The 144,179-nt window shown below is 41.2% G+C and overlaps 1 protein-coding gene across 1 annotated transcript; it reads left to right on the top strand.

Moving 5' to 3' along the window:
* Window positions 1-60,044: 60,044 nt before the first annotated feature.
* ANO1 (anoctamin 1) lies at window positions 60,045-143,902 on the top strand. The gene is made up of 27 exons (XM_072864718.1): window positions 60,045-60,464; window positions 95,700-95,878; window positions 99,545-99,871; window positions 102,111-102,209; window positions 103,745-103,896; window positions 105,191-105,245; window positions 108,089-108,140; window positions 110,814-110,879; window positions 111,371-111,426; window positions 112,968-113,009; window positions 116,549-116,613; window positions 117,173-117,307; window positions 118,649-118,809; window positions 122,575-122,657; window positions 124,467-124,478; window positions 125,278-125,349; window positions 128,496-128,570; window positions 129,916-130,117; window positions 130,847-130,958; window positions 131,597-131,654; window positions 131,762-131,862; window positions 132,312-132,457; window positions 133,941-134,093; window positions 136,360-136,412; window positions 138,091-138,275; window positions 140,096-140,201; window positions 141,228-143,902. Exons 1-27 carry the CDS (start codon window positions 60,407-60,409, stop codon window positions 141,486-141,488), a joined length of 3,066 nt encoding a protein of 1,021 aa, XP_072720819.1. The 5' UTR covers window positions 60,045-60,406; the 3' UTR covers window positions 141,489-143,902.
* Window positions 143,903-144,179: the final 277 nt, after the last annotated feature.

The following is a 144,179-nucleotide window of genomic DNA, read 5'->3' as shown; positions in this document are numbered from 1 at the left end:
ATTTAGCTTCAGGCTCTCGCTGAACCTCAGCATGAGTTATTACCCGCTGAATCAAGCCTTAGGCTAGTTTAATTATAGGAACGTCTTATTAAAAGGGAAGGAAATGAGAAAGAAAATTAAGACAATATTCCTGGAGTACCATCTGTGTGAGGATCTGGAGCTCATTACAGGTTTCAGATCTTACAATTAGCTATCCCAAATACATCACCCCTAAGTATCTAGGAATAATCTTTAGCTCAGAAGATGTTCATTCAGATATATTCTCCAGAACTAGGATGCAAGATCTGGAAGTTTGATTTGGTATCTTTAAAGTAAAACCGAGTTGCATTTGAAATTGATTTGTGCACAAATTTGTGCACAAGGACTAGAAAAAATGTGCTTGGCTACATAGAGGTCTTCAGGATGAGAAGTTTTAAAATAGAGATCCTGCAGACACATCCTTCATCTTCATCCACTGAAGGCAATTTAACAAAGGCAACTGCTTAGAGAGAGCTTTACTAGTATTTCCCACCTCACACTTTTGGTGTGAATATGGCAATATGGTGTGAATGCAATATGGCATTCACTGTGAGCTTCTGTCTTCTAATCCAAAGGTGTAGGGGGCTTGGGGTGGGGGAAATCTCCTCCTGTAAATATCTGATAACAGTAAACGAAAGGTGGCTCAAGCACCAAACTCAGACCATGGTTCATGGCACTAGAAAACCCCAAATTTTAAGTATATTCCTGACAAGGGGATAGATTTGGCCCAGTGTTATGAAACTAGCTCCAAAATTTGGATTTAGGTTCTTGCTTATTCTAGAAAGTTCATAGGTATTTGAGTCCCTAATTTCATTTCAGACCTACCTCATTCTCTTTTTGGAAGTAACATGACCATGGTGGCATGGTAGCAGAGAATGGGAACACTGCTGCTATACCTAATGTTTCCTTTGCTTTGTTTAAAAAGTAAGGATAAGATCTCCAAAAGTTTAACCCATGGATTAAACTACTGAACTTTTGAGCAAATGGTTTTTCAATTTTTTCAGCAACTATAAGAAAGCTAATGGATACCCAGCTCTTTTGAAAAACAAAACATTAAGTAAATGCTTAACTTTATTTTATTTTGAATATATTGGTAATTTCATATAAAACTGAGGAAAACTTGGGCAGGAGAAGACAGCTAAGAATGCAGTCTTGCAGTCTTTGTATAGCTGAATATTATTTACGTGTGATACTGGAGTCATCTTGCGGTGTATGTATATTAAACTCCATGACTACATGGCGCTGAATGGCCATCCTTGGAGCAGCCCTCAGGCTGTGGGCCCCAGTTCCCCCACACAGTGCCTCGCAGGCCGCCGTGGGAGGGCTGTTGCCCCCTGCTATGCTTCCTCTGCTCCCGAGGCCGGCTGCTGACATTCCCAAAATGAAAAGTAGGGCTGTTCCAGCCCCAGGGCGACCTCATCTCTGCCTGCTGCTCAGTAATCATCCTTATCCATGCTGCTTAGACAACAATCCTGACTCTTGTATATTTTTTTTAAATTTCCAACCATTCCCTTTTCTCCACAGCAGCATTTCTTTGGGTTTCTTTTTCATCATCATTTATTTACTCAATAAGTTATACTAACACCTGCAGAGTGAAATCCTGCTTTTTCTGAGCACATCATGCCTTTCCTTTCACTGAACTCCTTAGCTCTGAATCACCAACAAACTCTCTGATTTCCCAATGTCATTTTGTAGCTTATGTACATCTTACTGGGAAGCCCAATGCCCTGTGGCTTCTTTTCCCTCATCAAATGTCCGGCAACAGAAGGCAATGCCATCAAGTAAAGGGAATCTGGGATACTGCTTTTGGGCTTAACTTCTGTATGCCAAGTCTCTGAATGTTTGCTTATTCAAGCTTTCTGTAGGCCAAAGTCTCATTGCCTTGGGAAGCTGCTGTTTCCTACATGGGTTAGATGGACTTTATCTGGCTGGCATCTGAAAACAAGGTCACCTGCAAGGGTGAAGACATCCTCTTGACCCCATAGGTACCTTATACCTCATCTTCCATGGGTGCTGGAAGGCTCCCATCAGCCTCCTCTGCTGAAGCTGCAGAGGGGTTTTGATAGCATTTAAACCATGTAGAAGAAAATAGTAAGAAGGATTGGTAACTCAGGCACATGTTCACATGCGTGAGGAGGATCTGGAGAGAGAAGCCTTTCTTTCCTCACCAAAGTCATCCTTCCAGGCAAGGCACAGGGGAGGGGAGGAAGGAGCAGCTCACCATGCAGTGCTGCTCCTGCAACATGGTTCCTTTGCACACACAGCTGCAACCACAGCACACAAACTTCACTGCATACAAGCACAGAAAAGAGGGCGTACAGTCCTGAGTAAGTTCTCCAGGATTTATCTAATGAATTCTCCATTCTTAGTCTCCACTTAGACCAAAGAAATACACTGAATCATCCCAGCTTATGACTTAGCCATCAGTGCTTATAGCGATGAAGAAGTAGAGATGTCAATTTAAAGCATTGCAGACAGCAGAATGAGTTGACCTGAGGCTGGCCATATGCAGATTGGGTTCAGCTAGAAATGACTACAGACCACTGAGATGGAGATACGGTCAGAAAGAGTGTGTGTAGCAAAAAAATCACCACAGAAGTAAAAAGTTCTCGAAGGCCAACGTTAACTTCACATGAAGTTAACTTCACTGAAATATGTCGAGGCTGCCATCTGGTGACAGCAGGAAGAATCTGGGTACCAAGAATAATGCTATTGCTAATGACTGAATTCATAGCGACAAGGTTTGCCGCAGACAGTAATTTTTGTGTAGACAGTAACGACTGTACTATATCCATCTTCTGTGCGCAGAAAACAAAACAAATTACGGAGAAGCATTTTGATAGAGTCTTACTCGAGATTAAACAGAACAGGTATTGCAGCGGCTGGAAAGGTTGTCACCACAGTCACTGATTTTTAACAAGTTTTCAAATCATTAGAAAGCGAGTCTATTCCTTTATCACCTCTTTTCCCTATATTTTTATGAACATCTCTTAGTGAAAGATACATTTTGTCTCATAAAAATGCCATGATTTCAAAACTGACTTATTCTTTATCTAGAATGGAAAGCAGAAAGTTTTCTCATCTGAAATGTAAAAACAATTTATTTGAACAATTTCACCTGTTGTTTCAAACCAACACTTCAACATAAACTTTCATTTCCTAAATTGACAAAAAAAAAGACACAAAAATGGTCTTTCACTTTGAAATATTAATTTGGAATAAAAATATTTGTTTCTTGTTAGAAAATTAGCATTTGACAACTAGTCGTATTTTATTTGCGAAAAAAAGGCAATGATTTAATGATTTTTTTGAAACAAATCTTCTGAACAAGAAACTTATATGTATTACAATTAGTGGAGCTTGTTGTAGTCAGAGGAAACTGCTTTCCCTGTTGGATGTCCACACTTATTTATTTGTTTTTTAATACAGGTGCAACTCAAGACTTTTTTTCACCCATTAATGATTAATAAGAAATTGGGGTGGGACAGGTGCAAAAAATACACTGGGATTTTCAGGGGACTAAAGCAGGAAGGGATCAGAGAATTTAAACATGAACTGCAATATGAGTGATTCCATGTTTACGTTGTCTTTGGCCTAAATTTTAAATCCTGCATGCATCTCCATGCAAACACACTAATATATGCACCCAATTAGTGTTACAGATTAGGAAGCTGATTTTCTTGAGTACACAAAGGACATTTTGCAGGTACATGTGACACGATTTTGCATCCATGTTAGAAATAATGAAATGTTTCTGCAGTTCGTTATATTGTCTACTACAACATATACATGTGTCGATTCACATTCTAATTGTAGGGGGATGTAAAATGGCACTTCTGTGCAGAGAACAGAAAATCAATGGGATACAATCACGGATTACCAATATGTGCCTTACTGGTAATCATGACTATTACAGTGCACAGTAGGACCCCAGGAAACAGCTGGCCAAGGTTTGACCAGCTACAAAATCTTTGTGTTTTGGGCTTAGAATCAATTCAGAATAATGTGCCCTGCAAAACCATGTTCTGATACTTGCAATTGAATGTGCATGAAAACAATCCTGTTTCTCGTTCTTTGAAAGATTTTGCAGTTTCATGGTAAGGTTTGGGTTTGCCCTAGAATGAAACCAGACCCCGAAGAATTATTTTCAAGGGAGAAGCAAAGAAAGAAACCCAGAACAACATAAGCCCAGCATCCAGTGTACTGGCTTCTCCAAATTAGGCTAAGTGGGGAACTGAAATTCAATGTTACAAATACAAACCTACTACCAGTATTCTGATCAGACAGGCTCCTGTCTTTTTAATAAAAAATTTCATCCTTGTCCTGAGAAATTTCTCCTAGAGAAAGTTTCTGCTGAAATTAAAGTTTCCACTTCACTCAAAGGTATTTTCCAAAAAGTTAACTTGCAAGGTTTTTTTTGTTTTGCTGCATTACTTTCTTCAGAGTTATTAATTTCTATGTACAGCATCATTCATAACCTGACTGCCCTTTAGGTAGAAGTATTTTATAAACAGGATTGTCACTATGGTCATGATATTATAGAGACTAGAATGAGAAACCGGTCAACTATGAGGGCAAGGGCAATAAAAGCACAGACTAAAAATGTGGCCCATTCACCATAGCATTCAGCCTATACCTGTTCATGGCAAGCAGGAGAAAAACAGTCCAAAAGGGGGAAAACAATGAAATAACGCTGTTCAGTGTAGGAGTCAGTGGGGTCAAAGAATGAGTGGCCCAACCAGAATCCAGTTTTTTGTAAGCCTCCCTCATTTCAAGGGAGAGATTAGAAGGAGGAGAATGAAGTAGCTTTGTAAGTGTTTAAAGGACAGCATGGGAGGAAGCAGGACAAACTAAATTTTGAAAATGTGACAAGTTTGCAGTGGGAGGCTGATATCGTGGGTTGATTAAAAGTCAGAGGTGATTAGAGCTGATGGTTTGGAACAGATTCAGCCAAATGCATTTCCATCAAAGTATGTTTTCTTAACTGGAGTCAAACATTTCTTATCAGAATAAAAAAAGAGTCTAGTGAAATTTCCCAGGGAAAGTTCAGTCAGAAAGTGTGAAAAAGATGAAGAGAGAGAATGCATAGACATATTCTACTTCATTCTGGCTCACAAGAAAATGAGTTTTTTAGTCTCAAAATGTCCATGACGTTGCCTTTGCCTACTTGTATTTCAAAAGTTAACAGGGATCAGCAAGGTGGGATTCTGAAAGGGTTTCAAGGTGAAAACAAGAAGTCTTTTTTCTTTGATATAGCAGAGACACAGAATTGTTCAAAGAGAGGAGGGCCATAGTCAAAACAATAGGACGGAGAGAGCTTTGTAGCCATGCTCAGGATGGCGATGGGAAGGGAAAGATGTCAGGGCAAAAGAGAAAACTGTTGAGGCAATTGCAGAGTAAAAATTATGCACATTAAACTATGCCTAGCAGAGCACTCTGTAGATTTAAAATATGCATTACCAACTAGTACAGCAAAATGTATGGTAAAATATACCTGAAATCCTCTCTGTAGTAAACCCTGTTATATATTACCATATTAAGTACAGCTCTTAAAATCCTTGTTTTTAAAGGGAAAGAAGGACAACAGAAATAAACAGATAACAGAATCATAGAATGCTTTGGATTGGAAGGGACCTTTACAGGTCATCTAGTCCAACCCCCCTGCAAGAGCAGGGACATCTTCAACGAGATCAGGTTGCTCAAAGCCCGTCCAACCTGACCTTGAATGTTTCCAGGGATGGGGTCTCCACTACCTCTCTGGGCAACCTGTGCCAGTGCTTCACCACTCTCATTGTAAAAAATTTCTTTCTTAAATCCAGGCTAATTCTGCCCTCCGTTAGCTTAAAACCATTGCTCCTTGTCCTATCACAACAGGCCTTGCCAAAAAGTCTGTCCCCATCTTTCCTATAGGCCCCCTTTAATTACTGGAAGGCTGCTACAAGGTCTCCCCAGAGCCTTCTCTTCTCCAGGCTGAACAACCCCAACTCTCTCAGCCTGTCCTCGTAGGAGAGGTGCTCCAGCCCTCGGATCATTTTCGTGGCCCTCCTCTGGACTCGCTCCAACAGCTCCATGTCCTTCTTGTGCTGAGGGCTCCAGAGCACAAGAATTAAGATTAAGAAGAATAAAGTATTTTGACTATTCTTGCATTTTTCTCTTATCACACTGTATTTATTTTGATGAGCTGTCAGGGTTCATCAAAATATTCTTGAAGTCCATATTCAGGCTAGAAGTCCACTTGTGCAGATGGGAGCTGTGAAGACAAAGTACTACGATTCTGTACTATTCCGCTGTGCTTTGAGTGGCAGGAGAGGAGCGAGTTTTCCCCTGCTATGTGTGATCTTCCACTTCAGAAATAATGAGAAGTTGCCCCCAGTCTTCTGGAGGCAGAGGGTCTGCTTCCTTATCAGATTACATTAGGCCCAGATTCTCCGAATATTTCTGCCCCTATCTCATCCAGATTGCTCTGAAGAAAAATGCCTGCTCATGACAAGTTGGCAAGGCAAAATAAAGAGCATAAAGTTGTTTGGATACTAGAGCACTGTTGCTCCCCATATTTGACTTATGAGCTCTCTTCTTCTGAAATTATCAGTGCCTTAGGCTGCTCCAGGAAATACTGAAGGATAATTTTGCTCTTAGTAAAGACAAATTATGTGATTGGAAATACCAGAATTTCTCAGTGAGCACTCTGAGAAAAATGACTGGAATACTGTTTCAATATTATGAAACTACCAAAATATGCTCCTTTTATTTAGCTTATTTCACATTCTAACTATTTAAGGATCTCAGTATGAAACTGAAGAGTCCCAGTTGGTTAGTCCCATTTTCTTGAATGAGATTACCTTCATGTCTACAGCTGAATAAATGCTTACGTATCTCCCAGGATGCTTAAGGCAGACAGAGGCTGCAACAGGTAAATCCTTTATACATCAGATATTTCTATGACATTAATGAAGGTGGGTAAGGTAATAGTCAACAGTGGAGCAAGAAAAAAAGTAAAGGCCTGGAGTGTAAAATTGGTATATAAAGCTATACCATATTGGATCTTTTTTTCATTAAGAGTTAGCAGTTTTGTAAGACTTAAAGCTATGATACAATGAATTACTCTTCTGCATTTGCATCTAACGCCGACTTCTTGAAGTGCTTATACCTGCAGTCTACTCTCTAGATATCATCTGAAATTTTACAATTTCTGTTTGTTAAGCTGTTCTGTGCCATTTTTTTCAGAACAGAATTTTGCCTTCATGTATCTAAAACAGAAACCTGAAATGTGAGTCAAGGAAGGACCTGGGGCAGGAAAACTGTGTAGCTTGAGACAGACATTTTATTTTAAGTCTTTGTATTTCCCACTCGACTTACCAGAAAGATTTCCCTCTTTCATGGCCTCTAACAGCAACAGCTTACTCAGTTAGTTAAATGTAGATATCCAGAATTTGGTTTCTGTAGAAATCCATTTCACTTATTTAGTCCATCCATTCACTGTGCTCTTTCAAGAGCTAGAGCCAGGAGATAAGGCAACTCAGTTAAAAGTTAGGTTTTATTCTCAGTTAGTTATCAATCTGCTGACAAAAAGAAAGTCTTATTCCAGGGTGGAGTCCCTTCTTGCAGTAGTCTCTGAGCACTGACTTCAGGGCTGCTTTCTATAGGTAGAGTCACCATTTAGGATGGACTTCTTCCTAGAAACAAGACTACCAATATTAAATTTTGATGAACGAATTTTGTTACCAAATTATTTTAATTTTGCCTGAAACACCATTAGTGTAGGGATAGTATTGTCTATGTGTGCTATGTAAATGAAAAAAAAAAAAAAAGACATCTTATACTCCAGCTTTCCATGGAAGTATAAGATGAGATAAAAGAGAAAATGCCAATGAACAGACTGGGGAATGTATCTGTCAAATAACAGTAACAAAGTTATGTAAAAAGCCTAATCACAGTTCAAGTTTTCGCTTAAATATTTTATAGCCTAGGATGGTCCTGGAGGAGGGGATATCTATGGAAATCTCCTCTGAAGAGTACGGAACAGTTGTGTAAAAATGGAAATGAAAAAAATGAATGGGGCAATTTCATTTATGACAGTCAAGGACATCTCTGTAAAACACAGCTCCACAGCTAGTCTGAGAAAAGTTGGTATGCTCAGTAAGAAGCTCTGGTGTCACTTCAAAGACAGAGATTTTCAGCTAGACTGAATGAGGAGGAAGAGTAAGGATATCAAGGGAGTGACATGAGCAAGTCCAGGTTTATGATTTTGCCAAGGATTTTGGAACAGATGAAGAGTGACAACATAGAATCATAGAAACAGAATCATTTAGGTTGGAAAAGACCTTTAAGATCCTTGAGTCCAACTGTTAACCTAGCACTGCCAAGTCCACCACTAAACCATGTCCCTAAGCACCACATCTACACATCTTTTAAATACCCCCAGGGATGGTGACTCAACCACTTCCCTGGGCAGCCTGGTCCAATGCTGGACAACCCTTTCGGTGAAGAAATTTTTCCTAATATCCAATTTAAACCTCCCCTGGCACAACTTGAGGCCATTTCCTCTTGTCCTATCACTTGCTACTTGGGAGAAGAGACCAACACCCACCTTGCCACAACCTCCTTTCAGGTAGTTGTAGACAGTGATAAGGTCTCCCCTCAGCCTCCTTTTCTCCAGGCTAAACAACCCCAGTTCCCTCAGCCGCTCCCCATCAGACTTGTGCTCCAGACCCTTCCCCAGCTTCGTTGCCCTTCTCTGGATACGCTGCAGCACCTCAATGTCTCTCTTGGAGTGAGGGGCCCCAAACTGAACACAGTATTCGAGGTGCGGCCTCACCAGTGGTGAGTACAGGGGGACAATCACTTCCCTAGTCCTGCTGGCCATGCTATTTCTGATACAAGCCAGGATGCTGTTGGCTTTCTTGGCCACCTGGGCATACTGCTGCCTCATATTCATCTGGCTGTTGACCAACACCCCCTGGTCCTTTTCCACCAGGCAGCTTTCCAGCCACTCTTCCCCAAGCCTGTAGCGTTGCATGGGGTTGTTGTGGCCCAAGTGCAGGACCCGGCACTTGGCCTTGTTGAACTTCACACAATTGGCCTTGGCCCATCGATCCAGCCTGTCCAGGTCCCTCTGCAGAGCCTTCCTCCCCTCGAGCAGATCAACACTCCCGCCCAGCTTGGTGTCATCTGCAAACTTACTGAGGGTGCACTCGATCCCTTTGTCCAGATCATTGATAAAGATATTAAACAGAACTGGCCCCAATACTGAGCCCTGGGGAACACCACTTGTGACCAGCTGCCAACCGGATTTAACTCCATTCACCACAACTCTTTGGGCCCAGTCATTCAGCCAGTTTTTCACTCAGTGAAGAGTACGCCCATCCAAGCCATGAGCAGCCGGTTTCTCCAGGAGAATGCTGTGGGAAACAGTGTCAAAGGCTTTACTAAAGTCTAGGTAGGCAACATCCACAGCCTTTCCCTCATCCACTAAGCAGGTCACCTTGTCATAGAAGGAGATCAGGTTAGTCAAGCAGGACCTGCCTTTCATAAAGCCATGCTGACTGGGCCTGATCGCTTGGTTGTCCTGTACGTGCCACGTGATGGTACTCAAGATGATCTGCTCCATAACCTTCCCTGGCACCGAGGTCAGACTGACAGGCCTGTAGTTCCCTGGATCCTCCTTCTGGCCCTTCTTTTAGATAGGCATCACATTTGCTAACCTCCAGTCAATTGGGACCTCCCTGGTTAGCCAGGACTGCTGGTAAATGATTGAAAGTGGCTTTGTGAGCACTTCTGCCAGCTCCCTCAGTACCCTTGGGTAGATCCCATCTGGCCCCATAGACTTGTGGTGTCTAAGTGGTGTAGCAGGTCGCTAACCATTTCCCCTTGGATTATGGTGGCTTCATTCTGCTCCCCATCCCTGTCTTCCGGCTCAGGGGGCTGGGTACCCAGAGAACAACTGGTCTGACTATTAAAGACTGAGGCAAAGAAGGCATTAAGTACCTCAGCCTTTTCCTCATCCTTGGTCACTGTTTCTCCTTGCATCCCATAAAGGATGGAGATTCTGCTTAGCCCTCCTTTTGTTGCTAATGTATTTATAGAAACTTTTTAAATTGTCTTTTACAGCAGTAGCCAGATTCAGTTCTAGTTGGGCTTTGGCCCTTCTAATTTTCTCCCTGCATAACCTCACGACATCCTTGTAGTCCTCCTGAGTTGCCTGCCCCTTCTTCCAAAGGTCATAAACTCTCCTTTTTTTCCTGAGTTCCAGCCAAAGCTCTCTGTTCAGCCAGGCCGGTCTGCTTCCCTGCCGGCTCATCTTTTGGCACATGGGGACGGCCTGCTTCTGCACCTTTAAGATTTCCTTCTTGAAAAATGTTCATCCTTCCTAGACTCCTTTGTCCTTCAGGACTGCTTCCCAAGGGACTCTGTCAACCAGTCTCCTAAACAGGCGAAAGTCTGCTCTCTGGAAGTTCAAGGTAGCAGTTCTGCTGACGCCTCTTCTTACTTCTCCAAGAATCAAAAACTGTATAATTTTGTGATCGCTATGCCCAAGACAGCCTCCAACCGTCACATCACCCACAAGCCCTTCTCTGTTCACAAACAACAGGTCCAGTGGGGTGCCTTCCTTAGTTGGCTCACTCACCAGCTGTGTCAGGAAGTTATCTTTCACACACTCCAGGAACCTCCTAGACTGTTTCCTCTGCTGTATTGCATTTCCAGCAGACATCTGGTAAGTTGAAGTCCCCCCCGAGAACAAGGGCTAGCGACTGTGAGACTTGTCCCAGCTGCTTGTAGAATATTTCATCTGCCTCTTCATCCTGGTTGGGTGGTCTATAACAGACTCCCACTATGATATCTGCCTTGTTGGCCTTCCCCCTGCTTCTTACCCATCATCCTTACTCAACCCTATCATCACCATCATTAAGCTCTAGAGAGTCAAAACACTCCCTAACACACAGGGCTACCCACTGCCTCTCCTTCCTTGCCTAGCCCTTCTGAAGAGTTTGTAGCCATCTGTTGCAGCACTCCATTTCTGCGAGTCATCCCGCCATGTTTCCGTAATGGCAACTACATCATAGTTTTCCTGCTGCACAATGGCTTCCAGCTCCTCCTGTTTGTTGCCCATGCTGCATGCATTGGTGTAGGTGCACTTCAGTTGGGCTATTGATCCTGCCACCTTTTTGGGGGGAGAAAACCTAATTCCTATGTGACCATTCTCAGGTGCTTCTGTGGGTTCTAACATATCAATAACCCTTGTGTCTTTGCTGCCGCATGGATCTCCATCCCCTGCCTCCACTGAGACAGCAGACCAAAGGACCTCACTAGCACACTGTCCCTCAAACATTGGCATGCCACCCCCAGGATTATCTCTAGCGAGCCTGGTTTTATCCTTTTCCCCCTTAAAATCTAGTTTAAAGCTCTTTCAATGAGCCCTGCTAACTCCTGTGCAAAGATCCTTTTCCCCCTTTGAGACAGGTGTACCCCGTCTGTTGCCAGCAGGCCTGGTGTTGTGTAGACTGACCCATGATCAAAAAAACCCAAATTCTGCCAGTGACACCAGGCCTAGAGCCAGGTATTGATGTGCTGGCTCTTCCTGCTCCTTCCCTCATCATTCCATGCAACTGGAAGGATAGAGGAGAACACTACTTGTGCTCCTGATCCCTTAACCAGTCGTCCCAAGGCCCTGAAGTCTCTCTTGATTGGCCTCAGACTTCTTGTCGCAACTTCATCACTGCCTACCTGAAAAATCTATAATGGACAGTAATCTGAGGGCCATACCAGAGTAGGAAGCTTTCTCTTCAGATCTTTAACCTGGCTCCAGGGAGGCAGCAGACTTCCCTAAGAAGTGGGTCCGGTCTGCATATTGGGCCTTCTGTTCCCTTCAGAAGGGAGTCTCCTATGACAATGACCCATCTTTTTTTCTTTATGGAAGCAGTTTTGACACAGGGCTTAGGCCGACTTAACCTCGGCGACACCTCCAAGCTAGACGAACCACCATAGTCATCATTGTTCTGTTCCACTTGCAGAGCCTCGTACCTATTATGCAAGGGCACCTGGGAAGGTGGGGAAGTCAGAGAGGAGACGCGCCTGCTGCGTTGGGCAGGAACTTGTCGCCATTGCCCCCTATCCCTTAAGTCATTGTGTTCGGCCAGGCAGAGACAGGATAGAGAACCCTCCGTATCATACATCCTGTCTGCCTGTTGGGCCTGTCTCAGGGAAGGTAGGGTGCGATTCCAGTACTCTCTCTCTCTCTCGTGCTCTCTGATACTCCTCAACCTACTCACCTCCTCCCAGAGCTCTGTCACTAAGTGGAGGAGTTCCTCTACCTGGGCACACCTCGCACAGGTGTGCACATTGCTGCCGTCCGGTACTGGCACCAGAGTAGGGCATGCCCTGCAGCCTGACACCTGGCTGGCAGCGTGTTCCCACCAGAGCTCTGTCTGCGAAGCTGCGTCAGTTGTGGTGGGTGCAGAGTTTAGAGCGGACATAGCCTTCTGCCGGGTGGATACCATTGCTCCCTGGTTGAGCTGGCAGAGCTACAGCGCCCTTCCTGCATGCCCTTCTGCACGATAGCATCTGCCAAGAGCAGAGCTGGCCAAAATAGGTTTAATTATTACTGAGTTTTTGTTGAAATGTGTCTAAAAGAAAAGATAAACAGAAAAATAGAAAAAAAAATCTGATTATGTTTTCACAGTATTTTCAGTTGCTAATTTTATTAACCTTCCCATTGACAGCATTATAAAACTACTAATAAAGTTTGTCTTTATGGGTAACCTGTCCTTCAGCACTGAAAAGGGCTGACAATTATTTTGACCTTTGTTTTGACAGCTAATATTTTATTACTTTAAAAAAAAAAAGAGTAAAGTCCACTTCAAATCTGAAAATTACAGAAAAATATCAACATTTGAAATGACTGTGAGATTTCAAAATATACATGGATGTCTCATCTCAGTTCAGAAAGGTGTCAAAGCAAAGAACCTGCCCTGGGAAGTTCAGCTACCAAGGACCTAGCTTGTCTTCTGGGTGTAACTTTTTGGACTGATTAGACTGGGAATTTAAGGTGAATAGGTTCTAGATGTAACTCTCTCAGTTAAAGGGTTTTGGTTTCTGAGCTGCATCAGTACAGGGCTTTTAGACACCATGAAAAGGTCTAAGTCAAAAATAATGCTCAGAGTGTTGTCCTCAGTGACAGAAATTACATTGCTGTTGTTCCTAAGATTGAGAAAAGAAAATAGGGAAGTTATTGTGGATGACCCCATGCTTTGGAATGGGATTCCCCAGAGAATAAAGCTGGTTGAAAAACAGTGGATACATTACTTATGTAGTCACCAGCATTTTTCTGGCGTGATGACTTGGACGCTTTTCTAATAACTACACATATTTAGATACATAAATAAAGAGTGGGGAAAGATGGGTCAAGAGCTGATCTTTGTGAGATTCCCCTTGATTCTTGCATCAGGAAGGAGGAAACAATTAACAAGGAGGGAGACTAGCCAGGAGAGGGCAGAATCATAAAAGCTAAGGGAGGAGAAGATCAGAGGGTGAAGGTGATGGTCAACAGTGCAAACCACAGGAAAATGGGGAAGGGATTTGGATTTCCAGCTTTGTGCAGGATGAGCTTTGCAAAGTGCTCTAACAGAAAAGGAACAAGGCAGCATCTAGGACAGATGAGCAGGGAGGAAGTCCCAGTCGCAACTGGAGCTTGCACATCCACTCAGCTGACACGTGATGCAGATTAATGGGACTTTGTCGACCTACTTTCTAAATCTTGGTAAATGTAAGACTTCAGCATAGCGTCTTTTTTTGAAACAGGATGCAATTTAAGGCAAGAATGTTCCCTCAAAAGTAAATAAACATGAAACGGATAGGATGTTATGTTCTATTAACACTAATCACAGCCTTTTCTGATTGTTGAATTTTCTGAACACCAGATTCCTGGCAGGGCTGTTCCCGCTCTCTCCCTCTTTTTATTTTTTGGCTTAATGAGATTGAAAATGTATGATACTTATTGTACATCATTCAGAGAGAAAAACACTTCTTCAAGCCTTGTATACCTTCAGTATCTTGAAAGTAATTTGAATTTGCATGATGCCTATTACACAAGCCTTGCTGTTCTCTTTTTTTAGTTGACTGATTTTATTTTATCATAAACACGCACAATTGAAATGGCACCCGTTTAGTCAGCATGACTTTAGCCTGATGCTATCTTTAAGTTATCAAAAGTCCCACCTGACGTAAAAACTGTAGGTACAAGTAGCCGTTGCCTTTCTTCAAAATGATCATTGAAATTATTTCCAGTCCCTGAGATTTTATATTTGAAAACAGGCAGAGTGTATATGAAAAGGCATATTGAATTTATGCGTTTGAGACAACAAATGTCTGGGGAAAACCAATTCCCTTGGTCTGCTTGGTCAAAGGATGAGACTGTCTCTATTTATGCAGGCAACATTTCCTCAGCTGCTGCTGTTGTGCCCTGCTTACATTATGGCAGTTGAAGGGAGATCTCTCCTCCCTGTTTAATCAGTTAGGTAAGTATTTGCAGGTATAAGTACCTTTTGGTCCTCCCTTGATACCACTAAAGGGTGTTTTCAATGACTGAATTAAGTATGAACTAGGCAGGTCAAAGCCTTGTGGAAATCTGTCTTTGTGATGTGAGTACCATAAGAAACAGAGTACTAGAATCTTTTCTGGTTTAGCTGTATGGAAATTGTTATTTATGCATAGCCTAACATCTCATGCAGTAGTTATGAAAGTCTTTTCTCCTATGCTCACATAACTCAGCAAATGACATAATAGTTTGAAAATACAGCTAATATTTAAATAAGATAGATTAACATATAGCATAATGGAACTGGACTGAAATTCTAGAAGACAATGAATCTACTTGTTTGTTTTATGTAGATAGACCCGAAACACAGCATGCTGAGTTACAGATTCATTTTAATAGCCAGTAGATGGAGCTTGACACCTCTTGGCAAGATTCACTCACTTTAGTACAGCATGTGAATTCTTATTTGAAACAGAAAAGTAATTTTTACTTCGTTTCCTTTTGGCTTAATTTGTTGTTGTGGATAAGATTCGTAATGAAAAAATAATGTCAAAACATTACTTACCTGTTGAAAGGCAGATACAGATACTATGACTGTGTAGAAAGTGGGGAAGCTTATTAATGCTACTTTAAAAGTATCTTGCCTCTGAATTGTTCTGGACTGTATATTTTGGCATCACTTTTCACAGAGAGTCAACGGAAGTCTTATTCCTATGTGAAACTGAGGGCAATAGGACTTAGTGGGGCTAAAGAAGGCATGCTCTGAAAAGCTTTGGTGCTTAAGGATAGGGTTAAGCAAGGTTTTACATGCTTTACTGAATCTTGTCCTTGGTTCACTTAATTTCTTACTAACAAACAGTAAATGACATATGAATGTTTCTATCTTGTGAACACAGAAACGCAGTTCTTAGTCCCTAGATTTTAAATAAATCCTAATCAGAAGGCTTGCCTGTCTCATTTTCCTGTTGTCAGGGAGACTTTACAAAATTTGTATCTGCAAACTAATAATTCACTCACTCCTTTTCCAGAATTAGTCAGATATTATGTAGGCTCTCCCACCTTGGTGTTACAAGTATGGCAAACTCTTTATTTTCAGTATTACAGGTATTTTTTCCCTATTGGATGGATACTTCTTGCTATTCTCTAGGTCCACAATACTCTTCTTCACAAAGGAGTAACTTAGAAGTTCTCTGGACAGCAAGACATCAATTCCAACTGGTGTGGCTAGGCAGTTACAGCATTTGGGATGTCTCTTGCTCCTAAGGTTCTTCTACAGCCTTCCCATCCAGGTGGCTTTCCCCCCTGAGGAGTTTGCAAGCAGTCTCGAGAGAAGCATCAGTTCTCCCCACACAGGCCATGGCTAACTAACTTGTAAGTTCTTTGATATGGAGATAAGCAGCTTGTGCCAAATAAATCTTTAGCAAATGGGTCTGTAGGGTATGCTGCAGGAAAAAAGTGGCTAGTGAAAAATGATCAAATACCTGAGAAAAAGTCACGACAGTAAAAATTTAGAAATTGAAAATTAAGTAGCCTCCTTTCAGGACCCAATTTTGAACATTCTGAGATTAAAACAATACCATAGATTATCCCTTTTTCAGTTATCAAACCACAGATAGTCATCTTGAGTAACATGGGGAGGGGACTAATGCCAGACCTAAAAATCCTCAATAAAACATGCATAAGAAATTATGAGAACTGAAGGTTACTGTGGGAAGCTGTATGTCATCTTTAACTACAGCAAATGCCATTGCAATTACAGTAATAGCAACAGAAACAGAGCTGAACCAGAAAGATGACAGATGATCGGCAGTAGGAGGGGGTGTCCGCATTCAGGATGAGTCACAGTGAGTTTGCAGATAAAATGCAGTAAAATAGTTTGGCCAGGACAGTGTGAACAGACACTAGGAGAGATAAAGTCAAGTGATTCTTTGAAGGTGGTCTGATCTTTAAATATGCTGCAGATTAGAGAGGTTGTGAGAGGACTGAGGCCTTGCTGAGTAGGGGCTAGATCATTATTCCCAACCTTTTCTCAGCATGAGGAAATGAAGGAGTCGTGTTCCTACAGATAACGCAGCAGTGCTGCCCTGGCCCTTCTGCCAAGGCTATGCAGTCTTGCCTGGTGTCAATCATCTACAGAGATAGCACAGTGTTACACAGGAACAATTCTGACCTCAAACAATCTGACTGCAGGAGGACACGGTTTGTCAAACTGAAAAGATTTTTTAAAATTCTTTCAAGTAAACTGTGAATAAGGAGAAAACACTATGAAGAAATCCCAGCTACTATTAAAGCTCATTCTAGTGAACTTGCACAGGGTACTCGGAAAGTGGCACCAGTGGGTGTCCTTGATACAGTTCTCTGCTTCATTTGTAAGCAACTCCACTCTTCCTCATGCCTTGTCCTTCTCATTTGGAAAATTAATTTTGGACTAAGCTATCTCCTTTACCACTTTCCAAACTCTTCAGAGAGTTATTTCCTGCCTTGGTAAGCACATGAGAAACAATGTTAGTGGTACAGGCAAATATTCAGAAGTACATCTTTTTTTAATAAACCAATAAGAAATTAATGTGACTGCTCATTCAGATAGCTTCAGTGACATTGTGTCATGGCCTTGCTCAGAAAACACATTATCCCATTGTTGGTTTTGTTATCTTTTTATGTTTAACCATTCTCTCTATTTTCTGTTGCTCACCTACTCTGTGCAGTTACATACCCTTTAATGTGCTGATGGTAGATTATGTGTTCTCTGGCAATGGGTTTGTTACTTCTTTTCTGAAGCAGTTAGGATGTCTTCAGGCACTGGAGCAAAAGTAAATGCTGAGTACTTCTTTTAATACAGAGGAATGTTACAGCATAGTCCATTACCAGTTGATTAGAGGAGCAGAAATAAACCTTGAGCATGAAGCTGTAGTTCCCTGCTCAAATGACACTAAACCTATTTATAGATACAGAGTAGGCAGAAAGTAGATGAGGAACCAAAACATTAAGGAAATAATTTTCTCAGTCACTACGGGGCAATGACAGAATTATCTTACTAGTATTTAGCTTTTGATATTAGAGAGAGCAGAAAGTGTGTGGAGGGCTCTGGGACAGCCACATCAGACTCCCTGCACTCCCAAGTACAAGCACCACGTTGCTTGGTGGCAAGGGAAGCAACTGTGGAAAGGCTGAATGGTCTGAGGTGGACAAACATCTGAACAGAATGTGCAGTGTCTGCATTTCCAGGGAAGTGACTGAAATTAATGACATCCTTCATGTTATTTTTAGACATTCTCTAACCCCTTACTCTTGAGGACCGAATGATGAGTATAGTAGAAATGATCGTGATGGGAGAGTGCCAACAATCAAAGCTGGCAGACGCTAAAATTGGAAGCATTGAAATATTGATGGATGGTGCAAGATTTTAAAAGATTTGAAATTTTTGGATAAATGTATTGAAAGTCTGACACACTGAAGTGGTAGCAAACAATTTTATTTACTGGCTCCATTCAAATGACACAATTGCATAAAGTATTATCCTTGAAGCAGTCAAGAGGCCCACGTCTACTGTAGTCACAGACTTGCAGAATAGAAAGGATACAAGGATTGATGGGTTTATACCAAAGATTAATTTGAACAGAGAATATTTTGCACAAAAAAATTACATTTAGGCCTCAGACTGACTGGCATTTGTAGTAAATTGCCATCAACTGCTTTATCAGGAGAGGTCATGAGACATATAAAAGGTTATGGTACCACACAACTCTGAGCCAGTTTTCTGGGAACATTAAAGAAGGATTAAACAGCAGGAAAATCTGACATTTGAATACAGACTTGTTTAAGGTCACATGACATAAACTTTTATTTTCCATGAAGTAAAGCATATCTGCATTACTACATATTGTCACAGCCTTGGTAGAGGCTGCCAGGACATCCCACAGGCTGTAAATGCTGCGTATAACTACAAGATCTTTAATAATGAAGATAAAACTGGCTGGCTGTGCTCTAGCTCTGCAGGCTACCTGCTGTTTCACACCCTGAGCGTTGATCATTGAAAACGGGAGGAAGAATTCAACCACTCCCCGTTGTCTTACTCTCTGACCAGGGATAAGTTGTCCACCTTAAACAAAGGTCTTTCTTTGGAGGCTCTTACTCCAGGACTTCAACACTGTGCCATCCTGCATTGATTTGGTGAACTCTTCACTTCAGCCAGGCTAAGGTCAGTGAAGAAGAGAAAAATGAGGCAATCACCTGCAGCTGAGCAGTCATTTCCAAGCTGATGGCTGTGGACGGTGACTGCCATCCTTGCTGCTGGTAAACATACAGCTCCTTTCTACAATGCTGGTTTTCTGGGCTTTTCCTAAGGAGAGAGTTTTGCATGTTAGCTAAGACAATTTAGCAGGCTGAATGGGTTTTCCTAGATGATGAAAGTGTTACAATAAGAGCTTCAGCAAGACTACTCAAGAAGTTGGCTTCTTTTCCTCTGAAATGATATAAAACTCACTGGTTGAAAGGTATAATGTGAGATAGGCAATTTAAAATCTATTTCCTTTGATTTCAGCGTCATTATTCAGGGTTTATGTAGACTTACATGAGAACAATATGCAGCCTGGCCATAGCACCAATTTCACACAGCTAAATAGGAGTCAGCCTTTCTCGGGAATTCTTGCTTGCTACAAATCATCAAAAATCTTCTGAAACGTAAGCCAGGGTCTACTGGGGGAAATGGAGAAAAGTGAAGAGAGAAGGGGGAAGGGATCAGATTATTTATTTGAAGAAGACAAATAAATTCATTGAAAGAAAGAGGTTTAGTTCTAGAAGTACTGAAAATGTGTTAAGGACAGTCATAAAACTGAGCAGGAAACTAAAGTGAGAACAGCACAAGCAGAATGAAGAAGGAAAATTAAGGCCAGACTGGGAATTCAAACTCTGAGATTTCACCAAGGTAGTAAACACAGGAGTAATTTGCCAAGTAAGATCATTAAAGAAAAAAGAGTTTGTTGACTTGTGGGGAAGACAGAGGTTTTTTAATTGAGAGAGTGGATTTAAGGATTTAGTGGCACAGCAGGAACACGAAGAGATAAGGCTTGTTGGACTCAGCATGCTTTTCCTGTTCAGCAATGCGTGTGCCTGTTTACTTCCCGTTCTAAACAAAGACAAGTAAAGGCCACAGGAGGACAGGTCAGTCAGGTAGCAGAACCGCAGCCAAATGAGCTCTCGGTGTAAACCCTCCAAAATTTAGAGAAAAGAACAAGTTACATCAGAGAGGAATTTGAACTGATTTGTCATTTTGCTGGAGTTAGATAGCACTCTCTCCAGATTAAGGGAGAAGCATATAAAAAATGTCAGTAGGTAAAACCTGTCACAGTCTGGTGGGTTTCTTTCCAAGACCGGGGGACAGGGAAAGAGGTATTTTTTCCCCTCCTTTTGGAAGTTCCTAAAAATGTTTACACAGCTTTTATTGAGTGATTCAAAGGGGTTACAGACAGAGTGAGAGATACTCAGGCAGATAATTACATTCTTCATAAACTCATTATTTGAAAGACAGGGGGATGTGGAAGGCAGATAACAGCAATGGCCATGTCCCATAACAGATCAGAGCGGAAAAAGGCAGTGAATATGTAGCAGAATTTGCCAGAATAAACCCTGTAAGCCCATTGTATGGGAACATGCCGAGTAGCTATTTAGCACCAAGAACAAGGCATCGAAGACTGTCCCAGCAGCTGTCTGTGCTGCAAGGGAAGGCAAAGAGTCCAAGAGGTGTAAATCCTGTGGGGCAGCCAAAAGCAGCACAAAAAGTGGAGGGGGAGCTGCTGAAGCCATCAGTCGGGACTAGCCGGGATTTTTAAAGTATCACAAGCTTTGAACCACCTTTAGATTCCTAAAGGTGGTAAACTCAAAGGGATCATGCGGTGGTGGTCATGATGAACCACGACACACTGTGGAAACAGAGACTTAAGTAAAGGGGAAAAGAGAGAAAGATAACTGAAGATGTTTATTCTTATTTATTTCTTTTTATTTATTTTTTAAGGAAAACACTTGTATGCAGTGGTTTCCTAGTGAAAAGGAAACTTGGAGGATCTAGACTTCACCTGCGCTACCTGAGAAGGCAATCAATATTGTCCCAAAACTACAAATTCAACCTGTTTCAGTTATTATCAGTCACTTCACAGGAACATTTTGTGTCTGCTGCACTAAAGAACAATAACCTCTAAGCAAGCCATGAAAAGTCAGCCATTTCCATACAGCCCTGTGGCCAGAAGCTGATATTTGGCAATAACTTTTGCACAAATTTTTTTCTGCTTCACAGAATTTCTATTTTTTCCCCCCACAGAAAAAACAATCATATCTTCTAGTCTCCTTACAACTCTTATTTCTTCTGCTTTCTTGCCTGGACCCCAGACCAATGCCAATTTTTCAGTTTCCATTTTTTCTATTTCATTTTTTTGGGCAGTAGCTACAACTTTCAGTTGTAATCACCTTGAGCCATGTCTGAGTGTTTCCCTATGACCTATTTTGCACTTGTCCTGTTATCCATTCTACAGCCATCTAGTTGTTTTGTGCAGATGAAGCTGTAAAAAGTGCAAATCTTCTGTGAGATACCAAATTTCACACTTGTCTTTTAGTTTTACCCTCATGGATTGGAAACTCAGGACAGCAGGCCTGGGGTTGCATTAGGCTGCTCCTTTTCCCTATTAAAGCTATCACTATCAAGACTTAGCAAATAAGACTTGAAACTCTCTCCTCTCCAGCTTATTGTTGAAAACATGCCATGCCTTGTGTTTTCCCAAATCTCCTTCCTACCTACTTTCTCATCCATCCCTAATACTATGACAAGAGTCGTTATACTTTCTTGCTGTTCTCAGTGTCTTATTCAGATTCCTCCTTGGATTTCTCAACCCTCACAAATCAATTCTAAATCTCTGTCTCTGCCTCAAAGGACCAATAAATCTACTATTTTGTGCATTCTGGCTCTCATGTCTCCTCATGAGCTTTCTTGCTATTTTCATTCCATTTTATACTTCCCATCAAACCTGTTCCCATTCTGTTCTCCTTTTTGTCAACATGCTTTTCTTCCAGGTTTCCCCTTTCTATTCTCTGCTCACTTCAAAAAAATAAATTCCTCCTTAAAACACACTTCTTCCAGTAAAGCTTTCAATGTCAATCCCACCCAAACGCTCACCCCCACCAGAACTATTTCAAGACTGGTCTGTAGGTAGTTACTGAAGCTGCAGCAAGTCCAATCTGTGACCTGAAGAGCAAGTTACGCTCAGGGACTGGTATGCTGACCCTCCTGCTCTGCGTAGCACCAAAATGCATTCTTATTTGCTTGTTTTGTTTTGAAAAACATTATTCATGCTGTGAAAGGTGTACTATACAGGGCTTTTGCTGGACTCACAGCCTGCTTCTTGAGCAAGCGTCAGAAGAGTAGCTACAGATACCGCCCCTGTGGAAGCAGAGGCTCTTGACAGTAATTAGTTCACTTAGGGCTGATGAACTTTTTGATCTATAGTACAGATCTGTTCTCAAGGAGCCTGAAAAGAAAAAGTACCGGTGCCAAATTGTTTTAGGAATTCACAGTTAACTGTATCCCCTTACACTCCAAATCATTTGTAAATAAATGCATTGGCAAAGAAGCCGCTAAGGCTGTGAGTAAGTGGAGTATTGCACTGTTCATACTATGTTCCTTGCTGCTTCCAAGACTTGTAAATGATCTTTGGAGTTTGCAATATCTTGAAGTTAAGAAGTGTATTATCATAGCAATGGTAAGGCCTTAATCAAAGCCCACTGAAGACTGTGGGAAGATTTTAATGGACTTTGCTTCAGGCACTAAACATGGTAGTCCCTGTGGCTGCCTTGTGTTGTAATCTGCAGGACAGACTTCAAGAAGATTTAGTGAATCCACCTTAGTTTGCTTCCTGGAAACTAAATTTTTGGTATGTTTAAAGTACACCAGCTATTTTATTCAATGTAACTGGATGTATTTGTAAATTTAATCTGAAAAGGAATAAATCTTGGATAATCTTCAAACCCAGAGATTGTCTAAATAAGGAAAGAATTGAAAAGAAAGGAAAACACCAGGAAAATAATGGATTGAGAGCTTCCTGGAGACAAGAAGCAGGTATAGCCAAATGTTGGAGTCGCGGATTATTTAAAATTCCTTCGACCAGTGTACTTCTTTGTGAAATGGATCAAATACTGTTTCTATTAGATGACAGGGGTTCATTTCCTTTCCTTAGATAAACACTTTAAGGTGCCAGACTCCTCTGTGAGATGATAAATGACTTCCTAGACGTCATCATAAAGGAAGTTGTTCCTTATAACTGTTCTAAATCTGTTACATATCAAATTTCCTGTGCATGGCTGCCACTCTGCAATGCTTTCCAAACTGTATTTCACAAATTCTCAGTGTGTCTTGTAACATCAAGACACTCACTTTCCAGCTCCATCTTTGGCACTGTTCTCAAAACACAGGAGGTCATGGATTGGATTTGTAAGTTAGTATAACACATCCTGCCTACCTTGAATTACAAAAAATACACAATTTGGATGAATGATTTATGAACTTATAATTACAGATGGGACTGTTCTATTTCAGTTTAGCCTGGTGAAGCTGAGAACAGCTGAAATCTGCTTATTTCAGTGATAGGAAATTCAAGTAGAGGGTTATTGCCCTCTTTGTTTTGGAAAATTTTGATTGTGGTTTATATGACATACTGGAAATAACAATAGAATCTGAGATTCTGCTTGTACTCATGTACTTTCAGATCGCCTGATAGGCCAGTAAATATCATGCCAGGCCTTTTGGGTCTTCACCCATTTCCTTTGCAAATAAATTGTTAAATTAAGGCTCTCTCTCTTTTTATGGCACTTGACATTTGAGAAATGTTCATTGTCAGAACATATGTTGCAGTCTAATTAGTCTGCATGTTAACAAATTCATTTCTTCATTGTCATAAAAGAAAGTTGCAGAGTCATAGAAAAGTAGAGAAATTTTTGCAAGATGACAGACTTTTTCCTTGTGTGGCCATTGCGTAAGCAGAAGGCAATAGACCTGAAGTCTATCTCTGTGTTTTTTCATCACCAGACATTCTTTATGTTGAGATTTGAGGCATGTGTCTCTGGGAACAGCTATTTTTAATTCAGTATTTTTAATGAATTCCTAGTCTTGAGATACATGAGAGACACTTGCTTCCTTTGAGCCTCAGCTTGGTTTTTCCTGTCACTGAATCTGTGTGCCTGACAATGTCCTTTGGTGTTCCTCGGGCCAAGTTTCAGGTGGGCTTCAGGAGTCTTAAATTTCCTTCACCAAGAAGTCTTTTAAGAAGAACACATTCTTCAAGCATTTCCATGTGACCTTTTCTTTCATCTAGCAAATTATTTCAGTTTTCATACAGTTCTGCTCTTGGTCTGATTCTGTAATACCATCATTAAACAACACACATTTTTAGAACAGCTTTCTGGAGCGACGTGTTCACATGCAATTAATACAAACCACTAAGAGATAAGCATGTAGTAACCTGAGGCACAGGAGCAATCCCATCAAAGGCAGAAACTGTAATTACTTGATTTGCGTAAATGTTGGGAGAATGTTACAGAGGAGCATGGCTGGAACAGAAAGAAATGTGTGTGGGATGGATAAAGGAATGGTAAAAAAACACAAGTCCTTGACATACGTATTTGTATTATTACTTTTGTTTTAGCTTTAAAGGTGTTTGGGACATGGCCACTCTACATGTCACTGCCTTTCAGTGACAAATCTGAAGGTCTTAGAAAATGATAGTTTAAGTTACTCCAGGCTGGTGTTTATTGAGCAACCTTTCAAACACTAAATATATTAAAGCCCAATCTGGTTTAGCCAGGAAAAATTGAGCAAAGTAAGATGTGAGTTAGCCCCAGAAAAAATCTAGCAGTAATGGGATCTACCCCAGGCTATTACAAAGTCATTAAACAGGAGGGCTGAAAACCACCACTCTCTGAATTAAAATAGTACAATCCAAGCAGTTGTTTTTGCACTGTAGAGATCACCTTATTTTATGTAAGATATCTAGTTTGGGTATATGCAGGTATTCAATGTAGCTATGTTTAGATTCTTCAGCGTTTTAAAGTGCATGCAGAAGCTGCTCCTCAAATTCTAGAGCAATTGGCCTCATTTCCAAAGGCAATGAATAGAGAAGAAAGCAATAAGGAAAGCCATATTTAAGCCTCTTCCATTGCTGTACCTGGCAGCACTGGGAGTCGTATCTTTCTTTTCTTTTACTTCCTTTCACTCGAGACTGCATGCCAAAATTTCAAAAGCGAACAAGTATATGACCTTATTAAAAAAAAAGGAATGCAGGCTTTTTGCCAATAATATTGTTCTGATGTTGGGCACGGTGGGGGGCATTTGGATAACTGAATGTTTGATCCGAGCAGGGGTTGTGCGGCCACGGCTACTGCTTGTAAGATATATGCAGAAGTGCCCTTCCCAGCAATGTCAGTGTGGAGGCAACAGCCCCTACTTTATCTCTAGCCCAATACAGATGAAACCAGCTCCAGCACTTTCATATATCTTCCATCTCGAGAAGATGCATTTATTTTCTGCACATATTATTTCACTAAAGGCAACGCCAAAGAGGAAAAGACAAATGTATGATTTATATTCTGAAGAGTGTTATCAACCTTTTCATCTGCTAGTGAATTCGTTTTGAGAAGTAAATTGCAAGGAGACCCTATATGAATGCTAACCTGTCTATTAGCAGAATAGGCTCTTTAGTTGTTTCAGTGACTTCAGTTTCCTTAGCAGAAGAAAGAAACTGATTGCCACAGTTATGCCCAGTTCACGTGGAAAATGAGCAACTTCAAGAAAGATTTATTTAGTGGGAATTAAATTCCCTGGAAAAATTCATGGGCTCAGTTTGTGTGGACTTTTTATGACACTAACTTAGCAAAGCTGTCCCTTCAAATCCATAATCTTATTAGAGAGAATGAAATACCCATGGTTCAACATCAGATGATATAGCTTTGAGGGACAGCATCTTCTAGTGAGTTTGCAATTTCTTTGTCCACCGATATCTCTACCTTAGTCTCCAGCACACTGCCAGGACATTCCCAGTGCTCTCCTTCCTCAGCTGGCTGCAGGGCTGCAGGACATCCAGGCTTGAGGTCCAAGTTCTGAAATCAGATGATTGTGGCACTGTGTTTTCTTTTTTTTTTTTAAAAAAAGCAAGTTTGGACCTTTGCAACAGAATACACATATTTGACCTACGTGTAATGGTATCTGCCAGTATAGGGAAGGCCTAAATCAATGCTTCAATCATCTGAATAGACTGGTAGCTATAAGACCCACTTTCTTGGGGACTCATTGCCCGGATTATCAAAGATCAGAAGACAGCTCCAGTGACGTGCAATGTTTGTAATGATTTTACCGTAGCTAATAATTACTTCCAGCATGTATTTATTTTCCTTAATCTGTCAGGCTTCACTGATGTGATTAGTATTGTTCTTGAAATCTTGTCCTCCTTTAGCTTTTACCAGTGAAAAATTCTTTTTATTCTGTTCCTCCTACTGTACCTCCAATCAATCTTTCAGCATGTCCCCAAGAAGATCCGACTTCCCACCCTCTAGCTTAGTGGGGCTGCCACTAGCTTTGTTCTTGATACCATAGACATGCTCAACATCAATTTGTTGTCCTTATTTTTCACATCACTTACAAAGCCTAAAAATGTCAAGGTGTCTGAGAGTTGCAATCAGGACCCAATGACTGATACTGGCCCTCTATTTCTCCATTTTCACACTGAATGGGCAGTATTTTGGTATTGTCTTTTCTTTTAAATTTTGATTACAAGTACCCTGTCAGAGGCAAGCTTTCTGGACTGTGTGGCACAACAGGCTGGGGTAGAAGAATGACTTCTTACCGCTGCAGCTCCCAATATGGGAAAGTATTAGATGAGTACATGGTCTTACACTATAATATGCCCAGGGTTCCAAATTATTTACTTTTATTTGCATGTTTATAAGATCTAGTAGCCCCCGTCAAAGATTTCTCTAATGATGAATTGTAGCCCAGGGCTCAGTACAGAAAATGCAGAAAACACCTTTTCCCAAGAAGCTGTCAAAGAAAACTATCCCTAATGTGACCTCGCTTGTGAGACTGGATGTATTCCAGCACGGGGGAGACCTTTGAATCTAAAATGAATATAAACAGAAGTACACAAATACAGTAGCAATACAGATCTTAAAAAACGTCAGGACATTGTCTTTACAAGAATAGTTCAAGAGCAGGACAGTTTATCATGGCTGCCCTGCCTAATATGGGAAGCAGTGAGCAACAGCAGCACTTGGTAGGAGGCAACACGACTTGCTGGAGCCTTGGTTTGTGTGACAGAGCACCACGTATGCTGACACCCATGAGGCTAACAAAGAGACTGCCTTTTAATGGATCCGATCTGATAGAGCTTGTTTGCAAATATATTTAATTTTCAGTGTGGGAGATATGGTCTCTTATTTATGATAGTGAAAACTCCTCTGGCATTAAGAAGAGCACCACCGCATCTGCCCTGAAAGGCATCGAGGTATCTCTCAATGCCTTGAGAGGGATTGAATATAAACATCTGCTGACAAGTCTGCTGCCATGAGAAATCCAACTGGGCTTGTACCTTCAGTTCTTATGTGCCCCAAAAGAAAATATACCACAGCTTTAAGCAATAAATTTACGCAGTACCAAACAGGGTGTAAAAAGATAACACTTAGAACTAAGAATAATGTCTACATTTTTAGCTGACTTTATTAATTGACAGATCTCCTGTAATGTAAAATGTATCAAAGACTTCCCATTTGAAAAATGATGTAGATAATGGTTGAATACCAGCACTAATTGTACCTTGTTATGTTTGGGAAAACTCAAAACTGACTGAAAGAACAGCCAAGAAAAGCTGAGAAATCACTACCAGAGTTGATTTAATGATGTGATAAGGCATATATAAAACTCTCTGCTTGCAACTGAAAGACACCTCTCATGGTTTTGATTTGTTGCCAAAAGGAGTAAAAGACACAACAAGTAAGGAAATACAAAAGCAATGAAAAATGTAATTTATCTTCTTCATGATCATTTTCCTGAAATAAAACATCTTGTGAAATACAGAAGTACCAGGTTCAAAGCAAAAAGAAACTCGTACATTGATTTGCATATTACTGCATGGAGAAAAAGGAATGGGAAATGATTTTTCCATACATGTTATGGTTATAAATTACATAATTTAAAATCATTTGATTAAAATCATATAATGAAAAATAAAAATGGTTACAAAATTTGAGCACCAGGGACTAAAACCCAAGAACATTAACAGAAATTGATTTATTTATTTCCCTCTGGCAGAGATGAATGACCCCTGGAATTCCAGCTGTACTTCTTGCCTGTTCAGCTTCACTGTTTTCAATGTTCACAACTAGTTTTACAAAAAAAACCCCAAACCCCAAACTTTTTGCTTATCCAAATGGGATTGTTCTACCCTAGTTTTGTGGAGAGTGCCCTTTTAATAGAATATTCTTTGTATTCTTTATGCTCTTTAACTTATTTCCCACAAACAGAGAAGAAATCATAGCACTCCTGGAAATAATTTTGTGATATGAATTTTCTGCCACATGAACAATCACTTCTAATATGTTTTTATGCATCTTCTTTTGCTTCTTTTCACACCAAGCACTAGAATCTCACAGTAGGCCCTGTCATATGCCAGAAAAAGCACTTTTAATGTTTTTAGCTTGTTTTCTAGTTTGTTGCCACTTGATTTCCCCCTTTGTTTTCACTCTGTTTTATGCATTGTTGGAACATGATTTTGTGTGTAACTCTTATTGTATGTACGTACATACACAGCTGCTGTCCATCTCACAAACACAGTCAGAAATCTGGACTTCCACTTGTTGGTCACCAGCTGAGGCTCAACTGCTACAGTTGCCGGATGTCTACATCTGTTACCAGAATGTACCATAATATCAGGCTATCAGGATGGTAGACCAGTTGTCATCAGGCTTGCTTGACAATACTCCTGAAGATATTTTCCAGGTCTTCTTTCCCCAAGAACAGAATTTAGAAGCATGGGTATTGGTAAATCAAATTATCCTTTGCTGCCAAATGGGTTCAAAATGTTTTTTTGAAGTCTCTGAGCTAAGCCATGAGTAAGGGCTGCAAGAAGATGACAAGAACGTATCAGGTGTATTTCTCATGTCTAATAAGGAACAGAAGTGTGCCCAGGACTAGGTTTAGTGTTGATTGAAAGCAGCTGGGCTATCGTGTCATGGTGTGCTGTAAGTGTGACAGACACTTGCCAGGGAACTGAGCCTAGACTGTGACATTTCCAGGCCAAGAAGATTTTAAAAGTCCAGGGTCCATGTGCTGTAATCTGTACACAGAAGCTCAGTGCATGCTCATGGGAGGGAGCTTTAAAGGGCTATTTGTGTGTCACATGCAGAAAAAACATTAATGTACTTCTGCATACACTTCTGGGTACTTTAAAAGAACATTGAAGGTGTATTTTTCAGAAACATTAATTATTTGACTCATTCAAATCCTTATCTAAAATTTCCGTACTAAATGCATTTCTAGCAATTGCATCAAATATTGCATATGTCTGAAAGGATATTAAATATTAATATTGGGAAAAGGAAGACTGTTCTCTCTTCTTCCTCTTCTAAAGTTCTCCTTTGATTTACTGCTTTCTGTAGTCCCGAATGTAAATAATGTCACAGCAAATAAGTGTTTAGTGTCTGTGAAGTTTATTCTATTGGTCTATTTAGGTTCTTAAGTCTGAGTTATAATGCATATAAATTAGTGGCTGGTGAGTGTTGTTTAATTATCGAGAAGCCTTGTCATTGACAAAGTGACCTGTGCTGACTTTCTTGCCAGGAAGAATTGAAGCTGTTATGCTAAACTCTGGACAATTTGATATAAATATTTACCTACCCAATAAAGAGGTGCTAAAACTAATTCAGCCTCAGGATGTTAACTCCTGGAGATCACACAAGTTCCCATAGGAAGCCAACTCCATGTTACACAGGGAAACTTCAGATCTCGCTATAGTAAATGAACAGTTGGTCTAACAAGGTGATGATAAGAAGTTTGGACTTGATCATAAGCATGCCTGAGAAAAATTATATACACACAAAGAGGGATCCACCTCTCTGTCTGTGCTCCCATATGGTGCCCATCACTGTGTGCTGTCTGACAGGGGGGATTTTTTTAGTTCTGAGTGAAGGTCAGTGCAAAGACATAGATCTTGATGCCTACAGTCATCCAGTGCCACCTGAGATGCTCTAAAGTATCCTGCCTGGCCTCCACTTGGAACTCAAGGAGTGTTCTGTAAGTCTTCTAGCATGTGAATATCTTAGCTAGGCTGGGGTGGGTCAAATGGAATGAAACATGGGTGTGTGAGTAACTGAATCAAGCCCTTATCCTCAGTAAGTCAGAACGATAAATGTCTGTCCAAGGGCTGGAGTTTTGGTCACATTTTCTGTCAAAATCAAGGTAGCATACAGTTGGTGATTTTTGTTTTAGGAGTTTGTTTCCATATTCCTCCTGTGAGGGACAAACTGACACAGTGTTTGATGAGATGAATTATTTGTAGTATCCTCTTTTTCTTCCAACACATTGATAGGGTTTGCTGCTCAGGACAGTATCAGATTCGTTGGCTTCACATTGCTGCCAAAGAGCTCAAACCACTCTCCTCTGGATGTCCATCACTCGTGATCACTGGAGTAACCAAGCTGTCTCCCAGAATGAGATAGCCAGTGCTTGAGCAGCAAACTTTTGGATAGGAAAGGACTTGATGGCCTGTGGACAGTAGAACATCTATTTCTGGGCTCCCCGCCCATTCCCGCCTGACCCAGGAGTGATCAGGCTCTGCCCTTCAAAGCTGCCTAAGGCCAGTTCCCGGGCTCTGCAGCACGGCACACAGCTGTCAAGCGCTGGCAGGCCCATGAGGCTGCTGCTGGATAAGGTTCTTTGAACTTACACACCATGCGCTTGACTCCCAGGGCCACCACCTGCATCGTCCCTAGGCGGCTCTGCTCCCTTCGAGGCAAGAGCCCTGCAAAGTCAGGATCATCTATGTCCCTCAGGGGCAGGGACAGCTGCTGCATTTGGTTTCCATCTGCTACTTGGCCCCTCTGGTCAGTGAACTCCGCAGAGATGTGGCTGTTAAGCGTGACCTTTCCAAAAATGTTTTCCCGCAAACATAGTGTAAAGGATTCCTCCTTGCTCCATGTTGTTGCCCCACTGCCACATCCAAGTGCAGGTTGCACACTGCTGGCTCACGCTCCTGAACATCACGTGAAGAATAAGAGGACCACAGGGCTTGCCAGGGCTGGAGTTTCTGAAGAGACATGATAGGAAAAGCAGTACATCTCACGTGCTTTGGAAAGCCCTAGTGCACTACAGGGTGTGGGTCACCCAGACTGAGTGTGGAGGTGCCCTCAGAAAGGCTGCAGAGCCCCACACAGTCAGGACTGACCCCGGCGCACTCCCCTGGGGACTCTCAGGACATCCCACGGGCAGGACAGAACAGAGTCAAAGGCTTTCATCTCCATAGCTGCCACTGAGAAAAGCATAAGAGGACAGTGGAGAGGTAAACCTTAATGTCATTAGTCCATGAGCAGGGACTGCTGGTGGTGTAAACCATTTTGTAGAAGACAAAAAGGGAGCAATGACTGTGTCAGCAGTTCTGGGTAGGCAGGTGTGCTGTTGTCTGTGCTGCCATCAGTGCTCCCACATGGGATCATGGAGCCACAGGATAATTCAGGCTGGAAGGGACCCTAGGAGATCTCCCGTCCAAGCTCCTGCTCAAAACAAGGTCAAGCTATGAGGTCGGACCTGGTTGCTCAGGGCTTTATCTGGTTGGGTCTTGAAAACCTCTCTGGGCAACATGTTCATCTTCACTCCCACCCATTATCATCCATGTTAGACAGATTAAAGCCAGTGTGGATACATCTGTCTATGTTGAACTCACACCTTCCTTTAGAAGCACAGGCTTGTCCTGAAAGCTCTAATTTTTTCCAATAAAGAAACCGGGGAACAGAGAAATACATTTTGCCTCAAATAAACTGCAAAATTTATCTGTGTATTTGCTGTCTGCTGCAAATCAAGCACCAACATTGTCTAGATTATAAGGGAAAGTATATTTTCTCTTCACTTTTGGGAAAAAATGTAGACAGAATTAAGGCAGATGTGCTGAACTTAAGTTGTTCCCAACTTCTTCCAAGAGAGGAATATCCTACTTTCCAATTTCATCTTCCTAAAACAGTGATATTTGCAGAGAATTATAGCAAGCTCTTTTCTGGGATTTTTGTTAGAAGCCAGTAGTAACCTGGAAAAGAAATGACCTGACAATGAATATGTATACACATATTTGGAATGCCAGAAACTGCTTTGCATATATTTAAAAACACTCAGACAAAAAGGTTACTGACTCCATATACTCTAGAACTGCCACTTGCTGATCATACGAAGCAGAAGTGTCTGTTTGAATTTCAGATAAATACAACAACAAATAACAATAAAGAACCAGGGACAGACTTTTAGCCTATGTTAAGAAAATATACCAATGCTATTCTTGATTTGTTTTTTGCTTGTCCTAAAGTGGAAGTGGAAGATGAAGAAAGTACTCAATAGAAATTTGCTTTTAGGGGTTAATTTCGTTCCTTCATTCTTCATGACATAAAATGCACTTTTACAAGACATCAAAATCATAAATTGACATAACCAGAGACAAGTTAATTTATATCTCCAGAGAATCTGGCTCCACATGTCTCAGATTAAAGCTTCCATTCTGTGACTCTCTCTCTCCTTTTTCCCTTGCTGTTATCTCCCTTGCTGTCTCTTGTCGGCTGCAGAAGGGAAACCAATGGCTCCGACCACCCACAGTGCTTGCTTAGCAGCTGTAAAACATAGGTGCCAAGAACCAAAATGCTTTTTCTCCAGCAGTGGCATGTCTTGTGGCTGTTCCTTTGGTTGGCATTAGGAACCGGGTCTGATGGCAGCCAGGAAATTTCTTTTAAAATGCAGAAGGATAACATCCTTGCAATGTTGCCCTCAGTCTGAGTGTTTCCTCTGGGGCATTTGCTACTCTGTTGTATGTACAACAAGAGGATCTTATGGGGGGGTGAGGGGGTGGCGTGTGGGGGTATGTTCTGTGTTCAAGGCCCTAATGACTGGGATTGGGCGTTCTCAGCACTTTATGGGAAAACAGCCATGGCCCACCTTGGCTTTTATGGGAGAAGAGGAATGTGAATCAAAAATTAAATTCACATAACTTTGTGGGTGGCCTTCTCTGCTATGCGGAATATCTTTGTGTATGCTCATGTCTGCCATGACTTTGAGAAAAGAGCCCTTTACTTGTATAGCAACAAACTCATAAGTCAGAGTGTTTACGTTCCTAAGTACTATATCATATTTCCCGACTACGTTAATGAAACAAATTAAGCAAAACTCCACACAGATTCCTGTATTCACAGAAAACTTTGCAAAATTCTTACACATCCTGGTTACAGTGGTAGCTAAGCATGCTGAGCTTTATTCTTCGTTTGCTAAAAATCATAAGCTGACTTGCTTACTCTTGACTTTTATGTCTCAAGGAATGGAGGATTAGGTTATAACACTCTTTACAGCTACATCCCACTTCTTTTAACTGTTCAAAAGTTACAGTTTTCAAAGTGACCTAATGGATTGGTCAGCTTCACAGGGACCTGACATATGTTTAAAGTTAAGAAAATGATTGATGATAGGGTACTTTGAACACACGCTTTCCTGACTTGGGTCATTAAGCAAATGAATAATTAAATTCATTCAATGAGAATGTTGTAAATGCATAAATATATAAATGTTTGCCATGCTGGATTCTTAATGTGGTGTTCTCCAAAGAGATATCATCAGGTCTTAGAAATACCGTATTTATAGTCAATGAAATGTGTACAGAAGAGCTCATTCACAGTAAACGGGGCTGCATGTCTTCATTTACGTTTTATTTTTCTGATCAGTTTTGAAACACTAGAAAAACAATGAAGTACCCATATCTGCACCTAAAGAAAAGTTTTTCACAAAATACAAGTGGATCTTGAATTTCAAACTGTTTTTGCATACCCATTTAATGCAGCTTTGAACTGGTTACATATTCACTTTCTGGGACAAGGCATCATGGAAGAGATTTCAGCATACACACGAACAAATGTTATTCAGGAGATACTTACGCATTTACCTAATCTAATCATCCTTCTACAGCAAAAACTTTCTTCAGGAAGGGGCCTCAGGAAGTTCCTCACCCATGAAGTCCCCTTGACTGTTAGGGAATGGGTCATATGAGTAACTGATCCCAGAGTGTAAAGGCAGTTCAGAAACCGGCCTTTTACTATCATACTTCTTTAGTTGTTCATTTAAGAGTTTCACATTCATGCAAATTTTCTACAGAATAGTAAATTTCAAAATTAAATCTGTATATAAATTAAGACTATGCAATAAATTGTGTATATACACTATGAATAATAGTCTATGTTATTCTTAAATAAATCCTTAAATAAATCAGGTCTTGGATAAACTGAAATTTGAATATTTGGGTATTAAAATAAGGATGGTTTCCCTGTCAGCTCAATGATGTCTTATGCCAGCTTTCTGTTGATATTTTATTTTTATATATATTCATGACATAATTTACTTAGTAGAAGTTGAACTTTGCCACATTACTAGTCTTTCTCTAACCTCTCTAATTTTTCTATCCTCTCTCTTTTTGTAACAAAAAATTACAATACTGCTGAAAATGTATTGAAAACACTGACCAATATATAATGACAGGAAATATCATGTCTCTTAAAAATTTTCCTCCAAATTCACCCTGCACCTAACAGAAAAAGAAACAATTGGATTCTAAACTATGCATAGTTTTAAGGGCTTACTCTTAGCATCCATTTTTAGAAATACAGAACAATTCCTCCAGTTTTTAAAATAGCTGAGACTTAATGTGCCATGAAAACATACTGTAAATATTTCGGTTGCTGTAATGGTGTCTCAGTTACCACAAAGAGTTGCTAGGATATTATCTGTGTCAGGAAGTTCGTTGTGCCTTCATAAAGGAAAACCAACAGTCATTTTGATACATTATGCAAATAATATCCTGTTTGCTCAACAGATTCCTCTGGAGCAATCAAAAAAACTCCCAGCCTCTGAGCAGTGTACGTCTAGATCGCTGTATTCTGCTGTTAGCATCTGTGCAAGTAACACTTTCATTTTTTCTGCAATGGTTACAGTAGTAAATAATCGTATGCTTAATTGAATTTAGCGCTAGAGAACATATTGCAAACATACCTATAGAAAGCATTTTCCAATTCAGAAACAGGAAAAAAATTTAAAATGTTATAAATAAACCATATTTGTCATCAAAATAATATTTAGAAAAGACACCGTTAAACTGACATCTCTGTTTAACTGATGGTTGTCAAGTATGAAATACTTGATAGAGATGAGCATACACCGTAAAGTGCTGAAGTTAATCACTGCAAAAGAGAAACACAGTTGCAAAACTTTTGCTGACCCCTATGTATATGACATCTTAAAAGAACCTGTGATAGAATTTAACATTATTAGAGTACTTATAATAAAAAGAGGAAGTTGTTTTTCCTTTAAGACACATAATTTCCTCTTCAGTTGACTTTGAAGTTCCCAAGGTTTTTTTATTAGATCTGCAGCAAATCACTTCAGTCTAGCTTAACTCCAGGCAAGCCACAACTTTGCTGTGCTGCGTTCAAGCATTGAAGAATCACAACCAGAAAGTGAATTTTCTATAAACAGAAAATGAAGTTCCTTGAGCTTATTGCATTAGAATCCAAGTAGGTCATTATAGAAAGTTAAAAAACCCCACCTTAGTGGTGAAATGTTCACCTGGAAATAGTAGCAATATTGAAAGGCTTATAATGTCTGTTGCATGTTCACATATAAGATAAAAAGTAATTGTGGACTTTGCTACTTATTTAGGTGTCATTCTAAACAATCCCTTTAATTCCTCACGCATTTCTGTTCATTAATTTGTTCTTTGTTTACAACTGTTTGAATAAGGACTGAATGAAAGTTAAGTAAAGGCCTCCAAATTATAGCTATTGTCCCCTGTTACTGAAGACAGCTATGTTAGTCTTTGATTAAATGTATATGACATAAACTATGGCCCAAACTTTAACTGAATGTACTTAATTTTTGTGGAGCTCAGCAAGTCTTTAAGTTTGTCTGTGTTAATTGTTTGCATGCCTGTGCATTGCTTGGTGTTGGCGAAGGCTATAAGTAGCACAAGAACATTTAGTGCAGTGTTTCTGACCCAGCTAGGCAAGGAAATGTCAATACGATAGAAAGGTCTCATGAGATCTGCAGTGTGAATTCCAGGGAAAAGTTATTCAAAAAAGTATGAAGTGAATGATACTAAATATATTTAAGTTTGACTCATTACTAAGGTGTTTTTTGATGACAGTTCTTGTGCAGAATCAGAAAAATGGAAAGCATGAAAGGAAGTATTTTTCTGAGATAATCAAAATGGAACCTGTGGTAAATCTGGTTTTATCCAGCACTGGATTTAAGTTTGAACAATAGCACAGTGGACTCATTATATTTGTTCTTTATACAAAGGGAATGATGAGGAATTAGACATCTTCATAGGGTTTTAGTGACAGACTTTTTTTTTTAATTATGCAGCAATAAGCTAGGAAAAATTTCATGACCCTATATCCCAAATATATGTCCTGAATGCTTTTCAGTTTAATGTCAGGTGTAGAAAATTATTCCCATGTGTTGTTATTATATGACTAAAATTGATTAGTGAATGAGAATTACTTGGGTTTTAAAGCCACCTCACAGGACATGCTTCAGAAATGAAAGGAGAACATTGCAAAAGAGTTGGGATGTTCTGCCCACGCTTGAAAAAACAACTTCTCCTTGGCTTTTATAAAATCAACAGCAGGCCCTGAAGAAAACAGCACCAGGCCTGATGGGGTTGTGAAACTTGAAGGAATAGGGATGAAGTTCGTGTCAAGCCGAGCTGCGGACAGTGCATCGAGTAGGTACAAGAGCACCTTCTCCCTGTAACACATGCTCCTTATCTTTTGAAACTTTTATCTGATCATCTGCTGCTTGCTTCCTTCATTGCAATATCAGTTCCCAGCCGCTGAAGGGTTTGATGCCATCAGCCTGCGTGTCCTCCTGTGGGGCTGAGGCCAAGGCTGGGTGCACCCTGGCGTATCCAGATCATGGGGTGCCGCTCCGTAGCACAGCCACAGTCCTTCTGTGCCATAAGAGAGCTTCCAGTAGCTCCACCTGTCAAGAGTGACCTAGGAGGTGTTGTTGAAATAAAGTTCAGGATGAAAAAGAGGTTAATTATTATTTTATCAAAGAAAAACCACTTTAAAAGAATATTTAGGCTGGGAACTTGTGAGTACCTAGAAGTGCCAGGATTTGGTTTGACAAAGGCAGGAGCACTCAGACATGCATTTGTGTGGGTAGCTGCGTGCATCTTACATCCAGTGAGATGATCTGATTCAAGATACCAGTTCAGCCTATAGAGAGCTTTGAAAAGGCACAATTTACTGGCTTTTCACTTTTTTTAAAGATAAGCATTTCCCTTAAATTTGCATTATTCTATTACAGTCCATGCTACAGGAGCCATTCTGAAAGATATTTCAGAATACTTACAAATAATCATGATTGAATACTGTTTGAACTGTGATAGTGCCTAGAGGCAGCCCCAGTTAAAACATAAGTTTTACAGAAATGCTGGCAACTTAGGGCAAATATTTTATGCTTAAAAGAACACTACCTAATACAGAAAGATAAGCTGGAAGTATTCTTTATCAGAACTGAATTGTTTTACTTATTTCAAGAATGAGTAACATATTACATGCATGTGTTTAGCATGTATATCACTAGCTCTGTTTATTAAAAAAGTTGAATATGAAGTATTTATTTTAAAACAGGCATAGGAATAAAAATGGACCTGTGATGTACCCAAAGGTATACAAACATATTTTTTTCTATTCGCATTGTCTAAAACAGTAGTCAGGTGGTAGCAGGGTGGGATAAAATATACATACTGCCGTCTTTAAACAAAAGGATTGTATCACAGACAGGGAAATCAAGTATAAAAAGAAACTTTGTATTATAATTCAGATGGAGAAGCAGTTCACGTGTAAAGGAGTTTGAATAATACACATGACAACAGTGTACACACTTATTGTAGCATAGTTCACAAAGCAAATAACTTATTTTAGCTGAGAATATATAAAGAACTATGATTTTCTAAGCCTAAAGGTTTTTAATAAAATAATTTAATTTGAGGAGTTTGAGAATAGAATGTATTTTGAAGGATTAAAGTGAAGCAATAATAACATCACACTGAATATTATTTTCAGGGAGTCTAAATATTTCATCACTGTTAATTCCCACATAATATCTCCCATTTCTTTTAAATAAATGGTCTATTTTTCATTATGTAAGAAATAGAAAATAGAGAAATAGCTTGGGGTTTTTTTCAGCTCTCCGGATCTGTAATTCAGATAAAGTTTTTTTCTTTCCCCTTCTCTCTCCATATAAATACATATAATGAAAAATAGCTCCTACTCAATGTTGCCTAATGCAATTTACTTGCCCAGCAGGCAGTGGGGTGATATTGATGCATATTATTACCGATACATAGATAGAGAGAGCTGAGACATGGTATATACCTTGCTTTACAAGTAACCGTGTCATGAAGTGCATCCAGATCCTGCTAGCTGCTGTTTCTGCTGTTGCATACTTTTCAACCAGCTACCTGGTTATTAGTGCCATACCAGCTTTAACACTCAGTTTTCAGAAAGTCTTTCCAAGGACTATTGGCTTAAAACACTTCCCAGCAAAACTCCTCATGCCACTCAGCAAAGGGAAACCTCTGGAGTATTTAATAAGCTAGCTGAATCTTTTCCAATAACTTAGCCATAGGTATGTTTCTTCCCCAGTTTAATCTCTTTAATATACTCCTTCTTACTTTTTCTCCAGCTCCTCATCAAACTGTCACGTGAAGTTTAGAGGAAGGTAATATGAAGTGATTTTTAGGGAGATTTCATACCTGGCAATGATCGAACCAAGGTCTGTGTATTTCACTTTGTGATATGAAAGATATCCACTCCTTTTCTAGATCAGCTACAATGCAGCTACTAAGCTGATCCTACTCCCAACTGGTCATGTCCTGTCTTATTTTAAGGAAAAACTCCCCATTGTCTTCAATGAACTAAGATTAACATAAATATAGGTGCATTTCAGCTGTTTATCATTTATCTGTTCTCAACAATTACTATATACCAGCCTCCAGCTCTGTTTACCAAATATTCTCCTTCTACCAGGATGGCTCAGCACCTTTATTTTGGTTTAAAATGTGTGAAATCTTGATCCTGCTGAAGCAGAGAGTAAAATCCCCCATTTCTCTAATGGGCTAAAACAGATGTCCCAGTTTCTGGTGATACCAATTTCCATTCAAATAAAAAATGAGGCTCAGGCATGTGCTGAGGGGTAGAAGGACCTAACTGAACCTTTTTGTAGTGGAAGATGTGTTGACCCTTTCTGAAAATGATCTGGTCAGCTGAAAGAGGGCTTATTTACTTTGCCACATTAGAAATGTTTTATTTATTCTCCTAGAAATTTTCTTCCATTTTAATAGCAAGCTTTATTTAAAAAAAAAAAAACAACAAGAATTCCTTAGTTTCCTATTGAACGTGAGGTTGGCTGCAATTCACAGTAGCAAGGTAGAAGATAAGGTAAGAATCTAGTGAGCAGAAAGGATGCTAGGCTGGGTTTAAGGACAGCTGTCTGAAAATACAGATTTCTTTTTTTACTGTCTGCATTTTGGAACAGTCATTTACCACAAAGAGTGGAAATGATAATGTAGAGCTGTTTGTATGTGAAATAAGTAAAACAAACGCCCCCTTCTGCCAGCACATATGCTCCAAGTGTAATTTCTTGTAGACTCTCAGAGGGGAAGTTACTTGGCACCTCTAGTTAGTAACTGAAATGCCCACAGAAAGGAAAGGAGTTGAATTTGCCTCAGTACATTTATCCCTGGTGTGACTCAGCTGAAATCTGTAGACTCTCACCAAAGATGTCTGTACCCTATATTTATGCCTTCTACTTTAGTGCGTTAGTCCTCTGAGGAGTGCAAATTCACTTGGAGAGCAGAGTGTTACCACTTTGTTTGTTTTGGTATGGTGTCTGCAGGATAGTGAGAAGGACTGCAGCTCATCATCAGATTAAAAAATTTCCAAAACACAGTTATATTCAGTCTTTTCAAATGAAGTAGAAAAGACTCATTCTCAGTTGACATTCTCATTTCCTTAGGGAAACACACTTAAAAGGAGGTCTCTCTGCAGTGGGAGGAGAGAGGGTAATCTCTAGGGCACAGTAATATGGAGAAGAGGGAACCATAACTGCCACCTAACCTTCAAACTTAATTTTTCTGTGTAGCAGTTTACTATTAGATTTGTTGAATCCCATGTTCTGCTTATGAGCAATAGGATCGACTTGTGGGGTAAATACTTCTGTATTTATGGGATGATTTAAAAAAAGACACAATGCCAGCATCTCCTTCTGCCTGTGTTGGTATGTCTATAACAATGATGGTGCCAACTTTAAGACCGAGCAACAAGGACTAAATACAAGAATTCATACTTGGGCAACAGTTCTGACAACACTAATAGATTTTAACTTCAGTAAGGAATTCAGATTTGTAATTTTATCCATAATTGATATAAAGTGAAAATCTGAGCTGTGTAAAGTTCTCATAGCAAAACACAAAAATAGATTAAGCTTATCTGGTTTTACATTTTCTCACTATCTGAGAGCCAGGCTTACGAAAAAGTTTAGAAGAGTTGATGAACCTCACAAATAATCTGAATATGGTTTTGAATTCTAAAGATGATTTGTCTTCCAGGCTTGGAAAAAAGTGTGAATCATTGTGGCATATATGGTAGCTCTTCAACACCAGGCAAAACTTGATCTGAAACAGCAGATGTAATACTGTCTTATGCTAGAGACAGTGCCTGAGGTCCCATTGTGCTAGGTGCTGTATGTAGATACATATGTTTTGGAAGATATCCATGCACTATAAAATTATAATACAAATAGGCAAGACATGGAAAGGAAGCAAAAATACTTTATTTTACAGATAGGGAATGGAAGCATGGGGAAAAACCTGTTTAAATTCACATAGGAACTCTGTGCTAGACCTGAGAAGTGAATTCAGTTTTACTGAGTCCTGGTCCAAAGCTCCTATTAGTCCTGCAACTCCTTATTTTTTTAATTAATAACAGTTTTATTGAAATATGGTAATCATAATGCTTGAATACAATTCGTTTCTAAGAAGGTACAATCTAAGCAGATCAAGAATAGAAAAAGATATAGATACAGAGAGATACCAAAGGTCATACAGTACGGGAATAAGAGAAACCAGGTCCTCTGAGTACTACCCTGCTCTCCTTTTTCCTGCAACTTTTGCTGTACTTTTAGGATTCCTTTGAGAATCAAGACATGGAAACTCCCATGGACTAGCACTTTGAGACACGCATAAGAATCTTGAGTAGTCTGTGTACAAAAAAGGCCAGGTTTCTTACAGTTTCATTCTAAATAGTGAACATATTTTTGAACTACTTCATATAAATTCAACAACTTTAATTCAGACCTAATTATACTGTAATGCAAGTCCTTCATATGCACTGTTTCCTGCAACCCGAGTGTTTTCAAAGCACAGCACATCTTATGTTGATAGAACTCATGAAAACAAAAAATATTTTAATGCCCTTGGTTAAAGGTCTTGCAATTGATCAATCAAGCTTATAGCTTGCAGTGACTTTAGAAATGCTCCTGGACTCTCAAGAGCAACTCCTACATATCAAATACTGTGAATAACATACAAAAACATCTTTGGGTAGACTGATGCAGGTCTTCCCCTGGTGTGGTGGAGCTCTTTACAATGAGGGTAAAATTCACCTACGTAGACAGCAAAGCTTCTTTGCATGTCACCCCAGCTCCTGATGATTTCTAAAGGAGCTGGTGACCATCCTAAATGTCACAATCTTCCAAACTAAGTGCAGCGAACATGTCTGGGATGTTGAACTTTCTCTAATTTGCATACATAGCTCTGTATGCCTTTATATGCCTCTCGGTGAGCAGAGCATGTGTGTATACTATAAAACATACTCCACTGTACACTCTTCTCCCACTGGGAAGATGTATTTCTATACACTAGATCAGAGTCTATGATGTGCTGAATCCCACTATTGCCACTGACTCACACTCCCAGGCAGAAGCTCTCCAGAAGGAAAATGAGAAAGAAGAGACCTCAGAAGGAAATGTCAGGGTAGTCGTTTTCTCATAGGACTCTTTTTGGCAGCTGGAGATAGTGACTCTGTAATAACATGTTGGAAGTTTTGAAGGGGGATTCCTCCAGAACGGAAATGTCCTTAGAAGGACCATTTCCCTAACTGTATTCAAGCCTGTGGGAAACTGTTACCCTATGACGAGTTCTTCTAAACTAGATAGGATTTATATTTATTCTTAAATTATGTTTTATTTTTGGCAACTCCCCCGCTGTGACTAGACATCCCAGAAACAAGACCCTTCAGATTCTCAGAAGCCAGAAACACTGCTGACAAAACTTACTCAGAATTGTCTTTGTTAGCTCTACTCACTTGATAACATTTTCTTTCCATTCAGCTATTCCCTTCTGTACTAATTCTGGACCAGCTGTTGCGTATATTAAAAATTTAAGACCATCTTGCTGGACATACATAATCCAAATGAAGAGAAGCAAAGAAAAGAGCTATCTGCTTAACCTGACTACATTTCTATTTTACAAGGTTTGGATTTTGCATAATGAGACTTAGAGACAGGTGCTGAGTAAATACTATCTTGGAAAACAGCCCGACTTTGTGGATTTAATTCTGAGTATATGTTGTGAGTTTTGGGATACCTTAGTTTTATGTCTAGAGGGTTTAATTCACTCCACTAAATTTCAATTGTAATTTTTTCAGCTACATGACTGCAACAGCTCACATTGCATTGGGCTGACTGTTAATAGGTTTTTTTCCTTCTTCTGCAGACCTTGCAATCTCAGTCTGAGATCTAAGAATGAGACTGGATTCATTTCTAATTGCATATCCTCACAAGAAACAACAGATTGGCCAGTTTGCCCAATGCCTTCAGTGATATTTCCTAATCTCATTAAGCCCTGGAACTCTATTAATGTGAAGTGTACTTGTATATTTAATAGACCATTCTGCTGATTATGTGCAATGTACGGACAGATTCTAGCTCAATATTTCAGTTTTACTGGTTGCTCAGGTTTGGCAGCAACAATGAATGGTAAAATCTGCTGCTAATAGATGAAGAGTGATTCCACACTTCCACACAGAGCAAGAAGCTGACACTTTTCCAGACATTCAAAGCAGGAGCACAATCTAATATTTTGTTTGGTACTTGCCCTATAAGTCTTCCAGTTTTCACACAAGGGCGAGAATTTGGTGACTCCTGGTGTTACATTTCCCACAGGACTCCTTCACTGCGTACACTAACAGCTATTGGAAAAGTTGACAAAGGGACAGCAATTCAGGAGTCTTTTAACTGATGAAGTGAAATTATCTCCCAAGCGAGGAATACACTGGGTTAGGTACTGTTTTATGCCTTCTTTGAGGCCTAAGTAGGAACAAGAGAGAGCTACTTTGCCAGCCCTCTGCCGAGCGAGGGGAAAAGTGCCAGTGAGATGCTCCATAAATGATGTGCTCTGATGCATGCCCCAGTGAGCAAACCAGACATTGCAAGGGCCTTGGATAGGCAATTTGGATTCAATCTTATAATGACGTGGGCACAAATCCTAGAGGAAAATGCTCCCATGCTTCAGGTTTTGCACCTGAATTCAAATATTCCTACTGCCCTTTGTGTTAGAATTTAGCAAGGATGGGATTAGCTCCTGTACTACACATCACCACATCAGATAAATACATTTCAGTGGCAATTATTTTCAGAAACAAAACTGAAGAATCTTTCTGAAATGAAACAAACCACTCTTTAGTGCTTGCATTTAGCTCAGAGTTTAGGGTTCAAATATATACTGATAGACAGGTAATCTGGAGGCTTATGTTATAGACGTGTTTTCTCATGCCTGTAAGTAGGCAAGAACAATTAAAGCAAGTTAAAATCATTGAACTCCCTTTGTTATTGTAATTGAACATGGAAAAACAATGCTGAACTTAAAATTTTCAAAAAGGTAAAGAGTATTTCTATTTCACTTTTAAGGTTGTTGCTGATTTTCATAATAGTCTTGAATTACTTGCCTGGTAGTAACACAGGCACTTACAGAGCCAGGCAATGTCAAGTATTAACAATCTCTTGGCAGACATGATCCCATACCCAAAACAGCAAAATACCTATGAGTTTCAAGGGAAGAGACAGTCTTTCACTTGGTCAGAGTGTGCCAGAATGGCTATTCTCTATGCAGTATTTGGTGTGATCCCAGATCATCTGTGAGGGGAAAAAAGGGAGTAAAGCTCAGATGCCAGTGCCTTAGTGCAAGGGTCTAAAGATTGTGAATTTTCTCCTTTCATAGTGCATTTGTACAGGGAGAACCCCCCCATTTTGTGCTGTAAAACTCCAGTGAATATCATGCTGGTGGATTTTTACAGCACCTCAAACTCTGTGCTTTATATGAATCTTGGATGAGCAAAGTCTTATTGGGTAAATTCTCTCTCCTCAATCTTCCACAATTGTTTCTTTTATTCCACTTTTACATTTAAAACATTTATGATATGTTCATATGAAGATAGTCATACTTGTTTGTAATTTAACACCTCTAGAAACCAGACTTGCCACCCAACACATGGGCAAGCATTGACATGTCTCTTGTGAGATCAACTTCTCCCTCTTGAATAAATGCCATTAATATGTTGGGAAGTTATGTGGTGTTCGTGTCTGAACACTGTAGACCAGGACAGAGCTTTTAAATGTTACATCTATGTTTAGGCAGAGATTGCAACAGATAACTAACCTGGAAAACGAGATGCAGAGCAACGTGAAAATTGTTACACAGACTAGACTTCCAGTCACTGAATATTGCGTAATCTAAGATAAATAGAGATCTTGGTTATGAAGCTTAAAAAACCTCAGGGTGGAATGCTTGTTGAACATAACACTGTCTAATTTCTACTTTGTCAGCTGTAAAATTCATCTCCTCGTTAAAAAAAAAAGTCAAATAAACCGAAGTTTATGAAACGTATGTTTGCATTTAAAACTGTTTTGCTGTTCATTTTCAGATGACTTTGGAGACATGGCCTGTGTTATAATACCATTTCCATTAAACATTGGAAGCTCAACTTTTTGCAAAAAAATTCACACAAACATTCTGCTCTTAATCCAAACAGAGGGGTTATGAACTGAACCTTCAAACAGAAACTTTCAATATTTGGCTTCTCAGCTCAGTAGCACCAATATGGTATGCCAACTATCATGCACTGTAATTAATAATTGTTGTGAAAAAAGGTCTTTAAGGCAGAATACCCACTGCATATAGCTTGTCTGCTTTTTTAACCAAATAAGGTAATAGGGCATTTCACTGTTTATAATAGCAACATGAAATACGATGTTTCAAACTGTTAAAGAAAACACATTTAAACTTTTCCTGCCCATTTCCAAGTTTCTTCAACTTCTAAAAAAAAAAAAAACTGGCTATGATTCTCTGGCAGATTTATAGATACCTCCATTTTTCACTTTTCAAAACACTTTAATAAAGCTTCAGAGATGAACAACCTATCATTCAAGTTCTGGCATTTATGCAAGGATTGTATACACAGTTCAGAAAGAACTGAACAGTTCAGAAAGAGTAAACATGCAAAAATCAATTCCAGAGAATGACAGAAAGCGGAACTAATTAAAGACGCCCAAGCAGAAGAGATCGTTTTCTAAGACAAACTTGTCAATATTTATCACATAAATAAAGTTGGTGCTGTAGTGAATCTGGTGGCATTTATAAATATATATCTGGTACAATAACATTTTGGTAATTATAAAATGAATGCTAATAAAATATGTATAAATAGTTAAGCCCTACACTAGATGACTCTCAAACTACTGCTTTAGCCTCTTATCAAAACTTAAACATTATATCGTCTGACATCATCCTGAAGTTCTTTAATGACCAAACATTTGTTACTATTCCCACTTACCATTGTAACTTCCTTGACTTAACCAGACTAGCTTTTGATTACACCAGTGAAAGGAGACAGATTCAGACCATGTAGTCCTCATTCAACATTTTTCTTTCCTACGTTTTTTTTACCCTGCAAGTCCAGTAGCTATTTAGCAGAGCTACCTTGGGCTTTCCTGGTTGTGATGCCAGTCCTAGCTGGTGCTGATTACCCCTTCTCCTTGCTGGAGGTTTTCTTGGCATCAGATCCAGGCCGAAGCAGATGAAACATATCCTCAGAATTTTATTCCCTGCTACTAGTTTGCATTATGTTCTGAACAGAAAATTTAAGTCAGTGGGTTTTCGCTCCCCAGAAACAAGGGCAATGAAGTGCATTTAGGATGAAAGGGTGTCTTCCTCAATCCTGACAAAAATCACAAGAGGTATTATAAAGTTTAAAGCTTTGCAATGCTGAAGGTGATGCTGGTATAGTTCTGCCAAGTCAGGTTTTTCTCATCAGCTGAGTGTTTGATGTTCAATAACAGCAAAGCTACATGCCCTCAGAATGCTGAAACCACCACCGGCACCTCCCTTTTTTCAGAGTCAGGTTCTTTTAAGGCAAGAAGTACATGTTTATTACTACTTTGTTTTGTTTCTAGCACGGTGTACCATTGAAACAGAGCCCCTTGAAGAGGAGGCAACTATTGCCTCTGTCACTGGAAATCATAGAATCATAGAAACATAGAAACATTAAGGTTGGAAAAGATCTCTAAGATCATCTAGTCCAACTGTCAACCCAACACCTCCATGCCTACTAAATGGACTTCTGTGCACTGGTGCCAAATACAGAGGGTAGAAAGTGGGGAGGAGGGATGACTGTATGGATGTGTAGGAGTTACATGAGCTCTGTGCATTTCTGTATTCAGGTTAGTTATATTTTTCTGATTCCCTGGTGTATTTCATTACCTAGTATATCGGAGATCTCTAACTGCTTTTGAGTTTTGCACTTATCAAATGCATTTAGGAAACACTGATTCCTTTAAACTACAGCTCTAGAGCTCATGAATAAAATTCAACTTTGCAGATCAAAGTTCCTTTTATCATCAATACAAATGCAGTATGCAAAACAAAGGGGAAATCTGCAGCAAACCTGCAGAGCACAGATATGAAAGAGCACTATGGCTAGAAAGCTTTACTTCCGAGTTTGAGTTTTTGGGTTTGGAAAGGTTAAGGTACTTTGCTTTGGCAACATTATCTTTATCATGTCAAGAACCTCTTTCTATTTATTCAGTTGTCTTGGGTGGAAATTTAAATGTAACAGCAAGAAAACCAGGTCGTATTCATCATTTGACTTCACTTCTGCTTGGTTGGTTAGTAAGAGAATTTCCTGTCTCCAGGAAAATTCCATGCTTTGGAAAGAACACTTTATTTCAGTTTGATTGAAACATTGTATGCCGTAGTTGACACAGTGAATGAAATAAAGTTCAGGAAGTTTGCATTGCTGCCTGAAATGAAATTTTATCAGACTTGACATCCATGATGTTGGAAGTTTCAGTATTCACAATGGGGCATTTTCTAACTTTTCTGTGACTGATTCCAGTTCAGGCTCCAGTGCCACACTCAGCAGCATGGTGCGTTAAGATGTTGTAAGTTGCCCTCTGCTCTTTCCCCTTTGCAGAGCTGCCTCCTGCTCTGGACCACCACCAGCACGTGTGCTGTCATGTTGTGAGATGGCTTGAGGAACTGATTCAACTGAAAACAAAAGAAAAACTTCCCCCCCCAGCTTCACCTAAGTTACCTGAATAGTTTCTCATATGCTTGCAGAGCCATAGTGCAGGGGAAGGAGTGAGTGCAGCAACAAAAGGCCCAGCATGTACAGGAAGAGGGATGGATTAAGCCAGTGTCGCCACTGAAAGTTATTCCTGTGGAACCATAATCACTGTATAATTTCATTATCATGTATGGACTACCTTGCTTCCCTAAAACAATGTATCCAAATCCCCAAAGAGTTGATTCATATTGTCTGAGGAAGATACATTAAGTACCATGCATGGATGAGAAACAGATGTTTTATGTGAGTATTAAAAATTTCAGGACAGTTTTTGCAATGATAGAGATTGCTCTGGTGTCCTTGGCTAGCTTCCCTGGTGTTGTCACTTGTATTGCATATTGTTTGGATACGCTGCAGAGATGGATGCTGCAGTCATGTTTAATGTAAGGTATCTAGCAAAGGCATCTCAGAAGTCTAGGGCACACATGTAAAATATCTGTAGATAAAAGAGGGGAAGAACGTAAATGAAAGGAAGGCAAAAAGAATCAAATGTATTTATCTAAGGGAAAAAGAGGAGGTAAACATGAAAACAACTGTAGGAATAATGACTCATGAAAAGTAAGCAAAACACGAGGATGTCAGTGAATATTGATTACTGAAGCCCTGAACAAAAGTGTCAGGTGATGATGTTCAGTTGGCAATCGTAGTGAACGAGCTGACTGTCGAATGTCCCAGCAGCATAAGACAGGAACAGTTCTGCTTGAAGTGATGTTGTGCAGTTCAGCACAAGCAAAACTCGAGCTTTTGCAAGTGCAGGAATTAACTGCTACTAGCGCACACACACACAAAATGCCTGTATCATAAACATAGTTGGAGACATGTGGCATAATGCAAGCAAAACCACTAGTATTTTTGGAATTGAGTAAAAAGAAAGCAAAAACATTTGGTTAGGCAACAGTTGGACACTCCTGAAGTGACCTGCTCCTCTCCTCTACTCCATCCCACCAACTATTTAAGTGATTGAAGAAAAAGCCCCTCTCACACACCTACAACCTTTATTAAGCCAGAGACTTCCCTGATTTCAAGGGCTGGTAAGTGCAGTTGGAAGCCACTGTTGCTAAGGTTGGAAAAGCCAGGCTTCGGTCTCAAGTTTGCAGGAGTGATGGTCTTTTTTTTTCCTTGTTACTGGGCCTGTTGTCAGTAATGTACAAGGTAAACATTTACACATGAGCACTAAAGCACAGCCAAGTTAGCTGACTCACATTCACAAGCAAGGTAGGTAATGGTGTGAAAAGGATGCACATCTCTTGACTCCCTCTTCTGTGTTTTAGCCACAAAACCATTTTTAAGTCACGGGATACTTCTGAGTTTATGATTAATTTAAAGAATACATAACGTCTTCAACACATATATATTTTCAAAGCCAAAAGAGTTTTCTCAATCTGGAAACCATTAATTAGCAGTTCCACCTACATTAAATAGGTAAGAAATAAGAAAGAATATTTTCATGGCTACAAGCAATTGTATTTTCATGTCTACAAATTGGAGGGTATCTGAGCAAAGGAACTTAACAGCTGTGATTACATGGCAGTCGAGGTTATACCTGCATGCAATTAATGCAGAGGGACTTCTAATCCAGCAGTGCCCTGCTCCTGGTCTCCCCAACCTCCCCAGAGACCTTCTGCCTTTGGTTCTGCACAACCGCCTCTATCTTTGTTCTGGGACAGATAAATTGATAGTAGAGGTTATCCCATCTCCAGGCTTCATTATTTGAAATCCACTCATAAATCCTTCCTAAATGTGGCAGACAGACGAACACAACAGTGAACAGGCAGTTCATAACCTTGATGAACACAGAGAATGGGAAAAGCAATTCTGTGCAGGTCCAAACATGGTAAATTATCAGGAAAATCTTAACAGTGAGATCTGTGTCATTGGAGAACCATTTTCCCAAGCAGAATAATAGAAGCTTGAAACTTTCATACTTGGATCATCATCATATGAATGGTATAATCGTCCTGTGTATGGTATGACTACATTGCTAAGCCATTTTAACTCTATACAGGGTTGTGCAGGGCTCAGCGGTGATTTTAAATGAGTGAAAATAGTTTAGCACTTGCAAAAAACATATTTCCTCCTTGTGATTGTTACCTGCTGACTTAAGGGTCCCACCTAAATGAGCTCTCAGTTAGGGAAGTCTCCTTTGAGATCTCATGTTCACCTGGAAAGTGTTAATTCCTTTGAAACTAGATCTACCAATGTTTGTTTAGGCTGGGAAGAGGGAAGGGCTAGATAATTCTCAAGAATAATTACCTTGAGAATAAGAAGAACATAAAGAATCCAGGAAGAAAGAGAGTACACCTAAGAAAGCAGGAAACACCTAGGGAGGAAACCCGCAGTGGCTGAAGCAAAAGAAGAGAAAAATGGAAAAGTTAGAAAGAAAAGTACTCTGTCAAAACCATTCACTGAAGTCCCCAAAGTGACTTGCTTTCATTCATTGCACAAAAACATCATGTTCCTTTGAATTTAGCTATCTTTTATGAGCAACAGTGGGAAAATGAATAGCAATCGATCTTTCACATACGTAACCTTACAACCTGACACAGGATCTTGCAACGGGACTAGAAAAGCTCAGCAGACATGCAGCAGGTAGAAAGGTGAGCAGGCAGAGCTTAGAATGCCCTTCCATCACACCACAGCTCTGCTTTCAGGATTTACATGGTGTTGGGTCTCGTGCTCACCCTCTGCACTGGGGCAAATTCCACTTGTTTGTATGTGCAGATGCCTTTATTTCAATAGATGGGATCATGCTACATTAAGAACTTTCATATCTTAATTTATGTTTCAAGACTTCCTTTTTAGTCAGCTTTATTATGGAAATACAAAGAAATCAAAAGGGGACTGGAAATTTGAGTAACACAAACATCACTGGTATTTCCATGTTTAAAAAAAATCTAAGGCTTCTTTGGCTCAACTTTGTATTTTGGGGCATATTTGGTATTTTTTTACTTAGAAGCTGGATTCCCTCTCTATAAAACCAAGGAAACAGGATTCTACCTTCCGAGAGAACCATCTGCAGTCGGAAATAATCCAAATTCTAGCTAGTAAAAGAAATGAGGCAGCATAATATGTACATGCCAGGGATTACTTTCCCAGTCATTGCCGATGAAGGAATGATAAAGCATCGCATTGCTTTCCTTTATTTTCAAAATCCATCTCACTTGAGAAGACTATCAAGAGTTGTAACAGTTTTTTCTGATTTACTGTATGTGAACAGCTTCTGTCTTGCTCCACTAGCTTGTTGGTGCCCCCTCGTGTTTAAAAGAACATGATAAAGATCAGTTGTGCCTGTGAGTTTTTTAAGACACAAGATTCATGGAGAAGAACTTAAATAACTATCCTTTGATAAAGGTATGAAAATTAGGGCAGAGGAAAAAAAAGATTTTTAAAAGCTTTTTGAAGAATTGAAAACAGATTTTTAGCTTGTAATTTCTCAGAATTGTTTTTACATATTTCCAGATATTACCAAAACCACTGAAAAATTAAAGGTATTTATAAGTTTATAGTAAGTGTACTTTTAAAAGTATTTAAACAAATATTCCAAAAGAACATTGAGATTTCCTCTCTTTATTCTGTTCAGGTTTATTGTTCCCATGCATATAACCAATAATTAAATCATACTCTTTATTATCTGATGGTGAAAGGTATCTGAGGACTTGTTTTCAGGTACCATTATTTTAAGGTGTGTGGGTTGTTGGGTGTGCAGGTTATACATGTGAAAAAGGAGTTGGAGCAGAATCAGGCACTGGAAGGTCTCTTACCGTGTCACTGATCCCCTTTCAGACCTTGTGCTGTCGATACCCTCATCTTCAGTATATGTGTTGGCATCTTCCCATAGGAATTCAACCTGCTGTTAAGATAAAAGAGCTGAGTATAAGTCTCTTGGTTTTAATTTAATAAATTAAATTTATTAATTTAATAAATAAATTAAAAATAGGTCAAAGAAAATATGATGATAAAATAGGTCAAAGAAAAAAAAGTTCCATATGTGGAACTAATGACCAGATCTCCCCCTTATTCTTGTGCAGCAACACAGAATGGGAAAAAACCCATGGTTTTCAGTCCCAGAATGAACACAGATGGATTTGGCTCAGTGGGCATGTTGCCAAGCACATATTTTGCTGTGGTCCTGGTTAATGGCAGAAAACTGCATCCATCACGTCTGTGTTAACTTAGGAGCATAGGACAAAGCATGTCAGCAACCCAGCAGCTGAAAAAGAACTACCAGACTATGGCATCAAGTTATGAGAAGAGCAGGGACCGGACACGGGTTGGGTGGGTGGCAACCATCCCAGCACAATACAAGGATCCAGCAAAAATTTAAGAGCTGTTGAAGGTCCTATGTTTTGAAAGAGAATATTCAAGAGCTGATTTCGAGAGGAATATGAATCACCAGAAATTTGTGTGAACGTCTGTATTTGCCACTTTGATCTACATAAACAATACACACAGAACTTCCTAAAACTCCTCAACTTCAGTTTTCATCTGTGGTCAGCAAGAGGCTGCTGTGATTTGAGTTTTCCTGAAAGGCAGCTCACCTCTGAAAGAAAACTCCTTAATCTGGTACCTCTTGGATCGCAGTCCTGACAAAAGTAGTAGTGAAACACCCTTTCTTCTTTTCTTGCAGATAGATGTCTGTTTGACAGTCTCGAGGGTGAGCTACAAAAAGGTCTCAAATGACAGATTAACTCCCAAGTGGTGCAATTAAAGAGATTTATTAAGATTAGGTGGAGAAGGTGACATTAAAGCTGAAGAAATGGCCTGGATGTCACACCTACCCTGACACATGGCAACAGCTAATCGGAGAAGTCCTACCTTGGTTTAGTCACACTGAATAAGATGCCAGGAGTTTACAGACTATTTTATCAAACATTTTTATCCCTTCTTGTCCAGCCCTCTCCTCTCGTCACTCAGCCTAGCCCACAGTTATAGGCTTTTGCATCACCTTGGTTTTGTTATCCCTTCCTGCTTTGCCTGACTTCCCATCCTGACTTACATGGGTGATGCTTTGAAGAAAGCAGAGACCTGGGCTGTAGCAACACACCGGACCCACTGTCAGTCACTTGCTTTTAAAATATCAGTGTGTGCTACGTGCTGTAAGCAATGCATTTTGCTGGTGCATTTGTGTACAGTAACAACTGACTTGGCTTTGTTACTCGTAATTACCCAGCTGGATATAGACAAGCTAGCTATATTTACAGATACATTAATGACAAGTATGTAGTGTTCATTCTGACCAGGAAACAATCACTGCTGCATTATTTTATTTATATAGATTCAAACAGCAATGTAAAAATGTCTATATTCTTTCTTGCATCCTTTTGATATTAAAGAACACGTACATGAGCATACAACCATACCTGATTACCAAGGCCAGCATTCATCTATTGCAGGCAATGCTCTGTCTTGCTAAGATCCGCATACGCTGTCCCAGGTGACGACTGCATATTAAAACATTCTTCTTCAAAATTTTCTTTATTCTTTTCTTTCTTTCTTTCAATACCTGTCCTGCAGATACACAGAGGTTTGAGGCTGGAAAAGTGAACACAACTGTTTCTTTAACCAGCTTGTCATCCTCCAAGTTTCTCATGCAGGTCCTTGGATATCCATGTTTTGGAAAATATTGGTGAATCTCTGAACTTGTTATTGACTCACAGCCCTGGGCTGGATTCTCGATTCATTGTTCCCTTGTTTCCATGGAGTCTTCACAAAGGTTCCCACTGAATTCATGATTCACATGTTTAAACCACAAACACCTTGGAGATAAATTGTGGATATTAAAATAGATAATGTAACCAGTTTAAAAAAAAACAAAAAAAAACCAAAAAACCCCCCAATACACCAAAAAACTAGCAAACACCTGTTACCAGTAGTTGTAACGGAGTATATGAAAGTATAGATTTTAAACCTACAATTCAGTGATAGTCATATGTGTAATTTCACCACTAATATCTGATGTCCATAGAAAGACCTTATAATGTTTATATGTTACCTGGGAAATAACTGCTGTATGTAGATCATTGAGAATTGCACTATAGTAATTAAATTCTGAAAAAGCAGACGTCTGATTGTGTGTAATATTATCCAAATATTAGTGCAACAGGTTCTCTGCTGTTATACTACAACCTGGTACTGTTATAACCTCAGGTCTTCACTCATTTATGCAAGTAACTAACTCGTTTACGCAACTAACTTGCTACTTTTTTGTAAAAAAATGGTCTTAAATTGTCAGCTACCGCTGCATAAGATGCACTTGTGACAGGATCACATACATCAGAGTTAAGAGAGGCCTCGGTGCCTTCCCAGCTGTGGCCATGCTGCCAACTGGAAACACCTGAGCAGAGAGGGGCAGCCCCACCGCCTGCCCTGCGGGGAGATGGGAGCTGTGGGAAGGGAGGGATCCTGAGCACTCACCAGGGAATAAAAAGGCTTTGGGCTTCTTCATTTGTGGCACCTTGGCTGGATGTGGGGAAGGGAGGTCAGTCTGGGCTCTCCAGGAGGTGGGATGGCTAGGGAGCACAATACCATGGTTGGGGCTCTGGGTGTGATGCCTCTTATCCTGGGGGCAGGTGGCCACATGGAGGGGCTAGAAGTACCAGCAGATCCTCCTGGAAGTGCTATCAAATCCCTGAGCTTTTCAGAGTCTAATCTCCAGTGGCTATCAAATCTTGTTTAGTGCCATATCTGCTGATAACTAATGAGGATATGAAAGTATTTAGGTCCCGGCATGTGAAAACCATTGCTGCTCATGGCAAAGCTCCAATTACTGTTAATGAAGTGTTTAAAAACTTGTCTTTTAGTGGGCTGCCAGTCTGCGCAGGATGCTATTTCTGCTGTCTCTCTGCCCTGTAGATGCCTTGTAGATGACTGTAGCACATGGGCTACAGTCTTCCAGTATCCAAGCCACTTAAAGGGTATTAGTTTGAGTCATTGTTAGTGCCTATTTGTATCTTACAAGCAAAGGCTTTGCCGCTTCCTTTATGAACGGTGCAACAATTGCAGGTTCAAAAAAGAAGTTACAGTGAACACTTAGACTAATGTGTGCTGAGGGAGATGCTGGCTCCTATAAATGTAAAGAGTGGTAAGTCAAGTCACAGGTAAATACTTCAGCCTTTTTTCCTCTGTGTGATTCATAAAGTAAAGCTATAGGAGTCACTTCTGGTAAGCAATTTTCTTTTTTTAAACTTCTTTGCTTAAGACCAAAGATACAGAGGCAGGTCACAGCCTGCAGCTGCAGTTTGCACACAGAAGCACTGTGGGCTGATTTTTCCTTTGGACTGTACATCACAAAAAAGAGAAACAAATATACATGAAAACTGTTCTTATTTTTCCTACCCTGGTTACCTGAAGCTTCGGTTCAAGAAAGTAATCGATAGCTGCTGCTAACTGTTAGCCACACAGATCAAAGAGAAGGGAACATACACTTTCATGTCTAATGGAAAAGGCCATGGACTGATAGACTTGCCCTGTAGCAAGAAGGGATTGAGATTAGGGAAAAACTTTTCTAAATGCAAGGATAACTTTAAGCAGAGCACCAGATTCCTACAGAAGCTCGAAACTGGTGATGGCAATCTAATGAGTCAGGAAAACTCAGATCGGCAGTAGCTTGGGTCTGCTTTGGGATAGAGAGTGAGACTGGATCCAAAGACAGGGGGTTAAAAAAAACTGGAGTGGGCTCAGGTTCAGTCCCCCACCCCTCCGGCCAGCGCAGCTGGGCTAGCCATGGCTGTCATCATTTTCTTCCATCAGTAGGAAGGGGAGAATCGGAGACCAACTGTGACTCACACGGTCTGAGTCAAATCTTCTCTCTTGCTGTTCCTGTGAACACAGCTTACAGCATCTTCTAATTTAATTTCAAAGTCCTGGCGGGGCTCTTGGGTGGTGTTACTTCCAACTGTAAATTGCAGAGGGAAGCAGTGGGAGGTTCCTCTACTTTTGTACAATGACACTTGGAAACTTCAGCAGCAGTAATGGGAAAACCCTGCACATATCCATAGTGGCTAATAGTAACTAGTGAAAGCATTTCATGGGGACATGAGAAAGGGAGTAGCCTTCACATATGCAGAAGCAGGGGCTTTTGTCTTCTAATTTTTTTCTGCTCTTATACAGAACTTCATTTTTCACTTCTCTTACATTGTCTAAACTTGTGAAAAAGAGTCATCCTAAATATTTATTCTTAATTTAGGGAATGTGTGGTGACCCCCAACCTGCTTCTGCCATTGGCACAGGCAAGGACCTGCAAAGTAGTAGATGTTTTTCACGATAGACATTGTTTGATTCAGTCCTTAAACTGCCTTCAGCTTTGAGCATATATTTGGCATACTAGACATTACTATTTACAAACAGTAACATTTTTCTCACTCAACTTTGGCAAATGTTAAATCACAAAAAAAAAAAAAAGTGGAGACTGTTCACAGAAGTAATATTTAATATAAGCATGCACAGAAGCACTTGCAAGATTGAGGCATTGATGAAATAATGTTTTTAGCAGTATCTGCTTAATAATTCCAACACAGAACTACACTTGACCTAAATGAGTTCATAACAAATAAAATATTCTGTGCTTTATGTATGTGAGCTCTACATAAATGCTACGTGTTATACAGCCAAAAGACTTGCCATACTCTGAGGTCCATCTAGCCCAGGACCCGGCGTCTGTCAGTGGTAAGCAGCAAGGAAAGGAGATAAGAACCAGAACATCCTTCCCCACAAATGCCTTTCCAACAACCAGAGGCTTAAGAGCTTACTGAGCTGAAAATTATAGCCAGACTACTTTGTACAGTAGACACCATTGGACCTATTTTTCATAAATGTTTCTCATCCCTTTTTTAAAAAAGCTGTGCTTCTGACTTCACTTGTATCGCATGAAAATGTAACGAAGCTCTGTATCCTTGGTTTTGTTATATTTACTATTATATAATAATTTACATAATAATATGATGGTTTCAGTATATTATGTGGGGGAAAAACACTCTTCCTGTTTATCTTAATCTTGCCACCTGCTAATTTCTCTGGGTATGCCTTAGTTTTTATATTGTGACTTATCATTCCCTGTTTATCTTTCCCATATTTCCTGTGATTTTAGGGCTCTCTGCAACCGGATTCTCTACCTCATATACCACATATCCCTTAACATTTTTTTGCATGTGCATCAGCGACAGCCAGGGAGTGTGTTGTGTGTAGTGCTGAGGGCGAGGAGGCAGAGGGTACGCTGCTGTCGTAGCCATGGCCAGGGTTTGTTTCACCATCATGTGATTGTGTTCATGCCATTTCGGGCGGCTGCCAGGGATATGGGCTCTTATCTCCGGATGCCCCAGCCGAAAGGAGAGCTGGAGTGTATCCCTGCCTTCACTGCGTGCCCCTCAAAAGTGTAAAAGACTTCATAAAAATAGTTCAGAGGCAACTGCAAGGTGGTTGGTGGGCTGGTTGGTTTGTTTTGCCATTCGGGATGGTGGAACTGGCGTTACGCGCAGGCATTTCCCCAGAGCATGAGCACCCCAAACACCCGGAGCCTTTGCTCGGCTCCAAATCACAGGAGCTGAGAACTGCATTATTATTGTTATAAAGGTACACAACACATTTTGCAGGAGCAGACTATAAATATTTCCAGCAAGTGCACTTACTACAGCTGTGGATGCCAAGCAGCACTGTCTCCTTCCTAATTGTTAAGAAAGCATTTTTGTTTTATTGTATAGACAGTAGATTCTCCCTGCCTTTACCATTCTTTTCACAAGTATGTGTTGAGATGGCACACTGGGTTTATCACACACTAAGAAAGAAAACTGTAGCCGGAGTCTCTGCTTCCTATCAGCTCAACAGCCTATTTTAGCTCATGGGGCTCTTGAAAAGACAAATCATATTTCCTCTGCTCTCGTGCGCAGTCAGAGTCTGAGCAATCCCACTGCTTGGTTCTGTCACTTCAGGTGCAAGAGTGGTCCAGCCTTTGATGTTAGTCTAATTACAAAGTCCGTCCGGACGCACGGGGAGGAGCCCAGGGAATATTGACAGGTAAATGAAACGGTGTGCAGAAGCAGTACAGAGCGATGGAGGTCAGGCAGCCTCTGTCCAGATGCGTGATTTTCCCATTATCTTTACAGCTATTTCCAATAATGGGCTTCTCCAAAGCAGCTAAGGGATCTGGCAGAGCTCATCTAGGGGAGTGGGAAGGAAACTTGTTGCCCTGCCTCTCAGTGCTACTGGGTGGAGACGGCTTCCACAGCACACCGAGATTTTTCCACTTCCACCCAAATCTGGGCCATGTCAGCCCAGAACTGTCTAAAATAATACTAGGCAGTTAATGTATTTTAATTTTCAGGACACTTTAAAAATAAATGATTGCCCATTGACACTTAAACACCTGGAACGAGGCAGTAATGTTAGCTTTCTTTTTATTTTTTTCCACGCGCAGGGCTGGAATACAAGCTTAATTTTTGAAATCCTTCTTGTCAGACTAAAACTTGCTAAAGCTTGTTACAAAATGATGTCATCAATCAGCTGGCCTGCTTCTGGCTGGGCTTTTGGTAGAGAATTACCTGCAGAAAAGGTAGCCCTTTGATGAAGGCGCACACTGTGCCTGCCCTGTGCGTGCCTAAATCCGGGCTGGGTTCCCGCCCCAGCTGTAGTCAGCAGTTGCTGACGGAGCTTGTGGTCATTATGAGATAGGACACTGCAATCCTGCATTATTTCCAGATTTCTTTGTGTTTCACATTCGTAAAACAAATATATACATTGGTCTGGTGCCCACATTTGGTTCTGTTGCAAACATCCATCCAAAATAAATCAATTTTAGGCAAAGGAAAAAGAGCATGCTCCCAAGTGCCTTTGATACCTGGTTAAGCAAGCCGGTAAGCGAGGCTTCAGTTCAACACAATCTACTTGCCTGCTCTTCTGCTAATAATAAACTAACTAATGTGTATTTTAAAAACAGTCGAAACCCATACTGTCTCAAAAAAGCACAGAAGTTAAAAAGCCGTAAAAAGATACAAAACGTAGCCTAAAAGCATCCCGACTCGGTTTCAAAGCCTCTAGGGTTTATTTTCCAAGAAAGAGAAGTCTATACACCTCAATTCCCTTGTTTATATATTTATCTCAATGTGTTTTCTATCCCGTGTGTCAAATCTCCTACCTAACCAGGAAAAATGCTTCTACAATTTTAAAAACACAGTCCCACAGAGATATCTGAGCTGTAAGCTGCTGTCTTTTTGGTAACAAAGGAGAGTTGAGAGTGGAATTAGGACTCTGATCTAAGCAGGAGCAGTGTCCGCTTGCTGTCGTGCGGCGGGGAGCCGTGTGCCCCGTGCTATACCCCAGTGGTGCTGGGCACCCTGTTTTCTGAGCAAGGGGAGAGGAGGTCGCTCAGCCCCACAGGCCAACTGCTTGTGGCTCAGCACAGCTTCTTTGTAGCCTGGTAAGTACCGCCAGCAAGCTGCCACTCAGGGATGTCCCTTTTGTGGGTGCTAGGGGAGCAGGAAGGGCCTGGGTGCAGCGGGAGCAGGGCAGTGTGAGGAGCTTGCCCTCGTGCAGCGATCGCAGGGTACTTGGGGGCTGCCTGCCAGAAGTCAGGAAGCCTGCTGAGCCTGTTTCCTTCTGGCAGAGCCCTTGCGCACTTCTGCCTTTGAATGCATTTTTGAGGGTTAAGTGCTTGTCTCAGATTAAAAAAAGAGAAAGCAGTCAGGGAACGGTGCAGATAAATCTGCGTCAGTTTTGCCAAAGTGGGTTTCTGCAGCACAGCACGGGATCAGGCAGCGGGTTTGGAGAAGACCAGGGAATCCCTGCGGGGCACTGAAGAGGGGTTTAAGTCCATGGAGATGAATAAGCCTGGAATTCTGTTCAAAACCCTGTGCAAATACTGTAGCCATCCAGCTGGAGGTGTACAAAGCGAGTGGCAGCTATTCTACGCCTTACCTTTTTTTTTTTTTTTTTAAACAAAAGTAATAAAAAGGTAACCTGGTGGTATTCTGTGAGGGCCCAAGTTTGTTGGTGTGTACAGTGATATTCAGAGCATCCTTCATGGACCAGACCTGGGAAACGGGGCCCGGCTGTTTGGGTGTGGATGGAGGTAAATGTCGCCACAGGTGGGCAGAGGGAAAGACGGGGGGAGCTGAGCTGGGGAGAGCCCCAGCCTCTACCTTGCGTGAGGGGAGGGTTATCACCGGCAGCCACAGATGACGGCTTCCCCTCGGTAGCAGCCCAAGATGTGCTTTTTTGTTTAGCTTCTTTTATTTTTGTTGAAGTGAAAGGCGCGGGAGCTGTTAACGTCCATAACAGATAGGAAACGGAGCGGGGAAACGGTTAAATCGCCCCAACGTCAGGGACCGCGGAGGGCTCCGCTGCAGCGGACCCCGGCGGCGGAGCCTCCCGGGCCGCGGGTGCGCAGGGCGCGCTGACCTTTCGCGGGCGCGCTGTCGTCGTCCGTCCCCCCCCCGGCAGCTGCCGCCGTCGCTCCGGCGCCCGCCGCCCCGCGCCCAAGGTCAGGGCAGCCCCGCTCCCGCTCCCGCTGCCGCCGCCGCCGCCGCAGGTAGGCGCGGAGCCCCGCGCAGCGTCCGCGGGGGCGGCGGGGCGCGCTCGGCGGGCGGGGAGAGAGCGGCGGCGGCGGCGTCACTTGGAGGGCCGGCTCCCCGCGGAGGGCCGCGCTCCCGGCGGGCCGGGCCGGCGCCCGGCGCCCTTATTTAAAGTCTGGCCCGGGGGCGGCGGGGCGCTGCGCGGTGCCGCTCGCTGGATGAACGCGCCCTCCCCGAAAAAAGACAAGGGGGGGGGGGCAAGGGAGGAGGAGGAGGAAGAGAAGGAGGAGGAGGAGGAGGAGGGATCCTGGCGAGTTCAGTTTGGTACCAAGTGGCTGCGGGGCTCGGGTAGGAGATGGATAAGGATGAGATCCACCTGCGCAGGCTGCCGGCCGCAGCGCCCTGGGGACCACGTAAGTCTGCCGCGGCGGGGACGGGGAAGGTGCGGGGACGGGCTGCGCTCCCTCCCGGCTGGGAAGCGGGCGCGGCGGGCGGCCGCTCGCCTCGGCCCCCCGCCCCGAGTGCCCGATAAGGGATTTATTATTAGCATTTCATCGACTATTTTTAAAAACCCGGGAATAATCTCCGCAAAGTAGCAGTGAAATAAAATAGCTGTCTCTCGTCTCTCCCTCCGCGCCCCCCCCCGCCCGAAAATGTGAAATAGTGTAAAGTCGCTTTACCTACATTAATACAGTAATTAAAAGCTTGTCTAACCCCGGGAAGCCAATCTAATGATGAAAAATTGCTGGAGTACAAAGTATACGGGATAAATCCTCGAGTTGATGATTGCTGTTAATTCACACTGTGCCGCAGAAGACGGGCAAGAAAAAAAAAAAGGTCTTACAGAGTGAAATGGGTCCGTCTCAGATTGTCAGTAATGTTTTTACCGAACTGGCTAAATCATATATCTCTGTATCATTAACTAATGTGTGCAGCAAAATAAATTATATATATTGGAAGGGGAAAATACATTCCTTGGCTGAGAAGTTACAGAATGTTTAGAGCCAAAGAGCAGATCGTTTAAATGGTAGGGGGTGGGAATTTCCTTGGCTTCCCTCTAGAAATAAATCACAGCTCAGTGTCTGTGTGCATGCATGTGCGCCCACATATGCATTTATGTGAAGTCTTCACGCACACACACTGCGTATATAAAACCTTCACGCGCACGCACTGGAACACCAATTTTACAAGCACTATTTACTGAAGGCATTTTTCTACCAGTTTAGAGACAATAAAACTAGAACTGAGATGCTAACCAGGAACATACTGGAACACACTTGATTATCCAGCTGAATTGTATACAAATGAAGTAAATTTAGCATGGCACCATTTATAAATTCCATGCTTTACAATCAAAATTCCAAATCTAACTGTTTGCAGCTAAGAATAGCATGGGGAGCCCTTTTCTTTACTCCCTCTTTTTGGATTCCCACGAAAACCGTTATCCTAGAGCCTAGTCATTAAATGGCCAAATATTTCACTGGAGTTCAGCCCATTTCTAAAAGAAATGCCGTACGCTCATCAAACCGTAGGCTAGCCAGAGCACTCAGAATGAAAAGAAAACTATTTCTTTAATGTCTGACACAAAACAGCTGGGCTTTATATCTCAATACTGGGGAACAGGGTTTCTGTAGGCCACTGATTGTCCCACGTTAATTTATTCATTAAAATAAGAAGGAGCTCGAACTTTTCAAAACTGGAATGGAAAGCAAGTAAAGCATGGGAGGCTGAAGCGTTCTCGCAGTACATTAACAGAGATATCGGTAAGAGGACTAAATGATAAAATGGCACTAGAAAGCTCTACCATTACTCATGGGGCAGGTGGCAATTTATCACGAGGTAATCACCGTGATAGGGTGAGAGTCCTGAGAAATTGTTTGAGTGGCTCTTTATGTTTGAGAAACTTTACATCATATTTTACAGTGACATTCTCTATTTAATTTACTGAATCACCCATTAGCAGCATGAACACTGTGTACCAGCTTCATTAAAGAGTTCAAGGAGCAGTTTTGTTCTCGGAAGCGCGTGTTTGTATTTCTATTGATAAGCTATCCATAAGAGCATGTTTGTAAAAGCTGTTTAAAGATGAAACTCCTAATGACATTGCGGATCCATGTATCGCAGTACAAATCCTCTCCAGCTCTGTGGTAACTTTTGCATTGTTGCTGGAGAGACATATGGAGACCCATCCTTCGTGTTTTTACATGGTCTTTATACTCAAAAAGCCCTCCTGCAGACAGCTAAGGAAATTGCTTGTTACAAGGAGTTACGGAAAAGTTGTGGTCAGTGAGAGGATGATAGAAGACGGGAAAACGAAGGGGAGTCTCTACTCCCCTTAGCTCTGGGTAAATACTATCGGTTACCTACATCCAAAGTACTATTTTACTTTTCACTAGCAAGGAAAAAAGTGACCTCAGTACATTATTTTTTCCTCTTTTGGTGGCATGAAAGGACATGTGTCCGCAGCTACATCCATGTCCTAAGGACCCAGACGTCACAGCTGATGGCTGCCAGCTTATTTTATGCCGATTCCTTCCGTGTGTTCTGGGGTAATGAGTGCATCTAATGAAGACGAGGCAAGGGTCAGAATTGGGGTGGGCTCTGGGGAAAGGTACTGGCATGTTGGCTTCTGAAAGGACTGCGGTGATATCCCATCACTTCAGGGAAAGGCTCAGAGGCACTGGGACAAGTGCTGAGGACTAAGCACAGGATTAGGAGTCAAGTCTTTACCCCCTAGATTTCAGCAATCAAAAATTCCCTGAGCGAACATCTGACCCCTCTGAAAACCATGAGAGTTTTTTGCCACTGACTTAAATGATGTCAGACTATCACCCCAGAAAATGAAATGTTTTCCCCTTTTTCTCTGGAAGACATTGTTCAATCTGGAGCTGGGACTTCCAGCACAGCTCTGTAGGTTTCTCGTATGTATTGCCCTGCTTCCCATGGTAGCACTGCAGCTATTTCCATTAATAGTGAAAATGATGAAGCATATTAGGCTAATAATTAATCAGAGATGACAAGGGACTAATAACTGTATTGATTTAATTAGGACTTCTTTTCCAGCTCTGTAACTTGCAGTCATGCACATCATTAACTTAATATTTTAATTTGTAGTAATAACTTATTAATTTCTGTGGCTGAGCACATAGGCACCCGAAGCCGCAGCTCTGACTTTGTGCTGGACTGCAGGCTTGTGCCTCAGTCCGCCGAATAGCTGCGGGAAGCGTGCCTTGTCCTGTATGAGACTGACAGCACGCAGGGCAGCTTGTCAGTCACCGAGAGCTCTCGCAGAGCATTGAGGCGCTGGGAAATGGGGCACTGCGGAGTCGGATGTGGGGGATGCGCTGGTGAAGGTACGTGTAGCTCTACGGCCACACGCTGCGGTTGTATGGGTATGACATGAAATATGGGGTAAAAGTAGCGTGCCAAAACAGAAGGCAGGAGAGTAACCCTGGGAAGTAGCAGTATTTATTGGCATCAGAAAGGGAAAAATGTCCCTTTTGACTTTAATTACACCCTTTGGATTCTGGCGATTTTGAGAAAAGGAAATGCTTGGGGACGTGCTGTGGTTGGAAAATAAGGCTCTCTTTAAATTAGGATCACTTGGGGGAAAAGGAAGAAAGGAAGGGACTGCAACAGGCATGACAAACTTCAAGGCCTTACTGTGTGAAAGGCTGACGAATGCGAAGTTTGCTCATTCCCCCCCCCCCCCGCCCCGTTTTAGTGGGGATACTTGGCACTCGCTGGGGCCTGCTGGGCACCTTACACAGCTGGGTCCTCAGCAAGCCACCCTCTGATACACTCCTGGCCAGAGACTTCTCCAGGAGGCAAAGGAGGGAGAAGCTGTTCTCACTTTTATTAATTTAGCATAGCACTAAATATATGGCTGTATTGCACTGTACAGCAAGGTTTGTGACTTCTCGGGAAAGAGATCCCGTTAGCCTCTGCACAGAGCTCAGTATCCTGCTCTGTTTTATCAAGGTACTTGTAAATCTTTGCACTGTACCGTCAAAAGGCTGAATCCTCTGCTATATCTTCATTTGCTGCAGAGGGCGGTCAGCGCAGGGAGGAGATCTGTGCAAGCCAAAAGCACTGAGCAGGCTTCAGAGGAGGGCCTGTCCGAAGTCCTTGGCATTGTCCTTCAGCAAGATGATGGGGAGTTTGAAGTACTTAAGCTATCAAACATTAATTTCATGTAGAGTTGTTGGGTCACTGTATAGGTGACCCATTAGACTGATGAGCTCCATGAACAGAAGCCACCACTTCTTTTATTTCTTGCAAGTGTTTTCAGGGATTCTGAAAAAGTACTTCTGTGCACATCCTCGTATTTTATTATACAAGCCAAGTTAGCGATAGTGGCATGAAATAGTTCTGCTTACTTTCAGAGACTACAAAAGCAGTTTATCCTGGGACGACATGTGCCGGTATGGGAATACTCACCTTCCCGACCTCACCCATGTTTGCTGCCAAACTTGAGGTTATGGCAGGACTCGCGGTTCCGTCGTAGGTACACACCCCAAGAGGGGTTTTACAAATGACAAATTTTCGGGAGTTGGCAGCCTACACGCCTTGCTGGGACCCTATCACGGTGTTATTTTCAGTGGTGCTAAGTCATCTTGTGCCAGCTGTTAGATCTAAGTAATGTAACGGAGTAACGTGAGTAACAGCGCACAACTTTTTTCCAGTACTTCGAAGAGCAAAAAGAGAGTGGTGTCTCCATTGTCGCTGCAAGGGAATTTATGGTAAATATCGGCCTTTTAGAAACAACCGCAATGGCTGCCTTGCTTGGGAGGCTCTGAATGCGCAGGAAGAAAAGCTCCTCGTGCTGGGTTGCATTAGTCACCACCGCTGCTTCACAGGCGAGCCCACATGCCCCAAGGGAAATAGATTTTTATTTATTTGGTTTAGCCTTTGATTTGTATCCCTCATCCCTCTATTTCTGAAAGTAGTACTACATCCTGGTGGGAGGGCCGGCCCTTCTCCCTGCCCCCTAACCTCCCTGTATCCTTTAGCCTTTATCTGCAGACAGCTGACCCGTGTCCCTGCGTACGTCCCCGCTCCGCGTTTGTTCTGTTCCTTTGTGCTGCACCCCGTGTTCTGCCGTTTCAGCTCGCTTTGTTGCTGCCAGTGTCTTGTCCCCAGAGCAGCGTTGCCTCTCCTCTGCGGCTGGCCCACATGCCAGCGTTTTCTCTCTTCTTCGGACTCCCACAGTGCGCATCTTTGAACCTTCTACTGGCAGTCTGTCCTTCCAGCCGTTACGGAAACTATTTCCAGATTTGAACTGATAAAAAGATAGTAGTAACACTAGATCCATTGCCATTCCTCTTTAGTAGCTTTGCCTGCTTACCTTATCTGCATATCTGATTTATTCTTGGCAGCTCTGTATCTGTGCTAGGACCTGGATGTACATTCTTATTCCTATGAGTGGTGTATTAATAATATATATAATTACTTAAATGTCCTTTCAGACTGCAGATCTGAAAAATAGAACCTTTTTTTTTTCTAAACTGACACAAACACCTATGACTTTTTGCACACGACTGTACGTGCTCCGAGGGAGTTTTAAAATCTGAAATCTGTTATGAAAAGGCTAAGTGGTTTGCAGGAATTAACTACTCTTTTTATATCTTATAAATTATTTAACTTCTATCGTGACATCAGTGATTACAAGCTATGTATTCCTGGCTCCCAGTCCTGCTGTCTTACCTCTCCCTCTCTTTGTATCCTGGGTAGGGAGAAACTTGATGAGTATGTACTAAAATGAGAAAAAACTTTGTTTTCTAAACACATTGCAAATATTTGTTGCCTCTTGTACATCTTCATTGACGTCAGCTGATGTCCTGCTTGCAGAACAAACTTGGAATATGCAACGGGGATCTGTGTGTTGATAAGTAAGGTTCACTAAGAAAAATTTTGTCCAGGGAGAGAGAAACACATTTCACAGCACTCGGTTAGTAAAAAAGGCAAAAGGTTGGCAAGTAAATTACATTTGCAGTGCAGATTCAGGACACATTTTTGAAAAGTGAGCAGATACTGACTTCAGCGACATCAGAGAGGTAAAAGTAATGAACGCAGAGTCCTCTGAATACCTTTTAAAACTCTTCTTTTTAACATGATATTGTGGGAGTTTTGTAATTGTTCCTAAGAAGAGGAACAAGAGCCAAGGTGGAAGTTTCAGGGCTAACCATCACTCAAAGTTTTAGGGTTTTACTGCTTTGAAGTAAGGAAAGTGGCAGAAACGTGTCCAGTGCAGCATTAACAGTCAAAGAAAAACCTATTCTGTATTTATGTCTGATCATTTGTACTATAGCATCTTGGCTGACGATGTACCGCAAGATATGTCAATGAACGTGCTTTGCGATTCTTCTCAGATTTTGGCAGGCAAGGATTCAAAATATGGTATGACTTTATGCTTGTGGTATGATTGCCCAGAAGAAATCTACTGCAGACTGCAAAAGATGGAAGCTTTTATGCAAATACCATTAAATTCATCACAGTGTGCTGCAGTGGTATTGTCCTGAAAAGGTTTTCTACTGATGGTTGTGTGCTATTTTGGCAACCCAGCAAGAGAAGGAAAAAGAAGGGACGTGTGGGTGCACTGCATTTGCTGCTATGTTTTGGGGAGTTGAGCGTCCAGCTCCGTATTAAATCACCTAGTTGGTTTTGGTTAGCATTGGCATGGTCTCTTTATATGGAGAAGCTGATCTAGACCTTGAGACCTTTTGTCTTGTGCTTAACCTGGTATGGACACTGTTGACGGAAGGCGTGTGTATAACAGTTGGGGATGTACCGGCTGGTGCCACGATGTATCTGAAGGGAGGTATCAGCTGTAGGACCACTGAAAGGATAAGACTAAGCAGACCATGTCAAAGCAGCTGTAGTATGTGTGGTCAAAGCACCCTTTCCCGAGGCTCGCTAGTGGAAACTACTACGTTATTGTCTGTATCCTGTGTTCCTGGCATGGAGTCTGAGACTGGTCTAAAGAAGGAAAATGGTTCTCTGTGTGTAGTCTGAATGTTGGTATGTGGTCAGCAAACCTCATCCAGATGCTTGTATCTTGCTGCATACTTTTGAATGTTCTTTTTCTGATGAATGGCAAGAACAGGTTTCTAAAAATAAATTAATGGTTTTCCCTTTTTACTTCCTGTGACTTAATGTACTTTATTTATCTATCTATATAGCTACTAGTCATCGTCATTCTTCAGCTCGCAAGAGTATAAACAGAAATGAGCCGGAGTCACAAAGTAAGGATGTGGAACCAGGCTTTTTCCAGGTTTTTAGCCAGGTGTAGGCGTTGCAGCCTGGGGCTCGTGGAGGGAAAGGGCTGGCTCTGGGGTTGCGCCTCAGGGGTCTCGCACGTGAAATAGGCAGCACGGAGGTGAAAGGCTGCCTGCTGCCGCTTTCTGCGTCTTCTTCCAAGGTGGTAAGACCTTGCAGCTCTGTGCAAAGAGTTAAAAAATAAATTTTAAAAAGAGTGGATTTTTAAGGTTAGTTTATCACTAAAATAATAAAACCTGAGTGAGATTCCAGTGAATTACTCCTCTCACACTACCCCTAAGGTTGGTCAGACCAACATCCGAAGCAACAGTTACTTTCATTTAATCAGGTCAAGCAACATACTTTAATAAATTTAGTCTCCTAGGGCATAAAGTCAATTCATCATGCTGCTCATAGTGTGTCCCAAACCAGTCATAAACTTGAATCAAATAGATCTGAAAATAAATTAATGTTATTGGGATTTTTAGGAAATGGTCTCCTTTCTGTGGTGATTGCCTACTAAAATTTAAGGCTGCTCTGTACAACGGTAGCAGAACATGCTATAATTTTGTTTACTCATTAGAAATGTGAAGTAATCTGACCTAAAACATGCAGAGCATCATTTTTGTTCCCAGAACATATCTTGGGCATACCTCTCTTTGTTGCTAAGCAGCACATCTGTATGTTATAATGTATGTTAAATAGGAAAGACAGCTTATAAGGTATACTGGACAATACGAATTTGTGCTGTCTGGAGCTCTGTGTATACACATGCCCGTGTATTCAGGTGTGGCCAACAGGACTTACTTTGTGTCCTGTGGGAGAAGCAGACTTGCTAACAAACAGAATAATGCAGAGTGAGTGTCAACATATTCCAGTTTTTTTATCAGCATGACTGATTGTATAAAGGGCATGAATTGAGTAATCCTTAACTTTCATTTCAAATTATTAAATGCATTCAGTTCAGCTCTACTAAAAGTCTGTGCAGTATATTGGGATATATAATTTGACCTTGTATGTAGTCGAAAATAGCATAAGATTACTTATGTTATCTTTCGTTTCAAATGATTGAACGCATTCAGTTCAGCTTTACTAAAAGTCTGTGCAGTATATTGGGATATATCATTTGACCTTGTACGCAGTGGAAGGTAACATAAGCTTTCCCTCCACGCACACTATCCATATATCTTTTCTGATCTTGCCAATACATACAGTTTTCACGTTTTCACAGGCACTATGTCTGTTTCGCTTCTTATGGGTAGCTTTGCTCCCTTCCCTTCTTTCTCTTCTCATTAGTAACCATGCTTGTTTAGCTTCCTCCTCAGCTATTCTTGCTGTTGGATTGCCTGGTGAAAGCGACTGCTTCTGAGAACTGCTGTGTAGGGTATTGCAAATGTTTTCTCTGCTTCACTTCTAAATGTTGAGTTAATTAAAAGGAATCAAAGCTTCAGAAAACAATAACCCTCCCCCCGGATCCACATTTGCAGTTCCTTTGAGTTAAATGAAAGTCTTGTATAAGTAGACCGGGACAGTATTTAGTCCAGAATATGTTGTCACAGGTTTCTGGAGATATGGGTATCAGCACTGTACGAGTAGGGTTGTGTTTGCAGACTCCATCAATTTGGCTGTGAACAGTCTGCCAGGGTTTAGTGTTGACATTGACAGGGACATAGATTTGAAATGTTACTTCATCTTTACAATTGCTGTCAATAATCCATTTGGCAGATAGCTGAGACGGGCTATAAGGCACGAGAGAACAGCCTAAGGTACGTTGCGAGGGCATACTTCAGCTAACAGAGACAACTATTTCTGTGCTACAGATTTGTATTTCAAATTCAGTCACCTTGTAGAAATATTTTACTCCATGTGCCCTGAGATGTAAGATGACGTTTGGGCTCTCAGAATAGGAACAAATCCTGTTTCTGAGCAATTGTACTCGAGGACATGCAGGAGATCCTCCTTTAGCTCACGTGGTAGGAAGCCAGGTTGAGAGGCAAAGGCTGAACACAGAAATCATGCCCTAGCCCTTCTGTACACGCTTTAGCAGTGCAAAGTATTTCTTTACCCACTAGTCTTAAAGGACTTCATAAACTTTAGTGAGCCATCGGGAGAGCCCATCAACTCTTTTTGCATCACATTCATTTGCTGTCGCAGAACTTTTGTTATATGGCAAGAATGTATATGTTGAATTTATGGGTTTGACAGGTAACAGAAAACAAGAATTGTCATTTCAGTTCACTTGAAATGGATTCAGCTGAGAGAAGATCATACTTGTCCAGGGTACGACCATGTGCATTGTGTAGGTGAGTGGAAGAAGCGGAGCAGCATGTACCTGCCCCAAATTAAACAGGGTAAAATTGTTCTAGGTGCTCCTTAGTTAAGAACCGGAGTTTAGACTATCAGGCTGTGCTTATTCACTCTGCTGTTTACTTTGCAGGGGACTGCTGAGTGTCATCGCACTGGAAAATCTGGCCTAAATGAAATAGCTTATTTTTTAAAATTGCAGCTGATCATTTTCATTTGAGAATGAACCTGGTCTCTCAAACAGGCTATGAGTAATGACAGGTCATTGACTGCAAGAGAAATTGTGCTCGCCAGTACCATTCTTACACTGCTGTAATGACTTGTCTTCTGTGTGTTGCGATAAAGTATTTTTAATTAATCTTAACCATTTAAGTCCATCTGACAATATAACTGAGTAGTGGGATAATAAAAAACAAAGACCTTGTACTAATTACCAATGGAAGAGCAGAAACAGGTTTTGGTTTAGATTTTAAACATTCTGTTACATAGCAGAGGCATATAAATCAAAGCTAAGCCTTTTAAAGCTCATAGTTTCGAAATGGCGGATGAATTAATTTAATTTTTAAACTTTCTCCTTGTAGCATCTTGCTAACAAGCTTTCAGTTAAAAGAGCCAGATTCTTGTTTCCAAAACAAGATCTTTTGTTGTCTTGATAATGTAAATTAATGAAAGCTTTCCCTTTTCTCTTTCTCTTCAATATATTTTCTCAAAATAGCTCATCAGGGCTGTGTTCTGCAATTTGCTGTGCCCTCTGGCCCTCGTCCAGTAAAGCACTTAAGCATACAAATAGCCCTAGTTTTGGTGGGAAGTGGGCAACTGAGCACGAGACCCTCCCGTGTCCCGACAGCTTCCATGCTTCTGTATCTTCAAGAGAAATCTGCAGCACGCTTCCCACCCTGCACAGCGTTTTCTCCACCAAACATGAACAGTATTTCACAGTACAGCCCTGATACTTTCTTCGTGCATCTACTTAAGAGGTTTTAAGAACTATTTAGTTGAAGTGGAGGATCTTTGCGTTTCAGGTAGCTTCTCATGAACTCTGCTCTGGAATTGAGCGGAGATGTTGACATACATCTTCATTTTGGAAGCGAAGCACATGCCTAATGGTAGTTGAGGAGTTCAGCATCTCACCAGTCATGGCACTAAATCTTTAAAGTAAAATCCAGTCAAAGCGGTTCCTGGGAGGCTGCGATTGATTTCGGTCCAGCAATTACTCTCTATCGACTGACTCGAGCACATTGTCCGTCAGCAGCAGCAGTTGCCTGCAGAGACTCAGTTGCGGGAAGCTTTCACGTTTTGCAGGTGGCAAATAAGATCGGGGACGCTAGCAAACATACTTCAACCTCAACAAGAACTACCTAATGTTAAAAAAAAAGCGTTTAAATGTCATGCACTACGTGTAGGGTGTGTATGTGCTGTCATCTAATAGTGTAAGTGGGAAAATGAAGATTTCTCATAACCAGATTATTACAGGGGAATGTCTTTCCTCTGGAGTTTGGTATTGCTGTCAGACCAAAACAGGGAGCTAATTTCAGCTTTTACGCTTTCCCAAGTTTGATACCATTGCTCTTTCTGTTTCTTTGCACCACATCCTTGTTGCAGATGCTTTCCTTTTTACTCTTTTTAAAAAAAAATATTTTTAAGATTCAAAAGGAGGAGAAAAGAGAGTATTACAGAAACAGAGACTGAACTGGGTAGGGAAAGTGTTTCAGCTATCCACAGGCAGGAAATCTGAGCTCCTCTGGAACCTGAATGAGTCCTGGAGCAGCCTCGTTATTTTTATATATTTATTTCCCTGTTTGGCTGTTCAGCCTGCTTTTCCCACGTTATCATCAAAGTGGCCCCAGAAGGGACAGTTGTGAAACAGAAACTATCTGTGAGTAGAGGAACAAAAACAGAGCTTTTGTTAAGCTACAGATGCCTTGGTTTTAGCAAAAACAAACAACTTTAATTGCCGTAAGTATTTGCAAATGTTGCCGCTCTCTTTTAAATGTGTCTTAATATTGGGGGGAGGAACGGGGAAAGGCAAGATGTCAGTGGTGGCCCCATCTCGTTGAAATTTGGGTTGAGCCAGTGCACCGACGGTGGTTTCTCCCTCTTCCCACTCTCTGCCCTGGCCTGAATGCAGATAGGTTTGCAGCAGTGAAGCTAAAGGAAAAAATAGTTTCTTCCCCTGGTTCACATGAACTGCTTTGAACTGGAACAGATGTGGATGTACAGAACTATCTGCTTACAGCAACTGTTCCATTTATAACCATGGGTTTTCTATTCAGGTCTCCTTATCATTTTAACTTATTTTCTGTTTCCACACCCTTTTCCACAATAAAATATTCTTAACTAAATGGGTTTTCAGCTCGCATCCAAAACCTTTGCAAGTGCTACTCCTCGCATGAACTTACAATGCCAGCATTATTGTTCAGTGACTTTTTGCTAATAATGATGGCCAGTGGAGGCAAGGTCGAGGTTGGGTTTGTGGTATTTGTAAGATGGGGTTCAGAATATCGGTTTATTACCAAATTAGGGCAGAATCCAGAGTCTGATGCAATGGTAATAAAAATCTCGCAAAAGGTGTTTGTAATATCTAACTTCCAAATGGCATTTCTATTAATTTTCTGCTTTGTTGAACTGTATTCAACTTTGGTGTACAAAATAAGTTTGTGTGCAACCCAGACCAAAATTGTTCCAGTGAGTACAGATAAGAGATTCAAACTCAACCACAAAAATTCGGACAACGGTGTTGTTTCTGCTTTGTATTTGTCATGAACTCCTACTTCTGAGTAAGTTCATTCACTGTTTGATTAAGTGCTCAATAATTAATTCTGCAAATGCTCTGCGAAGTAAGAAGGTGAGCCCTGCAGTTCCCATTGACCGAGATGCAGGGATGTGTCCTGAGATGAAGAAAAAATGCACGTAGTCACAGATGAAATCAGTAGTAGTAGTGTTTGGTTAAAACTAATCAGTTACGCCTCTCCAGTTCTGTGCTCACTTGAGCGGACCATGTGGCCTTTATTACAAAATTAGGAATTCATTTTTCTAGAGTTACTTCAGTTTCTCTGTTCTCTAATTGTCTATGGAAACAGTCAGTTGTTTGTATATTGGAGACCCTACGTGTCAAGTTCTCTGTTTTAGTTCATTGCTTCCAGCCTTGACGCAGAAAACAAAAATTTCATCAAAGTTGTGGAGACAGATAGGATTTTAATCTAAACCATATTAAAAGTTGAAAACCTCCATGACCGTGGGGTTTCTTAGGGCTCAGCAGGGAACTACCTCTTGCACTACCTTCAGGAAGGCCAGAGATTTTAATTAGTAATCTGAAGGCACTCTTCTCTTCTGGTTGACTCAATACCAACTCTAAAACTGGATGATACAGTTCTGCAAAGCAACGTTGTGTTGGTGTTGGGATACTCTGAGGAACAGTCTAGGCACGCAGGGCGTCCCGGTACCCCAGGCTATGGATTCGTCACAGCATTGGGTAGGAAATGCTTTGCCGTTGTCAGGTTACCTTCACATTGCTCCAGTTGCATTAAGTTAAACGAACTAAAAGTAGATATTCGCAGTATGGAAAAGAGAGCTTCAAATGTTCCCCAACAACAGATGAAGAAACAAAAGGAAATTTTGTGCTTAATCTGCTCTTACCAAGGTTAAACGGATAAGATCTCTCTCTCCACCTGTCAAGCTGATATGGTGTAGACAGGTTTCTGACACAACTTGCAGTCACTTAGACTCACTTAGACTTTTGTGTAACTGCACCCCCGGGGTGCACCTTTCAGTGTGAAGCGTTTCTCTTGCTCTTTTCTCCTTCCCATTATCCGTACGCTTTCTATTTCAATGGCTGTAGCTCACTTTATTTGCTTGGTTTAATTTTCATTTAAAGTTTCTTCTAAGAAAAAAATACAGGTATTCAACTGCAAATATTTTTTTAATCTCTTCGAATGTTTTTGGTTATTCTATGTGTTGCTACCACATAGAAAACCCTTTCCACGTTACCCCCACAACAGAACTTTTCTCCTGAACTCTGCTAGTGTCCTTGCACTACCCTTCTGCAGCTTTAATAAGAATTAAAACTGCATGGGAACGTACCCAGTCCACAACCACATCAAAGCTGTGGTTGAAGTCCAGTTTTCAAACAACCCCCAAAGTTGGCCAAGTCTGGTGTTTCAGTTTTGATTTGATATGTTATATAGAGGCCCTACTTGCAACATTCAGTGAAGGCTGGAGAGCAGACACCAAGTTCCCAAAGGCTAATTGCTGTCTGGACTGAGGCAACATCTCATTTATCCATTCCTGTAACTTGTCCACATGAGTTGTTTTATCCTCTCTTTCACCAAAGCACCATGTAATTTGTCTGGTTTTAATATTGACCAGTAGTAATTTCTTAATGGGAAGAATGTGCAGTGAAGGAAAATGCGTTTACAGTTCTTTGATAGATCAGTTCCATTTTTGTTCACGTTTGCCAGTTTTATTGACTTTATTTTTAAGGAAAAATAATTACGTGGAGTCTGGTTTTAGTCGAGGACTTTTCTGTTTTATGTGCGGAACAGACAAAGACCTGTCGCATCAGAAGAGTAAATTAGGTGGGAAAAAAAGTGTTCTTTCCCTTCAACAAATAAATCAGGTGCTTCCACTGCACAAGAATATACAGCAATGTAACACGTGTGGGCACTAAGGATAAGCAGACACATCAACAGAGGGAAATCTCTGACAAGCTTTAGGTATGTCACTTGGACATGGGATGTATCTTAGTAGACAGTCTGTCACTTTTATTCCCTAATAACTTTTGACAAGAGACAGATAATACTGCAGAGTTTATTTTAAGGTAGATTGTTTAATTTTGTGTCTGTTCTCTTTCTTTCTTCTTCTTTTTTTTTTTTTTTTTTTCTGGATACTTTCCCTTTTTCATACCAAAAAAAATAGTGCCCCGGCTATTCGTTAAGTTTGAGAATTTGGGGTGAGTAGCTGGTTATATTTGGGAAGGAAGCAATGGATGCAGAGAGCAGCTGGATGCTGTCGGAGTGTCAGGTCCTTGGCTGTGGGAGATGTGCCCCCCACTCCCATCCCTCCGCCACGCGATGCATCCCCCGGAGCCGGGCAGGAGCTCCGGGACCTCAGGGGCTACCGGGTCTCTGTCTGCAGGAAGGAGATGATACTCCTGACTGTCCCCAAGGTTCATGTGGAAGAATACAGCTTTTTTCCTTTTTTTCTTTTCTTTTTCTTTCTGGATGCATGTTGTTCTTTGGTCAGGTGAGCACTTGAGAGTATTGGTGAGTACTGCTGCACAGAGTGGTGCTGGTGGAGGTCAGTCACAGCCCTCGGGTCCCTGCAAGCCCCAAGCCTTCCCTGGCACAACTGAGCAGACTCCCAAACCGTATGGTGGTTCAACGATGGATCGGATGTCTAAAAATGTTAATTATCTGAACGGTATTTGTGACCAAAAGGAGGTTTAAACATCAGGGTCTCCAAAAAAGAAACGGTTTGTTTGTTAACCAGTGCCTGAGCATGCTTGATGCAGGCAGCTGGTGCTTTGCTGTCTCTCCGCGTCCAGCTACGCTCTCACAGCACCGAATACATCCCAAGGCTGAGCACCCCGAGAGGCGCTGGGTGCCCTCGGCCCCATTGCTTCCCACGGTCGGAGGGCACTGGGGAGGAGCGGTGAGTCAGAGGCAGAGCTAGGCAGCTGTGCAGCAGCAGCAGCTCGCTGCCTTCTGGGGCTGGCTCATTTGGGATGGAGGATTCAGGACCAGAAGAAACATAAGAGTCCTCTTGGGACCAACGTGGGAGCGTAAGGGCCGTCCAGAGAGGCTGCACCTGGGAGGAAGGGGATTTTTTTTAAAGCTCTTGAAAGTGGGTAAATTTGGGTGATGCTCTGTCCTTTCTAGCTTCCCATCGTACACAGACTGATTTGTTATACATCTGTGGCACGGTCGGTAGGTGAGGCGCTGGAATATTTACTCACCCAGTTTGAAGGGCACAGAAATTCACCGTGGGAAACCGGTGTGTTCCCGTAGGCTGGAGCTCCCCCAAGCCACGGTCTGCCTCCAGGCATGTCCTACAGCCTCCTCCAAGAAGGGGGCGGGAAGTCTTAGCCCAAACAGACAGAGGATAATTTGCCCTTGAAGAATTTTCTTTCAAGTTCAAAACATCTGAGTTCCAGGTTGGTTGGTTAAGTGTTGTTTGAAAGGCTGTTTTTGTAAAACACATGTCAAAGCCCTTCTTGAATCCAATAAGGTCTTTGCATCGGTTGGTGTCTTATATATCAAGAGTTTGCCAAAGTTTGTGTGAACAAGTGTTTCACTTTCTGTTTTCTGTATTTTAGTGATGTTTTACAGCAGTGGGAGCGTGCAGCATAGGATCAAGGAACTCTTTGTTAAAAAAAGATGAAAGATCCATCTTGCCTCACTGAATTTGGACAGTAAAATTATGAACTTGGACCATGAGGGTTATAACTGTAGCATTTCTCAGCCCTCGCATCAATAAAGTGTTTTGTTTTCCGTTATCTGTGGGTTTAGATGCAGGGATCTTACAGCAATACCAGCTTTAGCTCATCAGGAGATGTTGCTCCATTCTCCCCATTCTCTTGCTTAAACACTCGATCAATCATTTATGAGTCTGCTACATGCAGCCTTCACCTTTCCTTGGACTTGGTAGCGTTATTTCTCTCCACACTTATGCAATAATCTTACAGCTTAAAACGATGATCCTGTCATTCCTTACTCAATGCATGTAAAACTTAAACCCAATCAAAAAGTCCAGATAAAAGTAAACAGATGGGTGTGTACATGGATGTCTAAAACCTGCTGCTATACTAAACCTTTCTGAGAGCACTGAAGAGAAGCTTATCCTTTAAACTTTCTTTATAATGCTTTATGAGGGAATAACTTGCAGACTGTTAGCTTTTATTTTTTGGGGGGGTGGGGAGCAACCATCAAGTAAAAATCTGTCCGGAGTAAGTGAAACCGATAGTCACCAAAGTACGTGTTACAGTTTGGAAATGTCTGTGAGAGGCTGTCACTAAGAACAGGCCAAAAAGGGAGCCTGAAGGAAAAATTAGAAGGGGGATGGAATGTTATTAAAGCTATAATTATAAACATAGGAGGCACTCTGATATTATTTCTTGTCTTTAAAACTGTCGTGTGAGCAGGAATTGCTGCTTGGGAGTTTGCAGCATGGGATGCAGGAACTCTTTTGTTAGGAAAGAAGGGAAGATGCATACTGTCTCACCAGATTTATGCATTCAAATAATGAATTGGGACCATAAGAGTTATGAACTGTAGGATTTCTAAGCCCTAATATTAGTGTTTTCCCACTCGCTGTAACTCAGCTCCAGTAGGCAGGTAATTGAGTGAAAGAAATACAGGCTGCCCCTTCACTGGAAAATGTTTGACTCCTGACCGGTTCTGAAATGCAAAAACCCTGGTCTGCTCCCAGCGTCGTGTAGCGTGTGGACATGGTCCATCATCCAGCATGTAGATGCAAATGTTTTGAGAAGGGCTTTAGAAAAGTATTTCCACCTCTGTTTTCCTTGGTACCAGCTGCTATTGCACCCTGAAAATAAAATGAGAGCTGATTCCTTTGCCTCTTAAGGAAAGGGCATGTTAAACCAATGTTCGTAGTGGTATGCGTTCAAATTTCATATGCTACTTGCTTGGGTGGCTTCAGAAACATTGCATTGGAAGAGAGGCACCAAAGCTTCGCTGAGGTCAAGGGGTGGGCTCCAGGAGTACATAAATTGTGTAGGTGCCGGGAAGGACCCACTTTGCAGGTGACCGCCGAGGTCTGCGTCCTGTCACCTGGGGCGAGAGGGTGGCCGTGCCCACGGCTCAGCGTGCAGGCAGGAGCAGCAGCGGCCTTGCAACGCTTACTCCATGTAATTAAACACTTCGGCAGTGCCAGTGGGCAGCAGCTGTTTTGAAAATAACATGATGGAAACATGTAGGGACATTTTGGTGGCAGTAAGCCCACGCATACTTGCAACTGAGAGCGCCCTGTCTCCCCTTTGATGCCCCACTCCATGCCCTCGTTTCAAATGTCCTTAAGGTTGGCTGCATTAATGAGACCCGCTGGTTAATTTGCTTAACTTTGAAAAGCTGTAGTTCACGGAGCGTGTATATAACTTAGGGCCCATGAGTAGTCTCATTCAAAAGATTGGGTCTGCTCACGTGTTACGCGTCCCTGGAGCTCTTACGCACTCGCTTAGTCTCCCTTCAGCAATGTAATTAAATCCACTCTTGGCGATGGGCGAGCAAGACGGGCTCTCCTCCATGCTCTGAAGTGTTTAAATTTAATGGCAAATTTGATAAACAGTCCAACAGGCACTGGCACGTATTGTTCATGAAGGGTAATCCTGACAGCGCGCGCTGTTTTGTGGTTTGTATATAGGGTGTTTTAAAAATTTATCTTTATTGTTAATTTTTTGTGGAGCTCATGGACGCATTCCCGTTGGGCTCTCCCTGCCCCCAGCTGGGGCTTTCATAGGAATTTTGAACTTAAGAATACAGGAAATGTAGATGGGAAATGTGGGGGAAAATTATTTTGTGTTGTTAATACCATTTTCAGAATTTTTGTGGTGTACTGAAGATTATTGTATGGGGTTTTTTGTGGCACCTGAAGCCATCAAAGTCACATCATGATAGTGAGAAATTCCACTTTCCGTGGCTTGGCTGCAGAGAGTGAAAATGAAGTGTATCACATGGACATTATTTGTTGTGTAAATGGAGGGATTGATGGCTGTTGGTGTTGGATTTTTTTTTTTTCCACTGTGTTGGCTTTTGTGTTCACTTATTTCATTCAGTTGCGGTCTTAGAAAAACTTAAGATGTCTTTTTAGTTTTGTCTCGGGTGACTTTCTGGTGAAGGGTGTTATAGAAAAATATTTTACTGCTATATGGGAGTATAAGAAATAATGGTATGTTTAGAGAAGCTTGAATGACTCCAAATCTCTGTTCATTTGCTTTGTGTTGTTATTCCTCATCCTTGTCACTACTGGAACACTGATGCTTTTGGAAATACCTTTTCAACTTGGTCCTACAAGTTAGTCAGTAATGAACCAGACCTATCTAGCCCGAGAGATCTTCGCTTAGCATCAGCAAGACAAATGGCCTGCTTAAATATGCCCAGGTCTGTGTTTTCCTTGATCGGGATTGACGTGCTTTGCCCTTAGTGTTGCACTTACTTATTTTCAGTTTCTTTATAAAGAAGGCCTTGTAGTCAAGTGGTCAGAGCAGGAGCTAGCAGCCTGACAACGGGTTCTACCCATGACTCAAATTGCACTGAGTCAACATGCATCTTGGCCAATCCAGGCTGCAAACTGAATTATTAAGAATGACTTCAGTAAAATTTTGCATTTGGATTTAGCTTACGTGAAGGAGAAGTGGTTTTAAAGCTGTTTGAACAGGAGAGTTTTAACTGGAGAGGGTTGTTTTGGTTTGATTTTTTTTTAATCCGTGTTTGTGTTCTGCTCCACCATGTATTTATTTTAAAATCTAGTTGTGCATCAACACATTCTCAATCTGAAATGTAGATCTCAGGCTGAGATGTTTTAAATGTTTGAATTGAATCCAGTTTTAAAGTACCACAGTTATCTAAGAAGTACATCAAAGTTTCCTCCAGTGTTCATTTCTCATTATTATCTGTTCTGGAGCACTGATTGTTTTTCAGTATAATTAGTGTATGTGTTACCATAAGTTCTCCTTCTGATCTTGCATCAGACGTGCTCTCGTGTTTACAGAGAAGAATCTCATCCGGTATCTATGAAGTTTTACTATGTCAAAAACAAACTTTTGCCCTGATTCCACAATTTTAGATACCGGATCTGTGTACTGTCAGGTCACTCAAAAGCACTGGTTTGATTTTCTTTGAGTACGGGCACATATGGTTTGCATTTCTATCAAATTCCTCAAAGGACCCAAATGAGTTAACGGTAGCTCTATTCCTCTATGCCAGCTTTAGGTTGGCTGTGGCAGGACAGTCGATCATAGATCTAAAATAAAGCCTGCTGGTGCCAAATTGCCCCACCAAAAATTTCTTGAAACTTGAACCAATAAAGTGAGTATATTTACCCTTTGGCTTTTTGTGTTATGTGACGATGGAGTTTTGGATCTGGTACTAGCAGCCTTACATCTTATTTTGTTAAACCAAACTTGGTGTTGCTCATCTTTCTGGAAAAGGATGTGCTCCCATGGCTTGGGATGGGAACCAGACAAATGCAAAATACTCGATCTGGGTAGGAATAATTAGCTGGTTAAATAGCAGTTCCTCAGAAAAGGGTCTAGGAGTCATAAACTAAGCATAAATCCGCAATATCTTATGTTGTAGGGAACATGTTGGCATATGCAATAGATCATTTAGTAATTCTGCTCGGGGCTGGAAAAGCCTGACCGGGAGTACTTTATCCAGTTTCGAACATCTTTTTGCAAGAAAAGTGTGTATCATAACAGCCTAAAGCCGAGAGGAGAGCAACAAAAATGAAAAGAAATCCAGTAAAATGTCTTCTAAGAAAGCAGTGGAAGAGAGGCATTTGGCCAGCGGGGTTTGCAAATTTCCGGTTGGGTTTCTAGGTAGAATTGTTGTTTGTGGGGGAATATTCGTTATGCTTGTCCTATTCTGAGGTGCCCTATGTTAATGCTGAAATTTGTTTGTAACTCGGAGGGAAAAGTCCATGTTACAGGAGGGGAAATGAAGTAGTGGGAAACCCTCTGTGCACGCATGGCCTCCGTGCCAGCTGCTTTCAGGAACTCCTGGGTCATCATGTCCAAATCTTTGCTATTTCGGGCAACCACATCACAGAATCCCATTCATAAATTTCTCAAGTACCATTATAAAAATAGTTTGATTTTATTTATTTATTTATTTTATTTTTTGCCTCCATTGCTCTGATATGAACCTCATGCCTTTGATCTGGGGCCTTATCTCTAATGATCGTCCTCGAGTGTTTTAAATGTTAATGTAGTCACATGTGCAGTTTATTTGTTCTTCATTGCCTTTTGGCTTCTTGACCACCCGACGGGGGTGGGGGGGAAGAGGGTAATGAAGGGGTAGTTTTCTAGTTCTTTTACTGTCTTCTAGAAAGACAAGCTTCTCCCTCCGTCACTGCCACCACACCCTCAGTCATTTTGCATTTTGCTGTTTAAATTTGAGTTCATGTTTCTGAAATGGGGGGTGATGAGTACTGCAGGCAATATCCCAGAGAAACACTGCGGTTACTCTTTCATCTTTACTGGAAGTACTTTGCTTGATATACCCTAAATTGTCATTTGCCTTCTTCTGAGCTATGCCTCACAGAGGGATAGTTGTACTGTGATCAACTGACAGATAAGGAAGGAGTCCTGAAGCATCCTCCAATGCTAGACAGAGCTACCATGTGATACCTCTGGAGAAGATTAGGAACAGCCTGTGTTTGAGCCGAAACCACGTTCCACTGTACTGAGAGCCTGATGGGCTTGTAAAGGAATTACAGTCATAGGAAAGATATTTTTGTGGGTGTTCCTTGAAACTGAGAAGTCCTGTTGCTTTTAGGCACAGGATGGACAGGCAGTGGGTGTGCAGTTTGAGCATAAAGCGTCAGCTGCAAGTTGGTTTGACACTGTTTTCTGGTATTCTGCTCTGAGAGCACCTCTGCTACCAGTAGTGGCTAGAAGTTCTCAACAGAAAGTGTCTCCCAAGAACAAGACGCAGGTGGCTGCGAGAGCAGAGGAGCGTTGCATTAATGGTTTCTTACACCATCACGAGGGGGCTCAGGCAATCCAGCAACTTGAAGTTTTTACCTATAGTAAAACCAATTTCTGCTTGATTTACAAGGAAGAGGAGGTTTACAAGGTTGTCCCATAACTGATACGTGAGAGGAGCTGATGAGGTTTTCTAGAGATTGAGCAAGAAAAATCTCAGCTGGTTTTTTGGAGGTCAGGGTCATGAGGCAGTAGTATAAAGACTCAGAAGATTCCCAGCTAATCACCCTAACCTCTTTTAGTAGAGGGAATCGCACATCCTCATTGTGGGCAGCAAGTCCAGTTTCTGAGAGGAGGTGTTTCGTACAGGAGTTTAGGCAAGAGATCGGATTTAGAAAACTGAAGAAATGTGTGGTCAGATGTGGCTTACCACATCGTATGTGGCTGTATTTCACATACTCTGAAAAGTTTGAGAAATTTATTGTCACCAGGGCTTGAGCAGAAACAGCCTTGTCTTTGGTACCTACAAAGTAAGGAGAAGGCAGAACTGTCAGTAAACGGTAAAACCAATAAGTATCCCTCCCCAAACCAGAAGAAAGAGACTCCAGCTCAAGGGCAGAATGGCCCTCGTGCCAGTGGTGGGGATATTGACGCATTTTAGGATTGCAGAAACTTGGCATCCCAGCTTAAACTGCCAGTCATTGCACCCATGAGGACTGCGACCCATGAGGATGCAACCAGTATACCTCGTTTGGTTCCTGACGATGAAGCAACAAGGCTCTGTTCAGAAGAGCAGAGTTTTAAAAGGTCATCGCTGGGTGCAAATTTTTATCTGCTGAACCGAATCAGTATTTTGCAATTTGTAAATCTTACAGCTGTGTGGTGTGCCCCAGTGATGTTGGTGGGTTAATGACAGATAAATGGCTGTCTGCACAAGAAGATCCCTTTTCTCCCCCCTCTTTTTTTCCTAAGGCATAGGTTTCCTAAGGCATAGCAGCAGTCACTTTGGTTGTACCGCTACTAAGCGTTTCCATATTTAAACAGTACTCCAGATTGCTTATTGAAGTGGGTAAGCGATATGCCATCCAAACCTCTGGGAATCGCACCATAAATTTCCCAAATAAATAGGCTTAAGGAGAGAAACCAAACAGGACACAAGTGCTAAAAAGCCTCAAGATTAGCAAGATGTGTCCCTTTCTGCCAAACCAGCAAGTAATTGTTTTAATATGAAAAACAGCATTTCAGATAGAGATTTTTCTACAATTGGCTGATTTTGGTGCTCGGCTTCTTAAATCTTGTTTAAAAGGTCACAGGCCGAGTCCCTTCTAAGAGCTGATTAGCAAGCGGAAAGATTAGCAGAGAAAGCACTTGATATTTTCTTGTCCAGGGAGATCCCAATAGGGCGCTGCAGGAATTGTTATGCAGGCTGGAGTAGGTGCGATGAGGCTTTTTTTTTTTCCACTGGAACATCATGTTCAGGGGTGACCGCGTTGGTCTGTAGATATTTTCTCCTGTGAGAACTGGCACTCCAGAAGCTTTGGGCTGGGTCAAGTCATACCCAGGTTTATACTTGCTCCGATTTTCAGTACCATTAGAGCATCCAGCCTTCCACAAAATGCAATTTTGTGATGTACTATTGCAGGGCTTTAATCAAGAAGACTTTCTGTGTTCTCTGAAGTTTCCTTGAAGCATCTTGTTGGACTGCTTTGCCCGGAGCTGAGCTGTGGTGGCATTCACTGTCCTTCTTGCCTTCAGTCACGAGGGCTTCACAGGCAAGAACCAGCCCGCAGGTAGGGAAAGAATAAGGAATATAAACTGTTGATCAGTGTTATAAATACTTCCTGAAGGAATATAGTTAGAGATGAAAGTTATCAGGAAAAAAGTCTTAGTTTCATGTAAACAAAAATCATGCTCGTGTTAAAATTAGGTAAAGAAAATAGATTCAGAAACATTACATGTGTTGTAACATTGAAATATTTCTTCATGTAAGTACGTGTAGTCATTGATAGAGGTGCAGTCACTACCCACTGTTTGGGGACACTAATATCCTTTATGTATGTATTGGTGGTGTACAAAACACCTATACTCCCCCCTGCTCTCTTCACCACTGCTGGAGGAGCTGCTTGGATGGAAGCTGTTCCTCAGGGAGGAGGTCTGGCATAGCTTTCCCTAACCAAGTCCCCCACCCATTTGCGCACACACACACGCCCCCAGTATATGGTCTCTTACAGGCTATAAAGCCAGGGAAATCGATTGCACGCACATTTTATCCCAAGCATATCTGCTGCTGCTCCTCTATGGCTCCCATATTGTCAAGCCTCTATGGCTCCCATATTGTCAAGAAACAAATTTACATCGCTTGGAAGGTTGTCTTGTTTTTCTTGAGGTTTTTATCATGCAGAGGAGGCAAACAGGGCCACACGGGTGCCCGGGGGCTGGCTGCAGGCGATGCCCTGGTGCCACTGAGCCAGGTGAGGTGCCAGCCCCTCCGTACGTCTTTTCCAAGCCGCTAGTGGAAGGGTGCCTTGATCTTGTGTTGGGCTGGAGAGTGACAGTGTGAAAATAAAAATTTACACCCCTAGGAATTTTTTTCAACCACTGCAACTGGTTCAAATATTTTAAATATCGTATGTCTCTCAAATTAATGCATTGTGCAATAGCTGATCCGGCGTTATGACACCCCTCCCACCGTAACCACTGTTGCTCTATCACATCACTTCACAGAATATCTCCAATACGTAGCCAGTCATAATAAAAAATAGCAACAGCTATGGGTTTCAGACATCCAAAGGTTAGTAAACCATTCAAGGACATTACTACCGAGCTATCTCCATTAGTTTTGAAAGCAGAATTGTGCCACATTCGTTTGTATTTACCTAGTTGCCCTCTATTCCTTTAAATACCAGTATTGACATCATTACTGTGGTCAGGGAGAACTTTTCTTTCTCTTAATCAGCAATGAATTTATTGCAGGTTTAAAAGCAATTGCTTCAGGGTAATTTCTGAAGAGCTTGAATATTTTATAAAAAAAAAAAAGAGACTATTAATGAGACTAGAAACTTAGCTGGCAAAAATGCATCATGTGTTTTGTAAACTCGTTGAACTAACCAACCAACATAGAGTATGTGTTATTAAAAAGTGATAAAAGTTTGCAAATAGCAGTTTACAATATATTTTGAAAAAGTTTATGGAATAACAGATATACTAAAGGATGGTATCCAAAGAAATTGGACATTCTAAAATTGGATTCTAAATATTTTGGTAAAACAAGATTTTTTTTTCATGCAGACTATTGTTTTTCTAAATGTTTCAATGCTTGAAGATAAGCAATATATTAAAGTTTAATTCCATTTTATTCCATTGTTTAGGGTTTTTTTCACTGAACTGATAAACATTTACCAGATAAATTAACAGAACATTTTCCTTTTTCAAAAAAAAAGAAGACAGCAAGTGAAATATTCTGCTAATCAAAACAGAAAAACACAATAAAACCTTGTCTTAAGCTTATAAACTTAGTCACACTTTAGAGAAAAATAAATTCCTCTCCTAAATTCTAGGATGAAGCCTTGGCCCTCTATAAATAACAAGGTTACAACATCTTCAATGCCTTTCTCAGGAAATATGAAAACAAATAATGTTTTCTCTCTTTCTCTCTATCTGCACTGATGTCAAACGCTTGCTCTTGGCAGGAGTTGCCATTTCCTTCCTTACCCAGAGTATCTTCAGGCAGACCATCACCGAACACGTGGGTGTGATGCATTTTGGTCTGCTTCATGGTTTTATTTTGCTAAAGTCTCAGAGCTGTAGAAATAATTAAAAAAACCCCAAAAACATTTTTTGGTGGAGCCTTACATTGTATGGTCCAGGAGCGACTGATACCATTCACTTGCTGGACCATAACGGAACAGCTACGATTTGGGAATTAACAGAATATTTGGCTACAAAAGAGCCATACTGTTTGAAACGATATAATTTCTAGTTTTTGTTTTGGTGGGTCATATGTTTATGGTGCTCAGAGTTGTTTCCTCAGGGGACGAGGATTTATGCCTAATACTAAAAAGAGAGTATTGAGAGTACGGCGTATGAAGACTAATGCCCATCTGGTGATGCTTGTAGTTGTCAGTCACTTTCTTTGGATGATTTCTCAAAGAAGAATGAACAAGACAGAAAGGACTCTCCCTTTTGCTATCTATCTCACACTTTTTGAGATAAAATACTGGACTATAGTTGCCCTTTAATGTGCTAATGAAACCAGAAATAATAGTGTCATACACGATCATCTTAATGATTAGAAAAATGGTCCTTTTCTTTTTGGAGGCAATCTCTTCGATTTTGCCAAGACATCCTTGTTTATACACAGGTTGAACACAATGATCTTTCAAAATATGTCTGTCTCAGGTTCTCATGATATGAACTCATTGGGTTGGGGAGTTTTTTTGGGGAGAGTGTTAAATGCCTACATGCTGGCTGTGGACACGACTGCCTTCATGCAGAAATATGCTTCTTTAAGGGCCATACCTTTGGTATGGATTCTGAGCTCCTTTTGGAAAAGTACTGCTGCAGAACAAACAAGAGCAAGTTAGGAATGAAACCTGGAAATCTGGACAGAGATTTTGGTCCAGTTGCCTTGGACCACCTGCAGTGCCCACAGAGCCCTCCACACTCTGCTTCCTTCCATTTTACAGTCGACAGCAATTTCATGGCAATTTCCTCTCCTTTGGTCTTCGGTAGTAAATGTGGATTGACTGGTGTGCCTTTGGATAATCCAGGCTTTTTAGTAAGTCCGTCCGCTGTTACAATCTTGATAGTAAAGATTGTCAAAAGCTCGTTAGGAAGAGACTTGGGCTCAGCGCTGCTGTCATTATCAGCTTCCCTGCTGAGGGCCAAACTACAAAGAATGTCTATCTCTGCTCAAACATTTCAAGTGTGCCTTTCATCTGGGGTCTCGAAATGCCTTACCAAGGCACTGGCCCAGTCCCTCCTCTTGCCGGCACTGAAGGGAAGCTGGCTTTGCTGACGGATTAGTTTTCTGCTCCAAGGATGTTGCCACCCGGGACGGGACCACCCAGAATCCTAAGCAGGAATATCTTATTTTCCTATAGCATGTGTTTCTGCATCCTCTGGCACAGGGCAAGCTAGCTGGCCGGCACGTGGCACCTTCCTGGAGCATCAGCCTCTTTGTGGCAGTCCGATCTCAGCTCGCTCTTAAAAACAAGGAGGAGACTATGCCTGGTGGCACAGTCACTTCTTAGGTCTTCTGCCTCTGGTATGCCTCAACTTAGTTCATTAAGACTGGGGAACGCAGGGAATGGCGTTCTCATAGATCAACAAGAGTTAATAGAGCTTTTTGCCCTCATCGATTTGCATTCACTTGCTCAGGGAGAGATTTGTTTCAATTGCCAGTGAAACTTAGCAGTTTATTGTCATATCGCAGTGTTGCTCCGCATCCAAGTTAAAACTGCAGGAGTATGAAGAAAACTTGCTAGAACCAAGCTCTTCCTCAGTGCAGGATTTTGGTTTTATTTCCTCAAATAGCACAGTGCTAGAGGCTGCACTGGGACCTTGGATGAATATCACCTACCACCATCTCACTATGAAATCAGCTCCATCTGCTTTGGCACACCCAAAGAACATATATAAAGTGGAGCTCTGCAGTACAAAACCCGACCCCACCCAGACTGACTGGCTCTTTCAGCGCAAACGTAGAAGAGCTGTGGTTACTGAACGTGGTGACTGTAGTCAAAAACATCTTTATCAGGTTAGCGAAACCTTCCAAGACATCCATGCCTCAGTCTATGCAGTCTGAATGCCCTCGTGACTTTGATGCATGGAAATTTAAACATGAGTGCAAATGTTTCAAGATTAGGACTTTAGATGGGAAACCTCTTGGGTCAAGAGCAGCTTTGCCAGTAAGTATATGCTACGACCTCAGCCCCAGGTTGCAGTCTATGGCTGATGTTTTACCAGTAAAACTGATGATCTTTGGATCCTCATTTTCGCATGATCGGTATAAGGAGCTATTTGTAATAGCCCAGTAAAGGAAAATGTATTTATTATTTTAAATGTATTTAGATATCTTTAAAAGCTGCTGTGAAAGTTTAGGTATACATTGCTCCAATGCATACCCGTACTATCCCCATAATCTCTTTTTTAGTATTTCTTTCCTTTCATCTTACTGCTCCCATTGGTAACAACTGCCTTCCCTTGGAACATACAAACAAAAATAATTAGCATCATAACCCTTCAAAACATAACTAACAGCATTCCTAGAGCACGGATTCAGTGGATCTTCCGTATCTAGTCCATGTTCTTGTTCCCACGATACGTATAACTCAGGATATGACATTGCAGAGTGCATTCAAGCAAGTCATCAGTACGCATTTTGGAAGTCAGCAGTAACTGGCGTAAGAAAGAGGATTACGGCCTTTGGTCCCGATGCATTTCAGTGAATCACGCCAGTGCTTCTGCTCTCATTAAAACTAATATAAAATGCGAAAAAATGTTGCAAGAATTATTCTGTATGTGTAGCAAAGTAACTAGGAGCAGGATTTTGCTCATTGTATCTATTTTGCTATGAAGTACTATCAAATTACAGAAATACAGAAATAATTGGTAAAACTGGAGTTACAGTTTGCAAAGAACAATCTCCAGTGGACTTGAGCCTGGCTTTAATGCTGCGTTTTGTGGAATCGCAATAGAAGCAAATCTGAAATGTTTTTCCAGTGTCTGGTAGAAGAAGAGTGCTTGATTTAAGTCTTTTAGAAATATGTCTGAAAACAGACATACTTAATGGACCATTAAATAGTTGTTGGTAGTTGCGGGGAAAAAAAGTGCAATTTGTCTTGGGGGGGGTTGTGTGTTTTTTATAAAATGTGGGATTTTCCAGGGTCTAAATAAACAGGCAGTATGAGTCTTGCTAAGGTAGAATTTATATTTGCTGGTCCTTTATGTGCTGTTGAAAATGCCATTTCAACCAAAATGTTCATTTTACTATCATTATGGTTTTTAGGTAATTTGCTCTTCGTTTTTAGATTTCACATATCACAAGGGTTGTGTCAGATTAGATGTGTTGAAGCCTAGGGCTACATACTGCAAACAGGGTAAATTAATCTTTAAAAACAAAAATAGAAGGGCAGAAATAGAAATGATGTCACAGTTGTGTGTCCTTCTAACCTTCTTTTAACATGTTGCTGATAATAATAGATCAATACCTTTAAAGCTGTAGACAGCCTTCCAGGAAAGCTGCAGCCCCACTCTAGAGACCCACCGTTGATAAGTCAGTACTGAGAAACATAGCTAAGCAAGCTGATGTTTCAAATAATCCTGCTAGGAGCTGAATTTTCTCCACCCATGTGACAGGAGTTGGTTTTCAGACTCCCAAATACTGGACACAAAAGTCTCCGAATGGGCCCTGCCATTCAGCGTAATACGAAGTGCTAACAAAGTTGTCAGCGTCAGCTGTATTAAGATTGTCCTGCTTTAAAAGTATTGCTATTCTGTAAAGGAAACTGTCCTTGGAATTCAAGTTTTCTTTCACTGTTCAATCTTTTTCTTTTTTTAATGGATTGGATCATAACTTCCTGTTTGCTTCATTAAGGTAATACCCTGTACAGACGTAGGCTACAGCCAAGTTTTAAAATAAATGCAAAAGCAAAGGAGATGGGTGAGTTCCAGGGTGTCCTACTTAGCATGGGGCTACAGGAGATCGAAGGGGCGGGGGGTCACCTCTCTGCAGGCGGGTGGACAGAAGGTGTCAACATCCCTGAAAGCGTTAATCTTGCCCAGGGGTGGGTCGGTTGCCTTTTACAGCAGCCCTTTGCCTGCCAGGCCAGTCAATGGTATTAGTGCAGTCTCCTGCATCTACAGCAGTAGTGCTGCTGGAGGCAACATCTGGCTGTTCGCAGCTGGAGAGGCGAGGGAAAATTTAAATCAAACGGTCACAGATGTGGATCTAATCAGTGCTTAACTTCTGGACTTGGAGCAGAACAAAAGTTCAGGACATGTATGAGTGCTCCTTGGAGAGCGCTGCGGTTCCTGACCGGGCTCTTGGTCTCAGGCCAGTGCCTCGTAAACAGGTGTCAGCGTCCCAAAAAAGCTCTCCCCTCTCTGCCAGCGGCGGGTATCCTCGCTGGCGTTCCCGCGGCAGAGCTTTGTGGGCCAGGAGGAATGACCCATAGGTCAGGAATGAGAGGTGCTGGTGGGGTGGCATACTGAGGCTTCCTTGACATTTGCCTTGCCTTATTTTTCCTGAGGACGAAGCAGGGATTTGGGGCTCCAAATCTGAAAACCGTTTAATATATCAGGAGGAAAAAAAAACCAACCCAAAAACAAAAATAGGAGGAAGTGATAGGTGAGTCGCTTGTGAGAATTATGGGGTTTTTTTCTTCTTAGCCCAAGGATTAACCTGTAGCTTTGAATGTGGAAGATACAGGAAGTCAAGAAATGGGTAAGAATGTGTTGAAGGAGGATTCTGCTGCTAGGGGGCAATATATAGTAAGCAAAACCACACTAAAGCGTTTTCTCGCAGTATCTATCAAAGTTTTTTTTGAAAAGAACCCAAATCCAAAAAATATCCGACGTATTGCATACACTAGCATTTCTTCTGCAGAAAGAGCATAGTATAAACAAAATATACAACCTATATTTATATGTGTGTGTGTGTGTATTTTTTTTCACATATATATATATGTGTGTGTGTGCCTGACTTTCTTAATATGCTTCCTCCCTATCGCTACCAGTTCTGGGACCTGCGCACAGCACTTTTACTTGTTAATTCATATGAAACAAATGTCTTCAGTTTAAGGAATCTAAACCCCATACGCTAGTATTTCAGAAGCTTTTGTGAAGAACTGGTGTTATGGCTCCTTTAAACCGATTTGCTCAGGGAACTTATCCTGCGTGAGTCTTAATTTTTTGTTCCGAATTCTAACACGATTTCTATAAGGCAAAAAGATAAGAATGTGGACGTTTAAATGTCTTAAATCACATGGTCTTGTAACTCTCCTGCTTCTTCCTTGTTGAGAACAACTGGGACAGCTAACTTCGATGTCTTTACGACTTTTTTGTTCTAGCCACTTTCTTAAACATACTCCCTAAAAAAGAAAACAAGGGGAGATAAGAGAAGCCAGCTTCAGCGAAGTTATTGGTTTCAGGTTAAGCAGTGAAATAGTTGTTCGTTTGTTTATATATACTCATGCTGACTTGATGATGCTCGTTTTAGAACTAGCACAGGATGTTTCTGTAAAAACTGCCTTGTGTGAATGCAAGTTTCCATTTATTTTAATGAAAAAATTATTTTTTGCCTGAGAACATTCAGTGGTTATACGTGATCATGACTATAATATTAATAAGCTAGTTGATCGAGTCTGAGGCTAGTAATGGAGAAAATAGACCCATTTCCAGAGTAGATTTTCAGGTCTGGTTCACCTGGTCACCAAAGCCCAATGAAGAAGCATTGTCTAAATGAGTAAAGGTTACAGCACGATGTGCCAAATTTCTGGGGTGGAAAATTTATCATGAATTAATTAGTGTTAATTTTTGCAAGAAGAGTTTGAGGAGTTTTACAGCTGCAACTGAAGTCTGAACAAAGGAGCAGATGTTTGCAAGTTTGAGGGGGTTTTTATTAATTTAATTTTGTTTCTCATATTGTTCAGAGTGAGAGGCTCATTGGAGATTCACGGGGAGAAGTAACTGGCGCAAAGACACAAGACATGCACAGACCCTCCTTACTGTTATAATGCACTTGTCTCTTCTGATCTTTTCATTCACCAGTTCCTGTCCTCGTGCTCTCATCTCTGTGATTCATCTAAGTTTATCTACTTCAGGTGAATATAGTGCTTGCTTATTTTGCACTGGAAATGGCACAGAGATCATTGTACCTGATGCATCTTACAGAGAAATCATTTCAGAATGGCTAATATATCTCTAACTTTACTGCAGTTCGCAAGGTCATTGTAGCATCTCCGTGCTCTGAATTGCAGCTGGTGGCTCAGTGTAATCCACAACATCCCAAGATCTCTGGGAAAAGCCCCACAGGGAGCAGAAAGGTAGCTTGAGAGCTGCTGCAAACATCTGTTTCTAGGTCTTCCTTTTCTTGCTCTCCCATATTACCTCACCCCTAACAAAAAAGGGACAGCTGTTAAGATACGTGTATGATCACATACCCTATGGAGCTGTTCCTAAACACAAGTGCTGCCTAAAAGCCTGTTCTTTTATACCAGCTATGCAAAATACAGGGTTATTAACAGCAAATATGGGAATTACCTGGCAGCGCCTGTGCTAAGGAAGGTAATAGAAGTTCTATACGCGTCTGATGTTCACCAAATACTTCCTCAAACCTGGTTCACGGATGGGATTGAAATTGGTATCAAATGCTTTTCAGCGTTTTGCACTCGTACACAATGTGGATGCTTTGAGACAGCAAGGAATACTTTAAAGTATATCATTATATATTGTCTACTTGGCAGGGTGTTCTGTGATTCATAGCAAATATTGGGAAATGACAAAGCAATACATAATAAAGTGTAAAAGAAGCATCAGGTGGGTCTGAGTCTATGTTCCGGGAATATTAGGAACTTCTGCTGTCTGGAAATCCATGGGTTTCTCCACAGCATCAGCTGTGGATACGGAGGAGAAAGGGCTGATTGGTTATATGGCTGTGTTGAAATATGTTGAGCACTTCTTCCAGTCTTTGTTGTAGTGTTTGCTGGTTAGTAAATAGAAGAGAGTGGGTTAGTCAATGTTAGAAGGCTGCAAAGCTAGCAATTTTCACAATACTCTCCTCTTTCAGCTCCCAACAAAGAGATTAAGATGTGACTCTAGCTGAATTAGGACGTTAATGTGCTTTGTGCTCTTCATATTACATGTACTATCTTGCCATAAATAATTCTGAATGTGAATTTATTCTGAGATTAAATTATTGTCCTTGTTTAATATGATTAACACAAAATATGTGTGTTAATCGTGTGTGTGTTAATAGGTTCATGTTTTTAAGTCTTTAAAATGCTCTATTCCGTATAAAAAGATGTTTTGTGTTCTGCAACAGAATGCTGTGACCTCTGCCAGATCAGCATAAGTGAACTACTTATAATCCCTATGCATTTTTAATTACCAAAGTGGTTTGCACGGCTTTACTTAGTATTAAATCCTGACATCATCTTTAAGTACAGAAATCAAACTTGTTGTAGTTAAGATTGTATGAATAAAGTTCTCACATTTCACATCTTTTCCAGTAGTCATAATAAACCAAAATTGTATGATTCATTGCTTACCTTAAGTATTTGTTCTTTCCGATATTGCCAGGCTACTGATGTGTAAACAGAAATGTAGATATATGCTTGCGGATGGGTGATTGTTTGGGCTTGCACAATAGTACTGAATCATTTGAGCAGGTCTCCTTGCTCTGTACCGTAGACTTAACAAATGCTGCTCAGAAGTGCAGCTCCAGAGCACAGGGACTTGTTTGGATTCAGTGTAGCTTGCGATTTTCTGCTCTAAACATATTCCATCCTAATTGTAATTTCTAAACTAGCAGTTTTCCATTCACAGGTCCATTATGAGATATACAAAATATTCAGATTCATAGTCAGTGAAAGGTGCTTCTCTTCTAATATCCTCTGTAATCTACTGAAGTAACTAGGTTTTATTCAGTACATGTGTGAAAGGAGGAAAAAGGAGAGAGGACTTTTACAGCACTTAAGCTATTGTTTCTAGAAAGTTGTTTCAGGCATTCTTCCAAATAAAAACGCGGGTTGTTATGCTTATGAAGTTCCAAAAGTTGTTGTATTATTATAGGAGTATTTTACAGCCATGGAATAAAAACCTGAGTACATAGGATTCTGCAGCTGATCGCATTTGTAGCAATTCCCATGTGTTCAGGGAGCATGTGTCTATATGCATGTGTATGTCAGGAAAAAAGAGAGCATACATGTGTAGGGAATTGTTACAAACATGCCAGTCGCTCCCAGGAGACAGCTGATTTTTTGGCTGCATCTCTATATTACCCCATAAAAAGCTTCTTTAACTATTACAAATTGTTATTCAAGTGATTTACTGAGTTTGAGGACGCTGCCCCAAGATTGCAAGCGTGGCATCTTTTCTGAGATAACTATTTGAGAATTTTAAAGAAAAGCCAAGAACAGCAGCACAGATCTGCAGAGATGTGGGCGTTAGATGCTGTGTGCATGATATATGTAAGGATAATTGCTGCCCAGATTTTATGCAAAGGTGATGGTGTTGATGAGCACTGCAGTTCCTAGGAAAGTGGGTGGCTTGTAGAGAGTTGCTTGGGGCTGCAAATTGCCCAGACACAGGAACTGAAATGAAGATCCACAAACTCGTGGTGTTTGCGAGTTCCAGAGAAGCATGACTTTCATACTAATAATGTTTATCTTACTCTGATAAGCTCAAGAAATGTGCCAAGGCTTTGGCCACACCTTCCTCCTCTGCTGCTGCAGGTTGTTGTCCATGCCAATGCCTGCATGTCGCCATGAAGAACCTCATGATGAACCATGTGCAGTTGAGCTCTGGCCATCTCCAGGGATGAATGGAGTTTTATAGCTTCACCCTTGTTGTTAAAGAGTTAAGATTTTTTTTTTAATGTCTGGTCATAATTTCCTTTGTTGCAACTTGTGTCTGTAGCCTCCCATCCTTTTGCTGTGCACCTATGAGAAGAATCTGGCTCTGCTATGTCTGTACCTGCTCAGTAGGTAGTTGAAGGCAGGAATGGGACCCCATCGTTTGCCTTCTCTTCTTTGGGCTGCATAAGCGTGGGTGTCTCAGCCTCTCCTTGTGCTCTCGAGCCCCCTGACCATCTTGATGGTCCTCCACTAGACTTGCTGAAGTTTGTCCATGTCCTTCTTGTGCTGGGGAGCCAAAACTGGGCACCGCGCTCTAGCTGTGGTCTGGCAAGTGTCAAATAAAGGAGAAAATCGCTTCCCTAGACCGGCTGTCTTTGCTTTCTTACTAATGGAGTCCAGTATACAGCTATCCTTCACCACTCAAGACGATCACTCACTTCGAACCTGTCCACCAGGATCCTCAGGTCCTTTTTTGCAGAGCTACTTTCTATATGGTCCATGCCCAGTTTGTGCTTGTGCTGGAGACTAGTCTGTCCGAGTGCAGGACTTCATATTGACTTCGTTGAGTTTCATGAGGCAGCTCTCAGCCCATTTTTCCAGCCTGTCAAGATCCCTTGAAGTGGCAGCCTTACCCTCCAGCTTATCAACCATGCTCCTCAGTTTCACATCATCTGCAAACTTGTTGGGGAATGAGATTTTCCCTGTCTCTTCCTTCCACATCATCCCTGAAGTTCAACCAAATCGAGACGAGTAGTTTGGTGAAGAGGAGTAACATGCTCTTAGGCTAAGACGTAGCTAATTAAAATGCAGTATCTATCCTCACCTCAACATAAGCTTAGTGGCAACTCTAGGTAGGAGGGAAGTATTTTTCCTAATGGGCTAATTCTGTACAATTTCTGCTGCTATCTGCTGCTATCTGCCCCAGAGACAGTGTTGAACTAGTTGCAGCAAAAGACTGTTGTAATACAGCTGCTGCTAGAGCATGCTCCTCTGCATGTTTTTGTTGTTTGTTTTTTGGGAGAGTTAATTTAGTATCCATTCAAGGCTAAATTCTAAAGTTCTTTCTTTATCTTCACTTTAGACAAGCAAATCCTGCTCCTGTGGTTTAGAAAAAGGGCATAATGCTGCAGTATTTTACTTCAATGTCAAAATGAATCAAATCTTGGAAAACTTTGCCTTCTATTGCTTGCATAAATGCACATATGCAACACTAGTTTGCATTTTATCAATTATCTGCTTGCTCAGTCTGTAGTGAAATTTTTACATGAAATCCTTTAGCCCATCTATACACTTAAATAATAAGTGGAAACAGTACAGACGTCTGGCAGGTTGAGAGGCGGAAAACCTCAGCTTTTCAAGACTATGTAAACCCGAATGGTTCAGTAAATCAGATGCAGTATGTAGGCACTTCAGGGGAAACCCACTACTTAGTTTTTCAGCATGAACAAGTGCTTGTTGAAGGAGAAAATGCCTACTGAAAAGGGGAAAACACCATGCCACCTGTCGTCACCAGCTAATCCTCAGACTATTTTTCTTTTTTTCCCCCCTTTTTTCCTTCTCTTGCCAAGAAATAGAATCGTTCTATGAGACCATACAGTAAACACATCCTGAGACAGCAGTGCAGCAAAGAAGTTAACTGAGCGCTCCTCTGGAAGAGGAGGAGAGCTAGGCAGGGCTGAAGAGGGCTGCGGAAAAGCTAAGGAGGGAGGCACAGAGGAGGGTGGAAGCCCTGCACAAGGGCTCATTGGCAGAAGAAGGCAGGAACAGGATATGTTTCAGCTTGGGTGGCTCTGGGTGGAGCAAGTGTTGGGATTAAAGTGTCTTGATAAAATTGTTCCTTTTCTTTTCAGACGGAGACAGTGAGTTTTATGGGGTGGATTTTCTGCCAGAAGATCTCAACGAGGCTCCAGAAGAGACAGGAATGAGGGTGAACAAGAAGTACTCCTGCCTACCTGCTGAGGAGAAGGGGATCCACATTATCAACATCCGAGCTATTGAGGATATAGGATATGACCAGCATGAGAGTACGGTGAGTAAAGGACTTGCCAGATGTGTCATAACTGGCGTATGGTGCTTTACCCCTTAGCTTATTTCTCACCCTTTCCATTGCCAGGATGCTCTGAAATCCTCTCTCTCCCTTTCTCAGAGGTGCTGAGGAGGATTGCCACCAGCCACAGTACATGCTAATTTAGCGGGGTTTGTTCTTTGGTGTGAAGAAAGGAAGCAAGGGATCCTTGTTTAACCTGTAGCATAAAAAGGGGTTGGCTGTTCTCAGAGTAATCAATCTGGCAATAAGGCTGTGGCAACCTTCAAATCTCTTTGCCCATATAGACTAGAGCAGAAAAAAAAGTGTAAAATTTCATGCAAAAGCTATTGTTAGCATAGGTAACATTAAACTAATATTCTGTAGCACACAATAGAGGTTAGATTTCCAGTGTCATTAATTGTGCCTTGGTTAGATTCTTTAACACCGATTTTAAAGGAAGTTAGTAATATGAATACCCAACAGGATTAGGAGTTGGTTATGTCATAAACACATAAAAAGGAGTTTATTCAGGTGAAAGAATCCAGGTGGAGTGGGCTATATAACAGATCTCACTGGGGAAGGATGTAGCAGAAAAAGCAATACTTGATTTATTGTGCTTGTGCTTAATCAGGATGGAGCGTGGAGGAATAATTCTGTCAGAGTGTAAACATCCCTCCTGCTGTGGTAAAACCAAAAGGTCTTTTCTGTGTCATTGGCAACCAAAGGGACGTGAGCCTTACGTGGTCTAAGTCAACGCAGCACGCTCTATTTCAGCGTAGCAGCGCTGCGAGAAAGGATGTGGCCTATGAGTACCTTCCAGCATTAATACCGCATCCTTAAAAGAATCTAACCATTTCTTTCTTTAAAACAGGACTAACAGGCGGCTTTGAGTCTTTCGGCTGCCTCACTTTTGCAGTGGGATATAGCTATTCTCATATATTAATAAATTTATTGAGGCTTTAGTATGCGCAGCACAGCACCTTCTCCTAAATTATCAGTGAGTCAGCTTTTCAAGAGAGAAGTTCAAAGAGATGGGAAGAAGCTCTCAGTCAGGGTCTGCACTGTGACCTGTCCCCTTCCCGGTGGCAGTGGCTCAAAGAAACAGAGAAACTAGGGGTTTTCCGTGCCCCTTTTCTCCACCCAAGGCATGCTCCAGGAGAAGAGGAGCTGTGCCCAGGATGTACTGATCTCTCCTGTGCTCCCCAAGCAGTTAGAAACATCTGGCACACTCACTGCTGTCGTCTTCAAGAGCCATCTTCAGTCCTGCTCGTTTCCTTCATTTATTACTCTCCAGGACAGACCAACTAATTGCTGTCCCTCATAAAGTCAGTCCAATGAGGGTAGGAAGTGGTTGGGGGTCTGAGTCTTTTGCCTGTTTTATCTCCCTGCACTTACCTGAACATCTGTCGGTTCAGCCTAGTTTTTCAGAAATTGATGTTTAATCAATTAATAAGATCAACGCATCTTTAAAAATTAAATACAATCAGTTATCTTAAAAGAAATCCCAGTGTTCCTGTATCTTGTTTACAACAACTATTTACTTTGAAGATGCATTATATCCTGAAAATCCAGTTAGTTACTATTTCTTAATATTTTGTTTCTATAGAAATTTGCATAACTGAGTTGCCCGCCACAAGGAGAATGTCAGCTTGCTTTAAAAAAATGTTCTGAATTCACAGGTGCATGCCATTAATCAAGAAGCAATCAGAAAGTAATAGTTATTAATGGTCTTCTATATTGTAGTTATGCTTAAGAACTAAATCGGAATATCTAGATAGGGCACAAACATGAGCAGCCTGTGCCCTGAAGAATGTGTTATTGCCATGGCTAAATAAGGCAGACATGGAGCAGGGGAAAGAGAATAGGACACAGACTGAACTCCATGGTGGCAGCAAATGCTATATTTTATGATATATTGATGTATTTGGAGCAAAGGGTTTAGGTTAAATGGGAAAGAGAGGTGGGATCCTGGAAGAAAAGGAGAGAGAAACAGATAGCAAAGGCAGGTGTGGAGCAAAGCTGCCAGGGACTGAGGAGATGGGGACCTGCAGCCAAGCTGGCCCTGGGCAGACGTGGTCAAGTCAGGCTTTGGAAAGCAATGAATGTTCAGGCATCCCCATCTCGGCAGACGGCTGCTCCACGTACAGCCTGGCATCTCGGGCTCCTCGCTGTCTGCCAGTCCTTGCCATGTGTTATTGCTATGGGCTCATCTGATTACACTTGGCTAATTACCTCTTCAGTGCGCTTCCTCCTCCCTCCAAACCCAGGAAGATGGGGTTTGCCGCTTGAATTTGTTGTCTGAGTAAAAATCTCCCCGAGGTAAAATGGGAAGAACAGGCTGTCCCTTAAAGGCATTGATTTATAGTTATGGTAGCTGGGACCTGCCCTCCCCAAAGCGATGTTCAGAGAAGTATGCAAATTTGTATAACATTGGGTGGGTTTCGATGAAGTTTTGGCCGTATTGGCTGTGATATACTGTGCAGTAAGCTCAGAGGTTCTCTTTTCATCTGGGATTTAAAAATGGGACTGTCTTAGAAACAACTGTTTGCAAATAACGTACATTCACCGTTTTATGTATGAAACAAGCAGAAGGGGTACGCATCCCAAACGGGTTTTGGCCAATATGATTTGCAACTGATGGCCAACTGCTGTCATTTGGAGCACAAGTCCTTTTCCCGACATGGAGGCTTAACATTCTTCTGTAAAATTAAAAGCCAGAAAATGTCACTGGTCCCTGAAAAGCCACTCCTGTGGTGAGTCTTTTTTGTAAAAACAAATGCAAGTTACTAGTGAATCTTCTTTTTTTTTTTTTAATGGTCTGTGCATCTCCAAGGGGAGAATTGTAATTTATGCATGAGAAGTGCTATTGAAAGTAGAAATGAATAACTGTTAGTACTTGCGTATGTTTCTGCAGTTGCCTCGTGCAGTTTTCAGATAAATTCTTGGAAATGGAATTGTGTTTCAAGACTTACATTTCTTGCATCTTGCAACACTTAACACAGCATTAATTCAAGATGGGAATAAAGCCTTTGCCACCATCAGCTTGCAAAGCAACACAGGTTTTGTAAGTGGGGAAAAAAAGTGATGAACTCAGTAAGCAATGAACCCACTTCCCTGGCTACGGTCCCTCTGCATTTTTGGCTGCGCTTCATGACCAGCTGGCTCCCTTCAGTCTGTATCTAAGATGATCTCTTTCTCAGATGATACGAACTTGCAACGATAGATAAGAGAAGTGAGAAATGTTTGCACATGATATTAATTTATTTGTCAGAATTGAAACGCAGATGTCTTGGGTGGAAAAGGACAGATGATCTTAGTGGTGATTAACCCCCAAAGGAGCAAACCAAATCCACCAAGTGGCTGACTTATGAACTAGTGTGCTGGTAATTAGATTAAATCCCAGTCATTTTATCTATTTATTTCTGGCCAATAAAATCCCAGCTGGCTATCAGTAAAATTGCAGGTGTTAACTTGCAAAATTATTTTGAGTAAGTAGCATGGGGGGGACTCCTCCCGTATACTTGCTCTTTGAAGGCAGGTCATTGTGTGCTCCAGGCAAGAAGGAGTCCTTGATACGAGCATATGGTCTGTCTGGTGTCCGTGTCGGTGTGTGTACTCATTATTCTTCTCCTCTCTCCTTCTCTCCACATCCCCGTTCCCTGCTTCCAGTTATTAAATTCCCTATCCAAAAATCCAGACGCTGACTGCAAATATGGACTCTACTTCAGAGATGGCAAGAGAAAAGTAGACTACATCCTAGTTTATCATTACAAGAAGTCCTCGGCAGGGAAGACACTCACCAGGAGAGTTCATCACAATGATTCAAGTGCCCGAAGCACCAAGCAGGACCAGCCGCTTCCTGGGAAGGGAGTGCAGCTGGAAATGAGGGAAAGCGAGCCTCACGTGGATTATCACGAAGATGACAAGAGGTTTCGCAGGGAGGAGTACGAAGGGAACCTTGTGGAGGCTGGTCTGGAACTGGAACGCGATGAGGATGTAAGGAGCCATTTCAAACGGTTAAAGATAAGAAGGATAGCTGGTGGTCAAATCCGGGGAGATGCTGAGCCGTTCCTGTGAACCTGGCTCTGATCAAGGTTACACAAGCTCAACTCTTCCAGAATTTTATTTCAGTTCTGGCAGTGCCATCCTCACCCACGGGAATGGGCCGTGGTGTCGTTAATGCCCCAATGAGGTGAAGTTTCTTACTTTTCTTGGCCAGGACTTGTGGCACATCCACTATTGCAACACAGCTTGTTGATGTGCTGCTGTATCTAGAAGTGTGGCTTAAACTGCTCTGAACACTAATCCCAGTTTGGTGGGTTTACAGTATGCTGTGGTTTGGATCCACTGGTAATTCTGGTTCTGATGAAAAATACCTGATACAGAGTGACATTTTTATTCCTCAGTATAGACTTCAAGAGAATTCAGTTTGTTCAGGAGGTTCTGGTACATGCTCTAGCTTGAGCACGTGGATCTGTATTACAGTTTGCTCTTTCCATTCTTAGATATGAACAGTACAGCTTGTAACGCCTTTCACCTGTACCCTGAAAACAGTATATTCTATTAAAAGACCATTAGACTAAATAAAAAATGATGTGTGTGAAGTACTGCCAGTGTGTGATTAGTAGAAATAGGCACAGCCGTATTAATTTCAAAGAAAGCTATTACAGTTAACTGATCCAACCAATATGCCTGAAACTCCTGTGAGAGAGGGTAAACATTTATGCTGGTTTTATTTACAGGATCTAAAAGTCGAGATTAAACACATAGACCTGTGATCAGAGTGTTAAAAAAATAAATCTGCCACCTATTATTCACAAATTACAAGCATGTACATAATGAGATAGATAGATATATAAGTAAAATATATATTTTGCATGATATAATGCAAAAAAAACCTTTCACTTCTCTGTCCCCGAGGTGAAAATAAGACTTGCTTTCTGTCAAACTTGCAAGTTGTTGTAGCGAACTGGAAGCTTGCCTGTGCCAAGTCATAGATATTTAAGTCCTTTGCAAGATGGGAGCTCCCCACCTATGACATGTAATATGATTTCAAATTATGTAGAAGGGCTCGGGGTTCAAGCCAGGACACCGTAAAAGAGAGAGAACCCTGTCCTTTCAATGCAAGATACCAAACCAGATCAGGAATGTATAGAGATGAAAGCAAGCCGCAGGGATTTACATCAGCTTCCATATCCAGCATATCAGTGTAGGGGTAAAACCTGCAATCACTTGGGCTTGAAAAGCATGCCACGAAGTTGCGTTGGAGGCCTTACTAATTGCAAAAAGAGCACTGGTTTCTTAAACAGATGATGTTTACTAAGTCACTTAAACTCTCTTCAATTAAGTAAATTCAAAGGTGGTTTGGAAGCCGTGCCTTATGGGAAGGCTGGCAGTTATTTGTGTCCTCTGAGTAACTGATTTCTAGAAAGCCAGTGCAGAATATAGCTGCGTGAAAGCTAGTTATTATAACTGCCTGAGCTGATACAGGAGCAAGATTAGAAAGATTCATTGAATGCCTGCTAGTTTGATATCATTTGTCCGATGGCTTTGAAATGATTAGTCCTGTGGGAGGAAATACAGGTGTATGTGGGAGTGCCAGAAGCAAACCCCCATGTCCAGCCATCTAGAGCAGAGCTCAGAGCATACCAAGCATACCACTAATTTTATCATTAATATTTATCTTCTTTTTTTTTTTTTCCCCTCTTTTGTTTTGTTGAATTCTTCCTAGCAGTTTTCCTAATTAAAATGTGAGGTGTTTTAATGTAGATATTCGCATCTGTATCTGAGGCCGCTTCCTTCTTACTGCAGTTCTGGTCCTCTGAGATACTGAGCAGCTCTTGGGAGGCAGCAAGGACTCTCCCAGCTCCATTAATTACAATGCACTCATGAAATCATACCATTTGGCTGGATGCCTGTGCTTCAAATTTAACTGGCTTAGTCTGTATTTGTGTCCATAGTAATTAGCTTTTATTTCCCAAACAATTTTTATCTGTTTAACCTTGTGGTAATTGTTCTGGAAGACAATAGCATTTCTGAGTCACGTTTTATAGCAGCTCAGCACAGAGAGGTGTTCAGTGATTGTCCTGTTGTTAGAAACTAGCTGTCTCAAATGAGATTTAGCGTGTTGGCGGTAACAGACCGTTCCTTAAATATGTATGAAACACAAGGGGAAAAATACTTAATTTCCTCTCATCAGTAACCTTTTCTCTTGGTTTTTTTTTTTTTTTTTAAGACTAAAATCCATGGGGTTGGATTTGTAAAAATACACGCACCGTGGAATGTATTGTGTCGAGAAGCAGAATTTCTTAAGCTCAAGATGCCCACAAAAAAGGTGAGTCCTGATTTTCTTTTTTTCCTCTGGAAGGCATAGTTTAAACACCTGCTCATCTCTGAGCACCTTACAAATGTAGACTTTTCTTCTCACAAGCATTTCTAAAATAGTTAACTAATCTGTACAGAAAATGAGAGTCACAAACTTGCTTGCTTGGGAGAGGAGAAAGAGTAACTAGAAGGAGGAATGGAAATCAAGAATTCCCAGCCGCTACCGCTATCTGTATGCGATGCAAGTGATTTCATACAATGCATCAACCCCTCAGCGTGGTTTAAACAAAGAGGTTGCAATTGATGATGAAATTTATTTGTGCGTTTTGGAGGAGTTTTCTCACCCGAAACGCTAGACTGCTAAATATGAACATAAGAGTACCAATTTGTGTGCAGTAGTCTCGCTGGATTTAGTGACTCTTCATATACATCGTTAGTCATATTTGCAGGAGTTGGGACTACTCTACCACAAAATAAATTACCTTTCAGAATATTTGAAATATCATTGAAAAAATGACGGTATATTTTCATCAATTCTAAATCATCTGTGATAGATAACTACCTGTTCAGAGAGCACAGCTTAGAGATGGATTAATATTTAAACACATACTAAGTGCATATCCCAGACTGCAGAGGGAAGTCTATAATGGAGCGAGAGACAGTCTCAAAGCCCAGCGTCATTTATTACAACACTAAAACCACACTTTTGGTTTAGATTTCATATTAATCCCCATTATTGCCTCACTTACCACTGATTTTAATCAGAAGCACAATTAGATAAGAAAAGTCTGTTGTGATCCTGCTGTTAAAGCTGCTTTGCCACAAAAGAAAAGTTAGGGTGAGCATTTGGGGGGCGGGGGGTGAAAGAGGCCACCTAAGCCTACAGGCATTGCCTGGGAGAAGCAATGTGCCTGAGAACACCCTCAGACCCCTAGAGCCTTATTTCCAGCCGAGCATCTTCCTGCGGCGGGAGCCTTGCCCTGGATCTGCACATAGTTTTTGTGGCTCAGAGCGCGAAGCCTGTAATCCTCTTTTGTGACCTGCTACCACAATTCCTGCATTTAGTGCTACAGAGCTGCAGTAGACAATTCGAGATATTTTGGTTCCATTCTATGGAAGAGGGGAAGCTCCTGAAACCTGCACAATATTCCTAGGAGAGCCCCCTGGGCAAGGAGACCACTTCTGTTGTTTTGCATAGGGGCTCCTTCATTTCTTTGTCCCATTGCACCAAGAAAATAGTAAATGGCAAAGGAGCGGGTGTCTCAGGAGCCAGCGCCAAGTATATCTCTGCTGAACACCCCAGCCTGATTATTTGGAACTAAACACGGGCTCAGAGGAAAAGCAACAGGCTTCCTCTGCTTGCCTTGGTTTGACTTTCCCATCCATCTATGTGTTTCTGAATGTTTTCAAGAAGGTAAGCTATACTCCTTGATAATTTATTCTGATGTATTTATTTAATTGATGGCTTATTCCTTACAGTTCACTCTCTCTTATGGATAACCAAAAAGCAATACAGTTTTACTGTTTTTCTCTTTGCCCACTCAGATGTATCAGATCAATCAGACCCATGGTCTTCTGAAAAAGATTAACTCTGTAATTCAAAAAATAACAGAGCCCATCCAGCCAAAAGTAGCAGAACACAAACCTCAGACAGTGAAGCGTCTCTCCTACCCCTTCTCCAGAGAGAAACAGCACCTGTAAGTGAAAGCTTTCCGTACATGTCCATGTCAATGGGTTCCTGCCTTCCTGATAGCAGCTAAGGCACCAAAAGATGGAAGGGAAAATGGACGCCACCACTTTGTTAGTGATTACTGTAAAGAATATTTCCATTTTGCAGTAAATTTACTTTCTTTTTTGGCTCACTGTTGAGGAACGAGGCTTTGTAGAGCCCCTCTGTGAAATCTCTGTGCTGCTGTTGTGGTATATAATACATATCTCTATAACTATACACATCAACTGTTGGACTGCCAAACAAGACTTATAATGGGGTTTACAATAGTCTCTTTTCCATGTAAAATAAAATGCTCAGTAAAATTTGTAGCCAGAGATGTGGGTTGATAAATTTCAGAATAATTTCATTCATCTGGTACGGGCAGCTCACACATGTACTGCCAACCAGGCCTTGACTTTGGAAATGCTGTGAAGTCCGTGGTAGCTATGCCATCGATTTCAGATCAGTAAAACTAGCTGTAAACGTGGGCGTAGGAAAAAATCATAAGGTGGGGCCCAGCCAAAGTTTCAACTGCCCTGGATTGCTCTGCTGCTGCTCGTCCTTGGCCAGCATCCCAGAGGAGAAGCTTTGAAGGCTGTGTTTATGTATGTGCCAGCTGGAACAAATAACAGTCCTAGGGCAGGATTTCTTCACTGTACATACAGGGGGTTTAGTTTTTAATCAAGGGATGCAGAACACTGATGGAGTTGCGTATGTTTGTTGGGCCAGTCAATGTATGTGACACTTGACATGTTCTTGGGCTTGCAGGAAATGTATTTGTAGATTTGTTTGCATGTAGGATGTTCCTACAGCAAAGGAGCCTGGTGGCTCTGAGAAAGCCCAAAAGATGCTCCTTAGCTTAGGCGTGGATGTGCCTTACGCTGTTTGCGGGGGTGGCTTTTTTCAGGGAGATCACCTGTGTCTTTGCTGAATAAGGGAGGCAAGAGTGGCCTCACAGGGCGTAAGGTACAGGCAAAATGTTAAGATTATTAGGAGAAATTCAAGGCCAGCAGTGGTCGGGAATTCAACTTAAAGGAGCATCAACAGTCTCTTTTGAGCAGAAAAACCTATAAATGTAAAACCAGTGAAACGTATAAGCGGCCTCTTTAAAATATGAGAGTTGGGATGAACTTTCTTTTTAATGAGGTTTCTACAAGCTATTCTTTAATGTTAGCTCTGAGAGATCCCCAGGAGAAATGAAAATATTGAAGGGGTCAACAAGAGCAGGAAATTACTGGCTTTTTTGTAACCTAATGGGCTTCCTTCTCATCTTTCAACAGATTTGATTTGTCTGACAGAGATTCCTTCTTTGACAGCAAAACAAGAAGCACTATAGTAAGTACTGCATATAAATAATTTATGGCAGGTAGTGCCTTAGTCATGGTGTTAATAGCCCCTTTGCCAGCTTTAGTACAATGCCTGTTGCAAGTTTGCCTTTCTTAACCAAATGCCAGGGATCGCCTGTGGCATCAGTTATTGAAATTATAAATAAAGCATTTTCAGCTTTAGCTTATGTAATGAATAGTCTTTCATGCTAACAGGTTGCTGCCTTTTGGAAAATAATTTGGATCTTCTGTCTAGTTCACAGTTAATCTGGGACATAGTTTCTTAGTAGCCATATCACCAGAACGGAACAGATTTAGCTTCTACCGCTGGTTCTGCCACCAGCTACCTGCACCCCTGCGACTCATTTACCTTTTTGTAACTCTACACTGCTCTTTTTATAAAATGCTGGGAAATCTCCCAAGACAAATTCCAATGAAAAAGCCAGGTATTTACAGGGAATATTATTTATAGTTTTGGGGGCAATTCTCTAGAATGGTGTTAAAAGTGTTGAGGTTTATGATTTTGATTTAACATTATTTAACATTACTTATGATTTTTATTTAACATTGAAGTTTACATGAAGCAAACGCAACAAGGACAGAAAATTGCATCTTGTTCTGATTGTATATGCATGTGTTCACCTCTAGTATGCTAGCAAGTGTGATGTACACGTACGCAGCACTGGGACTGGGCTCCGTGTTGGAGGGTCTCTCTGCTCCTTCAGTGCTAGCATGGGACATTTCCTCTCGCAATTAAACTTCTGCAGTTCCGTTACCAAAATGAAGCCTAATACAGGAATACGATATCGCAAACTACATTTGAGTGCTTCCTTGTGACTTACAGAACATAAAATAGAGTGGGGGAGAAGGTGTAGCCTCCTTTATAGCCACTGAGGGGGGAACTGAAAGGACAGCTCATATGACATCCAGGGCAGCTGGAAGGGACCATGCCAACCAGCGCTTGCTGCAACACTTTTCAAAGTATAACGTGGACTCTTTGCCCCATTCCACTGCTGCTAATCGGTGCGTTGGAATGTGACTGTGAGTGTGCTTTTATCTTATATTTAACATTAGCCTTTTGGATTCTAAGTGGTTTCAAAAAGAGCTTATATCGCAATTATAGCTGTCTTTTATTGCTACGGTGATAAGAGGTGTAAGATATCTAACTTCCCTTTCCTGCTTTGAAATTCCAGTGTGTGGACCACATGATGTAGTTCCCCTGTAGCTTGAAGTGCACGGATTTGATGTGAGCGCAGGTTATCAGGGCTAGGTGGGTTTGACCAGGGAAGGCAGATGCAGCAGCACAGAAATAGAAAAGAAAAAGACAAACACTGAATTGGTTTATTTGCGATAAAACGTTTCATCTGAGATTGAAAAAAAGCATAGCTTCTGTTTCTAGGCTTTCTTTTATATGTCTAGATATATAGTAAAAGAACGTGTAAGTACAAGAAACTCAAGGGAGCAAATGAAGAGTTAAAATTCATGACAACAAGCTGTCTGAGAAAAGTAGCAAGACAAAATGGCACCATAGGACAAGAGGGTGAGCAAGACTAGCTGGAAAATGGACTGAAGCAAAAGGAGCTCATAGCAGAGGCTGGGAGGAAGAGGAGGGATGGGGGTTTTTTAAACCGTTCAAGGAACACTGGGCATACAACAATAATGCTGGTAGTCTGTTGCTTTGTTTGAAATCCCTGTACATCGCCTGGCAAAAAAAGACACAGTGAATGTTTCCCAGCATCACTTTATCCTGCGTGCATTTCTCTTTGTATTCTTGTTTCTTAAAGTTCTCTCCTGCCTCTCTCTTATGTGTTTTTAAACCACAGTGCAAATATTGGCCCTTCCGCCTACTGCAAAATGAACAGGAATCTAGTCACTCCCTGTGAATCTTTGATGAATAGAAAATAAGCCAAAGACCTTTTACTTATTTAAAAAAACCAAACCAAACAAAAAAACCCATTATATAACTGGAAATCTCTCTGTGACAGCCCTGAGTTAGAAGACAACAACAGGCAGATCGGCTGCGGGGTTTGCCTCCAATGCCCTCGCTCGCTTCCCTCCGTGAATTGGGCAAGCGGCAGCCGAGTTAGCACACGGATTAGCGAGCATCCCCAGGGGACCGGGCCGTGGCTCCCCAGACAGGCCAGGCAATGGGCAGCAGGTGCTTTTGCCCACGGTTTTCCTCTGCTGCCCGCTCCCCTGCCAGCCTCGCGCCGGCCGAGCGCTTGCCTTGCCTAAGAGCATCGCTGCGCGGGGCGAAAGCTTGACTGCTGGGGCGGCGTGGGGAGATGTGCAAAGGTTATTTGACAATAAATGCAATAAATCGTAAAATAAATACATCTGGTTTGCCGCTGAGGTCACGCGAGCTCAGAAATTTCAAGGTCAGCCTGTGTTAGTCCAGTTTCTGGTAAGCGGCTGCGTGCACTGTTCACGTTCTGAGCCTGAAGCTCTGCTGAAGTCCGTGGGGCGAAGCCAGCTTGCACCATCGGAGGCCAGGGAAGAGCTGGCCCAGCACACCGCCCAGTCTGGGTAGAAGAGAGCTTCTGATCTTTGGTCGATGTCTAACGTGAGCAAAAATAGCGTTTCTGTTGTGCGAGTGGTTAAATGTAACCCTGTTTCCCCTGATCAATTATCTTGGTAGCTGGCTATTTAGTGAAGCCTTTCTCTCTTGTATGGATAACTCGGCATGGAAATCTTTAAGCCCTGCTCTCCTGAATACCATGACTTTTATTAAAGAACGATGACTTCATCGACATCTCGCTTTTGCCAATATTTGAGCTGTACACAAAAAAGATTGTGCTTTTCACTGGCAGTATCTGAAGTAACCCTTTCCTTTCTTTGATTTTACTTCTGTAGGTTTATGAAATATTGAAAAGAACGACATGTACCAAAGCAAAATATAGCATGGGTAAGGCACTTTATTTAGCTTTAAGATCGATATCATTTTCAGGTATTGAAAATAATTGCAAGTTGTAATGGGCTGTGGAGTTTAGGTTTTTCCCCTGCTCTCTAATGTGATGTATGTGGATATAATTGTTTTATTTGGAAATTTAATTTAATTAATGTAACTGTTTGGAATTTTTTCAAATGTGAATTTATAGATTCGACTCTGAATTAAATGGTAAGTGAGCATATAGCCCCTGCAGATGTTAGTTAGGTCCTTTGCAGCAGGACTGGATGTGATATAAACCAGTGGATAATACGTGCTCTGCGTTGGTTCACTTGTACGCTCACTGAAGCGGGTGAGGGTATTACCATGAATGTCGATAGCTGCCGTGAAAGTCTATGGATTGGCCCACTCCTTTTAAGTAGTAACCTCACATTTTTATCGTGGGATGGCTTTTCAGTGACTTGAGTGAAATGGTCTTAACTGATGACTGCCTGAAGCACTGTCCTAAGTGGAACTGAGATTAACCCGGTGCAATGGCCAAGGACTAAGGCATGCACTGAAAGCTGGCCCATCTCTTAGCCCTCAAAACAGTTGTTGCAAGCCACTGGGTGCGAAGTTCGTACTGCCACGGCCAGTAGTTTTAGGATTTCAGCCTTAGGGCTTGTGCTCTAAGAACTAAATTCATAATACAGGTAAACATGGATTGCAAATCAGGTCACCTTAAAGATTTGTTGGCAGTTTTTCCTGTTCAGCTGTTATATACTTATTTTATACGTATCGTGATATATAGGTATATACTTGACTGTGGGACCAAAGTTAATGAATAGTTGATAGAAAAGCAGATTATATAAGGTGGAAGGCTGAATTCCCTCATAGCCAAGCTTCTTAACAAACAACCAACAGAAACAAATTTGTATGAGAAAAGTGCATGAACATGGGAGAAAATGTTTGATAACTGTTGGAATCTGTCAGAGCATTTATTTGCCTACAAGCAGTTAAATAAAGCAGTGGGAACTTGAATTACAGGTAGTTCTGTTCAATATTGACACATCAGCTGCTTAGAAATGCAGCAAATAATAGAAGAATAATTATGCCAGAAATTATTTCCATGCTTTGACTTCTCTGTTGAAGTAACAACATACAATGTACAATTGTTGAGTCCTTATATACACTAAATTTTGGTGTTCAGCCAGTATTAACAGAAGTACTGTTTCCCTGTAGCATGGGAAATCCAAATTAATCTGTGACTTTCAGGACCCTTTTTGAGTCTGATGCTGGATCATTTTCATTGGAAATTAGGTATTTGCAGTCTTGAAAGGGGAAGGTCATACAGCTCAGTTTGAATTCTTGCCTTGGAGTTGGTTACTCACTTGATTTTTTTTTTCTTTCTTTTTTTTTTTTTTCCGGTCCAGAAATGGGAAACACATTAGAGATTAGTTGAATAGGCTAAAGGAAAGTAAAGTGTTAGGATTCCTGGGTCATTCTTTTACCTCAGAGTGGCAAGGTCACACAGTATACCTAATAAAAATGTCATTAGGCCAGCCTGTCCGTGGGTATACTCAACATAACTCAATCGGGTCCTTTGTGTTCCAGCGCTGGAATGCTGGGTTACAACCCAGCAAAGGTTGCAAACAGATTTGAGCAAACACAGATAATGCTGCAACATTTCTGCCCAGCAGGAAGAAGGCAGCTGCCCAGTGAACACTGCAGTCTTTGTTATTTATTTTGCAAATTTGCAAAAATGTGAATCTGTCTTCATGGTTAAATACTGATATGTAGAAGGGTACTATGTAGCTCTTCGGTCGGTCGCACAGCCCTAGAAAAATAATTTATCTGCTCACTAGTTGTTTCTGCCAGAAGCGTGGAAACATTTGCAGACAATTCATAGTACCGTATAATCTTAACTTGGACTTTGAAAATTAATGATACTGCAGGATACTGAGCACTCCTGGAGCAGTTCCTCCAGCAGTTGATTGGTATCTCAAAAATGTTAATGAACTTGAAAAATTCTCATTTCAAGAACCATCAAAAATGTCTCAGTGAACCTACAGTGATCTGTTTCCTGGTTCATAGTCGCTGTTCCTTCAAATCCAGTCCCACGCTCTTTTCTTAGCAATGAACTGATGGGCAACATGGAGCACACTGTAGCACATCATTTTTCTTTTCTTTTTCTAAGTCCTCTTAAATTCTCCACGGTGCCAGTGGCCAGATTTTTTTTTTAATTGGCATTAATCAGCTTAGCCTTGCACAAAGACAAGTACTTGACTTAGCTTTGATTCAGCACCCAAGGCTGGTTCGTTGAATCCCCAAACATATCTTCACGGATAACACGACACCTTCAGACGTGGGTAATACTCCATAATTGGAAGTAGCTATATTAATGCCAGCAGCTGCAGCAAGAACATGAGAGAAGTAATGTGCTACAGCCCTCAAAGGTCCAGGTCCAGCCGAGCGACCTTTGGGAATGGTGCAGTGAGCTGCAGTGTCGAAGAGCCCCTCACCGTTGTGCTCCTCCAAACTTACACCTTAACTCCACCCTTGCCTCCCGTACTCTGGTCCCAAGTTAAGGAGCGATACTACACCTGGGAAGGCAGGACTCCTCAAAGTCCCTTATACCGCATACATTATATAGATGAAGCATTAATTGCTTTCAGCCTCATGCATGTCACTAATAAACGGATGTGTAAACAGGGAAAGGAGAGGGAAGAAAGAAGGAAACTACCCTTTTAAATAAAAGACGAAAATGTGGTAAATATGGTAAGTATTACGCCAAGGTCTTCGCAAAGGCTTTCCCTACAATTTCTCTAATCAATCTGAATTCAAAACTTTGTGTGGATGATGCGTGCGTATGCGTGTTCCCGTATGCCATCAATTCCAGCCATATTCTTCTTGTGATCGAGCCTTCTGCTACACACTTTCAAATCTGCAGGCTTGCCCTTAAATCAAACTGACTTTTCGGAAAATGTAATTTATTTTAATGACTAATTTCAAGTCATTGGCTTCTAATTCTTGATTCTCAAATATATATGACTTCCTCTTGCTCTCTGCAGTTTTCCATTTCATAAAATGAGTCATGTTTAATAACCTATATGATTAAAAATGAAACTACATGGAAAGGAATGAGATGGCAGAAAAATCATTATCTGACCAAATGACTGTTATTTTGAGGGAAATCTCCAGGAAGGATGATAAAGTGAGACTGTCTAACCTCGAAATTGTAAATAACTATTATGTCTTTATTTTTCAAGGGATCACCAGTCTGCTTGCCAATGGAGTTTACAGTGCTGCATATCCTTTGCATGATGTAAGTGATCTTGGAATATATTTTACATGTCTACTATCTGACACCAAGAAATCCTTAATGTGTTACGTATTAATGGCATCATCCCAAACACGAGTGTTTGGATCCTGACTTCCTGCTCACTTGTATCACGACTGCAGTAGCTTCTGCAGGTTGTTTCCATCACTCTGCTTGCTTTTAATGAATTCCCCACCTCTGTTCTACCTTTGATGATCATAAGTGACGTTTGAATGTAGCATTAGAAGAGTTGTTTCGGTGGCTTAGTAAATGAAACGCTTCTGTTAGTTTCTGACCTTCTGCTCCCGAGGTCCCTGGCATCAGTTCTAGGAAACATATTTATTCCTGGGGCACCAAGTGGCTGGTCCCCTCATCCACATCTCCCTGGCATCCCCCTTGGAAGTACGGAGATGTCAGTGGCTCTGTGTCTGGGCGACTGGTTGCCACTGGAGGAAAAACCATAAGTGAGAGTCTGAAGTGACGTATTTCATGGGACTGGATGTGACTGCAGACCTTCTTACTGATGAAATCTGCTTTTGAGCAGGTTGGTAAGATGCCAGAGTGTGTTCAACTATAGTGTTCATCGAGAGGATTAGAGAGAGGTGGGGAATTTTGGTGGCACTCGTACCCGAGCTGGGGATCCCCATCCTGTCACAGGTGCACAGCAGTTGGATGCGGATGACCTTTTTACTTGGAGGCTCCAGGTACGACTAGAACTGACAAACACTCCTAGCTGAACCCTTACAGACAGGCTTGACAGATGTCAAGGGGACATGGCAGCCATGCTGCTCCTTCCGTGCTGAGCCTTCAAGGGCTGTCGAGCCTGGTGCCTGTTTTCCAGCGTGGGATGTGAAGATGAAGTGTGTCTTCCTAGTTCTCTGCTCCCCTCACTCGCACTGGTTTTGCACGGCACCGCGAGTGTTTTATCTCGGTGTAACTGAGACCAGAACAGCCTCTTTATCTGCCTGATGTTTATCATAAATGTCAGGCACTCTTAAACTACAGCGATATCGCTTAGAAATCCAGAAAGGTTAAATAAACTTCTCTGCATGTACTTGTCTCACATCTTTAGACAGCTACTGATAGTCTTGTATATAAGTTATTTATTGTCTTAGTTTACTCCTTTATCATATTTAAAAATAGCTCCAAATTAAAACCTCAGATCTAATCAGCCCTGAGTGTTTGGAGAGTCTGGATAGGGATCAGCTCTCTCGGCTGGTCTCTTCTCTTTCCAAAGAGAAGAGTGGACTGAGCTGAACCCCAAATGCCGTGGCAATACCGCATCCTTTCCCTTGACATTTTTAGGCCACCTTTATCACTTATTCATTCCTTTTTCCCCAGTGACAGACATTATTACTCTTTCTTAATGTGCCTGACGACAGAAGACAAAGTGTGCTATGACAAATGAACTCCTAAAATACAGCATTATTTTACAGATTGCTTTTTCTGTTTTTGATGCATTAAGTGAGTGGGATACACGGGTATGCAAGACGCATAGCAGCTCTGGGCGCGACTCACTGAATGACGCAGATTTTCTTTTTTTAAAGGGCGACTATGAAGGTGAAAACACTGAACCTAATGACAGAAAAGTAAGTTGATACAAAGGGCCTTTAACATGTTCACAAGAGTCCCAGCCTGAAGAGTCACCTGTTGGAATCTGCATGTTTGCCAAGATTTCACAGAAAATACCACAAAAAGGCACTAAATGCCAAGCCGTAGAAGTACAGAAGTACTTTCCAGTGTTTAAATTTGCCCGAATGTGGAATGCAGTATGGATATGTAAAATTTACCAAGCTCGATAATGATACGTTTTTTGCCGTGTTGGTAAGACTATTCACAGCATTTACGTATAACTCTTCCTAAAGTTCAGGTGATGTAATTTCAGGCTAGCTCTGATGAGAATATGCTCAGTCATATTCTGGTATCCGTATCTGACATAAATCCTGCTTCGCTCCACAGCGAGCTCCGGTCTCAGCACTGCAACCTCTGCTGAATTAATGTGCTGCTGATCTGGAGTCTGAGGATCAGAACTGGGGGGGAGGAGAAGGGAGGCAGTTGAAAACAGAAGCATAACAGTTATTGGGGAAGATAAAGATTGAATATTTATCAGAAATGAGACATTCTCAGCAAAGCTTTAATGTGCGCTGTTCAGCCAGCAACTGCCCTGTGGATGTATACTGATGCATTGCATCACTTTTTGCATAATCTGTGGTATAAATTGTGTTTTTATTGTGTGTATACTGAAAGGCATTTCTTCATTGTAGTAAAACAAGTAGGAATTGTTCTAAGGAAATACTTTTCATAAGAAAAAGCAAATTTTTCACCCTTTGCAGAAATGTTGATTTCTTAAATTCAGAGCGCAATTACTACATACTCCTGATGACACTTCTCTAAAGAAGATAGGCTTTTTTTCTGTGTATCACACAAAAAACTGAAGTAGAGAGGTTACGACCGGTCCTCTCAGGAGGAGCTACTGAATTTGGGTGCCATATATGTTGGACTTTCAGACTTGAAACTTTGCCTTTCCAGTTTGTTTCATGGTCACGTCTCCAAAGAAATGCTGTGGACGTTCAGGTCGTAGGAAAAGCAGATCTAAAGCCCTTCCGGTTGGTCATATAAAAATAGGTACCCAAAATTAAAGGTCTGCTGGGCCTTAAGGTGCAAATGGCTCATCAAAAGACAGCGACTGTTATCCCCCCCCCCATTGATTTGTGTTAAAAATACCACGTACCTGTCATTTCGTTATTAAGCAACACATTGCTCAACCAAAAATAGGATGAAAGTCCGTGTTGTCTCAAAGCGTCTGGATTATCAACTTTATTACTAACTTTTCAAACCTCACAAATTCACTCATTTCACAAGTTCACTGTGTGTTTGGAAATGTTTACCTTGGCTTTTGACTTCCAGTTCCCTCAAACAATCTTTTGGTGTGTTGGCATGTCTCTTCTGGTTTCTTGGAGCTTTCTTTAATCTAATCCAGTGCTAGGCCAGGCTTGTGCCTTTTTTAACAACAAAATTAAAGATTTGAGGCATAGAAATGAAGTAAATATTTAGGGCTAGTGTGCTGATCTCTTCTAATCGTGTCTTTGAAGCTGTGCTTTGAATATCAGGCTGATAAATGTCAGGATAAATGAGATAATTCATTTGTACTTTAGGCACAAATTTGGTTTGAAGTGTTGTACAAAGCTGAAACATGGCACTGATGCAAAATCTCCGTAGCTTGGTATTTTCCCGATATGCCTGACCAGCTTAGATCACAGAAAAGGAATCTAATTTCCAGCACAAATTTAGCTTGTAAAAATAAAGTAAAAAAATAATAAAAGGAAGGGTCTTAGCTAGTGCACATGGATGTTGAGGTGTCCCAAATCATTGTTTCCCAGGCATAGGCAGGTGGCCTTAAACTTTTGGAAAACGTGGCTGAAAGAAACCTAAACCAGAATAAAAATAAAATTTGCAAGAATGTTGCTGTTTAATAAAGGCCTGCCTTTAGGTTTCAGTTTCTGCTCTTACTATTGTAAGGAAACTAATAAAGATTAACGATTTTGGGTTGCAGAGGGGAAAATCCACAGTCCACTTATATTTTTGACATCATATTTCTGTAAAAGTAAAGAAGCTGTATTTTCTGAATGACTTGAACCATTTGCATGAGAAGTACAGCAGTTCAGCTTGGAAAGTTTGTGTTCATGATTTGGCAGGAGAATTGCAAAACTGCTCTAGAAACGTTGTTCACCAGACGACTTCTCCGTGATAAAACGTGAGAAGTAGGAATGGGTACGGGCAGCAGCGGGACTGCCAGTCTGCCCTGCCTTGCTTTGCTGCATTTCACTGGAGAGATGTAGGAGGCTGACATCCCTCAAGGTTCTCATGATAAAATAGCCTACCGTTTTAAGCAATAACATCCTGTTTGGTCTGTTCTTCTATGAACAAGATTAATAACGTTGCCCTCCCTGTAACAATAACTGGTTTAGGTCTCTGTTCCCCATTGCAGTTTCTTCTACAGCTGAGCTGGTTGTGCAGCCCTCATCCACCGATGGAGGTTTGTGTAACCCGGCTCTGAAATTTTCTGCCCTTTTTTTTTTTTTCTCTTTTTTACCCAATGTTCCATGAAAAGAAGTGCCTTGGCAGTGATCAGTTCATGCTCTTACATTTGAGAGAGCAGTAGAAGAGGAAAAAGGAAAAAGATGATGTTGTTGCCAGATGAATTAATGAAAGCAGAAGTGACCATCAAAGCATCTCCTTGAAATACCAGTAGTTGGTCCAGGAACATCCTGCTACCAGGCTCATGTCACTGGGTTGAAGCAGGGAGAGAAGCAGCAAAGGGACACCCGATTTCACAAGCAGATTTTCACAAGCTGCTCTTCCCCTTGTCCCTCAGAAGAGGTGATGGCTGGGTGGCCAGCGAGCACACTTCGTCTTCTCCAGTGTTTTTTGTACACACACTGATTTCTTGTTCGCTCTGTTAGCTGAACTGAATTAAGAAAAAAATCGGATCTGAGAAGCGCTATTTATATATTTTACAAAGTAAAGGATAAGTTGAAGGTCTCAGAGGAACCTATTTTTGTGAGGGATTCAATTTTATAAATCACTAATGGGGATAATTGCTTTCCTTGGCCTGTATCCTAACCAAAAGGATGAGTGGAAATCATCGTATTCTTTCCATTTAAAGCTGAAAAACTCTTAAATGCAGCCTTTGAGGCACCTCTGCACAGCACCTCTTGATGGATGCTGAATACTATAGTTCATACAGTGAAAACAAACCAGTTTATTCTAGGGTTTTTTCTGTCTTGTAACTCAAAGCATATTCATCTTTCACATCCATTCTGCTGGATACCTCTTAGGGATCATAAAATCAGGACTGCTTGCCCTGTCCCTGCTATAGTTATCCATCAGTCCAGTTGCTGAAGAACCTTTTAACGTACTAGAATTCATCATTGTATTGTAGCATGCCAAATCATCAAATTTGGTTTTAATACTTAATGCAGACTGCGTGTATTGGCAGATTATGTGTTGAAACCACAAAGCAGTGAGATGAGATCCACAGCGTGAGCTCTGCAGTTTGCTGGGACCAAAGGAGAAAACGCTCGTGTACGCGGTGCTTTAGCTTTCGCCTTGCCGTTCTGTTTTACAGCTCCTGTGTGAGGAGTGGGCGAGCTACGGAGTCTTTTATAAATATCAGCCAATTGACCTGGTGAGGTGAGAGTTCAGCCCTTAACGTCGTGTTTCCGTGGGGCAGCGCTGAAGCTGTGCACAGCGATGCTCGTGACGGTGTCCCTGCGGGGCTACTGTCCTCGGTGCCACCCGGGGGGCTCGGGAGAATGGAAACTTCACTGGGGGAAAAGGAGTTTTCTGTGGGTTTAGAAACGCGCTGATGTATCCCACCTAGTGTGAAAGCTTGCAGGGGCCATATTTTTAATGAATTTTGTTTGCTCGTGGTGAGAGCTGAGTCTCTCTGAAGAAAACGAGGTGCTTTTTAAAGAGGATTCGCTCACAGAAGATCCAAAGCTACCAATTTACACGGCAGAAACACGGGGGGCAAAAATTACTAGTTGGACTGACTTGCTTTCATGGTGCCTGTATCTCTGGATTAACTCCAAGCATCACGAGAAAGAGAGTCCTCTGAGAAGAAAAAAGTTCCCACAGGTCATCAGATCTTTCTCCATGCTTAATCCAGCTGCGATTTGTAATTTTAGCCATGTTATATTTTAAGAAATAGGAAACATTTCTCTCATTTCTTTTTTTTAATGTATTTCAGAAAATACTTCGGAGAGAAGATTGGACTATATTTTGCCTGGCTGGGAGTTTATACACAAATGCTTATTCCAGCTTCAATTGTAGGGATTATCGTTTTCCTATACGGCTGTGCAACTGTGGATGAGAATATACCAAGGTAAAATAAATAAATAAAGAGAGTCTATTATTGGAGGCAACTAGAAACTCCAAGTAAGATGTTGCCTTTCTCTGTAAGTGTTTTGTCACTAATGCCTAGGGCGAGCACAGCTGAAACTGTGGCTCCCAGTTTCTAGGGCTTGCCCTGTGCCACCCGCAGCCCGACACCCCGATCCGCCTTTGCTGGCCGTGGCTTCCCGAGGTGTGTTTGCCAACTGGCCCTTGCCGGAGTACAGCGTGCTCCCACCGCCCTCCCTCCTCCCGCCCCACAGGCTTCATCTTTTGGAAGCCGTGCTTAGAATGAAGCCACCTCCACACGGATTTCTGCTTCCAGTAAGCGATGGAGCGCTACCAAGTGCTGAGAGTGGGCAGCAGAACTGCAGCACGTTTTTAAATCGTTAGCATTTATTGTTAATATTACTTGTGGAGTTTGCATTGATGTACTAAAAATAATTCTTGGCTGGTGCTCAGGTGTTTTTGGTTTTTTTTTCCGAACTCAGATCATTATGTTAAAAAAACCCAACAAAATACTGCTAATGATAGGTTTTAGTGCTTCCCATCATAAAATGCTGGGGAGGACATTGTGTGACATAAAGATGAATCAAGAATATACATGCCTAAAATAAGCAATTGTGCTCAGATTAACAAAATCTTGATGTCCTACTATTTTTAATTTTTAATAAGTTTTGTATTATAATATTTTTAAAGCCCTATGATTTTGCATTATTCTGCAAATGACGATTCTGCATGCATCGTCAGCTGGAGATAAAAATTACATAGTTTGTACAACAAGCATGAGCACTGAGTAACAAAGCAGATAATGGATATGGAAAAACAGATATATTTTTTTGGTTCATTAAGATTGCTTTGTACTGCTTCCAACAGTTGAAGAAAGTCAAAGGGAGTGTCACTGTTGCTATTTCACAGATGGAGTGCAGAGAAGTTAGATTTGTTGAACTCCAGTCTCTTGATACTCAGCACTTCCCTTGTACCTTATCTATTGCTGTGGTTAGTATTTCAAAACAAGAATGATTTTTAATATTTTTTTTTAACTGTAAGATCCTGTAGTAAAGAGCATAGAGCCTTATGCCTCTCATAATGCTGTCTCTTACGCCCTGAAATAGAAGCAGGGTTGGGGATGGAGGGAGACAGCAGCTTCACGTGAGGATTTCAGCCCCTACAATGGTGTACGTTACGGACAGAGCTGCTCGCTGGGGCAAGAGCTGGCAAGCACTGTGATGGTCCTACAGACCAGAAAGAGATGCTATCCAGAGGAGAAAAGCTCATCGGAGCATGGAAGACGGAGCCATACTCACCGTGCTTTTTCCATATCTCGTTGCAGTATGGAAATGTGTGACCAGAGAAACAATATCACCATGTGTCCCTTATGTGACAGAACATGCAGCTACTGGAAGATGAGCTCCGCTTGTGCGACTGCTCGCGCAAGTCATCTGTTTGATAACCCTGCAACTGTCTTCTTCTCAGTCTTCATGGCTCTCTGGGGTAAGAAGATATATGCCTTCATGTTAAGTTTTTAATTATTTAAAATACAACAGGAAGAAACAGAAGAGATAAAGCAGTGTATTTATACTCAGGCAGTTAATTATATAAAGAGCTTCTCTTCTTTTTCTTTTTTTCTTTCCCATGAAACTGTCACTCCCAAATTTATATTCTGGACTGAAGGCTAAAATTCAAAAAGTTCCTCAAGATGAATATCAAATGAAATTGTTAAGCATCTGTCATAAAACTGCTGCATGGTATGTCAAAATTTCATTAACGGGATTGCACAGCTTGCCAAAAAAAAAAAAAAAAAAATCTATTTACAGAGCCAGCTTCCACTTTAGAACATTACAGAAGAAATGTATTAATGTACTCTGGGGTCGCGGGGAGGGCTCCGCAGGGAAGTCTAATGGCCTTTAGCGTCTCAGGACAAACCAAGATTGATTCCTGAGTGTGCTCCAAGATGCAATTAAGTTTATCAGCAGGCAAACATCATGCATGTAGACCATGAAGCAGGAACGGTGGCATTATAGGTATTTTTTCTGATGCTGACTGCTCTTGTACTTTGAGCACATCACTTAACCTTTCTTGGCATGTCCGTAGAACTTGGTTAAAAATATTAACCCTCTCATGAGATCTTTGTGAGAGTGTCTTCAGGAATGGCTGTTGAGGGCTTTTCTCCTCCCTGCTGGAGGAGAGATGGGGACCTCCTTGCTTAGGCACCCCAGCACCAGCCATGGGCACTGGAGGAGAGGAGCCTCCCATCATCCTCGCTGCGGGCCAAGAGGGCCTGTTAAGGTAAATGGGACCTGATGGGCTCCAAAACCCATGTTTGTAACTGGGAGCCCTATACAGAGAGGCTACAGAGAATAGGGAAATGTGCGTTATTCCCCCCCAGCTTTGACGTTTGATAGCTACATACGCCCAGTGTCAGTGAGAGCAGCACAAGATGATGTTTGCCTCTCCTGTACGCCTTGTCGCAAATTAGCAAATAACCTGCTTTGGATTATATTTAATCCTAAAAAACATAGCCCAAGTTTTTATTTGTGCTAGTACATAGGGAACTGTTTCTACATTAACATTCATTTGAACTGACTTTAGTACAATTCAACACAATTGAAGGTAGGGCAGTGTCTTTTTGACCAAGGTCTCCATTTGAGATAATGATGTTTTAGATGCAATGCTAAGAGCTCATTATCAAGTACTGTAAGAAAAAGGACAAGGACGGCCCTGCAGAGGGATTTTGGGAAGAGCGGGGAGTTGGGAGCGCAGGAGGTTCAGAGGGAAAGCTGGGAAGTGGGAGGAGGCTGAAGTCCACCAGCTTCGCAGCAGAGAGGAGGGATCGCTGCCTTACAGATGCCATGTAGCATATAGGGAGAAATGTGATATACCCCAAAGCAGGATACAGTGTCAGAGGCTTTAAATAGTCTGATTCTCTCACGTGGAGAGTCAAGTATCGGTTTCATTCTCCCTCATTTACCGTTATTGTGAACCCCACGTGGATCTCGGCTCTGTTATCCAAAAAGTAACACTGTTTGCCTCCCTTTCCTTAGCAAACAACTGTGGGTCCCTCCATCCATTTTTTCACATTCTTGGGCAAAGTAAGGCAGATTGGCAGAAGCCAGTTTCCGTGCTTCGTACAAAATCAGGCTTAATATGTGAGACGTTTTTGGAGTGGGATGTGAAATTCCTCAAGTTCTTCAGAGTCAACATAAAATTTTATTGTGGTACAATAGCATATAAAATAAATGTTGTTTCAAAAAGGTCTTTTTGAATTGGGAAAATCAGAACTTTTTCCACACAGTTTTGAATTTGCGTTATTGCAAATTTCATTTCTAAAGGATTTGTCGAAACGATTTTTTAAAAAATGAAACGTGCACGTTATTTTTTAAGGAAATAGTATCAACAAAAATTGTCCGTCTCTAAATGTAGGCACACATATAGTCTCCAGTGCCATTTGTGAGCACCTCTGCATGTTATGAGAAGTTTTATTAGCTTCATGTGCAGCTGAAGAGTTGAGGCAGACCCAAGTAACCGGCTCAGGTGGCCCGGGGCATCCTTAGTATACAAGAAAATTAGCCCAAGTTCAGGAGTATTATCGTGAGCAACCATTTGGCCAGGCTTTCTTTGTATGGTGGTGGTATTGTAACACCCTGGAGAACTCCACTCACACAAGTGTTAAAACAGCTGTAGCACCAAACTGAGCCCCAGTCAGAAGTTCAGCATTAAACATGGACCGTGGCCCAGTGCTGTTTGGTATTAAATGGCATTAAAAATGTCAGAGAATCCAGATAAGATCATGGACAGTAACCTTTGGGAATTTTTAAGCTCCGCTTATGCTTATGGGCCCAGATGAAATATGAAAATGCAGGTACGCTTGGCAAAGCAGTGGTGCATCACTACCTGGCACGTTCGCCGAGGGCTTTTGCAATGAGCTGGCTGTGTTGCAGACGCAGTCTTTTCATTTTGCATTGTTGTAAGTCAGTGCCATGGAAGGATTTCTAGTAGCACTAAGGAACGACATCTTGTCATTTTCCGTATTTCTCGCTGCACGTGGAAGCTGCAGACCCCGGCGCAAGAACCGCCGGCGGCAGGGAGAGGGGAGGCAATGCCAGAACCGTGAGACAGACCCTCTTAAGATACAGCTATGGCCATCCTGATTTACAGGAAGATTATGGCTCGTAAAGGAGCTCAGTTGTAAGTTTTGTACGTGAGAGTTTCACTTGGAAGGAGAATGAATGTCATGACCGTAGCCTGCTTCCAGTCATGAGGGTGTCCTTTCCTCTCTATTCAACTTTCTTACCCTCGCCCTGCCTCCGGTTTTTCTGGATACAAATGTTTCTGACATCTGTTAATACTCACTGCGGGAAAGCTCCCCTGGGAACACCATTTCTCGATAGACTTGCCTCTTTCATAATCACTTATTTATTATACAGCACTGGTGTATTCCCAGCATCTAAATATGTCCTCTGAGAACTCGCTCGGTCTCAGAGGCAGATAGACTGATATAGACCGGGATCATTCGTTGGGACTCAAGAATTGATTTAACAAGGTTTCTTTTCTGTAAGTCTTCTCTGTCAAAAAAAGAAAATGGCAGTGCTTCTAATGATAGAAGCCCTTAAAGGCTTCCTCTTTACCAGCCTGCCTACCTGCAGCTTTCAGACTGGCAGGAATATTTGGGTTTGGGTGTGATGATTAGAGCTAACCACTATTATGGCCACTAGACGGATCTAATTATAACAATATAAAAATGCTTTATCTTGATATCTTTGAGGAAATAACTATACCATCAGTAGAAGGGTAGCTAAATCATTCAGATTTTGTATAGATAAAACACAGGTTTGTGTGGACTTATGGATGGAATTATATGCAGATGGAGACCAACAATATCATTAGTCACACATACAAATATTTAAATAAGTTTGGGTGTTTGACTTTCTTACACCCCTTAAAAAACTGTAGGCATCTTTCTACGTGAAGCTGTGGATGTAATAAATGCCCTTTCTTTTAGCTTGCCTAGATAACAGTGCTAGGAGCCAACCTTTTTAATCAGACATTACTGTTGAATAAGAGAGTAATGAAAATGAAGGTAACCTGGCCTGGTATATGATACGATATTGCACCTACTGAGACCTTTTGGAGGCGAGAGCCTGCAGACGTACAGCAGGCGACGCGGAGCGTGGCCAGCGTGCCTCCTAAGACAAATCCCAGAGGCTGATGTGATTTTTTGGGTAAAATGTCGAAATAATTGTTAAACTGTTGTTTCAGCTGCCACCTTTATGGAACACTGGAAGAGAAAACAGATGCGTCTCAACTACAGGTGGGACCTGACTGGGTTTGAAGAGGAGGAGGTTTGTCCCTTCAGTTCTGACTCTTTGACTTCCACTGTGGCGTTGCCGATAGCTCCTTGCCCCCAGCCCATAGATGTTGCCTCATGGGGAGCTGCTCTTGGGGCGGTTCCGTCATTTAGAAGAAAGGAAAATCCTATGCATGAACTATTTGAGGTTTTTATAGTAAGGGTATGACTAGTACGTCTTGTTGCCATAGAAGCGTAATTGTATAGCTTCAAAATCTAATTTTTTTTGAAGTGTGTAGTCGGGTCACACCTAGCAGCGTAGGCATGGAATATACAGCTCAGAGCTTACTCCTGGGCTGATGTCAGGGTGCTAACAACTGAGGACCTCATTCATCTCATGCTGCTGTAAATCAGAAATGGATGTATTGAAGTTGATAAAGTTACAGCACTGTAAAAAAGCACTGAAAAATTCCTATTAACTTTAACGATGCAGGATCAAGCCCTGACTTGGAAAATACCTAAGAAAATATTGCCAGACATGTGGGCTTGGGGCACTGGGAGGGACACAGTGTGGAAGTGTTGTTTTTTTTTTCATTTACTAAAAAAAAAAAATCATATCCCTAGCCAGGTTTACACTAAATGTGCTAAATAGCATGAAAGGGAAAAGGGACAAATCTGTATGAAAAAAGGTCTTAAAAATCAATGAAGTTTTAGAAGGAAAGGCGAGAAAATCCTCAGCCAGCTGAGAAGCTGTATCCCACCTTTTTGTTTCTAATTTTGTTGCTTTACAAAAAAGGAGACCCCTTCCTAGACCATAACGTGGTCCCAGCCCCGGCAGCCTTGCCCTGGGCTGTCCTGCAGTTCAGAGGCGGCGGAGGTGTGCGGGTCCCTTCCACGTTCCCATCGTATGTGACGAGCCACGCTGCGAAAACCCTGCTGTGGGACCTCAGCGAGGACCCATGGCTTGTACAGGCGTTCACCGCTTCGTTTGCTGGCCAGCTGGCTTTTTTTAAACTGTTGTTATTATTAAAAGAAGTATGACCACCCTTGTCACATCCCTAGGTGTTCTAAATAGATACACAACAAATATTGCTCACGTGAAACAAAAACCTCACCGGCCCTGCGTTTAACACTATGCAGCTTGGTGAGCCTGGCACTGTTATTATTCCCCTTGCCCCCAAAATCTTTCTGCTTGAATTATCTCCTCTTAATATGTTTGTCTCCCCCATAATATATTTAGGCGCACTATGCCAGCAGCCTCTATGCCGTGCGCTTTGCTAGATCCTACCTATTTTACTGGGAAAGAATATAGGGATTTATTTCCTGGATACTATACTGCTCTTTTATTTTTGGTAACTTGTTGTTAGCATACATGAAAGTAGAAAGGATTAACTGTATCTTTCCGATGTCTATCCCCTTCACGTCTGAGTTCAAGGCTCTACACAGCTAAAACAGCAGCTGTTAATAAAGTATATTTTGCTCTTTGTTTTGTATAGTCAACTCCAGATAGATGGGTTTAGCAAAGAATTGAAGCCCCTCCTATTTCTGATTTGAGTGAAACTTAAGCTAGTATCACGTTAAAGAGTCGGGCTTTCAGGTGATATACTAAAACCCAAAGTGTCTCATCTTCGGGTGTTTTTAGGAACACCCAGTTCGTACAATACTTACAGTAATGTTAATAAATGTTGTATAACATGAGTAGACTGATTTTCTCTGGTAGTGTCTAGCCATCCACTGTACCTATGTTTGTTTCATGTAATTTTAAAAATATAAATCCAATATGATCTGCAACAGTTCAATAATCAAATTTTTGGTTTTTTGTTTTTTTTCTTGTTTTTCGTGGGTTTTTTCTGGTTTCCTGAAGGAGGCAGTCAAGGTTTGGAAAACATTTTTTTTTTTAATTGCTCCTACCTTTTTTATTACATGTCTACTGATGAATGTCATCTTTTGATCTCCACCTCTTCTTTTTCGAGCATCAGATTTTCCTTAGATCTCCCACTGATTGCTTTGCCTTTACACCCTCCCCCTCTCCACTTGTTCAGACTTTTTTCAACTCCATTCTGTTTCCCATCCGATGCATAATTGTAAATTCTGAATCTTTTGTGAATGCGTAATCATTGTGAATTCTGAATCCGTCAATCTTTCTGAATCTTTTGGCTCTGTCTTACTTCTGAGTGTTTCCTACACCCTCTCCTTCAATGCAGATGGGTAATCGGTGGATGCTGTCCAAGACAGGATTAGGGGAAGACCCCAACTGACAATTTTCTGGGATCCCAAAGCCAAGTATTTTGCATACTGACAGCAGATAACTGTTTCCCTCATGAGCTGAGGATCACTGAAATTACAGTTGACACGCAAAATCTAATTTAAGCTAATACAGGTTGTGCTGTATACTCTTATGTATTAAATTTAATCTACATAGCATTGCATGTGGGTGTCTGATCGTGAGTGCAGATCGTTCTGCAGTTGCTGCTGTGGAACTGTGAATGATACGGGATTTAACATCTTTTTTAATGACAGTCGACTACCAGTTGACATAAAAGACATACCGAGTAACTTAGAATTCAGTTAGAAAACTCGGAAATGATCAGGAAATCGACCTGCAAACAGTTCATATGTAGCTGATACAGAAAATAAATAATTTTGCTTTTTATTAAACATGACTTATTTCACAGGATCATCCAAGAGCAGAATATGAAGCTAAAGTTTTAGAAAAATCACTGAGAAAAGAACACAAACATAAAGAGGTATGGTAAAAATACTCATTTGTTTCACTTATAAAAGACTTTGAAAAAGAAGGTCGTTATAGCAGGCGCTGACCCAAGACTGAGAAATAGGTAAAAAATAGAGTCAGTGCACATTGTGTTTAAATTCCAGATGTCTTCGGTCCTAGCATACATGGGGTACTTGGTGTATGGCAGTGCACAAGACCTGATTAAATCTAGAAATGTCTTCAATAATCAGATACAGGAGTGTGGTTAGGGAAGCTAATTGAGCCCCATTGAAGGGGCACTCCTGTTAGGCTCACGAATCAAGTTTGAGAAAACTGTAACAAAACCTCTTATTCGGTGCAAGTATAAGTACCTAAAGCCTCTCAGGAGAGATTTTGCTAGACATGTCTTGGAAAGACTAGGTCTCTGTCTTGCTAGACTTTTTTCGTAAATAAAAATATTACTTGAGCATTTATGAAGGGTACTAACACCAATTTCCTTGCCAAACTCCACCTTTGATAATAACTTTCTGCCTTTTAAAAGCACAACTCCATTTTATTTCACTGAATAAGGTAGTGCTCATTTCTGCTTTTAACTTGCTTTTTACATCGCCGTGAAAAAGGTGCTGCCAGTCATCCCAGGGATGCGTGCATCTCGCCGACGGACGGTGCAGTCCCTATCAGCAGCTTCCCTGCCCTTTTGCTGTAATTCCTTCCCTATTACTGTCTGTCAGCAGCAGACCAATTTGAAAAAGCTCCTTTTCTCCCCCACATACTGGTTTCCACCCTTCCAGAGGTTATTGCCCCTTAACTGCAAGAATTCAGCCGTTTGTATGACCGCGTTTTCAAGCAGAGAAGTAAATGCTCCGGCATAAACAAAATCTGTCAGCAGAAATTCCCCTTTTGTATCTGCTGCCAGTGGCACAGTAGCGTGGAACCATGCCCTAAATTGGAGTTTTATGAAAACCCGATGAAAATACAACTGCAATAACCACATTAACATTAAATACGCTTGAAGAGGCAGCACACATAGATCGGACTGGCATTAAACTGAATGTGTCCGATTTTGTCATGTGCTTATACTCGATTTCTGTTGGGCTCCTCTTCCAAGATGCTACAAAGCTGACAGTGGTATGTTCCCATTAATCTATAGGATGCAGTGTGTAAGCGGTTCAGCGTCCCGTGCGATGCCTTACTCGCAGCACTGCTTTCAAATCCCTTGCAGAAGAAAAAGAATTTGGGTTGCTGCCCTCTTGTCGGCTGGATAAACAATGTTGGAATACGGACTTCGTTGTATTCTGCTCAAAACCTGCGACTCGCTGTACTTTTGGGTATATTAGGAATTCAGATCTTAAATGTGGAAGACTGTAGGGTAATCGGACAATTAATGAATGGTGGCCTCCAAATATCGGAGTATGAAAGCTGAGCAATTAAGAGAGGTTTGGGTTTTTTTTAACCAGACTATTTATAACTTTTTGGGCTGTGTTCAATTTGGATGTTACTAATTTGGGAAACGTGAGAAAAGGAGTTTTTTCTGAAAGACTCAGTAATTATCTTTCGTTGGGATCTAGAGTGTTAAAGTTCAAATTCAACAGTTGTAAGACAACTTTGAAATCTTCTTAAAGAAAAAATATCTAAAGCTAAACCAGAAATCGCTCATATTTTTTCAAGAGAAGTCCAGTTAAAAAACAAAGATCTTTTTAAAGGAAAAACTTTTTGGACATTCTTTATACACCATAAAGGAAAAAGAAGGGCACAATCCTCAATTAAAAAGGGAATATCCTTTGCAGGATTGCTTGACCTACCCCAGGATTTGGGGCAAGAGTTTGTCTTTTGTTGTTATGTTTTATTAACCTAAAGCTGAAACACAAAGCCGTAAGCAAACTAACAGAGCATTCGCTTGTGGCTAAACGGCAATGTACACTGAGTCAGTAGAGAGTATATAGATTAATTTAGCAGTGCTTTGTAATGCTATATTGCCCGATCCTTTTTTTGTTTCCTTTGACCGCCATCAGAAGCATCGGTATTTTCCAGAAGAGACAGCAAACAAATGGAGACAAAGAGTTAAGACAGTCATGGCTGGGGTGAAATTGGTTCTTTTTATTCAAACTTATGAAGAAACTCAAATTATGAGTAATTATGGAAGACACAAATCAATTTGTTTTTGGCTGTTGAACCTTTGTTTAATATTCACGTTCAGTTCTGGGTTTCTTCCCCCTGCTCCCCTTGTTTCTTCAGCACTCTTTGGGACACTGTTTCTGTGCATTGGGAATGGCACTGCATGGCTAATCTTAGATTTACCGTCCTGGACTGACGTTCCGTTTTGCAGTGGAGCATGGGCCGTGTGTTGAAAGAGTTGCTTGCACTTCCCTGAGACAACGTGCATGTAATAAAAATAGAATTTGAGTAAAATTTTTATGTTCATTATAACGTGTGTGTCATCATCTGTAATGTTCCTTTTGTTGTTTATTTTCTGGTGTTTAGAAACAATTCCCGGCATCAACGTTTACTAAAGACTCTAGATGAGCAATACTGTGCTAAATGGAATTTTCATAGCTAAATTCAGGCAGTGGCTGGTTGACTGGATTTAGGATATCCTATGAAGAGTTATTATACATGCGCATTTAACTCCTATTGGCGTGGTCCATTGAATACCACGTGGGTAGCCAGGTAGTTAAAAATCACTCCTATTGAAGGAATTTCAAGTCTTGTCACACACCAAAACAAGATCTTCCCTGTCAACTGTGCGTTCATCTTGGAGTTACTCAGTAGCATACTTAATCTGTATTTCAGTGGAACCAGTTGTGCAACTGCAAAGCTGCAAATATTAACTGGGGAGGGAGAGGGGAAGAAGGAGAGTTTTTCTAGGGAAAGCAAAATATTTAACAGTAAGAGAGGTCTTACTTCATGGTTTATGACAGCCTATTTGCATGTTTTCTTCAAAAAGTATACAGAAAAATCTGGTTTATTTATACTTGCAGTGCAGGCGCTTGACCAATTTGAACCTAGATACGGAGTAAAAAATTTGCCTGTGTGGAATTGTAACTGTAAACACTGTGTCTGCATCTTCTAACTGGTTGTGTATTTGCTGGCCTTTTCTTCCCCCTCTCTGTTTTTGTCATGTGTGCAAAATCACATGCTCCGTCTGTGCTAAATGTACCCTTTTTTCTCCCCAAATTTTAGACAGATAAAGAAAAGCTGACATGGAAGGATCGCTTTCCAGCCTATTTAACCAATTTTGTTGGCATTATCTTCATGGTAAGTATCACCCAGCAAAACCTGACATTTTTGTTACCGAGTCATTGTATAGAACGGAAGTGATGGAAATGTTAGTGAAACCGTCAGACTTTATCGGATTGATGTGGTTTGCAATGGCTTTTCCCCAGTGAAAAAATGCAAACATTTTATTGTTTTATAATCTAAAATCTTGTCAAGAGCTTGAATTTCTATTTTGCCATCTCTTTCCAGTAAAGAAATAAGAATACCTAAATAGGATAGGGGAAAAATGGGGGTGTGGAAATGGAAATTACCACCACCATTGATGGGATGAAACTTAAAAGTAGAGAGAGACCTCTCAGAAAGTAGTCAGGAAGCAGAGAACAGCTCATTTTTATACCAAACTTTTTTGAAAGAAAGGATGTGGCCAATTGCAGTCCTGATAGCAAGGCCTTTTAATAAATCAGTTGAATTTGGGGTTATACCATGTAACAGGAGAATTGCAGAGTAGTTTTCAGGAAATTCAGGAAAAAGGTAAAATAACGATGAGAACAGCCTTTTTCCATTTGCTGATAAAGCATCAGCATTTAAAAAATTTCGAAGGAACTCATAATAATTCAAGACATGGAACAGATTGGCAGATGGATAAAAAAGCTTAAGCCCTTTCCAAAGGTGGAATACACCAGACTAACTCAGTGCATTTGTTTTTATGGGATAGGGATTCTGGTTTGGGTTTGTTTGTTTGGGGTTTTTTAATATTTGTGTTTTCAGAGAATGGAAATGCAGTAAATCTAATATTCTCAGCTGAAGAATCGGTACCTTATAAGAATCACGTTTTAAAATTATTCCTCTATTTAAGCAATGAAAAATTGAGTACGATTTTGTGCACCTTTACGTTGCCATTGATTTAATCAGACGAATTGATTTAATCAGATTTAATTTCAGTTTGAGATTATGACAGGATAGCGAGCCTGAGTAGGGTATTTGAAGGCTTATGTGTAGTCTTAAGCTGAAATACTCTCTGCTTCAACCCTGGCTTTCTTTTATATAAGGCAAATACCATGTATATATGCTGTTGCTGTTAGGGCTGAAAGGAAGCCCACTAATACTTTTAATATAAGCAAGTAGTTTACATTTAGGTGTATTTAAAAAAAAGCCTTTTGCATGTGATTGTGGCATCATTGTATCAATTTTTTGATGTGATGATCAAATGACTAGCAAAAGAGGATCTTTTCCTACAGTTCATCAAAGTGCTTGGGAGCCTTAATGCAGAATTGGGTGGACTTGGGATGTGTCCCAGAGGTCATTGCTAAGGTCATTGCTAAGTCCCAAGCAAAGTATTTATAGTTAAATCTTTCATAGGAGGCTGTGCTATTCTTACTTGCAGGTTGGGCTGACGTTCGCTATAGTGTTTGGAGTCATCATATACAGGATCTCGACTGCAGCGGCGCTGGCGATCAGTTCAACTCCCTCGGGCCGGTCAAGCGTTAGGGTCACCGTCACTGCCACCGCAGTCATTATCAATTTGGTCGTCATCATCATCCTGGATGAAGTATACGGCTGCATCGCAAGGTGGCTAACTCAGATCGGTAGGTTTAAATCCTCAACTGATATTTGCTAGAGCCATTTTAAATAAGAGGACCCAAATGACTGGCTTTCATGATTAACTTCAAAGTGGTCAGCAAACCCAGGCAATTCAAACGTGTGGCTAAAATTCTAACCAGCTACTTACAAATATCAAAGCGCACATGGATTTGGCTTTATTTTTAAAGTTCTTCTTACAGCAGTGGTAGTGTTAATCACTAATCCAGTTATGGGTGATGGGGATACAGCAGAAATTCCTATACCTAATCTTGAGCTTCATTCTTCTATATCACGCAATTACTGTTTTCATTTTCTGCCATTTTTTAATTGGCGTAAGACATGTCGAGAAATGCAAAAAATTGTTGAGTGCAAAAAAGCACTGTAGAAAAAACCATTTTGAATCATTTCCAAAAAGCATCAGTGACAAAAGGTCCAGAAATCTTTTCAGATAAGTTCTTGTCCATCTGCAAATGATTGTCATGGAGGTCAGCCAGATGTGGAATGAAATGGGAATTACTGTTGTAACACATCTGAACGGTGGGATCCTCAGCAGATTGACCACTGACCTCAGTGAGGCCATATTGCTTTAATATATAGATATATATTGCTATAAATAGATACCTCTTTGTTTAAAAGATGGCTGATGTTTTCCAAAGTCCACACTTATAAGACTTTGAAATGTTCCAGGTAGGATAATTCCTTAATGTTTCTTATCCATGTCACATTGGTTCCAGAGGTGCCAAAAACTGACAAGAATTTCGAAGAGCGGCTGATTTTTAAGGCTTTTCTGCTGAAATTTGTCAATGCCTACACACCCATTTTCTACGTCGCTTTCTTCAAAGGCCGGTGAGTAATGCAAAAGACTGTTCAGGGTTTCAGCTTGTTGCTTATGAGACAGCTGTAGCTGAGCTAAGACCATAGTTGGACAATAAAGTAAATCTAGTTTAAAAAATCCTCAGTATTGACCAAAAAAACTCTGCAGCCTCATGGGATAAAGCAGAGACCTGGTACTCTGCCATTTCAAATTTGTTAAAGCCATTTTGTTAAGGTAACTTTGTACGTTCAGATACAATCCCCCATCAGGCTATTTACCGTTGTCCATTTGCCACCCTTAACTTTGTATCATAGCAAGTATCATCTCTCTTCTTGCAACCAGCATGAAAGCACAAGGCTGAAATAAATACTCCGTGTGGCACGTTGCGGCTAATGCAACAGAAATGAGGATTACCTTAGAGGATTTCTGCCAAGATGTGCCTATAATATTGTAGGACACAAGACCTGCAGTTTTACCGAGTTGTTTACTCAGTAAACAGGACTTACTCTTTAAAACAAAACCAAAGATAATTATTCTCATTCACTTTTTTGGACTAAACATTAGGTGGTCCCACTCAAAAGCATAGAGTTCATCATAAATGACTTTAGGAATCAAATATTAAAAGTGTAAAATACATATGAAGTTTATAATTCTAACCATTGTGCCCTAGATTTGTTGGACGTCCGGGAGACTACGTCTACATTTTCCATTCTTTCCGAATGGAAGAGGTAATTGCTTTTTACCCTGTCTGTGGTCACGTTGGGTGGGAGCAGCATCTTCCCCTCCACAGGGATGCAGCAAATGTTCTGACTGACGTTTCCTCTGTCCACCCCAGTGTGCTCCAGGCGGTTGCCTAATGGAGTTGTGTATCCAGCTCAGTATTATCATGTTGGGCAAGCAGCTGATTCAGAACAATTTATTTGAGATTGGCATCCCGTAAGTAGCGACTTTTGTCTGGTTGGCTTTTTTAAACACGTGTTTTTCCGATGCGTGCAATACACCGTGTATCCACTGCCCCTTGACGTGAACGTGGTTCGTAGGCTACCGGCAAGATTTTTGCAGTAAGCCTGTGTCTGCCGTATTGCAAATACCTGCATCCTCGCTGCAACTGCATCCAGCAATGCAGACGTCTTTGAAAAGTGTTAGGCAATCTATTTCTTTCCTACTGGTTAGCAGGAGGTGTAATACTGAACGTGTGATTCAATTATAACCGTGTTTCAGTACCTGTGTATGCTGATCCCTGATACTTTTAGCCTGTTGTGGCTCTTGCACAGTTTTTATGAAAATAGGTATGGAGCTTATTGCGTCTGTTAATGTAAAATAATTGAAAAATGGGCACCGTGACCGGAAGGGCACGCTAACGGAATCATTTTCATTTCCCCCAGAAAAATGAAGAAATTTATACGATACATGAAATTAAAGCGTCGGCGTTCTTTAGACCATGAAGAGCACATGAAAAAAAAGCAGCGTTATGAAGTGGACTACAACCTGGAGCCTTTCGCTGGACTTACCCCTGAATATATGGAAATGAGTGAGTGAGGTGGAAAGAAGGCATTTTAAACCATAATTATTCTGACTAATTGGGACGGAGAGCTGAGGTTTTTGAACTGTAGATTAAGTGGACAGTGGATACGAGGCATAACTTCATTATTAAAGTGTATAGTCTTGGACTGTAGCATGTTTCAGCCAACCACTGGCTGCTTCGGAGATGAATTGTGCTCTCTGCTCTTCATGAGCCCTTACTTTAGCACTATATTTTAGATGCTGTCTTTCAAGCCATGTGACACGTCACTGCCAAGTTTCAAATGGAAATGGTTAAATGGCATAAACTTGAGATTGTGAGGCATATTTTAGCATCAGTTGCACCCTACATTGGAAATAAGTTACTTAATTTGGATTTGACAATTTCCACTGTGTATTCTCACACCAGATTGTTTCTGTTTCCTGAAATCTCGACTAAATCTTCTGAGAGACATATGTGCCTGTAGATCAGGTTGTACTTGACAGATCACGTGTCTTTTTTTTTTTCAAGTAATGTATTATGTTGAGTGAGTGATACGGAAGTTAAGCACTGGATATCAGCTCTGTATTGCTGTGGCTGTACCACTACATTTCTTTTCCTTCTTTCAGTCTTGGAAAGGCTGAGAACTGCTCAACGTAATGCTGTTTGCTACAGTATCAGACATTCCTGAAGGATCTGTCTTAAAAGAGCAACTTTATTTAGTATTTTAAGGAATGATTAGGCGAAAATCGTGGTAAAGGATAATGAAGTATACTAATACCCAAAATTGGCATGCCCAGTAAATGCAAAGGCAAATTAGAATATCTTGATGTTCAGAGTAATTGAAACAGATTGAGATTTAATGGTGCAAACTACGAGGTCATGCTGTCAGGTCCTAGAAATAAGAAAAGATGCAGTGAGTGAGATCAGCATTTGGATGTAACAGAGGAAGAGAAAGATGGGGCTCTAACAGTACCAGGATGGGTATGACATCGATGTGATGTCCTCATCAAACAAAAGCAAATATGATCCCAGGCTGTAGGAAGCAAGTTATTCCCAGTAAATGCGGAGAATCAGTTGTGTCCTTTTCGAAGCCCATAAGTTTCTATTCTTCAGAAGAGAAAGCTTCTAGTGGGATTAGTGAGGGCTAAAAACCTGCCAGGTGGAGCATGGCAAGTGTATGTAGAGCTAACACGGTCGCTGCTGTAATCCCACTCCTTCAGGTCACTCCTGTGCCAGCCTCGCCCACGGCAAAATTGTTCTAGGAGCTTCCCCATCCTTCTGGTTACTTTGCCTTGCCTCAGCAGCCCCGGCTTTTGCCAGAGGGGCAACTGGCCCTCCAATGCCCGAATGGAGCAGCAGTCAGGCAAACCATGCCCGATGCAGAAAATGTGGTTTAGTCTCCCAGCAAGTGTCAACTTGTTAGAATTTGGGGGGATGGCACTGACAAGATGATGCGTGCATTCGATAAATACTGACCACAGCCATTGAAATGGTTGCTTTTTCTTTTCAGTTATTCAGTTTGGATTTGTAACTTTGTTTGTTGCATCCTTCCCGCTGGCGCCTTTGTTTGCTTTGTTGAACAACATCATTGAAATCCGTCTAGATGCAAAAAAATTTGTTACTGAGCTGAGGAGACCTGTAGCAGTCAGAGCAAAGGATATAGGTAAGTGCACATTGCTGTTGTTATCCCTGTTTGTTTATTCCTGGATTGATGGCAGGATATTATTATGCTGAGTTAGTTTCATTAAAAGAAAGATATTTATAGGAAAATTCAGAACATTAGACTGTGGCTTAACTGTGAACTGTCATAACTTATCGAGGTTTTACTTTTAACATAGGAAGACCACAGCTTTAAATTCAGATTAATATTTTATTAAGTAGACAATATCACTTTTCAAATCAAAATGATCAATACAATAGCGAAATATCTTGCATGGTTCTGCACATCAACAGTCCTTCCTGGCAGCGCAGTTTTCTTGCAGAAGCAAAAATTTCTGCATTTAATAACTGTGGACTGGGCTGGAGAAATACACTTGGGAATGAGAGGAGACTCAAAAGTCTGTGGGTAAATGTATCCCTTCATCACTACATGAATGTAGATGGGTGAAGCTTGAAAGCTGCAGTGAATCTAGCTGGAACTGGGCTCTGTGGTTGTACGGTGACAACAGAGCAGTCCTCCGCTTACTGCGGGGGGCTAACAGCTATGGGTACATGTAATGAGAAAGCTATTTCTCCCAAATGTTGGTTACTTATCAGTAAAAAGGTCATGAAAATAATTCTTCATATTACAGAGCCAGTCAGCAAGAGCAGAGAAGTTTATGATCTGTTACCAAACTCAGTGTTCATTCTGGTATTGTGCAAGCAGAATTTTTCCTTGGGCTTATCCTTGTGCCCTAGGATCATCCTAGAGCTGAAGAACACATCTTGTTTTGTCACGCTATTGCCTTTACCACGACATTGCTTTTGGGGTGTTTTGTGGCTGGCTCATTTGATGCTGTGGGCTAAGGTTGCTGGTGGAGATGCTGGGGGGGTGTTGTTGGTTTTTTGGTTGGGAGGGGGGTTGAGGTTGGTTGGTTTGTTTTTGAGAGGGTGGTAATTGCACTTTATTGCAATTCAATCCCACTCTTGTGGGTGAAAGAACCCCACTTCTTTCAGAGACTTCCCAAAGTCAGAGACTGTGAGATGGCCACAGACAAACCAGACAAGTTTTTAGGGCAGGTGTCAGCAGAATCAGGAAAGGGAGAAGGTCTCACCTTCTCACCCTTCTTCCCACCCAAAGGCAGTGGGTAACCACTGGCAGCAAACAGAGGTCTATCTCTGCTTCCACTGATACTGCAATATCTTTTCCTGAAGTTAAATTCTGTAGTCTCTCCAGGCTGGCTTGTGTATGCTGTGCCAGAAGACCAAAGCTATATGAGGTATCAGTTAGTTATCAAGCAAAGGATTCAGCTAGGCTGGAGGAGTCTTCCAGGGATGTCACCCAGTGTAAAGCCTCCTACATCTTCCTTCCTCTTCAGACCCAGAATAGGAGAGCGGCTCGTCAGGGCTGTAACCACGCCGATCTGGCAGCAGCCCTGGGTTTTTCCATCAAGACTGAATCTTGCAGTTTGAGGACTTCAACTAAGGAGAAATTTTCAAGCTGTCAGTAATGACCAGGAGACTGTTAGAGAGGCCAGGCACAAGGGTGTGCAACCATGTATGCTAAACCAGAACTTTAGGTAGACTTCAGAGAAGCCCTTCCATGAGGAATGGGATCTGGAGATGGGGAAGGGGCAGAGCTGTGGGACTTCATGCATTATCTTCAGACTAAATCCAGAAGGGTTGAACCTGAGTCAATACGGTGTTGGTTGGTATTACGTTTTGTATGCACAGAGCCCATGCTGAGGAAACCCATATCTATATGGTTTCCAGATGCAAATTGAAAAAATCCCATCGAGTGGCTCCTCTGGAGCTTTGCTTTCTTGAAACTGAGGTAGGATCAATAGTGATGAGAAGGTGTAGAAACAGATTCAGATCCTTAAAGCTGGTAGACCAGTATGTTCTGCACCACGTGTGGAGGTTCCAGCTCCCTATCTGTAGCTTTCTTCTTCTCATCAAGCATTTGAGAAGTTTGAATGAAATTTCATGATGTTTTTCTTTTCTACCTATGCCGGCATTCCTCTGTCTCATGCTTGCCTTCCTCTTCCTCAAAGAAGCTTTTAGCTTAAGGCCTTAAAGAAATAGGTCCCTAAACATAGCTTTGGAAGACAGAGTTGGGCTCCCTTTGCTTACGGGTCATTAAATTAATATCTTATAATTTGTTCTTTTTTTATTTAAAATATAACTGTAGTTCGGCACAGTCGTAAGTGCTCCAAACACTGTTAAATAAAAATGTAATTTATCTAATTTTAATGACTGGAACACATTTACATGTTTGTCTCCTTCCTTAGGAATCTGGTATAATATCCTCAGAGGTATTGGAAAGCTTGCTGTCATCATAAATGTAAGTAATTTGGCATGAATAAAATTTTAATTCAATAGGCTGGCTTTTCCATTCTGCTCCATTAGTTTTATTTCAGCACAAATCCCTTAAAATCAAGTGAAAGTACATGATTTAGAAATTTTCTGAAATATTACAGAATCGGATGCAGTGTTTATTTCAAAGTTGTGACAGTAGTAGCAATAATATAAAACAGTAAGTAGTTGTTGCAGCTTTTTTCCAGAATGTTTTCATAAAACAGTTTTGCCTTTCAAACAAGTAAGACCACAGCTGCTTACTTTTGCTCTTTTGAAATACTATCACTAAGGTGATGTATTTTTTAATTTCAATGCTAAAACCTATTTAGGGTCCGGTAGTCAACTGGGTGTGAATTAGTTCAGCTCATCAGAGTGCAGTGTTCCTCCACTGAAAATCTGGCCTCGAACTGCATTGCCCTCAGTCAGATAGCTCTGAAAATCCATGAAAAGAGTTCTGTCTACTTCAATGGTGAACATCCCAGCCCTTAGAAAATTTTAGCACGCCTTAACATATTCATTTGTGTACTTATCTAATATTCTATGTGACTAGACATCCACAACGATCATCTTCATTGCACCCTACCTAGAGAAAGATGAAAATAGAAGCTGAGTGACAAGCTGAAAACATGTTTGCAATGCAGCAAAACAGGGGCCATGTAGGGCCTACGGCCACATGTCCATGGGCCCTCTCGGGTTTTTTGCCATTATCCAGACTGGAAATCCCTTCGTTTTGCCCACAAGTGTCTGTTGTGCTATGGCCAAACCAGTTTTTTGGTTATTTGGTATGCTGCCTTAATTTGTCTTTGCTCTTTCTCCTCTTTTCCTTTGGAAATAATGTCTCTATTTTTTTCTCTTTTCTTCCGTGTAGTCTCTCTTCGTCATTATCCAGTGTTATTTTTCCCTCTTTGATCTATGTACTACCCCTCTTTATCATAAAATAAGTAAAACATTTTGTACTGTGTTTGTTCCACATGTACATGAGATTTATGCCAGTGGGAATGTTTCATAATAGTGATAAATGGGAAAGGCTAAAGTTATGAAGAACTCAGCCAAACTGGCTGTCTTGCATTTTCTGTATGGTGCTTTTAGAAAACCTTTTTAAATAACCAAATAAAACACAATTTTTGTGACCATAAAAATAAAACTGGGCTCAGTCTGCTCATCCTTTTATCTTGATGGAGTTAAAAAACATATACTATTAATGGCCTTTTGCAATGCAATGAATTTAAAGAGTCAATTCACTGTCAGTTGTTCGCAGAACAGAAAAGTACTTGGAAATCCATCAATTGGACTTTATACAATGCATCAGGGACAAGGTGTGACTGGGGGACGGGGAAACAGCACCGTGTTTTGCTTTCCTCTGGTGCCGGGGGGTACGGCCGCTTCGTTGTCTGGGGAGTTCAACTTGTTATCCACGTGGAAATCTCAGTCGGCGTGGAACTACTCCATCTAATATTCTGCAACTCGGAAGAGTAAGCAGTAAATGCTACCTTGTTGCAGCAGTGAATACTCCATTTTTAGGGCCCTGTGGGCTGCAGTCTCCCCCCTTGTTTTCTGAAGCCGTCCCTGAGTTGCATGAGTTGTTTGGGCAAGACAGACTTGAGTATATTATTAACTTAACCACTGCCTGAATATTGCGCTCACTCTTTACTCTTGTGGCTTAGGCATTTGTGATCTCATTCACATCCGACTTCATTCCACGCCTCGTGTACCTGTATATGTACAGTGAGAATGGCACCATGCATGGCTTCGTGAACCATACACTATCCTCTTTTAATGTCAGCGATTTTCAAGCAGGAACAGCTCCAAACGACCCCATGGATCTTGGCTACGAGGTTCAGATATGCAGGTACTCTCTTGAATGATAACTCATTTTAAGTATTTTCACAGCTGACTAAGAATGGGACAAATTTTTACATTCCTGGGGCAGGTCCCTTGTATTTTCAATACCTTTTTAGTACCTTGGTAGCTTTTTATATCAGATGGATCCATTGCCTTGAACGTCTTGGCTTACATATTAAGCAACCACAAAAGCTGAATATGAAGTACTGCTTATTTTGGGAAACAGAGATTAGCGTTGTTAAATTCAGCGTTTGTCCGTGCAAAGATTTTCGCTATTATGCACTCCCTTTTTCAGGAAAGGAGATAAATAATGATAAACAGCACAACGATGCTTTAAGGGAACAAAATCATGTTACTCTGATGTCATATTGCTGAATCACATGCTATTGATATAATGACCACGACTTCACAGTACACCTCTCTCTTTTGTCCAGTTTCTATAGCAATTCCTGATAAGAGTAATAGCATCCTTATCTGCACTGGAACTTAAGACCTACTTAAAGTGCCATCATACAGGAAATCTGCATGCCTGTAACAATTTCTACATATTCTTTTCATTTTTAAAGGAAAATTATTGTTGCATATTTCAGCTTATGAAGCAATCTAGGTCAATGCTGAAATGCATGCTTTGCCTAGGCTTCCTTAGATATGCATCATCTTCTAAACAAATGTTTTAACGTTTGTTTAGAATTGGGAACCAAAGCCAAATATAATGGTGAAAGCACTTAGACCAGCCAAACTGAAAGGGGGACAATGGAGGACAGAAGCAGAAGAGGAGAACAAGGAGGGAAGAGACATTCCAGGGGAGAAAAAAAAGATGACTTTGATATACGTATACTAAAAAAATACACAAACTGAACAGGAAAAACCCCACCTTTATAATTGTATTATTTTTAAACTTATGTTCTTTATAAATTTGAATAGTGCAAGTTAATCTTGCTGAAATAACCGCTAAACAGAAAAATCACTCTGAGATGAAAGAAAAAAACCAACCAAAACTGCATATGTATTAGCTTTGCTTGCTTTTACTTTCTCCTGGTTTCCTTCTGGTGATCTCTGGGCACAGGATAAATGAGGTTGGCAAACATGTTTTTAGCACAGAACTTACAGAACAGAAGTGGTAGGTGTCATGGTCCAATACAAAAAAGCCAGGTTTATTTGCTTTCGAGTCACAGCCTCTTTCTTCTTCCCATCCCATCATTTCTTCCATATTCTAAGGATTTTTAAATCTTTTGAAAATACGGAACCCTAATTCTTTCAAAATATTGACAGGATGCTGTGGTTTTTAATTAAATGTATTTTTCTTGGTCCCATTTCTAACAAGTTATTGTTGATTAGCTCATAGATTTTCTGTAAGCTATAGCTAAGGCAAAATTCTTACCTTTTCTCTATACGGCAAAATTTAGCTGCGACCTTTTGCTTATCATGAACAAGGAGAACACCACGTAGCATAACACACTCTATGGATCCGAGATCAGTATTTTTGTCTTTAAAATTAGTCTGAAAAATATATGTCATTCTTTTTTACCAATCTTAAAAGAAAATAAATTATCTGAGCTGTGTAGTTTACTCCATCTTTATGCAGAATTGATATTATTTGTACTAATCAGAGGGTATTAAGATTGAAACCCTTTAATTTTGGGTAAAACTTGAAGGCTGTGGGAGGCTTTCAGCTGTGTCTTGTTTCTGAGGTTCGTAGAATGTCATGCTGTAATAGTGAACTTGCTTTTAGATGGTTCCATTTACTGTTCAACTCTTGGGTATTAATTCCTCATGGTGCCAAAATTTCTGAATAACATCACTGATTTACTGAGTCTTGTTTTGCAGATACAAAGATTATCGAGAACCCCCCTGGTCTGAAAACAAGTATGACATTTCAAAGGATTTCTGGGCTGTCCTAGCAGCAAGATTAGCATTTGTGATAGTTTTCCAGGTAGGTTATACTGCAGGCACTTCTTATGTAAGAAAGAAAAAGAGTTACCGTATTTCTTCAGCTACATAAGGCAACCCACCTTTGGAAATAAGTTATTAGGCCAAAGAAAATACCTTCTTTCTCAGCTGTTTCATGGAAAAGCAAAGAAATTTGCCCATCCCCATTCATCCTCTTCCTCCCACCCACCCCGGCCCAGGTATATCCCCAGTGGAAAAATTCATCCCCAGGGATTCCCTGAATTGGTTTGATGCAGAAGCAACTTAATGACCTTAGTGAGCAGCAAAGCACAAGGCTGATACTAATTAAGTCCCACCAATTTCTCCAGTAGGACATCAACAAATTCACTGAAGCAGCATAAATTTCATCCAAACTCATATCTAGACCTAGCCAAGAAATGAGATTTCCAAAATCTCCCAGTTAGAGTTTATCTCGCATCTGAACAAGAAGGCAAAATCTTGGAATTTTTCACTAAGTGACATTATTCGATCGCAACAGTGATGCTGGTTATTATGACACAAGTATTTTAAGTCTGCCTTATCTAAACAACTTGTTTCAAAACTTTTATTCCTTCGTTTGGGGGGTTTTTTTGGACAAAATATACGTCTTTTTGTGAAAGACCTCCCTTTCATTGAATCAAGGTTTTTAAATCAGAAACGTTCCATTGGAATGTGTTTTACCAGCTTTCATCATTTTACCTCTTGCTATTTGCTTCTGCCTTCCTGATGTAAAACTCGTAAGCCGTTTATCAATGACAGTATTTCCTTTGGATTTCTAAGTGGCTGTGACATACATGTGTTTGTACATAAACCATAGAGATCTGTGCCTGCCATTTTTCTCTACTTCTAGCATGAACAAGAAGTTGAGGTGAATTTGGCTCAGTATCAGGCTTGCAACATGCCGTTGAGCCCAACTCAAATATTGTCCTTTCTTCATTCTTCCTTCCTAAGTACACCAAAAGTGGCCCCTTCCCCTACAGTCATCCTTCCATTTGACCTTGCTGACATTTTCTCGCAATTTCATTTTCAGAACTTGGTCATGTTTATGAGTGACTTTGTTGACTGGATTATCCCAGACATTCCCAAGGACATTAGTCAGCAGATTCATAAAGAGAAAGTTCTCATGGTGGAGGTCTTCATGAGAGAAGAGCAAGGGAAGCTGCAAATGCTAGAAACCTGGAAAGACAAGGACAAGAAAAAAGGTGAAAACTGTAACAATCACAGCCCCAGACTCTCCAGGAGCCACAGTGGGAGCTTGTCCTCCTGCCATTCGTATCCTCTTGACGTATAGAAGAGGAGGGAGTTGAGTATGTCGGGGCATTCCACTGATACACAAGCCATCGCGTAAAGGGCAGGACTCGATTAATGGACAACCTGGTGCATGTTGAAGGATGTGCTGCCATTTTGCTCCCATCTTTGTGAGAAATGCTCTTCTTACAAATATGGAGGACCACATTCTCTTTCTGATAATGTTGTTTTTTCTTTTGCACAAGCAGTAATGCAGGGAATTTTTATATTTCATCGATAGATAACACTATTGACGGTGTGCATTAATAAATGCAGGTACTTAGTATGTCTTGATAGAGATATTCTCTGAGAATTTGACCTTAGCCTATTAATTAACTAACTAACTAAAGGTAAATTTTAAGTAATAATAATACTACTAATTTAAAATATTTTTGGAACCCCAGGCTTGAAGGTCTGTGGGGTAACTAGAAAACGTATATGCAAAATCAGCTTTAGAGTGTGCCCTGGTATTCCTTTTGGCAGGAGAGAAACCACATAAAGCCTACCAGACTGACTTGCTTTCCAAGATAGGGTTTAGCTCTGCTGGCAGACATCTGTGTTTGAACCTGCGGGTCTGAAACAAGCAGACTCCTGCTGAGCTTGAGAGTCAAGCAGGTGCGTGGGGCACTTGTGGCAATCTGCTGTGTGCCCGCGACCTTCACCGGGGCACTGCTCTCTTCAGAAACATCAGAAAAGGGAATCTGGGAAAGTTCTTTTTTACCGATGAATGACTGATGTGGATGAAGCTACCTCAGTGCCCCAGGCTGCGTCAGCTGTGTTTGAGCAGTCCCCCAGCGGCTCCTCGCTCGTGGCCAGGCAGCAGCAGCACAATTTCGGAGATCCTCCCAGCAGGTAGATGATCACAGAGCATTTTGTTAAATGCCCTGAATTAACGAGCACACGTAGAGCTACAGTGACTCACACTGCCCTGCCTAGTACTCGGACACTGTGGTTGCTGAGGAAATTCCCTTTTTCCCCTTGTTTTAGCACATCCCGTTCTTAGCCAGGTTTTTCTCTGTAGCCCTCTATCCTCTGCAGGAGAAAGGAGTCTGCACCCGTTTTTCACAGCCAGTTGCTCCCGCAGACTTTCTGCTGTCGAATGGCATTTCCCAGAGGCTGTGCCGGAGGAGTAAATCCAAAACATGTCCCACTTACTGTCTTCAGTGGAAGTCTTGCCTGCACTGGGGCTACAGGACCAGACCTTCAGTTAGTTACAGGAGTTTTCTTTTGTCTTAAAATACTCTATCTTTTGTACGAGGAGCTTCCTTAAAGTATAAGTCTAAAATCCTTACTTACAAAGCCTAGCTAAATCCCATCAGTACAACTCTTTTTAAGCATAGTACATTTTAGTTTTGCTTTGTCAAACGATAAACTGCACTTCCAAATAATATTGGTGCAATTAACCTCATTTCTTTTATTGCTTTGTCTTGTCTATGGCACTTGCATTACAAATATAAAACTGAAAAATAAAATAAAAACGAAAGATTTCTTTAAAGTCTAACTACTGTATGGTTTGTTACAAAACCAAACGTCAAAAGACTGTTTTCAAGAGAAGTTAGTTATTTCTTTTTTCCTTTTCTTTTTTCTTTGCCAAACTAATTTAAAGATTAATGCTAGAACTTAAAAAAATGCCATATTTAGCTTTTGATATATTTATTTGTTTTAAAGTATGTGATAAACTTGATATTTTTCTGTAGTCTGTCCAAAGAAGGCACCAGAAAAGAAATTATGTGGAAGAAAGAAAATGGTATTAACCAAATATTCTTGAAGCTTATTTAAAATATTGATCCAACCAAAGATTTTTATTAATAAAGGGCTTATATTTTGTTAACTCTTGTTTCTGTTGTATTTTGACTTGCAGGAATGTCACTATTTTTAAAATTTCTAACTCATGACAGCTTACTACTGTAGGGCCAAATCCTGCCTGATTTATGCACACAATAAGCATTATGCCTGGTAGTAAGTGCTTACCAGATCAGGCCCGCTGACTGCAATAGGACTGTGAGTGGGAATAAATCAAGCAGAATTCTGTCCGTACATCTTGTTGAAAAAGTGTTCTTCCTCTCATTCCTTGGTAGCCCAAAAGATCCAGAAGAAAGCCAAACATGAACTACCTATTCTGAAGAGAAATCTTAGGGGAACTTCCTCGAAGGGAATTTCATCTGTAAATACTTATCTGAAAGTATTCCCAACTTAATACTGACATTCCTGTAAACGGTAGAAGTATATCCTGAACACATACTTATAAGAATTTTTCATTATTTGCTGAAATCATGGAATAGTAACAGTTGCTTATACTTTCTTTTGTACAGTAAATTGTTTGAAATGGAATTTTGTATATAAAAAACTGTATTACTACTTAGATAACTATAAAACTCTTTCATGGAATCATTTTTTAAGAAAAGCAAATATATACTAAATCTGTTTTAGTTTGGGTTTTTTTTTTCTTTGAACACTTATTTGAAATAAACTTCAATATGCAAGAGTTTCTCCTGTGGGACAGGTTCTGTTCCCAGTCCTCCTTGTGCTCTGAGCATGCACCTACGAGTACTGTTAGATTTGAGAAATACAGTAATTTGTGTTACGGTTTGCCTAAGAGTGGATCTGCGATGCCCTTTCCAGTGCCCCTTGTGTACTCAGACAGCAGAGGCCAGAACTGAGATTTGTTTGCAGGTTATAGACATCTTCCTAACAA

The sequence above is a fragment of the Ciconia boyciana genome, chromosome 6 (genome assembly GCF_034638445.1).
Source record: "Ciconia boyciana chromosome 6, ASM3463844v1, whole genome shotgun sequence".
Classification (NCBI taxonomy): domain Eukaryota; kingdom Metazoa; phylum Chordata; class Aves; order Ciconiiformes; family Ciconiidae; genus Ciconia; species Ciconia boyciana.
This window is presented reverse-complemented; position numbering and strand designations above follow the sequence as displayed.

Excerpts from the sequence above, each read along its gene's own strand:
- ANO1 (XM_072864718.1), top strand. The coding sequence starts at position 60,407 with ATGGATAAGGATGAGATCCACCTGCGCAGGCTGCCGGCCGCAGCGCCC. Across the intron at positions 95,879-99,544 it reads ATGACCAGCATGAGAGTACG|TTATTAAATTCCCTATCCAA; the intron begins GTGAGTAAAGGA and ends CCCTGCTTCCAG. Across the intron at positions 125,350-128,495 it reads AAGAACACAAACATAAAGAG|ACAGATAAAGAAAAGCTGAC; the intron begins GTATGGTAAAAA and ends CCCAAATTTTAG.